This window comes from Sciurus vulgaris (genome assembly GCF_902686455.1).
Source record: "Sciurus vulgaris genome assembly, chromosome: 12".
Classification (NCBI taxonomy): Eukaryota; Metazoa; Chordata; class Mammalia; order Rodentia; family Sciuridae; genus Sciurus; species Sciurus vulgaris.
Genome location: NC_136473.1, coordinates 79,972,439 through 80,115,068, shown reverse-complemented (window position 1 = coordinate 80,115,068; position 142,630 = coordinate 79,972,439). Strand labels below are relative to the sequence as shown.

General features: G+C 46.2%; 2 protein-coding genes across 5 annotated transcripts; both read left to right on the top strand.

The window, feature by feature from the left end:
• Window positions 1–24,562: 24,562 nt before the first annotated feature.
• Window positions 24,563–117,685, top strand: ATP2B4 (ATPase plasma membrane Ca2+ transporting 4). Of its 2 annotated transcripts, XM_079107390.1 has the most exons (22): window positions 24,563–25,035; window positions 69,697–70,357; window positions 82,177–82,374; window positions 83,062–83,319; window positions 83,864–83,989; window positions 84,435–84,560; window positions 85,634–85,669; window positions 87,309–87,470; window positions 89,920–90,134; window positions 90,474–90,716; window positions 91,310–91,551; window positions 92,491–92,722; window positions 93,931–94,114; window positions 94,820–94,903; window positions 95,746–95,852; window positions 99,669–99,860; window positions 100,295–100,508; window positions 100,920–101,131; window positions 102,155–102,262; window positions 104,433–104,609; window positions 108,162–108,339; window positions 113,161–113,300. In XM_079107390.1, exons 2-22 carry the CDS (start codon window positions 70,165–70,167, stop codon window positions 113,184–113,186), a joined length of 3,513 nt encoding a protein of 1,170 aa, XP_078963516.1. In that variant the 5' UTR covers window positions 24,563–25,035; window positions 69,697–70,164; the 3' UTR covers window positions 113,187–113,300. The 2 variants fall into 2 exon arrangements, with proteins under 2 accessions (XP_078963516.1, XP_078963515.1); XM_079107389.1 differs by lacking the exon at window positions 108,162–108,339 and having other exon boundaries at window positions 24,572–25,035; window positions 113,161–117,685.
• A 2,326-nt stretch (window positions 117,686–120,011) lies between these two features.
• On the top strand, window positions 120,012–139,447 carry LAX1 (lymphocyte transmembrane adaptor 1). 3 transcript variants are annotated; one of them, XM_079107409.1, is made up of 6 exons: window positions 120,012–120,246; window positions 129,382–129,566; window positions 133,390–133,532; window positions 133,885–133,995; window positions 134,517–134,596; window positions 137,467–139,447. In XM_079107409.1, exons 2-6 carry the CDS (start codon window positions 129,415–129,417, stop codon window positions 138,271–138,273), a joined length of 1,293 nt encoding a protein of 430 aa, XP_078963535.1. In that variant the 5' UTR covers window positions 120,012–120,246; window positions 129,382–129,414; the 3' UTR covers window positions 138,274–139,447. The 3 variants fall into 3 exon arrangements, with proteins under 3 accessions (XP_078963535.1, XP_078963534.1, XP_078963536.1); XM_079107408.1 differs by lacking the exon at window positions 120,012–120,246 and adding an exon at window positions 128,395–129,038 and having other exon boundaries at window positions 133,420–133,532; XM_079107410.1 differs by lacking the exon at window positions 120,012–120,246 and having other exon boundaries at window positions 128,395–129,566; window positions 133,386–133,532.
• Window positions 139,448–142,630: the final 3,183 nt, after the last annotated feature.

Here is a 142,630-nt window from a genome sequence, read left to right as displayed (position 1 = left end):
TGCAGTGCTGGAGATTGAACTCAGGGCCTCACACACACTAGGCACGCACTCCATCACTGAGCTACACCCCAGTTCTTTTTATTTTTTATTTTAAGATCAGGTCTTGCTAAGTCTCTGAGGCTGGCCTCAAACTTGGGACTTGCCATCAGCCTCCCTGGGATGTCAAAGCTGGGATGGCAGCGTTCCTTTATTGCTATATGCACTCCTAATGCCTCTTCAGCCATCTGCCTGGTAAATCAATGGTGTGTGTGTGTGTGTGTGTGTGTGTGTGTGTCTGTCTGTCTGTCTGTCTATCTGTCTGTCTTTTACCCACCAGATACTCACCCCAGGCTGAGCAACGTTTCCTGCATTTCTGGACCACCCTCACCACCCGCCCTCGGGCCTGGCACACATTAGTTCCCAGGTAAAGGTCTGAATTGAAACGAGCTCTGGAAAGTATCCCTCACAGCTCATCCCAGACCCTTGGTACTGTAGCAAAGAGAGACAAAGGTCGCCTCAGCCTGCCGGCTGAAGAGGCAGCCAGCCTCCCTCTCTTCCTCCCCAAGGTTTGGTAATCAGGAAAGGTTTGTGCCATATTTAAAAGCCCCAGCTTCTGCATACCCTCATCTCCCCACAGCCACCCACACACCCAGAGCCTGGTATAAAACACTCAGATATTCTACCTCTGGGGAGGGAGGGGGTGGAGAACATTCCCTGGCCCCTCTCCATTCCCCTCCCTCGCGTGTCCCCGGTTTGGACCACATACCACCGGGAGATCATCGCTAGGGACCGTTGCCCAGAGAGCGAGGGAGGTGGGAGGAAATCATTTTGATTTCTCTGGGAGCATAAATGCTTTTTTAATTGCTGTCAAGGCAGCTCCTTGGGAATGTATTATTGATAGCAATTGAAATGAAAGAGAAGAAGAAAGCGGCTCTCTGCTCTGCGGCAAGACCACCCCCTCCTGGTCCTGCCTCCCACACCCCTCCCTCCAGCAGCCCGTAGGCCTCCGTCTTCCCTCCTGGCTGTGGAAGTCTCTTTCCTCTCCTCGTCGCCATTCCTCCCTTCCCACCTGCCCACTCTCTTCTTATCCCCTGTTGTGTCCCTGCCTTTCTCCTGTCCTCAGTGTCTCCCTGCCTGCCTTGCACAGAGCTGGTGCCCTCACTTCTGGTCTTTCCTGCCATCGACCTCCCCTCTGGCTTGGCCTTGCCTTGCTCTTTATCGCAGGGTCCCCACCTTTATCTTCAGTCTCTGCCACTTAGCGCCTGCACCCCTCCTCCCCGCTCCCTTCCCCCGCTTCCAACTCCTGTCCCCGCGTCGCTCTGGTTGTCCTGCTTAGTCTCTTTTTCTTGGAATCTTGGGCTCTTTTTCTTTCTCCAACCAGGACAGAGGCTAGGCCAGCCATAGGGTGTTTCCTGACCCCCAAACCTGGGAGATGGACATTTTTATTTCCATCCCCCTCTTGTACTCAGGCCTCCATTGGTTCCCCAAATTCCCAGGCTTTAATCTTTGAAATGTGCCAATTGGTCAAGGGACCCTTCATCCATCCTGCTGGTCTGAGTGGAACCAAACCCGTCAGAGCCCAGATGAGGACTCAGATGTAGAAATCCCCCAGGTTCCTTCCTTCCTTCCAGGATTCCAGATTTCCACACACTGCCTCCCCAAATCCAGCACCATGGGGTTCTCCCTGCATTGGGTGTGAGATCAACCTCATTCTTTTACCAGAGGTGTCATGGGGGAAGGGGTGCCCCTTCCAGTTCTCCTGCAGATCCTGCTGTGCCTTTAAGAAAGCTCTGAGCCTTCAGGCACCATCTTCCCTACCCCTCCCCAGCTGGGGGGAGGGGAGCAAGCCGGCCCCCTCCCAACAAGCTCATAAATAATGGTTGCTCTTCCCATGGGGAACAGGAACTGTTCTGCTCTTGGGTAGCCTGGGAGAAGGTGACAAGGCTCATTTATCTCCTCCTGTTCTCACTGGTGGCTTCCAGAGCCTAGGAGAAAGCGGGACTGGGATGGGGAAGAGGACCGAGGGTTCTCCTGCTTCCCATCCTCTCCCGGCCCTCAACAGGCCTGCCTTGTGCCTCTGCCCACAGATGCTTCCTGGGCAGACACTAGTGCAGTTACTCACAGCAGCAAAGCTGCCAGCCCTCTGTCTTTCCCCAGACCCCCAAACCCATCCTACACCCCACACGGCCAGGAGCCCTGCTCACAGCCTGCTCTGCCTCCCAGCAGGGCCAGATCTGTAGCCTCGACAAAGGTGTCAGGAAAGCAAATGTGATGGTCGCATGCCTTAGTTTTTAGACCGAAAATGCAGTGAATTCCCCAAATCTCTCTGAGAGTCCCTGAGCTCCTGTTTCTCCTCCCCTAAGCTGCCCCCCCCCCACTCTCCTCTCCTCCCGGGGCTTCCACCCCACCCTCCAACCGGCCAGCCAAATCCAGTCCGACTCAGCTGGGTCTGACCCTCCTGCCGTTCCACCTCGGTGCCCTAGCCTGCCCTGTCACCTCCAGGGCCCTGGGGAAGAAGGTGTTTAGACCTTTGGGAGCAGATTTCTTTCAAGTACCTCGGCGGCCACACCTGTCACTAGCTGTACCACAGTCCCTTGCTTCCTCAGCCTCAGCTCTCTAAAGGACACACTCTGCCGCCGCTGCCACCACCACCACCACCATCATGTAGGAGCGAGCAGCACACCATCCCCACCCCCAGGCTGCAGGCAGACGGCCTGGGACCCGGGCTGCAGTGGTTGGCTAATGCCAGGCCTGAGCCCCTAATGAAGATGTGGGCGGCAGGCAGGGGTCATGCTGCCTCTGTTCTAAAAATGCTTTGAGGCAGATAAACCATTACCAAGGGCTTTCAACTGGCCGGGCCAGATGGGGTCTAGCCTGGGGCTACTTCTGTCACTCTCCACTCCCCCCACCAAGCAAGCACCTGCTCGACAGCAGGCTGCTGAGCTGCACTTCCATTCCCAGCCACCCCTGAGTGCTCTCTCCATCCTCCCCCCTCGTTCCCGGCTCCCTTTCCCTGCAATTCTTTTCTGCATCTCCTATTTTCTCGCCATTCCAACTTCTTTTCCGCCTCTGCCTTTTTTTCTGTCCCCTTCACATCGTCACTGTCTTTCTCCTTCCTCTCTGCGCCCCCCCCTCCACTTCTCCTCCAGGCTTCCTCCCCCTGCTTTGTCCCTCGCCCCCCCCCCCTCCAGATCCACACCACCTTCCCTCCTGCCACTATATTTAGCACAGAGCTGGGGGTTTAGAAAAGACGCCCGCCGCTGGAGCTGGCGTCTAGTCTTGAAGGGTCTGTCAGCGCTTCCGTAAGAGGCTCCTCTGCAATGAGTTTATAACTGAGCTGTTTTCTCTTCTTGCGGGCACCAAGCCCTGTGCTGAGTGCGGGAAGAAAAGGAACCTCCAAGCACATTGGAGAGTTCTCCCCCAACCCCAGGTGAGCAAGCTCCTCAAGGGGGAAAGGAACTGCAGGTTAATTCACAGGGTAGATCTGGGGCCTGGTGACCAGGAGGGCATAGCAAGTTAGGACGTGTCATGGGTTAGAATCTTCAGGAACCTGTGGACAGACCTCCCTAGCAAGTGGAGTTCCCATAATATTTTTCTTTTTTCTTTTTTTTTTTTAGTAGTACTAGGGATCAAACCCAAGGCCCTTAGCCACTGAGCTACATCCCCAGCCCTTTTTATTTTTATTTTTTTATTTTAAGGGTCTTACTAAATTGATGAGGATCTTGCTACATTACTGAGGCTGGCCTAGAATTTGTGATCCTCCTGCCTCAGCCTTCTGAGTGGCTGGGATTACAGGTCGGAACCACCATTCCTTGCTTTGTTGTTTTGTTTTTGTTTTTATTTTTATATTGGGGATGAACTCAGGGGTGCTTTGACACTGAGCTACATCCCAGCCCTTTATATTTTTTATTTTGAGATAGGGTGTTGCCAATTCCCAGGCTGGCTGAAATTTGTGATCCTCCTGCCTCATCTTACCTAGTAGATGGGATTAAGGTGTGTACACTGCAGCCTGCTTGTTCTCAGAATTCTTACTGTGACCTGGGAAACTCTGAAGAACCCCTTCCCTCAAAGCAGTCTCACTAGCCTGCTGTGGTCCCTGTGACCCCCACCACCATTGCCGTTTCCCCCCACTTCTGAAAATTGAACAGTAAGTACCATACCACTGTGCTGTTGAGCTAAACCCCCAACCCCCTCTCTTTTTTGTGACAGGATCTTAATAATTATCCAGGCTGGCCTGGAACTTGTGATCCTTCTGCCTCAAACCCCAGAGTTGCTGGGATTACAAGTGTGTTCCATGCAACCCGGCTTCATAGCCATTTCTTTATGTTCAACCAATGCCTTGAGAAGACATTCAATAAAAATCACATCCAATATTTGAGGGATACTTCACAGTTGACTAAGTAGTTTGACTACATCATTGGTCTTGGTCCCACGGCGATGATGCCATGACAGAGATTCAGAACAATGCTGAGGAGATCCTGATTAGTAGAAGTAAATCTTCAACTTGAATGTGCAGCTTTCATCTCTGTTGTGCTCTCTTCACTGCAATGAAGGAAACTGCCCATCCTGGCTAGGTCATCAGTCCTGGGGAGCCACAGGGGAAGGTCAGGAGACCTGGCTAGAATCCTGGTTCTACTACTTGGTGCCGCATTACCTTGGGTGGAATACTTCACTCCCCGGGTCCCACAAAGGATCAAAAGGCACAAGGATCTACGTGTTCAATAAAAGATACTCAATAAAGGGAAATAGTATCACTGGAATGCTCACATAGGTCTCCGAAGGTAGGGGGACATGGGGCGTATTTCAAGGGAGAGGATAACAAGGGTCTGGACGGGTGTGGGCTGAGGCGTTGGTGGAATGGGCAATAGAGCTGGCTAGCATATGGCAATTACATGGGACAGTGGCTGGTGGGACCTCAAATATCGGCTACTATGTGGTACCTGGGGGGGCCCAGAAGATTATGTTGTATATATACCGTGCACACCTGTCCACTGGATTACTGCTGAGGGTTTGAGATTGGTTGGGAGTGGGAGGGTGACACAATTTCCATTTTATAGATGTGGAAACCAGGATTGAGCATGGGGACGTAATCTGCTCAAGGTCATCGCTAATTACTTCATTCATTCCTTTATTCACTCCCTGGTCAGCTGGTTAGTGAATACCTACTACAAGCTGATGCTGTTTTACACTGGACATACCCCGTGACCAAGTGAGAACTAGAGCTCACCATACAGATCACTGTACAGCCTTAGTGCCAGAGTGGCAAGCTCTATCGGTGACAAGTGGGAATTGAACCTGGGGGAGGAACGGAGACACAGCCCCATATGGACCATCGCTGATCTTTTGGCCTATCCTACCCTTCCCACTGGCTTGAGAGAGGGCATATCTAGACATTTCTCTGAAAGATGGGCAAAGAGCATGCAAAGTAAAGAGACCTCGGGCCTTGAACAAGCTCTGTTCTTGGCCCTTGGGGCCCTTCTAGGCCTTCACCTTTCTAGAGCCCAACCACAAAAGCCGTGTCTACGCTGCAATGGAAGAAGCGTCCAGCAGGAGCAGCCGGGGTTCCCTGGGGCCTAGTATCCAAGTCGACTGCAGGACATCATAGACATTAATTGAACTAGAGAACAGATGGGAAGGGACTTTCCATTCCATTCACCTTTCTTCAACAACTTGAGACAAAGGAAGTTACTACCCAGTTTCTCTCTCAACACTGCACTGATAATCTTCGTCTGGGATGGGAACATCATTTACAGCATGAGACAACGTAGATGGATTAAAAGATGGGAGGAACGGAGAGATAACTTCAGGAGTTGTAAATAGAACCATGGAGTGAGGAGGGTGTTGCCTGAGTGGATGGCAATTCTTCTCACCCACCTACCTATTCATCCATCCATCCATCCATTCATCCATTCATCTATCCATCTACCCATTCACCCACCTATCCATATACCCACCTATCCATCCACCCATCCACCCACCTATGCATCCAGCCATTCAGTCATCACTCACCCACCCACCCACCCGACCCTCCATCTATTTACCCATCTATTCTACTGATCTAATTTCCTGGGCATCTAAAAGATAAATGCCGACACTCAGATTTTGCTTCTTTTTCTTTACAATATTCACAGGTAAGAAGTGGGGAGATTTGTCCTATAGGTCACTTCTCCCACCCATCTGCCTCTAGGAAAAACCATACTAACTTCACAAGCAGATAAGCCAACTTCCCCGACAGATACGCCTGCTGCGAACAACCTTCACTGCCCAGAAGCTTTATTATGTTTAGCCTGAAGCACCATCTATTCGGTCATCCGGGCTCTCCCCTGAGCCCTTCTGCTTCTTTCCATTGCTGTTCTATTTTCCATTTGCTTTCTTGTTCTCATGGCCTCCTGGAAAGAGCTATGGACTTGGAATTAAAAAACCTCATTTTGAATTCTAGTTCTATTACTCGCAGTTGAATGGCCATAGCCTCAAATTCTCTGGGCCTCAGTTTCTTCATCTGTCCAATCAGTATTATAATAGTTGCTGCGAGGATCAAATGAGCTAATGGATGGGAAGCCATTCTGTAAACTGTAAACTGCCCTACTCACGTAAAGCTTATCATTAATTCCCCTTGTTTCTCTGACACCAAAGAGAGAAGAGCTGGGAAAATCAGTGGGACTCCAGGTCAAAGTTGGGGACACATGCATTGAATCCTAACTCTGCCCTCTGGCTCTCCACGTAACCGTGGGAAAGAAGCCATGTAAACTCTGAGCCTTGGTTTCCTCATCAGGAAAGGAGGAGTCATTAGACCTGGACGCCTGCACCAGCCAAGAAGAGAAGCTGCTCATAAACTGGGATTGCTCATTCTCTTTCAGAGTCGCTTCTGAGCTCACCACTGCCAATTACTATTTATTGAGGACACACGATGCAGTGTCCTGGGCTGGGTAAACAGAACTTCCAAAGGCCTAGGCCTTGCCCCCAGCAAAAGCAGATAACCTAACCCAGTCCTGCTAAGGAGCAGAGCAGAGCAAAGCAATCTCTCACCACACACGCTCCCTTGACCTCTCTGCTCTTGGGTAAACCAACTTGAGTAGAAATGACACCTGTGTCTCACATCTGACATAGGCCACCAACACTTGGAAGATCATAGAGGACCAGAAAAGGAAGGGTTTTCTAGGCATGTCTCGGTCCATTCAGTGGCTAAGAGCTGCTGATTTTGGCTTCCCAAAGCCTCTTGCCACTGTCTCTATCCTATTTCTGCCATGGGGTGGGGAGTCTGCAGCTGACATTGTTGCAGTAACCTGACTGGTGCCCACAGCGTGGGTCTTCCTTCTCTTCCATTCATTCCACTTCCTGCTATGACACTGAGCTTCCTAAAACACTAACACTGCAGCTTCTCCGTTTCCTGCTGGATACTTCCACTGAGTCTCTGTTGCCAGAAAGATAAAGTTCAAAACAGAAACTTTGGAACCAAGCTGATCTGATGGAAATCCCAGGTTTACCCTTGATGGGCAGATTGCTTTGACTTCTCTGGACAACTGTTTCCTCCATTGCAAAATGAGACCAAAAGTTCTGATATTATATTACTGTGATTAATTTTTTTTTTTTTTTTTTTTTTTTTTTTTTTGCGGTGCTGGGAATTGATTAAATTTTAAAATATGCTAAGGTACTGTGTCTAGCTCTGAGAAGTCATTCAGTATGATCAGCTCTTCCTCTCTCTTTTGGTATTACTTCCCTCCACCATCTCCCTCACCTAGGGGCACTGTGTGAGCTTAATTGTAGCTCCACCTGGGGGACCAGTTCTGGCAACCAATAACATCACTTTGATAAGGGTCGGGAGGGCACTGAGAAAAAGGTAAAGAGAGGGATTTGGGATGAAGGATCAGGCTCCTGACATATCAGGCTTAAAGGCTCAAACCAAAAGGAAAGATGAAGTCTGCTCCCGCAAGGGAGTCAGAGCCCTGGGAGGACAGATTAGAACCCTGACTCCTGATGCCCGAGAAAGGCTTTGTAGCTACTGAGCAGATCACTTAAATGGACTTGGCTCAGCCTCGGGGGAACCCACCTTCTTTCAAAGACACTGTAAAAACAACAGAGCAACATTCACCATGGGGTCCCTGCTCCAGAGGCCAGGAGCCCAAGGCAGCGCAAGGACAAGGGCAGCAGGTGTGGGGTGTGGCAGGAGATCGCAGCAGCAAGGACAACAACAACAAGATGACTTCATTTACTGAGTTATCAAAACCCACAACGTCTGCAAACCACAACTCTGCCAAGAAAGAGTGTGAGTCACCAGGACGCACAGGAAAGGGGCCGATGGGGTGGGTGGGTGGGTGGGATGGGGTGGGCAGCATTGCACCATGAGGAAAGCTAGTATTTTGACAACACACGGATTCAGACGCAGACATAGCTCTGGGGACTGCAGCTCCCTGAGTCTCAGTTTCCTATCTTTAAAAATGGGGAATAATAAAAGTGTTAGCTTCATAGGTTTCTTTTTTCTTTTTTCCCTATTTTGTTTTGTTTTGTTTTGTTTGCTATTGTTTTGTTTTTCCAGTGCTGGGGCTAGAACCTGGGCCCCTGTGCATGAGGCCAAGTGCTCTCTCTTCCACTGAGTCACATCCCCAACCCCACAGAGCCATTCTAAAGGTTCAATGAGTTAATCTACATAAAGAACTTCAGCAATAAATGTTACTTATTATTTTGATAACCAAGTTCTTAATTTTTCCCCCAGTTGGAGAAATGTGTCATTCTCTCTTCTCAATTCTCTCCTCACTTTCGCTGCCCCTGATAGGAAACTTTAACTTTATTTGGAGACAGGGAGGTGGGGGGGATACTGGGGATTGAACCAACCCAGGGTGCTCTACCACCAAGCTACAGTCTTTAAAATGTTTTGTTTTCGTTTTTGTTTTTGTTTCTGTGGTACTGGAAGTGAACCCAGGGATGCTCTGCCACTGTTGCATCCTTCAGCACTTCTTACTTATTTTTTAAATTTTGAGACACATTCTCACTAAATTACTGAGGTTGGCCTTGAACTTGCAGTTCTCCTGCCTCAGCCTCCCAAGTCACTGGTATTACATACCTGTTCATCTTCCATTTTGATGGAAGGCCTGAAGCACAGGCCTCCCTGTCTTGATTCTAGTCCATTCCTTATAAGGCCAGACCAGTCTGATCCAGAATCTTAAAACCCTTGGGGCCTAACTCAACTCCCAGTGGAGTCTCCTTGACAATCCCAGTGCCCTGTCACCTCACCACCCTCAGCACTTCCCTTTTGATCCACTCAACCCAAATCACAGACCGTTCTGGGGTGTTCTGTGTGGTTCATGTCTTATTTTATTCTGTTGTTGATTCATTATTCAGGGTGTAAGTTCTTACTCACTCGCAGTACAGCCTTTTCCTAACTCTTTCTACAGCTACTACACGGTAAAACACATACCTGATCTAGGGCAATTTATATTTTCAATGCATGAAGGAGCTTAGCCTAGAGCACTAGGCTAATGAGATCAGGGCTTATGGTCCAGGCTGTAGGTGGCTCTCAGAGCACAGGCCACCTGTGCTGCTCTGCGCCCATGGTCAGTCAGGCCTGAGAGGAGTGGCTGAAGGAGTAAGTCTCCTGCCACCACAGCCAGAGGCACATGCCCTGCAGGGGGCCAGTCACCTCTTCCTCCACCACCCTACTGCTTTCCCTGATACTGACTTAGTTCAAGGTGGCTGGTGCCTTGAGGAAAGGTGGAATCCGACTCAGAAAACCGTGTGGACACAGCTGCTGAGGCTGGGGCAGGGCAAACATCAGGTGGGCTAGGAGCAGAGTCCCAGAGGATACAGTGCTTTTGTGCTAATATGAAGGCAGGTGGTGCTGGGTACCAGAGAAGCAGAGAATAGGTCATCCATGGGGCAGCCAGAGGTCTGGAGTCCATGGGGGTGGACATGGTCATTGGGAGAGCAATGCAAATGCAGAAGAGCTCAGCCTTGAAAGGCACTTGTGGACCTGATCACAATCAAGTTAGGAACAAAGGGCTCTGGTCCCCTGTCTGGTTGGTAAAGTCCCACAAAGAGAAGGATGGAGCCTACCCAGCATGACTGCCTCACTGTTTCTGGGTTGGGATATTCTTCAGCTTCTATTCTTCAAGTATTTGCTGGTTAGGATATTCTTCCTCACATCTAAGCTCAGAATCTCTAGATGAAGAAGAGGAGACAAGAGGGGACAAACACAGTGGAGGTGACTCACACAAGGCTGCTTCTCTCAATGGGGAAAAACAAACAAACAAACATATCTTGGCGTTTCAAGGCAAGAGAAATAGTTACCTCAATCTCAGGGGTCAGAAGGGCAGGGCTGGCCAGCTCTTCTTCAGGAAGGTGTACATACTGCTGTCTGTGGGCCCATGCCATTGGCCACCTGCTACTTCCCCGACCCCATCTTAATCACCTAACATCCTTAGAGCTGTTCCTGGGTGAAATGCAGCCTGGGGCCACCCCAAACCAGGCTCCTAAAACACTTTCCTTTGCTTCTGGGTTCCCCCAAGGCCTCACCTGCACTATCAGGACAATAAAGTCTACAGGTGTGCCCCATGGTCCACACACCCTCACATGCTTGTCCTCGTGAATTCAGGTCATACCAAATTCCAGGGGTCACCTTAAAAAGGAAGAAAAGTGAAAAAAAGGTCAAGGTGAAACAGATGTGGGGAGGAAAAGAAAGTCCCTCCTGTTCCCTGGGGCTAGTGAGAAGAGGCAGTGGTAGTGTTGCTTATGTAAGAAATAGGAACCTTGGGTCCAATATTAGTCTGGATTTTTTTTTTTTTTTTTACTACAAATGTAAAGAAACCCAACTATAACTGGTTTGAGCAAAATCTATGTGTATATTATGCCTGACTGCATAGGACTCATAAGATGCCAGTTGAGGTAATGAATGCCTGTAATTCCAGCAGCTCAGGAGGCTGAGGCAGGAGGATCGCAAGTTCAAAGCCAGCCTCAGCAACTTAGTGAGGCCCTGAGCAACTTAGCAAGACCCTATCTCAAAATTTAAAAGTTAAAAATTTTTAAATAACAAAAAAAAAATTTTTTTTAAATGGTCTGGGGATGTGGGCTCAGTGGTTAAGCACCTCTGGGTTCAATTCCTAGTACCGCCCCCCCCCCCCAAAAAAAAAAGAGAAAAATAACTCATAGAATGTGGATGTGACTAAGACTGATCTCTCTCCAATTCACAGATGGACTTTCCTCCATGTTGGTTCCACTCTCTCAGGCAGGAAATGGCAAGGTGGCCCCAGCAACTCCAGCTGTATACCTTGCTAGCATCCATCTTGCCGGTAGGAGTTGAGTCTCATTGCCTGGTTTGGGTTACACACCCATTCCTGGAGCCAGAGTTGGAGTCAGTTGCTTCAAAACTGTAAGTTTTTAGCATGAGGGAGCAGTGGTTTCTCAAAAATACAAAAGCGAAATCAGAGGCTGTTATCAGAAGCAGACAAGATGACCAATGATCACTATGGATCCTATCTTGAATCAGCAGCATCCAATCAATCACTAAAGTATGTATCAGGGTTAGGTGAATCATTTCAACAGATGGACGAGGTGAGCATGGTGGTGCACACCTGCAATCCCAGCTACTCCGGAGGCTGAAGCAGGAGAATCTCAAGTTCAAGGGCAACCTGGCCAACATAGGGAGACCCTATCTCAAAGATAAAATTTTTAAAAGCCTGGGGTGTGACTCAGTGATAGAGCACTTGCCTAACATGCACAAGGCCCTGGGTTCCATTTCCAGTGCTGCAAAAAGTAAATAAACAAACAATAAACAGATAGATGACATGAGGACCTTCTGACAAACTCCTGACTCTCCAAGAACCAGGGCTCAGTTTTATGCACCTTTGCTCCCCAGTCTTAAAAGAGAGGCATGTGGTCAGTGCACTGGTCTTTACTACTCCCAAGGCATTTTGGAAATGTGTGAGATCAAGAAAAATGAAGGCTGTGTAGAAAAATAACCTTCATGTCTCCTGGGTGTCCAAAAGAGGTAGAAAAAAAACTACTTGGAAAATTCTAGTTTTCATGATTCAGGAAATATGATAACTTGGGATTGAGATACTTGTGATGAAAGTAAAAATAATTTTGGTGCCCAGACTGAGGGCATTTTGCTTCCAGTGTGATAAGAGAAGGTGAAGTCACCCAGATCACAGACTGGGATGGAAGGAACGGGAAATCAGAAAAGGGGGATTGGAGAGGTGACTGCAGAAGCTGGTGTGTGTGAGAGCCCCTGTCAACCTATCACAGATGCCAGTTTGTGGTGATTGAGGTTATACACCAAAAGGCCAGACCCCGCAATAAATTATTTTGTGAAGTTTAAACTGGCAGTCAGGTACATTGGTGCACAACTGTGATCCCAGTGACTCAGGAGGCTGAGGCAGGAGGATGGCAAGTTCAAAGCCAGCCTCAGCAACTTAGCAAGACCCTAAGCAACCTAGAGAGACCCTGTCTGAACATAAAAAAATAAAAAGGATTGAAGGTATACCTCAGTGGTAAAGTGCCTCTGGGTTCCAACACCAGCCCAAAACAAAACCCCAACAATAATAACGTTTCAACAGCAAACAAGATGTTAAGTACAAGAGAGGGCAAGTGGAGGCAGGGGCTAGGAATGGAGGAAAGTCAGAGGTCTAACATCTAGGGAGCCTGGGACCAGAGTAATTAGAGGAGGACACATGGGCTTTTGAGTAAGGAAACTAGGTTTGAAACTGAGTAGTATTACATACCAGCTGAATGACCTTGGGTAACTTACCTAGCCTCCATGACCTTCAATTTCCTCATCTGTAAAATGAAGATAATGTATCCTTTGACATGGGATTCAAATAGAATAGCACAACTAAAACCTTTAGCATGACACCCGGCACTTTGGAAGTGTGTGATTAATGGTGGAATAGACTCAAGACTTCCTATCTCAACAGTTTATGAGCATTTCAACATTTGCTTTGCCAAAGATGGGGCTTTTGATTGAAGTAAGGAGAAAGAGGGTCAGTTTCTAGAGAGTCACTGGACCTATACTTCATTTCTTTGCTTGGTGTCTAATGGCTTCCAATGGAGTCAGGAATTCACAGCCTTGTCCCCAGTTCTGGCAGAACCCAAGGATAACTTAAACCAGGAAGATGGTGTGGTGTTGTTCTTTTTTTGTATAATCTTTTTAAAAATTACTTACTTATTTGTTTGTTTATTTATTTATTTATTTATTTATTAGTACTGGGGATTGAAGGCAGGGCTTGGCGCATGCCAGATAAGTTTTCTGCCATTAAGTTACATCCTCAGCCCTTTATTTATTTATTTTTGAGCATAAAAGAGTAGAATATCATTTGTGTACAGTGTGTCAAAATGCATTCTACTGTCATATATAACCAAGTAGAATAAATAAATTAAAAAAAAAAAAGAGTAGATGATATTAAAATAAGAAGAGACAAAACTCCTGGGGGCAAGTGGAGACCTGATAGGGGTTGCCCATATTGCTCTTTCTTTTTTGCAGGGAGGTTACTGAGGATTGAACCCAGGGGCGCTTAACCACTGAACCACATCCCCAGCCCTCTTTTATATTTTATTTAGAGGCAGGGTCTCACTGAGTTGTGTAGGGCCTCGCTAAATTACTGAGACTGGCTTTGAACTTGCAATCCTCCTGCCTCAGCCTCCCAAGTCCTTGGGATTACTGGCATGCACCACTGCACCCACCCAGGATGTTGCTCCTTCTTAATAGACTGCTAGGAAACAGACTTCCTGACCTGCCTGCCTCTGGAATTCTTTAACATAATTAGGATGCTTTTCTTTTTCTCTTTCTTTCCATTTTTTTTTTTTTTTTTTCAGTGTTGGGAACTGAATCCGGGGTGCTCTACCTCTGAGTGACAGTCCCATTGCTTTTATTTTTTCTTTTGTGACAGGGTCTGGCTAAGTGGCTGGGGTTGGCTTTGAACTTCTGATCCTCTTGCATCAACCTCCTCAGTAGCTGGGATTACAGCTCCCCCCACCAAGGTGTCCCTTCTTGTAACTAAATCCTAACCTTCTGGCATCTACAGCCATTTACATTCATTCATGCATCATTGCTTCATTCTTTCATACTCGCTAAAATAATTATTGGGCACCTGTTATGCCAGGTAAAATGCCAGCTACTGAAGATAAAGGAATGAGTAAAATGCCTTTGCTCTCAAAGAGCCTGGAGTCTAGTGCGAATGAGGCAGATCATGAGGCTCATCATAGCACACAGTGAGCGCCTTGGCAGAGGGAGCTCCGAACGCTCTGGAAGCCCTGAGGAGCACCTAATCTGGGTTTGAGACAGGGGCGTCTTCTCAGAGAAGGTGGCATTTGAGCTGAGTCTTATGGAGCCGCTGAACAAGCAGTTCTGAGCCACAGTTATTTTGTGTCTTCTGTTCCTTAGCCTTTTATTATGCAAGAAGCTTCTGGTTGGGTTGATTATCACAAGGAGATGATATCACATTAGCAGCACTGGCGTAATTACCAAGCAGGTTACAGTTTAGCCAGGTGCAAAGGTGGACTCTTGAAATCCCAGCAATTTGGGAGACTGAGACAGAAGGATTGAAAGTTTGAGGCCACTCAGAGATACTCTGTCTCAACATAAAAAAATAAAAAGAGCCAGGCTTGATGGTGCATGTCTTTAATCCCAGCAGCTCAGGAGGCTGAGGCAGGAGGACCACAAGTTCAAAGCCAGCCTCAGTAATTTAGCAAGACCCTCAGCAACTCAGTGAGATCTTGTCTCTAAATAAAACATTAAAAGGTTTGATGATGTGGTTCAGTGGTTAAGCAACCCTGGGTTCAATCCCTGGTACCAAAAATAAATAAATAAATAAATAGGGCTAGGGATGTAGCTCAGTGGTGGCGTACCTCTGGGTTCAATCCATCAATCCCCAGTGTTAAAAAAAAAAAAAAAAAAAGCTTCAGCCCCAATGCCTGGGATTACAGCTTGGTGCTCTAGGGTCCTGAAGCAGGTGGTCCAGTCAGGATGAACCATAGGGGTTGTTGCAACTTCTGTGTTCAACACAAAGTGCAGAAGCCCGGACTTCACAGAGAGGGGGAAGCTGCAGCCCACTGGAAAAGAGTGTGTCCACACAAGCCTAGCGAGTCATCTTTTCCAGAAATCTTTCTTGTTCCAGAATCAGATGCTTTTTAGGTAATGGCAAGAACACTCCTGCCTAGAATGTGGAGGGGGAAAAAAAACAGGTCCCTTTTTGTCAGTTTCAGAATCTGGCTCTGTGTTTCTAACTTGCCCCCGCCATCTTGGCTCAAGCTGCTGCCCTTTACCTTTCCCTCAAATGAATTAGCCAGGTCTCACCACCACAGGAAGAGGGGCCCCTGGTATCCCCTCTCAGGCTCCAAACCCACAGAAACCTGGAGAAGCCGGGCAGTTTGCAAAAGGTTACTCAACAAACCAGAAATAGAACGTTGCCTGTGGCCATTTACATTCCTCTGATAAGCCACCCTTCTCCACAGGACACACACAGGATTAGCTTTTTTTGCCTACCACAAACTTTCTCCCCATTCTCGACCACCAGACTTCAGAAGAAACCAAGAAGGTGGATGAAGCCATGTTGGAGCCAACTATCCGAGCAAGCCTTCACCTCCACACGCTGGCAGGCACCTCTCTCTCTCACCTCCACTTTTAGTTCCAGTAGGTGAAGGTGCTTCTAAGGTAGAAATCTAGGCCACAAATGTCAGTGTGGAATGGGTGCCAGGGAAGATCTGGTAAAAATCTCATAATGTCACATACGTCAGTTCTTGTCCTTTTTTGTTTGTTTCTGGTGGGGACCCCATTTAGAATTCACAATAAGGGCTGAGTGCCCACCCTCAAAAGAGTTTGCCCCTTCTAACAGAAGCCCAGGTATGGCCCTCTCAGAGAGATCTTCATTCATCGGGCCGTATGCAGTTGTGTTTGGAGTCAGGGGTATGGACTGGGTGACTTCCCAAGAGCACAGGGTGCCTCCTTCCCCAGAGGTTAGGGGAGACCTGGAAGAGTAGGAAGCAGGGTGGGGCAGACAGTTGTTAGGTAGTGTCAGTTAAAAAAAAAAAAATTATAGCTCAAAGTCTGCTGTGACTCTCCCCAAAACTTACGTGTTGCAACCCAATCCCTAATGTAATAATATCAAGAGGAGGGGTCTTCAGGAGGTGACTAGTGCCCTGATACAAGAAAGAACTCCAGCCAAGGGTGTGGTAGAGTTCCTGTCCTACATGTGCAAGACCCTGGGACTACCAGGGTGCCACCCCCTCACTGCAAAAACAGAACCGAGAGGAGCTTCCTTTACCCTGCTAGCATGTGAGGACACAGCAAAAAGGTGACTCTATGAAGCAGAGAGTGAGCTTTCCTCAGACACCAAATCTGCTGCACCTTGAGCCTCAGCCTCCAGAATTGTAAGAAACAAATTTCTGTTTATAAATTACCTAAGCTCAGTTTTGTTATAGCAACTCAAGTGGATGAAGCCATGACCCTTCCATTCACCTGTTTTTTTTTTTTTTTGCATTGGGGATTGAAGCCAGGATTACTTAACCATTGAGTCACATTCCCCAGTCCTTTTTATTTTTCATTTTGAGAAAAGTTGCTTGCAAAGGTGCTTAAGGCTTCACTGAGTTGCTGAGGCTAGCTTTGAACTTGCTAGCCTCCTGCCTCGGGCTCCCAAGTCTCTGGGATGACAGACATGCACCATTAGTCGGGCCTGTCCGCACTCCATTAGCCAGCTCTCCCACTCACACCCCTCCCACTTTCCAGGTTAAATGTGGAGCATGATTATCCTCTTCCCTCCTCCTCTATTGACTCAGAGCCTGTGCAGTGGGTGCATACATTTCAGTTTCTGCCTTCTGGAAACTGTGAAGCTGAGATGAATGGACAGCCTAGACAGGCATTTTAATGTTAACCTGTAGGCCTCTCTCTTTCCCCTCTGGTTTGGGATAGATAGTGCCCTTTTTCACAGGTCCATTCTTTCATTCAAGTAGCACAGAAGGAGCTAGTTGCCCTGGCACATGCCTCTAATCCCAGCAAAGGCAACAAGATCTCAAGTTTAAGGCCAGCTGACAATTTAGCAAGGTCCAGTCTAGAAGGAAAAAATAAAATGGGTCAGAGATGTAGTTCAGTAGTAGAGTGCTTGTGCAGCACGTTTGAAGTCCTAAAATTCATTCCCTGGTACTACAGAAAAAAGAACAGAACCAAACAGAATACACCCAGAGAGGCTGAAACTCTGCTCCTGAATTGAAGACACTACCAACCCTGTCCCCCACCCTGCCCCCACCGGTTACCCCTCCCAACCAGGGCTACTCTTCCCAGGAATCCTTTGGTCTCCCTGATACCCCTTAAGTCTAGACCAGCAGCCAGAGGACTTTGGTTATATTCCTGCCTTTCTCTCTCTCTTTCTTTTACTTTTCTTTCCTTTTCTTTTCCAGTAGTGGGAATTAAATGCAAGAATGTTCTGCCTCTGAACTATGATCTCAGCATTTTTTTTTTTTTTTTCTTTTTTTAGACAGGGTCTTGCTAAATTGCCCCCAGACTGGCCCTGAACTTGAGATCTTCCCGTCTCAGCCGGCTGAGTGGCTGGGATTCCAAGCTTACCTCATCATGCCCTATCACACAGGAGGGTTTTTAAAGGCTCTGGAACAGGGGCATGTGAGATGGGACAGGCATCGGAGCCAGGAAATATTCTTCCACTGGGTTTCCTTTGATCTTCATTTGAAACTTAATGAGCACTTAGGGCATTGCTGACCCTCTAATTAGTATTAAAAATTAAATTTAAAAATCATCACTTAATTCTCTTCCTTCCACACTCACCTCCTCAGCTCTACTGAGCACAACCATTAACCAAAAACTATTTTTAAATGGCACTAATTTGCTGTACCCTGAAACAAATGAGAGACAAATACTTTTCTAGAAAAACAAATCATGAACCAAACTTGAGTTAAAAACAAAACAAAACAATAACCTAGTTAATGAGTTCAAAGTGAAATTAAAACCAAACCACGGCAGCTTCCAAAACAATGGAAGCAGAATGAAATTTGAACAGTAAAACATGCTTCCAAGTACATCGATCTGCTTCCTGCCTATCATCAAAAGCCCGAAATCAAAAAATACTTCGGATTTTCCCATATGAAATTCTATTCTCCTCATTTGAGAGGATGCACCCAATGTCTTGGATGTGCATGCCACAGGATGCCAAGACAAGGAAGAGGCCATCCCTTCCCTCCAGGATCGCTGGACGAGGCACAGAGTTTTCTCAAGCCTCTTCCAACCCTCCGCTATCGGGACATGAACCTGAGATCGAAAAGCAAAATGGAACTCTTGGCACCCTCAGTACTCCTCATTTTCGCTAGAATCAGAGCATGAAACCAGCAATGGAACAAAGAACAAAAAATCCAACACAATCAACCCACAAAGATCTCTGTGGTGACAGTGACTAGGTGGTCCTCTGAGACCAGCTCCTCAAGCCAGCAGAGAAGTATCCTTTGATTAATTCCTCAACCCACTCTTGCAGATTCAGACATACTTTCTAATGATCTCCATAAAGGTTGTTCCCTCCAGTCCTCTCCACAGGAATCCCAGGAAGAGGAAAAAATGAAATTGTTGCTTGTAGTGTAGATGACCACCCACACTCTGCAAGGGGTGAGCTGGAAGCCAGGCCTCCTGTGGTGGGCCCAGCAAGGTTCCTGCAGAGGAGAAGGGGCCCAGCTTGTGGCTGATGCAGCTGTTGATTTGCTTCTCTCATATGAGTACAGCTAGAACTATCCATCCTCATCATTCTTGGACCCTCCCAGCTGAAGTCACTATCGTCTTCCATGAGCAGAGTTCCCCCACCTTGGTTCCTTCTAAATCAATTGGTCCTCCTCAATGGACTTCAGAATAAGCTATTTTTGTTTTTAACTGTAGATTGAACCCACACACACTTTAAACAGAGCTACATCCCAGTTCTTTTTATCTTTATTTTGAGAAAGGGTCTCACTAAGTTGCTGAGGGTCTCACTAAATTGCTAAGACTGGCCTCAAACTTGTAATTTTCTGCCTAAGTCTCTTGAGTCACAGGGATTACAGCACACACCACTGCGCCCAGCAGAATTCCATATTTTGATTGTACGTGAGGATGTCTTGGAGGGGAATTCAGGCTGTGTTCCTATCTAGTTGCAGGCTTTCCTTATCTCCTGGCATCATAACCCAGGATGAGTCCATGGATTTCTGCCTGGTACCTCTGCCTAATATTCTTACCCATGGTCCTTGAGTTAGAGCTAGCTCGGTGTTGTCCCAACCATAGGCAAAGCTTAATCAGCCTCCTATGCTCTGTCTTCTTCAGTTCAGTTTCTTCCCCATCAAAATCCTTGCCCTGGCTATGTTTGATAAGGACAGACAAAGAGCATGGGAGCACATATTACTCAATTAAGTGCCTCTGTCTGCCCTGCCTTCAGCCGTTACCCCGTTCTGCAGGGAGATAGAAAGAAAAACACTGGGAAGAATTTTCAGAGTTTAGCTGGAACACCACCAACTCTCAGAAGCCTTTTTCAAACTTTCTCCGTGTTTTTCATCTGGATCCAAGTTTTAGATTTAATCATACTTCGGTCTGTTGTCACCTGTTTTTGTTTTTGTGGTAAGGGGACCAAGCCAAGTCCTTGAGCATGCTAGGTAAGTATTCTATCACTGAGCTATCCCTCAGCCCTGTTATCTGTTTTTTGTGTGTCTCCACCACTAGATCAGAGGTTTCTGGAAGGCAGGGACTACGTTATATATGTCAAAAATTTTTTTCTTAATTTAAAGATCTTGGTTGACTTTATCTCACAATTCTAGAATCAGGCTACATGATTTCATTCCATCAAGTAGAATACGTGCTTCAATAAACTGAGCATAAGAATTTGTGGGTTTTTGTTTGTTTGTTTGTTGTGGTACTAGGAATTGAAGTCAAGGGTGCTATTTCATGAAACTACATACCCAGCCCTTTGTATTTTTTATTTTGAGACAGAGTCTCACTAAGTTACTGAGTTTAGACCTGAGTTTGCAATCCTTCTGCCTCGGCCTCCCGAGTCACTGGGATTATAGGCATGAGCCAGCATACCCAGCTAGGAGTTTGGTTTTCTCTGCAGAGAAAGGCTGAAAAACACTGGATCAAAGAACAAAAGCAGATTGGTCATTTCAAAGTTACTCTCCTTGTAAGTCAGGAATTTGGATAGGAGACATATACTTGTAATCCCAGCAATTTTGGAGGTTAAAGCAAGAGGATTGAAAGTCTGAGGGCAGCCTGGGCAACTCAGATTTTATCTCAAAATAAAAAATGAGTCAGGTGTGGTGGCTCACACCTGTCATCCCAGCAACTGGGAGGCTGAAGTAGAAAGATCACAAGCTCAAGGCCAGCCTCAGCGATTTAGCGAGGCCCTAAGCAATTCGTGAGACCCTGTCTCAAAATAAAACATAAAAAAGGGCTGGGGATGTAGGTCAGCTGTGAGTGCCCTGAGTTAAACCCCCAGTATCAAAATTAAATTAAATTAAATATTTTAAAAAGGTCAGGGATGTAGCTCAGTGGTAAAGCACCCCAGAGTTCAATTCCCAGTACTAGGAAAAAAACAGGGGGGAGGGGCGGGGATTGGAAATGTAGCTCAGCGGCAGAGTGCTCCTAGGTTCAATCCCTAGCACTGAGAAGAAAAAAAGAAAAGAAAAATATAGCACTTTCTGCTGTAAGTATTCATGATATGAACTTATCTTCCTTACCTCCATTAAACTATATAAGCTTATTATCTCTATACTCATGTGGACCCAGTGGATTCTGAAACAGTAAACATTCAATAGATACTGAATTGAGCAGCAGGTATTCAGTAATACTTACTAAATGAATAAATGCACAGAAATGAGTATATCTAAATGGAGGTACCAGTTCAAAGGGTTTCTATATTACTTTCCACTTACAGTTCTATATTACTTAGTACAAATGACCAAAAAACCCAGTTTCATCTAGCATACACATGTGCGATGAGTCATGTACCTCATCTGAAGGAAAGGCAAGGGTATGAGGTACTGCTGACTCAAATGCTGCCAGCACTCACTCCAGCTTTCTTCTCTGCCTCTCTCTGCATGTGACCTTCATTCTTTTCTATTGGCAGCTTCTTCCACATGGCAGGAAACAGCCCCAACACTTCCAGAACCTCACAACTTAGCTGTGTTCACTGCTGGAACTGAGCCTTGTTCCTCGATCTTAATTTCAAAAATCCCAGGAAAGGGTGCAATTGGCTTAGCTTGAGTCAGCTGTGGGTGGGACCTCTAATAATATAACGAAGTGGGGTGACGGGGGGAAGAGAAGAATGAAGGAATTTTGGATGGTGTAGAGGAAAAAGGAGTGGGAGGGGGTGGGGATAGAAAAACAGTAGAATGAAACAGACAGTATTACCCTATGAATGTTGTGACTCTACATTGTGTACCACCATAGAAATGAAAAGTTGTCCCCCATTTGTGTACAATGAATCAAAATGTGTCTGTAAAAATAAAAAATGTTTTAATTAAAAAAAAAAATGACAGCCCCCTTCTCAACCATGGGGAGGAAGAGCATTATAAAGAAGCCCTGAGACTCGGTGTGAGAAGGATGTTTGCTGTTCTGGATAAAGTGAAACAGTAGATATCCAGATAGGGAGTGTGCAGTCCTCCTTCAAAGGAGGTGGAGAAAAATGTTGAGGGGGCTGGGAGAACCCAAGGCAAAGCTCTCAGGAAGCAAAGGAACACCTGAGGGCCAGGCACAGTGGTGCACACCTCTAATTCCAGTAGCTCTAGAGGCTGAGGCAGGAGGATCACAACTTCAAAGCCAGCCTCAGCAACTTAGCGAGATCCTATCTCTAAATAAAATACAAAAAAAAGGGCTGGGGATGCAGCTCAGTGGTTGAGCACCCCTGGGTTCACTCCCCAGTTCCAAAAAACCGAAAGCCAAACCAAAAAACACCTGAAGGATAGCAGTGCAGACTGCATTCTCTTCAATGGAGAGATGAGAACATCCTGACTATGAACTTGCCGGGGCTGTGCCCTCCCTCTTGCCCCAGAGGGGCAACTTGACTTTCCCACATCTAGTGGTTATTTTTATGGATAGATTTATTTTTACCCATTCTAGACCTCAAACATGCTGCTGGAAGAACACAAGGCACTGAAGTCTTCTAGGTTTCCAGAAAACAGGTTGCAGTGGCTGGTTCAGTTACAGAGATGAGGCTGTGGTCCCCTTTGGGGTCATGATGGCCCACTTCTTGCATCCTTGTGGCTTCTGGGTTCCAGCCCACAGTCAGCCAACAGAGAGCACTACTCTGAGAGAAGGGAGGATCTGTAGCCTCCTAACACTGAGAAGGGAGGACTCGTAACGCTGGCCTGTCCATGAATCCCAGCCGGTCAAAGGTGGGACAGTCCTAGAACCTCTTTCCATAGCACCTCTCCCGGGGAGCCTGTCTCCCTGGAACCTGGGGAGTTTGAGGAGAGGATCTTGCCTTTCAAATAATAACCAGCTATGGATGGGCATCATTTCCCAGCCCCCACAGGCCAGGCAGCCAAAGTAGATTTTTTTTCCTTTAATGGGACCACACATCTGGCCTAAATTGTTTTTCCCTCCAGACGATTTTACTGAACGTTTAGGCAATGCCTCTGCACACAGCCACTGCAGACAAGCTTAAAATATACTTTAATATATTTAAAGAGCCATTTCAGAGACTGGCTTTCTCATGATAAAGATGCAACTGACACTCATTGGGTGCTAAAATGTCAAGTTGTTGCCATCCAGCAGGGAGCCTGACAAGCCATTAAATCCGAAGCTCTGTTCAGCCATTCTTCTCCTTTCCCTTTCCATGTCTTCCCCAACAATTGATTTGGGCTGCGGAAGTTGACATTTTGGTAGGACCTACCAAAATCTAACAAGGTATCTTCTCTGTCTCCCAAGGAAATGCCCTGGGGAGGTGAGAAGGAGCAGAAGAGTAGCAGGGGTGAGGAGCTAATGAGAACGAATGTCACCTTTGGTGTCCTCTAAGTGCCTTGAGGGCAAGACTTTTAATCCCAGAAAGAAGGGACTGCTTGGGAACAATTTGCAGACATTTTCTTATAGAGGGTGACCCTAAAATCTCCCCTCACCCCTGTAAACTGCCTTCAGTGGGGCTGGGTTGGGGACCAGAGGCACCAGCACAGGCAGGGGCTTATTTTGGATTTGGTTCCCCAGATAGAAGTGACAGGCAATCTCCACACCACTTTGAGGAACTCTGAGTTCTGAGCCCAGCACAACTATTCCAAAATAGTTTCTTTACTGTTGTCTGTTTAACATCGCTCAGAAATGGGATGTGGATGAGTTATTGAGATGTAGTACAATGAGAAAATAAAGAGGAAAGAAAAGACCCAAACTACAGGAAATTGGGAAGCATGCTGTGTTTTATTCACAGTCGCTTCTTTGTGCAGCTACTTGGTTCTGCATCCTGGGGCAGGGAAGGAAGCAGGCCAAGGGGACAGGTGTGGTATGAGGTGTTGAGTTAGGATGGTAAGATCAAAGAGGCTTTTTCAAAACCCTGTTAAAAAGGTTGGAAGTTGTGGCAGGTCACCTTCTTCACAGCATAATTTACAACTATAATCTCTGAGATGATGTTAACCTGCCTTCCATAAGCATATAAATCTGAGTGAGTGTGCTTACTGAGGTAGGTGTGGGAATGTATCAGTCAATGAAGATATGTTGTGTGAGCCAGCTGATGGTGCATGTTTGTACTTGAAAGCCATAAGGTTCTATGCAAAATCTATGGGTGGCACTGTTGCACAATGCTGGTGGGTGCGTAGGTGTGGGGGTGTGATTAACAGTTTATAGGCCATGTATAAGTGTGCATGGATGTCTGTGTGTGTGCAATTTAATTAGCAATGTGTGCCATACCGTGGGATAGGAGGGCAGCAAAGTGTATGGGCTTTGGAATCTAACTTGGTCTTGATTCTGGCTCCATCCTTAGCCACATGTGTAACCTTGGGCAGTCACTCAATCCTCAATTTCCTCAACTGTGAAATGAGGATAATAATAAATCTTTCAAGATTGCTATGAGGATCGGAAATGATACTGTAGATACAAAGGTTTTGGTGTATAACCCACACACAGGAGAACTCAAAAGCAGGCAGTCATTCTATGCGCTAGGAATGTGACTTGGTGGCAACAGGGGCAAGAGAGAGCAAAATGTGACCTGTGTGCGAAAAGAGGGTGAGGAGGGGTGTAAATGTGTGAGCATCCAAAGCAATTCCTTCGCCTTCCTCAAAGAGCCCCCTGTCGTGTCAGGGGCGGAAGGCTGGGTGGGGATGGTATAAGCGTCCACAGACACCTTGGGTTTCTTGGTCCTGGGTATAAATGAGTAAGAGGTTGAGAGGCCGGTAAGAACTGCAGGAAGCCAAGGGCCTGCAGACGCTTCCTTTATTTCCCCTCCACGTAGCAACGGTTGAACACCGCCACCCACATCCACTCCCCACCTCCCTCGCCCCACCCCACCCCTACTCTGCGCTCCTTTCAACAAGTGAGGGCAAGCGCTGGAGGAAACCCCGAGAGAGAAGAGGATTCCTCCCCGTCCCCTTCCCATTCCCCCTTAACACAGTCCAGGAAGCAGCCGCAGCACGGAACCGCCAGGCCACCTTAACAGGCGAGTAATGGTCTGGCGCGGCGCCAAGCCCCACCTCCGCTCAGCGCGCGCCCCTCCCCTTTCTCCTCCCGCACTGCTCCCGGAGAGCTGGGGAGCCCGAGGCTGGCCCGAGGTGGCTGGAGCTGTTGCCATGACAAGCATTTTCTTAAGAAAGCTCCGCTGTTGAGACCGTCCAACGCTGCGGGTGGGGAGGGGGCAGGAACTTCCTGGGGAACATCCCTCCGAAGAGAGCAAGATCAGAGACGCCCGCCCAGCTGCCTGCACCCATTCTCTTCCAGGAAGGTCCTTCTCATTGGAAGGGCCGGGGGAGGAGACCCAGCCCACTCCCCGGCGGTAGCTGGAAAGGCTAGAGCGCGAGGCCAGCATCTCCAGCTTGGTGGCCACATTGGGGAGACCGGTGGGTGGCCACCCCGCCCAACCCGTCCATGGAAACCCGGAGGGAGAGTCCCACTTGGAGAAACCTGGATCCTTGCTAGAAAGAGAGGTAGGCTTGCAGAGAATGAATTGACTCGCGATTTGCAAACTTTGTTTCCTTCCTCTCAATGGCTTCTAAAACTCCCTGAATTTCTTCTTCTTCATAGCATATTTCATTCGACTGAGTCTGGAGGTTTGTGTGTGTGTGTGTGTGCGCGCGCGCGCGTGTGCACAGATTTGTCAAATACTGTATTTCTTATTCTCAGTTCTGAAGAACCATATAATCAAACAAGTGATTTTCTTTTCCTAGTTCTTGTCATTCCTGGGAGGGGGGATCCGGGAGGGGTACTGTCTTTTTCACACCCAAATTGAGCCCTTGGATAAAGCATTTGTTCCTCCTCATCCGTTCCTGCCCTCGCCCTCCCCCTTGGCTTGGGAATGAGACGCAGAATGGAAAACTATTGCAAAAATATTTTCCGCGTCTGTTCCCTTTCTCGAAAGCCCCAAAGAGACAGAGAGAGAGAGAGAGAGAGAGAGAGAGAGAGAGAGAGAGAGAGAGAGAGAGAGAGAGAGAGAACCGAGTAAGAAATCTTCAACAGGAAGGAGGGGCTGCCAGGGGGCCTGGGAGGGGGCACACGGGGGGATGGGTGGAGGTAGGCTGGGAGAAGAAGTTGGGGGGGTGGGGACCTGGGAGTGCACGCATTCAGTTTCCTTGGCTTTGCAGAGAAACCTCAGCAGTTTCTCTGCCGCTTGCAAAACATCCTCAGACTTTCACGTCTATAATTAGCTGTGGAAAAAGCTGGGAGTTCCCTCGCACCGCTGTTGTTGGAGTGTGTGTAAGCGTCCAGGACCAACTGTATGAGTGTCTCTGAGGGCACCGCCCCGCACATCTCTGTTCTCAGAGGGTAGGTAGCAGAAGGGGCCGAGTTGAAAAGTTTTCTGTTTCAAGGCCGGAGACTGGGGAGCTGGTTGAGGGTGGGCCACGGGCGTGCTTAAGAGGGTCCCTGAGCAGCGTGCTGAAGAGCTAGAAATAGGGCTGGGATTGTCCTCTTGCTCCCCGTCCTTTCACACACACTCACATACTTGGCTTCGCTCTGGGTGGAGGAGGCCGGCTGGCGTCCTTCCCCAGGGCAAGTCTGGCCTCACACTCTTCCCCCACAGAGGGTGCCCACTGCTCTCTTCCAGCTGGGTGTACAGGGCACGGGAGAGGCCAGCGCATCTTGGGAGAGGAGTGGGCACTCCACTGGCCAGAGGCACCTCCCTCTGGGGCATTCCTGCCGGACTTACAATAACTTGACATGATGCTGGCGCCTGCTGGCCTGGGAGGGGGAATGTCAGATGAAGAAATAGGCGGGCACTCAGCTGTTGCTGTGGGCAGGGGAAAGGACAGTGGGGAGGGAGGGAAAATGAAATCCCATTTTTACGACGCTGCCTGCTGCCTCCTCTTCTGGGTGGGATGTCTGGCCAAGAGACTTCAGATCCTCCCTGTTCATCCTTAAGAACACCACCCCCCAGCTGTCCCTGCTTCTGATTTTTTTCTATTCGGAGGCCTCTCTGCAGCCCCTTCAGCTCTGGGTCTTCATTACCTGGAAGGAAGGGAGGAGACAAGGGTCATTCCAGGCTGGGATGGAGATGCTGCAGGGCCTAGGGGTGAAGGGTGGGGAGGATTGAAGAGGAGGAGGGCAGGATGCAGCTGTGACTTGGTCCCGCTGCTGGTGAACTGGGTTACCCTCCTTGGCCAAGGGTGGTGGCTGAGGAGCAGGCTCTGGAATGGGAGGGATGGTGGCAACTGGGAAAGGGTGACCTGGGTTGTGGGTCCTAGACCTGGAGTCCCCCAGGGAGAACCTAGGAAAGAAGCAAGCCGAAGACTTGGAAGGAAACCTACAAGGGGCCCAGGGAAGCAACAGGAACTAGTTTTCATTTTGAAAACACCTCATTTTTCATTTTGAGGTGTTTGGTGATTGATCTGACTGCACCCCAAGTCTCGACATTTCTACTCTACCTGTATTCTGATCCAGAGAGAATGTAGCCTTGCCCAGTGCACAGGGGCTCCAGGACAGATTCAATGCCCTTGTTCTGTAGGGAGGGTGTAGGGAGGAAGCTTTTTCTTTGCTTCTCCTAGGGAGCCCCAATCCTCCCTACCACCATCTTGCTGAGGTGCAACTCTGAAATCGCGCCCCTCCCATCGTGGGAGCCCATAATCCCACCATTCCTGCAGCACCCTTCCTATTTTCAGTTCCCTGACGAGTGGGTAGATTCTGGTAGACTTGGGGAAGGCTTCACCATGAGAAGCACGTCCCCAGTTAGCGCGCACCAGGGCTCTTGCTCCTGTGGCCCAGAGCCATCCGTCTTTGGCAGGGAGGAAATATGTCCCCGCTGCGCCGGCCTTACCCCAGGGGGCTACGGGGCAGGATGGGTATTGCAGCAAACCCGAGGCTCCCTCCCTTCTCGGCTGCCTCCTCATCATCCGCGGCCCCGCCCGATTGTCCGTCTCTCCCGCAGCTCGGCTCCACCCTCCCGGCTCTGCCCTAGTCAGAGTACTGGGTGCATAATTTGCATTTAGAGCTAGGAGCGGAGGTTTCCTGCCTCTCAGGTGCTACCTGAGCCTCAGTCCCTTCCCCCTTTATTTACCACCTCTCCGCCCCTGGATTCAAGGTCAAGTTGAAGGAACACAAATTGCTTGCCCCTCGGATTAGCAGCACCTAGCACAGTGCCCGAGGCATTAGAGGCTCTTGGATAATGCTTGCTGAGAGAAGAAAGGGGCCGTTTGGAGGAAATTGTGAATCTGTACCGTGGAGGGCGAGGCAGGAGTGGGTGGGCTGCCCTCTGGCATTCAGTTTTCCCTCTGCGCAAGGGAAGAAGCTTGCTCCCCACAGTTTCGGTGGGAGGGAATGGTGCAGTCAAATTCGTCAGATTGCTGTGGTCTTTGATGTCGAGAGAACTCAAGTGGGAGGTCCAAGTTAGAGGGCAGAAGTAGAGTAGTTAGGATTTTCCCGAGGTGTGAGGACGGGAAGCAGTAAAGTGGTGAGTGGGGAATGAAGGGGCCTGATGTTCTTCCCCACTCTCACTTTCTGGAAGGTCCTGAGAGGAAGGGGGAACTGGGACTGATCAACCCAGCATTTCCCCAGCTCTGCCACCTGTCAGTAATCAATTCAACCCCCGCCCCGCCCCCCCAACAAACTCCCAAGGGCTTGCTTCTTTTTCTTTTTTCTTTTTTTGTGGTGCAATGATCAAACCCAGGGCCTCACCCAATGCTAGGCAAGGGCTCTACCTCTGAGCTATATCCCCAGCCTTTTTACTTTTTCTTTCTTTTTTCCTTTTTCCCCTTTATCTTTGTTTCTTTCTTTCTTTCTTTTTCTTTTTCCCTGAGACAGGAACTTGCTAAATTGCCTAGGATTTTGCCAAGTTGCCCAGGATGGCCTTGAACTTGCCATCCTTTTGCTGCCACAACCTCCCTTTTCTCTTTTTTCGATACTCTTGGCTTTGCACCTAGCACATTTATTAAGGGTTATCAATACCCGTCTAGAGTACGACATTCCAGATCCACTAAGCTTTGGAGGGAAATAAGGAATATGTTCGTCCTTAGGATCATGCAAGAAATACCTCACCCTGGTCTGGGCTTTCCCTGGAGGAAGGAATTCTTCAGGCCATCTGCATTCTTTTCCCCCTAGGGTTCCTTCAGACTGGCCTCCCCATCTGACCCAGTGCCCTACTCCTTGAAGGGCTTCAATTCCTGTCATCCCCAGTTGCTGTGTGAAGAGGGAGTATGAGAAAGGCAAAGTCTCTAGGCCCTGTCTAAGTGGACTTCCTCCACTCATTTCTTTATTTTAAAAAATTATATACATATATATTAATTGACATGAAAAATTATACATTTATAGGTACCATGTAAAGTTTGCTACATGTATACATTATAATATTGAACCAGGGGGAATATATCTCTCTCATTTATCATTTCTTTTTGGTGCAAACATTAAAGCTCCTTTCTCCTCTTTAACTGTAACTTAATACCTGTTGGTCCATCTCTCCTCATCTCACCGCATACTCTTTCCACCCTCTGGTAACCATTATTCTACCCTCAGCTTCTATAAGATGAACTTTTTTCAGATTCCAGATATGAATGAGATCATATGGTACTTATTTCACTTGACAAAATGACTTCCAGTTCCTTCTTTATTATTGCAAATGACAATTTCATTTTTTTTTTTAAAGACTGGATGGTATTCCACTGTGTAATGCATACCACACTATCCACTTATCAGCTGATGAACACTGAGATTGTTGCCAATTCTTGGCTATTGTGAATAGTGCTAAAATAATCATGTGAGAGCAGATGTTTCTTTGACATACTGATTTCATTTCCTTTGGATGTATACCCACTGGTTTACCTGGTATACCAGTGGATCCCATGGTAGTTCTATTTTTAATTTTGTGCACGGGTACTGGGTATTGAACCTGAGGTCTCACTCATATTGGGCAAGCATTCTACCACTGAACTACACCCCATCCCCATTTCCAATTCTTTGAGGAACCTCCGTACCATTTTTCCATAATGGCTTTATCATTTCCCCTTTTCTATAGGTCACAGGAATGGAGCAGGTCCTGGGGCTGGTTTCCAAAAGGGCTGTGTGGAATATTCTGTGCTCCGCTTCCTCTCCCGGCACCTCTCTCTTTGTCTCCGCTTTCCTCTTTCCCTTGCATGAGCCATTCTTGTTCCACTGACTTATTTCCTCCGCACATGTTAAAACAGAAATGACAGGCTCTACTTCTGCCTCCACCTTAAGCCAGTCCTGTGTTCCACCCACATGAACTTAGAGGGAGAGAACTCAAAGGAGGAAGCCACCAGGACCTGGCTAGAGCCAGAGCCAGAGCCAGAGCCAGAGGCAAGGGCTGGCAGGCAGGGGAAGAGGCTGTTAGTAGGCAGTGTGTGTGTGGTGGGGCTGGGAAAAGGGTCTGAGTCCATCCAGCATCAAGGGGCATGTCCCCTCCCCTCTTTTGTCTCCTTCTCTTCCTGCTCTAGTTCCTCCTTGGCTCAGGTTTTCAGCCTCATCACTTCTGTTCCCACGTTTTACACACAAATCTCTGGGACACTTTGGGGAAGATGAACTGGTATGGGATCTGTGGGCCCACCTTCCTCTGGCCTTCTGGCCATCACAAAAGATGGGCAGAGGAGGTTTGCTGTGGTGTTTTTATTGGGAGATTAAGGACTTTCACTAAGTTCAAGGAAACTTGACCCAGGACACCTCATACCACAGTCTACTTAGTTTGCAAAATCAAGCACTTGGAGTGCAAACCAGTGCAAGCCCCGTAGAGGGGGAAGTTAGCAATATCTAACAAAACTACATACACATTTACCCAACAATCCTACTTGTAGGAATTCATCCCAAAGGTGCACATTCACAAATAGAGAAAGATATATGCATATGGTGATCCTTCCCCCACCCTTTTTTTTTGGTACCAGGGATTGAACCCAGGGGTGCTTAACCACTGAGCCATATCCCCAACCCTTTTTAAATATTTTATTTAGAGACAGGGTCTCGCTGAGTTTCTTGGACCTCACTAAGTCACTAAGGCTGGCTCTGAATTCACCATCCTCCTGCCTCAGCCTCCCAAGCCTCTGGGATTACAGGCATGTGCCACCACGCCCTGCTTTAAGACATATTTGGAAATCATGGGACGCTATCCAACTGCCCACCTTTAAGAGACTGGTTGAATGAATGTGCATTCGCACAGTAGAGTGCTGTGCAACCAACCAAGTGAGGAGAAGACCTATGAACTGATGAGACATGATTTCTAGGGTATGTTATTAAACAAAAACACAAAGTGCAGAAGAGTGTAAGCCACTTTTCAGGTGAGAAAGCTAGAGAAATAAGATTTTTTGCAAACCTATATACAGAAGAAAGATAAACTGGAAATGAAAATGGTTTCCTATGGGGGTGAATGGGAGCATAGAAGAGGAGATAGGGACAGAAGTGAGACTTTCTGTTATACTTTGCAAACAGTTTCAATTAAAATATTTACATGGTTCAAAAATTAAATTAGATCCAAAAGAAAGAAAAAAATAAATCGTAGGGCTGATCACAGAAGAAGACAATCCAAAAAATAATTTATGAAGGAAAGAAGTAATTTGAGTAATTTTTAGTCTTAATGTTCTGATTATGTTCTTAGTGGAATATATATTCTAAGGATTAGAAAAACTGCAAAGACCTTTGTAGGAATGTTATTGTCATGGTAACTGGTGTCGTGAATTAGAAATTATGTTTTCGTTGGTGGTGGTTTTTGTTTGTTTTTGAGGCAGGGTCTCACTCTCTTTTTCAGGCTGACCTTGAACTCCTGAGTTCAAATGATCCTCCTGCCTGAGCCTTCAAAGCACTCATATTGTAGGCTGGAGCCACCATGCCCAGCTGGAAACTTTTCTGTTTATTGTAGGATAGATGGAATAAGTAACTACATTGTGAGTTAGGCTTCTAGAAGGCAGGGTCTTTCTGTGGAAGAAGAGAGATATATGTGTGGAGTGGGGAAAGGAGAGGAAAAACTCCATGGTTCCTTGTCTCATACATCTGTCTACCCAAAGAATCCAGAAGCAATGGTACACCTAGTACCTGGGATTTTATTTCTAAGTACCCCTTCCTGCTAGAAGAAACCAGTGCTGGGCTGGGGATATAGCTCAGTGGTAGAGCGCCTGCCTAGAAACCAGTGCTCCTTGGGAAAATTCCTGATTCCAAGTGCAAGGTTGCAATAGCATATGGGAACCATGTTGTGCCAGAGAGCCAGAGCATTAGAGGACATAGGAGCCGGCTTAATGGGGCTCCCACCAGTCAAAATGTGGAATACACACACATACGGTGGGCAGAGAAGGTTTGCTGTGGTGTTTCTGAGCATCAGAAAAGATAAGGTCATAAGATTGTAACACACTGAATTAAAAGATTCCATGAGTTTAGTCTGAGAATTAATAGGGAGGGAGGACATGAGCATGTTGGCCCACACGCCTATAATCCCAGCGACTCAAGAGGCTGAGGCAGGAGGATCACAAGACCAGTCTGGGCAACTTAGTGAGACCTGGTCTTAAAATAAAATAAAAAGGGCTGGGGTTGTGGCTCAGTGGTAGAGGGCCCCTGGGTTCAATCCCCTATACTACATAACACACACACACACACACACACACACACACACACACACACACACAGGAGCTTCACGGGGCAGGGAGGATCAGGGAAGGAAAACTTAGAAATGCCAACTGATCAAATGTAGAAGTAATGACAGAACTTTTTAAAAATTTGATTTTTAATTGGCAGACAATTGTATATATTTATGGAGTATGCAATGTGATATTTTGATATATGTAGATAGTATACAATGATTGAATCAAGGTAATTAACATATCCATCACCTCACATATTTATCTTTTGTGTGTGGCATATGAATTTTGAAATCTACCTTACATTACTATTAGCTCTGTGCAATAGATCTCATAAATTATTCCCCCTAAATGAAACTTCATACCTATTGGCCAACTTCTCCCCATTTTTCCTGCCCCTATCAGAACTTTAAATTGACTAGTTTTCAGCCTCTGATATAATAACTGATTCAGGCTAGGCTTACTAATGCATTATAAAACTATTGGGTAAAATTTTGGAGGGAGGGTACTAGAGATTGAACCAAGGGTCAATTTACCACTGAGCTACATCCCCAGCCCCCTTTTTATTTTTAATACCAGGACAGGCTCTCTCTAAATCGTTGAGGACCTGACTAAGTTGCTGAGACTGGCCTCAAACTTGTAATCCTCCTGTCTCAGCCTCCCAGATCTCTGGGATTACAAGTGTGCACCCAGCCTGCCAGATTTTTTTTTTTTTTTTAATTTTTAGTTTACCTTTTATAAAAGGAAAAATCTGTCTTTATGACAGAAAGACCTAGCGTTTTCCACCTTAATCAGGTGGGACCACCGAACGGTAGAGCCTCCTTACGCCCTTAAGTAGGAAGCTCAACCATACTATCTGTATTCTTGTCTGAAATGTTTATCCTGAATTTAATTATGAAGAGAGAAAAAGAGAAATCTAGAATGTGAGCCATTTTAAATAGCAGCAATGACTCTTCAAAAAAAAAAAATGAATGTCATAAAAAACATAAAAATTGTGTACTACAGGGGGCAGGGTGTGGGAGGTAAAAACCTGTCTAGATTAAAAGAAACTAAAGAGCTGGGCACAGTGGCACAGGACTGTAATCCCTGTGACTCAGGAGACTGATGCAGGAGGATCGCCAAATTTGAGGCCAGCTTCATCAATTTAGTAAGGCCCTGCCTCAAAATAAAAAATAAAAAGGCCTGAGGATGTAACTCAGTGATTGAAAGTCCCTCTGTCCAATTCTCAGTTCAAAAAAAAACCAAAAAAAAAACAAAACAAAACACACACACACACACACACACACACACACACACACACACACACCCCAGCCTGACTAGACATTCTAGCCAAAAGTAATGCATAAATTTTAATTGTACCCTGGCAGGGGGTGAAGGGGCATATTGCAAAAGGCATCCTGGGACAATCAGGATTGTGTGTGTGTGTGTGTGTGTGTGTGTGTTTGTGTGTGTTACTCAGGGTCTCATGCGTGCCAGGCAATTGCTGTCCCACTTAGCTACATTCACAGCCAAGAAAATTTTTAATATAGAAATTAGATGGTATGTAATTATTTAGCTTTTCAGGTATGATAATAGTAACATGGTTTTGTAGGGGAATGTACTTATTTCTAGAGATTGTTTAGGAGCAAAGTGTCTGCAAGTTATTTTTAAATGGTTCAGCAAAAGTATGTTTGTAGCTGGGCGTGATGGCACATGCCTATAATCCCAGTGACTTGGAAGGCGAATGCAGGAGGATTCCAAGTTCTAGTACAGCCTGAGAACTTAGCAAGACCCTGTCCCAAAATAAAAAATAAAAAGGTCTAGGGGTGTAGCTTAGTGGTAGTGCACCCCTGAGTTCAATCCTCAGTACTATTAAAAAAAAAAAAAAAAAAAAGGATACATGTGTAAATACGTAGATACCAAGAGAGAGGGCAATAGTAACAACTGGTGAATCTCAGTGAAGAGTGTGTAGTTATTTATTTTACCATTGTTTTCAACATTTCAGGTTTGACATTTGTCACATACTAAGATAGGGAAAGAAGCCTGGATTCTCGACTCCTCTCACCAATCTCCAGGCCCTCAACTGCAAGTGCATCTGGTGTAAGCTCTGAGCTTCTGAGAGTCCCTGTAGAGCACACAGAGTCCGATGCAGTGGTGGCCCCACAGGATGTCTTCCCTTCCACCCCACTGCATGAAGAGTGGGCTAACTGGGCTGGGGCAGTGCATGATGGGCATTTACCCACTGTGCCATGGATGAGGTATGGAAGCTTAGGGACCGAGGGCTTCCAGAATCATCCACCTATCTTTTGAGGAGAGATCCCAGGTAGTAAGAGGAAAAATGCACCAGCAACCCAGAGGTAGTTGCTGATCAGTCTTTTGTGTCCCTTTCAAATTCTTTGAGTCTGAGGGAGCCTGGCTGTGCCTATCTGGGTTAAGCAAGGCCTCTCAGGTCCTCCTTTGGCATACCTAGCTGTACTCTCAGTGACCCAAAGATCCTGGCCATGGAGACAGCTCAGGTTTCCCAGGGACGCTCTTACCTACCCCTGTGCGTGCCTCTCTCTCTCTCTCTCTCTCTCTCTCTCTCTCTCTCTCTCTCTCTCTCTCTCTCTCTCTCTCTCTCTCCCCCTCCCTCCCTCCCCTCCCCCCCTTCTCCTTCTCTCCCTCTCCCTCTTCTCCTTGCTCCCTAGAAACCTTGGGCTAGGCCTGGCATGACTCAGGACTCTTCATGTGGGAGAGGGCTAATTGCTCCTTCAGTCAGTTGTCAGGGAGCCTAACAGAGCAGGATCCATGAAGTTGGGAAGCGGGAAGACAGGAGGAGCACGGGACTAGGAGAAGATTTAGTGACAGGTGATATCTCTGGCCCTTCATGTCCCTCACTGTACCATGAAACCAAGTTTTGACATACAGACTTTTCTGATCAAGACCCTCTTCTAGAGGGTAAAAAGCCCAAACTATTCTTTCATCAGAGTCTAGTACCATATAACAATCTGCTGCAAAGTTCAACCTTCTACCCAATATGACCCTAAGAAACCAGAACGGATCTGTCTTTGGACATAGAGGTTTTAGGTCTCCCTCCTTCACCTACCTGGAACTTTAATTAGGAAGTATTTACTCAGTGCCTTCCAGGGCTATGATTGTGCTACGTCCTAAGCCAGTAACTTTAAATTTAAAAAAAGAAGGCTAAAGGTTGAAGTCCAGACCTTTAGGGAGTTTACTGTCTTCTAGGGAACATGATCCTCCAAGGAGTTATTAGATTGAGCCATATGAAATTGCCAATATGCAACCACTTTTGACCTGGAAAAGGAAGTTTCATATGGTTCAACCCGATGTTAATAGTATTAGACATTGAGAATTGGGAATTGTAGTCAATTCTGTGGGTTGGAGAGGTTAGGTTTTTATCTGAACTGTGGGTTGGGTTAAAAGAAATTGGGTAAAGCTACCAGCTGGTAGGCCAGCTTGCCTTCCCTCTCCATTCAGACTTTGGGTCCTGAAGGTGGATACATTGGGAGACCCTTGTCCAGACCCCATTGACATTCTCATGTTAGCCTTCCTGCAACTGGCCAGGGCCGCTGCCCAGGGGTAGAGAGGACAGTACCATCCATCTATTTGGGACTATTCCTGTGTCTTCGATGTCTGGCTTCACGTCTTGGCAGCTGAGGATGGAGGAAATTTTAGGGCAACAGGAAACACCCAACCCATTCTTCCTTCTGTCTAGTGTCAGACAAGAACAGGGACACATGCTTGGCACAGGGACATATGACCATGTGATGGTTGGTAGCTCCTAATGGAATGGTTGGGAGTGGAAGAGGTGTTCCTGGGAAGGCGGAGATCAGAATTTGGCAGGGCTTAACTGGAAATTATTCTTGGAGGGGGTGATGGCCAAAGAGAATCTGAAGGAGGAGAACTAGGATAATGGGGTGGGGGGATGCTGGAGGAAGGGCTGTGCTGCTGCACAAATACCCCCCCCCCCCCCACGCTGACTAAGGACAGGGAAGAGAATCAGACGCTCCCACCTGCTGGACCGCCTCCAGCCTTGTCTGAGCCAGCGCGGTGTCGCGGGCGGGATGGCATCTGGCCTCAGCGGTGGCTGCTGCCTGCCTGCTTTCCTGGCGCCCATGAACCATTAGGATGATTTTTGATGTTTCCTCCCTGCCGTCTGCACTACAGCCTTCCTCGCAGGGAGCGCTGGTAGGACATCTGTTAGGCTGCGAGGACAGGCACAGCTGGCATCCCAACTTCTGGGAGCTTGCTGACCTTGTACAGGGAGGCGGTCACCAGGCTTTGGCTGGGGCAGCTCATTTTATTGAGCCACAGCATGTGAGGTGGACAGTTGATGAACTGGTCCAATTCCTTTCACACATGAGAAAATTAAAACCTAGAGACTGGCCCAGGATACTGGGCTAGTTGGAGGCCAAGCTGGGGCTATAGCCCAGTTCTCTCCACTCCAAATCTGACAGGGCGGTCCACCCCATCCACACATCACTATAGGAACTGGATAATCACCAAACCTCCCTGGTGCCCACTGTCTCTCCCATGTGACAGGAAGAAACATTCCTGTCCCTAGAGATGATGTGCCAGACACAGTGAGTTCGGGTGCTAGGAGGGCTGGGGTTGGGGGGAAAGATGCTAGAATAATGGAGCCACTGTGTTTTGGTTGCTGTTGTTTCAACGATTCTTAAGATCAAGGTCATTAGCATTAGAGGAAATGCAAAGGAGAAGCATTCCCAGCACCCCCTTCATCCCAGGGTAGCTCCTCCATATCTCCACACACAGGCACGCACAATGGGCCCGCAGCTGGGAGAAGCCCGGTAATTGCAAGGGGAAGATGAAGTCCTAGGAAGGAGTGGACCGAGCCTTCCTCTGGCCCGGGTCTCCCTGGCCCTGCCCTTTCCTCAGGGTGGGGCTCCTCTGAAAGGAAGGTCAGAGGAAGTGCTGCAAGGGAGCGGAATAGCTCCTATCTCCATTTCTTCCTTGGCATTGACCAAGCCAGGTTGGCCCCTGAGCTCTGATTTGGGGTCTGAGTCAACAAGGCAGAGCTGCTATAATGTGACGACACAGGTCGATTTTATTGCCAGCGACAATCTGTCATTCATTTGCTTGTTCATCTATTCATGTATTCATTCAACCAGCAAGAAGTGAGTACAGACCATATGGCAGCCACTATGTCGGGGTTTAGGAGAGGCGGTATCCAGGAGACAGGGAGGAGTTAAGAATCCCTGACCTTCACGTCAGAGAAGCTTTTCCAAAGCTGGGGACCCACAGCAAGTCTGGACTATGGCATTGTTCCAGGAAAGTTGCCTCTGTTTCCCTGGAGAGCACTTTTGACCCTTGGCTTCGGGAAGGTAAGGCATATGGGAACTGGGAGGAGGTGTCAGACCCCATTGCTAGGCAGCTCTGGAGTTACCAATGAGACTGTGGCCTGAATGGCAAAGGACCTGCCCCTGTCCTTCCATGGGCCAGGACATGATGCTGAGCCAGGAGTTTATCTGCCTGATAGATCCAGTCCTCGAGTTGGCATCCCAGTGTTGCCTGACTTTATAAGCCCCGCACATGCACATCTGGATCTGACTTTAGGGGGTAGAGACATCCCATCACTGAGATCCAGATGGTACCTAGGAATAAAAACATAAACTTGAGCAAGGAAACCCTCAGTTTCTCTTCCAACCCTGACTTCCCACTTCCGCCCATCCGCCCTAACTTCAGAGGCAGTGTGATAGAAAGGAGTGGATTTAACTTTGGATGGTCCAGTCTGTACACGTGCCTTCCGTAAAATGTGTATAAGAGGACCTTTCCTTATGTGCCCTGTAGTGTCATGACAGACAAATGAGACGTTGTAGGTGAAAGCATCGCATAAACATTAAAGTGGGGGGAGAAAAAAAAATAACAGAATGAATCAAAAACTATTACCCTAGGTAAATGTATGATTACACAAATGGTATGCCTCTACTTCATGTAGAAGCAGAGAAACAAGATGTATCCCATTTGTTTACAATAAAAATGAATTTAAAAAAAAGATACTCAAAAAAACATAAACAAAAAGCATTAAAGTGCTAGGTATATGTGAAGCTATCCCCTCTGTCTCCATCCCCTCTCTCCACTGCCCAGCCCCCGAACACTCCCCAGAACACCCTTCTCCATTCTTTGTTTACTCTAGATCCTGCTCTTGCCCTCTCCTCCTTCCCTGCCTAAATCAAGACCTAAAACATTTGTTAAGTCTTATATAGCAATGACAACACTAGACGTGATCACCTGAGCCAACGTTCGTTAGCTCTGTGCTCGGTGTTAAACTTAGTTTATCTTGTTTAATATTCCCAGTCAACAAAGGGGCCAATACTAGTAGCCTTCATTTTACAGAGTAATCAAGATATTCCTAAAACAAAAGGCCGAGAAGCAACCCCACTCTAGCCTATTTGTGGATTTCCTCTTTCTATTGCTGAGTGACTAGTAGACAAGCATATGAAAAGATTCGACAGCTTTTATTGAATGTCGACTTAATGCCAGCTGCTTTCAAATTATGTCACAACAACCACCTTCTGAGACAGGTACAGGATTTGTCTTAGAGATCAGCTGGCAAGAATAGAAACCTACTCACAAGAGCAGGAGACATAAGTATGAGAGGGCTTTGCAGGGACATTGGATGCAGTGGTGTGCACCTATAATCCCAGCAACTCGGGAGACTGAGGCAGGAGGATTGTAAATCCAAGGCTAGCCTCAGCAACTTACTGAGATGCTGTCTCAAAAAAATTTGAAAGGACTGAGGGTGTAGCTCAATCAGAAAGTTCTTCTGGGTTCAATCCCTAGTACCAAAAAAAAAAAAAAGACTGCAGAGAAATTTTATAGCACTTAGTCATGGGGAGTATAGCCCCACATGGCTGTGCCTTTTCCGGGGGGCTCAACACATCCCTTTCACAGACGGGGCCCCTGTGTCCTTGTCCACATGTGCAGGGCCCAAGCATCAAGGTTCAGCCATCTGTGTGGACTTTCTGTCCAACTCTCCAAAGTAAATTAACTCTGTCTCTCAGTACAAATATCAAGAGATGCTGATTCCAACTTAGAACTGCTGTCCACCCCAGCTCCAGTTGTCTGGGCAGAGCCCAATCAAACATGGCCATCCAAAACTATCGGTTCCACAGGGGCCACGGTGGGCCAGTGTTCCTAGATGGGAAATGCCTTGACCTTAGGTGGATTCAAATTCATCTGTGCTCATCAGCACACCAAACTGTCTCTAAGACAACGATTACCCTAGTCAAAGCTCCTAAATAAGAGGCCACACAAGTTGCTCCAGAATCTGTGGGTTCAGGTGGGCCTAGAAGATAATACAATTTTTTAAACCCTGCAGTGTGCTAGGCATTTTATGCTTATTATCTTTAATCCTTCTAACACTCCTGCTAACAAGAAACTGTAATGGTTCCGGTTTTATAGATAAGAAAGCTAGTGCTCACTGGGCTTCATGGCACCCACCTGTAATTCCAGCAGCTCTGGCTGAGGCAGGAGGATCACAAGATCTAGGCCATCCTCAGCAATTTAGCAAGGCCCTGTCTCAAAATAAAAAACAAAAAGAACTGGGAATGCATCTCAGTGGTAGAGTGTTCCTGGGTTCAATCACTAGAATTCCAAAACCAGACAACAAAAACCTGTTGAGTTAAACCAGGCACTATAGTGTATGCCTTTAATCCCAGCTACTTGAGAGGCTGAAGCAAGAGGGTGACAAATTCAAGGCCAGTCTGGGCAATTAATAAGACCCTGTCTTAAAATAAAGAAGAGGTGCAGATGTAGCTCAGCAGTAGAGTGCTTGTTTGCATACGCGAGACCAAGGTTTCAATCCCCAATACCACATACACACATAAAAAAACTGGTTGAGTGGATTTTGCTTTAGTGACTTCTGCACTTTGAGCTCCTCAAAGTCAGAGGGAAGAGGATTATTCACTAGGCCCTGGAAAATGGCCCATTGAAATCAGTGGGTAGCCCTCTGGGTGTGCTTCTGTTCTCTAACCCCAAAGGCTACTTACATGGAGAACGGTTGGAACAATCCCTCACTGTGAAAGTCTAAAGGAAAGTATGACCCTCCATCCCTGTTTCCTGTTTTGTCCATCTGATCCAGAACACTTGACCTTGTAAGGGAAGCAGGTAAAGGGAGATTTCCCTAACACTGGAAAATCCATTTACTGGGACTAGGAAATAGGATACAGAGGTCCTATATTGACAGAAAAAAAGAATGCTAATTTCCACTGAACTTTCATCCCCAAGGGTCAGACTTTATTAGCTCCTGAATCCCCTCCAGTGCCTTTCTCTACAGCCATTCCCTGTGTCCCAAGTCATCCAGTTGGCCTTCTTAATTGCAGTAGCTAGAGTTATCTAAGAGTACAAGTGTAGGGGAGTCAGGTGCAAGGGTTCAAGTTTGCCTGGTCAGCTGTGCGACCTTGGGCAGATTAAAAAGTGATACCTGTTCTGAAGGCCTGGCCCATCATAGTTGCTGATCAAATTTTAATTTTTCCTCTTCTCCATCAGTCTTGGCATCAGCCTGCTCACCTGCTCCCTGCTAATTTTTGGCCTCAGTGCATTTATAAAATGGTCATAGCCCCATGTTTCCCAGGACCTGAAAGGCTGAGAGGCCCCAGCCTCCGGCCACTCTCTGGCAAAGCACCTGCAGTTGTGCACTGGGGACTCCATTATTCCCATGTGACAGGTTACCACCACTTGGTGCCAACTTTAGGGTTTTGCTTGATATTCAAGCAAGAAGAGTCCTGGCTAAATAAGGTGCAGCGGAGAAGTACAGCCATCTTGTGTTGTTTGCCCTTGCCCTGTGTTTCTCTCCCAGGAGTAGGCGCTGTAAGAGCCAATGCCTGGAAATTTCTTTTTGATGGAGGGAGTCCGACCAGGTGACAATGCACTTCTTACTTTCGTGGAAGCCATGATGGCCCAAGGGAGCCATCACTGTATGGTCACCCATACCAGCTTCCAGCCACCACTGGAGTTGAGCATACCACTGGATAAACAGGCAGGAGTGTCCCACATAGGAACCTCCCTTGCTTCCTCTGGTACATCCACAGACACTAACTGGTGTGAAGTTGCAGTTTGGCCAAGATAACGCATGAACCATTTTTGCCTTCACTATGCTGGAAGGGGCTTTGGTGTCGGGCTCCATCTTGCTCATATTTCCTGTGGATCACACTCCAGACATTCTACAGTCCTTGCCCAGTTTCTCAGGCATAGCATCCAGCACTGGGAAATGATTTCACAGGAAGTGACGTAGAGGCAAAGGTGTGAATATTAGTTGAGAGTTCATGCGAACAGGCTATAGCAGCATGGTTGCTGAGATGCAGCATTTCCCACAAGCCCACTCACCAACCTGTGAGCTACTTGAAAGAAGAAGCTGTGCCTTAGTCATATCTGTGTACTCCATGTTTAACACTGTCTTTGGCTCATAGCATGATGATCAGCAAAGTATGCATGGATGGGTGGGTGGGTGGATGGATGGATGGATGGATGAATAAACAAGTAGAAAATTGCAAGTTGAGTAAAGTTTAGCCACTTTCTTCTCAGGGTCCCCATCTGTATCCAATACCTCATCATCTCATGAGCCTGAATATTTGCAGAGGCCTCCTAATGACTGGTAGGATAGTCTATAGAAATGAGTTGTAGACTAAAAGTTGGGAGACCTGGGATATGAGCCATTTAAGTTGCTCTGTCATCTTTGGGAACTCACTGAACCTTTCTGCGTTTCAGTTTGTTCACGTATAAAATGAATAGTTTGGGTGAAATGCACTTCAAGGACATTTCAACTCTAAAATTCTCTGCTTCCTCCTACCCAAACAACCCTGCAGGTTAATTATAGTTGGTTACCAAAATTTAAAAGTAAGAAGATTTCACATTAAAATCCAGATTTCTTGTTTCTTTCCCAAAATCAGAAGCCCTGACGATATCAGCCTACCTTTTTTCCATGGCAACGGTCAGCAGGAGCTAAGTAACTGCTGTCCCATTCAAATAGGCATGTAATTTCTCCTGTGCCACAGTCCCCTCTACTGCGGCTCAATGCTCAGTCTACTTCATTTATTTTTAATGTTTGCCTGGTTACTGTGGCCTTTGATTGTGCACATCTAGGAAGGGGAAAGCGGAATTTTGAAGGGCAGAGTTAGAGTACCTGGGAGGTTGACAGCCCAGGAGCCAGCTCTCTTGCTCAACTGGGAGAGTCTTCCTGGGAAGCTGGGGAAAGAGCGACTAATGCCCTGGGAGAATTTGCTTTGGGACTTGGCCTCCCAGAATTATTAAACCGTTGTCTGAGAAAACTCTACCTTCAGCTATCCCCCTCCTCAGACCCATGGGGCATTTGGGAGGTCCCCTGTGACTTCCCTGTATAACTTTCTGTAGCCTTTTCTCCAGGTTGGAGAGGAGGGCTTGGGCTCCATTGGAGAACCCTGGCCATGGTGGTAATCCCTTTCTTTCTGGTATCTAACCTCCTCATGTGTCTTTGGCACAAAACAGGCCAGGCTGTTGAAAGGTCAGACTGCTTCAAATCAACGTGAGGAGATCCAGGATCTCAGCTACACTGGGATCAGCGAAGTGTACATTCCCCGGTTAACTGGCTCGGCTTCTCCTGTGCACCTGTTTCTGTCAACATGCTTTGCAGAGCTTTCTGCGCTGGCCCAGTTCATACCCAGAGCCCCAGTTTAAGCCAGGGCTGTTTCTCACTGAGCTCCTTATCATCCCGTCTGCACCCTCAGCAGCAGGGCTTCTGATACCCTAAGCTGCCAAAGCATCCCCTGCTGACCCCACCCATAGACTCTTCTCTTTCTATTTTCTGGACTGTGAGTTTCTCTTACACTTGTTGCTGTAGAATGTGATCAGTTGTTCTGTGGTCTGATCTAACTAGTTTTGTGGGGTGGGTTTGTTTCTTAACAAGTCATCTAGAGTTGGGGATCTAGCTCAATGGTAGAGTGAGCACTTAGCATGCACAGGGCCCTGGGTTCAATCCCCAGCACTGAAAGAAGAAAAGGAAAGAAACCCAAAAAACCACCAGCTGCATTTTCTTTCCTCAACTGTCCATTTCTCATTTCTCATGGTCATTGCTTCGTTTGACACTCTTCCCTTTTACTATTTCTCCCTTTTCCTCTGAACATCTAAACCCTACTTTGCTTTATGGTTATCCTTATTCCAGTTACTTTCAGAGACACTACATTTCCAGGAGGGTTTTTTGTTGTTTTCTAAGTATACTTTAATGCAAATGGTGAATTTTTAGCAAAGTGGTTCTTTGTTTTTTCAAGGATATTTACTTTTCCCCTGAGTATAAAAGTAATACATAAAAATATCTAGCATTTACTGAGCACTTACTATGTATCAGCCACCAGATGCTAAAATCACACGACCTCATTTCCTCCTCCTGACAACCCTATAAGGAAGGTGTCATTCCTGTCCTCTCTTTCAAAAAAAGAAACCAGGGCTCAGAGAGATAAAATACTTCATCCAAGTTCCCACGGCTACTAAGTGGGATTGTGGAATTCAAACCATGTCTTTCAGACTCCAGAGTCTGAGCTCTGTACTGCTTCTACCCAAGATCATCCCAGAGAGTTTGAGAAATTCAGAAATGCACAGAGAAAAATAAAATTCTATCAGCCCAGAGATAACACTGTTAATATTTGGGTGTATTTTCTTTTATTCTTTTAGATATGTGAGTGAATATATGTGTGTGTGAGAGAGAGAGAGAGAAAGAGAGTGTGTGAGAGAGAGAGAGTGTGTGTGTATGTGTGATAAGAAACCGTGTCTAACTATGTTGCACAAGCTGGCCACAAACTCCTGAACTCAAGTGATCCTCCTGCCTCAATCTCCTAAGTAGCTGGGACTAGAGGCACATGCCACCACGCCTGGCTCTGTGTGTGTGTGTGTGTGTATTTGGTACCCATGACTGTGCGCATGCTAGGCAAGCACTCTACTGAGCTACATCACAGTACTTTTTGTTTTTTATTTTGAGATAGAGTCTCACTAAGTTGCCCAGTCTGGCAAAGTTGCCTAGGCTGACCTCAAACCTGTGATCCTCCTGCCTCAGCCTCCCAAGTAGCTGGGCTTATAAGAGTGTACCACTGTGCCCTTCAGTATATGCATTTTTGGAACAAACATGGGAACACATTGAATACGGAGCTATTGGTTTCATCTTTTTCCTACCCAATGCTCTATCATGAGCATTTTCTGACATTATAAGGCGTTGGTCACAAGTCAGCCCCAAGCATGAGCCAATGAATCCAACAATAGCAGAAACTAGAGGCAAAAGGTCACTGTGGTTTTAGAAGGGAAATAATGATGTGGATGCCTGCAGCCTGTGCCTTGAAAGCTGACGTCTGGAGCCAGCCTGGGCAGGGTACAGAGGTCTGAGCCTGGGATGACAGATCAGAGAAGCAAGAAGGCTTAGAACTTGGGTTGCCTTTGGGAAATTTTTTCCACCCTCCCTATTTCAGAATCCCACATGAAGGTGTGAGATGAGCAGGCCAGTTTGTTTGATGTGGAAATTAAGAGCACAAAATGGCTTTTCCATAGGCTCAGCTCAAGGCCAGGCTTTTTGGAAAAGATGTGGCAAACCCTAAATAAGGTTCCTCATTGATCATTACTGACTGAGAGGTCAGCTCCTCCTGATGGGTTCGGGGTCTCACCCTGGCCTTGGAGAGAACAATGAGGCTTTCCTACTTTTAACCCTTTACATGTAAATGTGTGAAGACATGCTAAGTGTATTTCATCTGCAGCAAAGTTTAAAGAAAAGAAACTTTTTTTTTTTTTTTTTTTTTTTAAATAATCCAAGAATATAGCAGGGAGGAACAGAGAGAGAGGAGTTACGGAGATCCGGAGGCTAACAGTAGCCAAAAGATGATTGGCAAACGTAGACCTGAGGGCAGACAGTGCCTGGTGTGTATAACGTAGACCTGAGGGCAGACAGTGCCTGGTGTGTATGATGGGGACCGAGAGACTAGTGCTTCCAGTACCCTACTTTGCATCCCCAGCAGTTTGCATGCTTTGGAATGACAGCCTAGGGTGCCAGCCTCTTGGAGGCAGATTGTACCAACTGGCTGCTATAAATTGAAGAGTAGCAAAGAGTCCTGGTGTCCTTTATGACTGAGGCAGGCTTGTCCAAGCAATGTTGGTACATGTTTAGTACAGGAGCAAGGGTTGGGACATGAATTCTTGGGTTCATCCACAAGCTGGCACCACCTTGCTGTGTGGCTCTGGGAAAGCACTGGGCCACTCTGTTCCTAAAGTCTGACCCTGGCCCATAGAAAGGTTTTACTCCTCCACTTTCCTACTTTCTGAACACTTTTTTTTTTTTTTTTTTTTTTTTGTTCCAGGTATTGAAACCAGGGGTGCTTAACCCCTGAGCCATATCCCCAGCCCTATTTGGGGGGGGCAGGGCGAGTGTTTGTTTGGAGACGGGGTCTCACTGAGTTGCTTAGGGCCTCGCCAAGATGCTGAGGCTGGCCTTGACTTAATGATCCTCCTGTCTCAGCCTCCCAAACTGCTGGGATTACAGGTGTGTGCCATAGTGCCCGACTCTCCTGAGCTTCTTGGGGAGAGAGTTGAGAAAAATGGAGGGAGATGCTGTGCGTTTCCATCATGAACATAGAGGATTTTTCATTATTACATGATTAACCCATAATGTCCTGCAACAAACAAGAAGGAACAGGGTATTACTGGACATGCCACTTAACTACTAAATTTCAGCCTTTTCACTAGCCTTAAAATATCAGATAATTCTGAATACCTTACAGAATTATCACAAGAATTACGTGACAAAATGTATGTGAACCTGCTTTGTACACCATACAGTGCCTACAAATATGTAGGTAATCATGTATGAAGCTCGTTGAGTCGGGGAGCCTCTCCTGGCTCTGCCTGCTCCCGTGAATGCCGTTTCTCCGGCTCTATAGAGTTTCAACCCTCTTTCTTAAGTAGAGGCCGTTCTCTCTGCACTGTCTCTCTGCGCTGTCGATGTGTGAGTCCTAGCAAGTGAAGGATATGCTCACAGTGGATGAGAAATCTGGGACTCCCGGAGCACTATAAGAGTCCCTGGATTGAGTTACACTCTTGACAATCCCAATAGCTAGCAGTGTGACCTTGAGCAAGTCACTTAACTTCTGAGCCTCATTTGTCATCTGCTCCTAACCACAAAGAATTGTTATGATAATCCAGGGAACCATTCTGAATCTAAACCGAAGTTCTCTGTTCAGTTAAAAGGGGTGTGTTTTACAGACCAGAAATTTTTTGTATAGACTAGAAAAACTGAGGCCAAAGAAACTGGTGGTCCCCTCACCCAGGTAGGTCACACTCTGCCCTAGGGCTCAGGCTGGCATATACTCAGAGGGATGCTCTCCAGTTTGCCTCCCCCCTCCTCCCAACTGCTGAATGAGGACTACTGAGCCCACGCCCCTGTACACACTGTAATGTCCTGGTTTGAAGGTCTTGCCTTCACCACCGTCTCCCTTCCACCTGATGCAGCCTTCCAGGCTCACATCCCAGAATCACTCCAGTTTTTAGTTTTACTCATTTCGACACAAGGTCTTTGTATATTGCCCTGGCTGGCCTGGAACTCGTGGTCCTCTTGCCTCAGTCTCCCGAATCCCCGGGATTATAGGCACGCACCACAGTGCCCGGCGTCACCCCAGTTATTTGCCCCGTCCTCTGACATCATGCATCCCTTGATTAATCAACGCTTAGTAAGCATGCATGCTGTGCAAAGTATGGCGCCGGCCCCGTTCCCAGGGGTCCTGGCAGTACCAACAGGGACTCTCCCGAGGAAACTGCTGAGAAGTCGCTGAGCCACTGCTGAGCCACTGAAATCACGGGGTTTGTTTAAAGGAGGTCAGGTGAAGGGCGGGACAGGAACTGGAAGGGCTCCCGGGGTGTCCTCCTCAGGGCGTGGTGCAGTGGGATGCGGGAGGACGAGGGTCATGGGGAGAGAGGGGACCCTAGGCTGGCAGGGCCCCAGTGAGTCACTGGTCCCCTGGGTGAGCAATGGCTGCTGCCAGGGTGGAGCCAGCCGCCTTATTTTGGGCTTCTGGGCTGAGGCAGGCCTCAGGGGCTTATGCATTTGTTTCCCCAGCTGCTGCCGGGCTGGGGCCCCCGGACCGCGCTGCAAGCCAGTTGCGCTGGGCGCTGGCGACCGAGTCTGCCGAGGGCGGGGTGCAGCAGGTCCCGACCCAGCCCGCCCCGGGCGAGGGCGGCTGGGCTAGCGGAAGGCGAGGCCGCCGAGCAACGCAGCCGCCCCGGGGTCGGCAGGCCAAGTCCCCGCGCAGGGCAACTCCCAGGCGCCTGCCGCTTGTCCCTGGCCTCCCGAGCCCACAGCCACAGGGCTTGCCTGGGTGGGGACAGCCTCCATTTAGCACCCAGGAAGTCTCGGAAGGAAGGGATTTGGGTTCTGCCCTAGGCTGTTTTGTTTTGGATCCCAGAGGAGATGCACGGTTAGGTTTGTGGCCCCAGTTGCTAACTTGTAGCCTTCATCCGTTGTGAAATGTAATGACTGTCCTCTCCGCAGCCCCACCCTGAGCAGGAGATCTGGCCAACTCCAGCTCCTCCCTGCCCACTTCTGTGCTCCTGCGTGGCTCGGGTCCCTAGAGGGTGTTGCAGATCAGCCCTCAGCCCTGCCTTTACTCGCTCCTCTCTCCCACACCACGCCCGAGTCAGAATTTCCAAGTTCATTGGTATTTTATTAGGCTGATATGTTCAAATGCAGTATACTGATGATTCGTTCAACAGCAATTTCAGATCATGGAATTGACAACAGAGGTTCCTATCTTTTAAAAGAGTCTTTCTATCTTTTGGTGGTTGAGTCATGTGGGTTAATTTTTTTTTTTTTTTTTTTTTCTGCAGATGGAAAGAGTGAAATCTTTTCTAATTCTTCTATTTCTTCTCTTTTCTCTTATTTCTAGTTCTAATGCGTTATTCTTCGGGGGCACAAAAGTGGATGAATCAAAAATGTGTGGTTCATAATGCATTTTCTTTATTGGCTTATGTTCCTTTTTTGTAATTTATTTGTATAGGCTTATGATGTATTTTAATAACCTGATGAATATACCTACCACCCAAGACAAAAATGAGATCACTACCCTTAACTTACCTTCACCATGGACCCTTCCCAACCCTGATCTCCCCATCACCCATCCCAGCCACTATCCTGAATTTTTAATGCATGCATTTCCTTGATAAACATATGTATGCCTAAAGAAATATTGTTTGATTTACATGCTTTACTGTATTATTAATTAATTAATATATATATATATTTTTTTTTGTCCAAAGGATTGAACCCAGAGGTGCTTTACCATTGACCTATCCCCTTAACCCTTTTTATTTTTTGAGACAGGGTCTCACTAAGTTGCTGGGGCTGGCCTGGGACTTGTGATCCTTCTTCCTCCCTCTCCTGAGTAGTGCGGATAATGGTGTTTGACACCACGCCCCGCCAGCCAACTTTTTTCGGTTTAAGGCCAAGAATAGATATTCTAGGCTTTGTGACCATACGATCTCAGTCATAACTGCTCATTGTGCTGTTGCAGTGTGAAAGCAACCATAAAAGATATGTAAGTGATGGGAGAGGCTATGTCAATAAAACTTCATTTACAAAGACAGGCAGCAGACTGAGTTTGACCCATGTGTTATAGCTTGCCAATTCCTAGACCCTGGAATTGAGTAAAAAGATCCAAACGGACATTTAACAATGCTCTGGAAGGAGATAATAGAATAGGAATAGAACAATATTTGAAGAAGCAATGTTCAAGAATTGATGAAATATAATCATCCTGTCTGCAAGACCTAATTTATCCCAAGTGATAAATAAAATTCACCCATAATAAAACTGCAAAACACCAAAGATAAATAAATTTAAAGTAAATTCAAAAGGTAAGTTGCCTTCAAGAGAGGACAATTGGACTGATAAATCACTTTCTCAGTATCAACAATAAAAAGCCAGAAGATAATGGAAAAATCTCTTTAAAAGTGCTGATAAAGTAACTACTGATACAGAATTCTAGCATCAGTGAATGTGGGCAAAATAAAGCCCTTTAAAGACAAATAGACCCCCTCCCCAACCAAACAAATTCCTAAAATAAATTGTTCAATAGTTCAATGCCGAGGAGGAAGGTCTAAGATTCAAGGAGTAGGGCTGGGGTTGTGGCTCAGTGGTAGAGCACTTGCCTAGCATGTGTGAGGCACTGGGTTCGATCCTCAGTACCACATAAAAATAAATGAGTAAAATAAAGGTCCATCAAAATCTTAAGAAACATTTTACAAAAGATTCAAGGAGTGATGAGTATATAAAATGGCAAACAGAGCTAAATCTAAATCTTGTTAAGAAAATTAAGGTAACAGTGTCTAACAGGAATAAAAATGAAGCTATAATTAAAATCCTTGGTAAGGTGAGTAATTGGAGTTTAAGTGTCTGAGGTCCTTGCATGGTTTGGGGAGGAAGTTGAAAATATTATCAGAAGTCTAAGTTAAACATGCATGTTAAGATTTCTAGATTAAAAAAAAAAAACAACTAGGTGTAACGTAACTTCCAAGTTAGTAGAGAGGAAGTAGAGGAAAGAAGGAAAAGAAATACAGATGAAGACAATAGAAAATGTGGCAGTTAAAAAAAAAAACAAAACCTACCGTTTCTGGAATAGCTGCCGCATTAGTCACTCTGAATCATTAATCTTTGTAATTCCACATAATATATTTAAGAGTACCAGGTGCCACGCAGGCATTAAAAATGATAGTTTCTATTATTATTGGATCTCTACCTAAAACAAGGTCTCAAACTTAAATAGGCACTCATGTCTATTTAAGAATGAATTAAATGGGCTTGAATACTGATTCCAATCTAAAGTTTGCAGACTGGGTCTCCAAGAAAGGGTGTGGTGAAAAAAAGAGAGGCAGGGTAAGTCTAAAACTCACCTCTTCTGGCCAGTAACTTCATGGTTGTGAGCATAGTACAATATGACCCCCTGTTGGTTAGCAGGCCCTTTGTGGCTCCAGACCCGACAGGTGTAATGGGCTAATTGATTGAATCCAGTAACAACCACAGTAGTTACATTTGGGTGCTCATTATGTGCCAGCACTGTGTGCTTTTACATGGGTTATTTAATTATCTCAAAGTTCTTGAGAGATATGTACTATTTATTATTACACCATTTAATCAGTACCAAAACTAAGGAGCAGAGACATTCACTTTCCCAAGGTCCGACAGGTAGTGATGGTGGATCTAGGGTTTGGGCCCAGCTGTCCACAGAGCCTGTGCTCTTGACCATTGCTCTGTATACTTTATGAGGTGACCAGAATCTAAGAAAGGAAGAATTCCTGCCTGGAAACACCTGGAAAGCAATAATTATGGAAAGTGCATCCTTCGCCAAACTTAGGTTCTGGCTCTTCTTCTTTCTCTGTGACCCTAGACAAGGTGTTTAACCAGTTTTCTCCTCTGTAAAATGGGAGCAGTAGGTGATTGTGTGCGTGTGTGTGTTTGTGTGTGTTGGGGCGTGTCCAATGAGATAAGATAGAAGGTATTCAGAAAACCTGGAAACTCTGCCTCTCCATCTTGGGTCAGGAAGACCTTGGCTGTACCTGTTCTCATCAGGTATCTGTCCTCTCAGCTGATGTTGGGGTGACTTTGGGAGTGCAGTAGATGAAAGCTAACTTTTTTCTTCCAGTCTTTAGAAAGGTGATTTGTCACCCTCTGCCAGTCATCCTCAAGGCCGTTCTGTCACCTCCATTGTACGTATCCGTTCACACACATACATCTTGCATGGTGTTCAGAAAGCCGGCCTGTTTCTCTGCCCCATGGCCGTGTCACTCATCTCCCAGGCCATCCTGATGAGTTGTCTAATGTTGCACCAGGGCCCTTGCTGGGTTCTAAGCCCCGAGCATGCCAGAGGCCATTGCCTATTGTAACTGACTCTGTACCCCCAGCCTCCGTCTCCATTACCACAATAGGCCTGAGCTCTTGGGGACCAAGGAGGACAGTCCTGAGCTTAGTTCTGCTCTTTCCTTCTCCACCCTTCTCACCTGTCTGTGCCAGCACTTCTCTTGCATTCGTGCTTATAAAAATGTTTTATTGCGGGGCTGGGGTTGTGGTTCTGTGGGAGAGCACTTGCCTAGTGTGCATGATGCACTGGGTTCAATCCTCAGCAACATCTATCAATTAAAAAAAAGGTTCATTGATAACTAAAAAATATATTTTTAAAAACTGTTTTATTGTGATAAAATATAGTTTATTCTTTTCATTCCCTGCCCCCTTCCTTAATGTGTTACTGGTAATTGAACCTAGGGATGCTCTGCACGAAGCTACATTTCCAGCCCTCTTTTATTTTTTATTTTTGACACTGAGTCTTGCCAAGTTGCCCCAGCTGGCATGAACTTGCAATCCTACCTCAACCTCCTGAGTAACTTTTAACTATTTTTAAGTGTATCATTCAGTGACATTAAGTACATTCACCCTGTGCAACCCAAACAAAAACTTTGTGCCCATGGACCCATACCTCCCTCCCCACGTCCTCCCTCTATCCAGGTGAGCTTGGGCCAGGGGGTTCACAGAGCTGGCTGCTTCCACATTTCAGCCCTGCTTTTGTCCTACTCCTTGTCAAACTGGATTCAATTCTGGCTTTCTTCCTCCTATTTCTTAGTGTCTTGTGGCTCAAGGAAATATGCTGGGTTGATAGGTACAGCTGCCCAGACCCTGGTAACCTCCTCTTTACTTCCTGTTTCTATGAATTTGTCTATTCTATGTACTACATGTGAATGGAATCTGCAGCATGCGTCTTTTTGGGTCTGACTTATTTCACTTAGCATCATGTTTTCAAGGTTCACCCATGTCATAGCATGTATCAGAGTTTCCTTCCTTGAACAATGAGTCCATTGTATGGAGGTACAGGGCACTTCCTTTACCCATTGCTCTGCTGATGGAGGTTCTTTCTTGAATCAGCTTTTTTGGGCATATCTGGGCTGTTACCTAGGGAGAACAGCTTATTCTTTCCTTGAAGCAGGACACAGAGGGGGCCACACTCGCAGATGGTGGGGAGCAAACGGTGGACTGTTTGTAAACTGCTCCCACCCTCTTCCAGGTTTCTCCTTCCAGGAGTCTCTTCTCAGCAGGTACTTAATATGCATGACATCAGCCTTTACACAGTAGGGCTTATGTGGGGACACAACCTTGACTTTGCCCACCTTCCCTGGGAAAGAACCTATTGTGTCACCCCAGGGATCCTGTTTTCTAAAGTCTAGAGGTTGTGGAGCAACTTTTTTTTCCCCCTCATTTTAATGTTTTGGGATATTTGTTTGTTTTTATTCATTTACATTTTTTCCCCTTATCAGTCTTTTTCGTTTCTGGTCCCCTGCTTGGCTTCGGTGCCCTTCCAAAGTTTTCTCTGTGCTATACCATTTCTTAATATGGGTGCGTCTTCTGTTCTTTATTTAGACTCTCCTGGACTGGAATTCCCTAAGGGAAAGATTTTCTCTGACTCATCCTCCACCTTTTGTGATTCTTTCTCTGTGTCTCTCCCTTTTACACCCATTCAGTGCCCCAGGAACTACACAGCCTCTACCTAGACCGCAGTCTGTACCCTCAAGGTGTCCAGGGCCAATAAGGATGATACACACAGACATCACACACACATTCAGCGTGTCTCACAGTCACCCCTGGGAGGAAGGAGAAGCCTATATTAATCCTCTGAGGTCATCAGGACAGGAATCCCCAGCTCCAGTGTCCTGGTTTGGGCCTGAAAGTCTGACAAGTCTGACTTCATACCGACTGCCTCTTCTCTTAGCACTGTTTACTTTTTTGTTTGTTTGTTTTGAGATAGGTTCTAAGTTACCCAGACTGACCTTGAACTTGTGATCCTCCTGTCTCAGCCTCCCAAGTCACTAGGATTACAGGGGACACCACCTGTCCTGCTCCATTTTCTTTATCGGATCTGGAGACTATAGTAGACCTTAGCAGATTCTGGGCTTTTCGTATGGTTTCATGGCTTTAACTGGGTGAGTCACTTCACCTTTAGGACTATGTGTTACAAAACCTGTAGAAAGAATATCTTCAGTCCCATCTATCTGAAGAGTTTATCACAAAGACCAAATGTCCTAATGCTTTGAAAACTGGGAAGCATTACCCTAGTATGAGTTTTTCCTGCAAACTTCTTTACTCTCACAGACTGTTTTCTGCCTTTCTGCTGAGTCTTGTTTATGCCATTTAACAAGGAACCTCAGGCAGACAGATTGCCCAGCTGTAGCTTGCCAGTTTGAGATTCTCGAGTGGCCTGTGATTGGGGAGTACCAATGCCTTCCTAATTACAGAGCTCGGGACCAGACCCTGGACTGGGAAGCATAGAAGCTAGGTGGCCAGAGACACTTTTAGGGGCCAAGACAGTTTCCCTCCATCATCCAATAGCTTCCATTTGCAGCTCATCTTCATTCGATGGCAACGGGCCTTTGCACAGAAGGACGCACTAATCCTCACCTCTGTATGCAGTGGATTACCTGTTGATCGCCATTTTTCAGATGAAGAAGCTAAGGCTCATGAAGAATAGATCAGGAAGAGCTGTCGTGGGAAAGAGTGAGCCATGAGGGGCAGGAGCTTCACCAAGCATGGGCCCTTCTGGCCTCCTGGACAGAGTTCCAGGTGGGCCTGGCCAGGGGGCTCACAGAGCTGAGTGCTTTGGCATTCTCAGCTCCGATTCTGTTTTAGCTCTAGTCAAACTGGATCCACTTCTGGTTTTCTTCCTGATATTTCTTAGGGTCTGGTGGTCCAAGGAAATGTACCAGGTTGATAGATATAACTGCTATTCTGTAAGGCACCTTTACAAAGATTCTATTAAAAAATTTTTTGGCGGTGGGGGGGCATACTGGGGATTAAACCCAGGGTTGCTCTATCACTGAGCTGCATCCCCTGTCTTTTTTATGTTATTTTGAGACAGGGTCTTGCTAAGTTACTGAGACTGGCTTCAAACTTGCAATCCTCCTGACTCTGTCTCCTGAGTCACTGGGATTGTAGGCATGTTCCACCATGCCTGGCTGCCTTTATAAAGATTCTAGAAAGATGCATATAGCATATAGTTACCTGACCTGTACAGTAAAACTTAGGGTGAATTTCATCTCCCAACCATTTCCTTATCTGGTACTCATGTTCAGGGGAGAGCCTACACAACTGTATGTAGCAGCTCTGGAAAGACCTAAGAAAGTTCCCCTTTGCTCAGGCTATAGCACTGAGCCCACTAGACAGAGGTGCATTCTGTGAGTGAGCTCTGTTGGGGCAGCTTGATGGTCACAAGATGACCTGCAGTGTAGACACCAGAGGCATTGGATACACACAGGCAAATGGGTAAGGGAGATGTTTCTACCCTTCATTTGACACCTGATACAGATTTCTTTGCATCAAGGCCTGTTTGTCCAGTGCCCGGCACAGTGTTTGGCTCATAGGTGCTTGAAGATAAAATTAGGGTGTTGTATTAGACATTCCCCAAATTTCCCTAAAAAACTGGTTCTTGGATTCCGTGAGTTGTTTGATATAGTTGGTGAGGAGAGCAGGGACTTACACTCTGAAAAGGCTGGGAACTTATTAGTGCATTTACTAGTGGTGAATTGTGATGAAGTCTGACCTACCTCCTGGCTTGTGGTCAAGAGACCACAGATTTTTTGTGCTTTGAAAAGGCAGAAGTGGTACGTAGCCCACGATGGTGCCCTAATTGCTGCTTTCGAGGGTAGCAGAGGCTTGAGCAACTCTGGCCACTTGAGTCTCTTGCCACTTCTCCAGTGGGAGCCAAACTTGCAATCCTCAGCTCAGGAGGAAACATCCAAGGGGGTTCTCCTAAATTGTGGAGAGCAGCCCATGAGTCTAAAAGGGAACTCCTTGACCAGGTGACCACATTCAGCTGACAACTGCTGGGAGGACATGGTAGCATGTTGGCGCTTTACACTATTCTACCCATCTGCCTCCTTGGGAACAGAGTTGAAAATGCCCTGACCAACCAGGGGAACTGGGAAGACTGTGTCCTGATGCCAGTGTAGGGTGGGCAGTGGGCAGACCCCAGTTCTGGGGAACTGTACCTCCACCCATCACTTCTGGGCACACTGATTTCACCTGACTTCTTGCAGACAGAACTCTGAGATTTCCCCAAAGCAGCTCAGTTTTGGCCACCTTGGTTGATGGACAGTTGATATAGAAGAGAGGAGCTCCTCTTCCTGTTAACCTCCTGGAGGAAACTCCCCTGTGCCTGGGGCCTTATCCTCCCTCCAAGGGCCCTCCCACCCAGTGCTCACAGGAGAGTGGCAGCTGTCAGAGCTGTCCACACTCTTTCCCCTGCTTTGCAACTTTCTCCTCATTTTGCCCTCTCCTTTCTTGACTCTTGGAACTATTCCCATAGAAAGAAAAATGCAGTTCCCATCTACCCGCTTTAGGGCAAAACCTCTGTTTGTCCTCTTGGAAACCATGGAAACCTGGCCTAAGAAGACACTTGTACCATCTTAGAAGTTAGTGTTTCAGAGCCTTGGACTCAATCTTGTGACTGTCTAGCACTCCCTGCTCCCCTACCCCAAGGGGGACCAGAGCCTCTGATTTTTCAGATCTGCTAAAAGGAAAAAGTTTCAAAAAAACACAGCAGCCCCCAGGCAATCCTTTTGTGAATAGGTTAGCAATGGGAGCAATTTCTTTGTAGGGTCAGGATTGGGTACAGGCAGCATTTGCTGGGAACTTGAAAGAGGGCTCTGGAGTGTAGTCTGTTGACTTGGGGGCTCCTTTCCTCTTTCCCTTCTCACCGTTACTCAGAAGACCTGGGCTGGGAGTAGCTAGCATTTCCTTACATCAACTCTTTTTTTCCTTCTTCTCCCAACATGTTTGTCCTTCTGGCTCTGGTGCTACCTTTTAAAGCCCCAACTTGGGAATGCAGAGAGCTTAGATGATTAACTGCAGGAGCCCAGTGGGAGAATTCCACAGCCTTAGACGGCAAAGTTTCCAGGGCCTTGCTGCCTGCCGGGGGGACTGGCAGTCCTCAGGAGCTGGCGGTGGAGGAGGGAGGGGAGAGCAGGCCGCTGTCCTCAGCTTCTCTTTGGACCTAGCAGCCCACAGAGAGGACTCAGCAACTGAATCCCTAAGGGCAGGCATGGTCCCCTCCCTGCACTGACAAGGGTTGTTCTCTGGTGATGGAGATCTTGCTAATTTGGAACAGCTGGTCAGGGTGTGTGAGGCTGGGGAAAACCGAGAAAGCTCCCTTGAGCAAATTTGTATAGTGAGATGCCTGCTGAAATTTGACTCTGCTCAGTTAGGATGCCTGTTGCTACTTCTCTGGTCCCTTCAAGAATCCTGTAGGGTGGGAAGAGCGAGAAGAAAAGACACTTTGTCACCAGAGAGTTGGATTTGATTCTCCATGTGTCTACTCCCTACACAAGTTCTTTTTTTTTTTTTTTTTTTTTTTGGTACCAGAGATTGAACCCAGGGGTGCTTAACCTGAGCCACATCCCCAGCCCCTTTAAAAAAAAATTTTTTTTTTTAATTTTTAAATTTTGAGACAGGAACTCACTAAGTTGCTGAGGCTGAGCCTTGAGCTTGCAATCCTCCTGCCTCAGGCTCCCAAACTGCTGAGATTCCAGGTGTGCACCACTGTGCCCAGCTCCCTACCCAAGTTCTAGAGGCTCGGGTGGAACACAGGTGGGACAGTGGAGCCATTTGAAATTTGTGGTTGGATGGGACCAGCTTATTCCCTCTATTGCTTGGACTTTCAGCTTCCTGGGGAGCTTTGAAAGGAGCCAGGGTCCTATTACAGCTCTGGGTGCCTTTTCCATCTGTCAGTCTCCCAGCCCCTTCCTCCATCTGGCTGCTTCTCTGATTTTGCTAGATTGGGAGCTTGGCTGAGTATACTAAACCTTGACTTTTGTTTTTAATTCATAGGAATACTTTTATATTCCCTTCTCTTTTATCTCTTAGAAATTCTTCATTTCTAAGTCCTTAATTTTTTTTTTTTCTTTTTTTGCCTCAGCTTTGAGCATAGTTAGATGCTGCATCAATATCTGACTTTGCCAGGCAGGTGCCAGCCTGATAGTTTCAGAGAATGCAAAGTGGTTACAGGGTCCGGTCCTATGTGTCTTTGGCCCATCATCCATGCCTCCAGTGACACAGTAGGCCCTGCATTGGTGCCAGCTCTGGTGGTCCCACAGTCCCTGGCCTGCTTCTCAGCACATCCTGCTGAGAAGGATCCATCATTTGCACCAAGGTGGACTCAGACAGGACTGATTGGATTTAGAATTTACCAGGTAAGGAGGGAGGACTCCATCTGATGAGGCTGTCCCTGGAGCTGTGGAAAGACAGAATGAGAGGAATGAGATGTTGTGATAGATAGGTGGTGGGGGGCCCTCCTAGGTATGAAAGACAAAGACAGAGGCTTGAGAACGAGATATAGAGAAAGCAAACTGAGGAGGTGGAACGAGTGGTACTAGATGTTTTTTCCATGAATCCCAACAACTTTGTGCTTCAGAAATAAAATAATCCGGAAAGTATCCTTTCTGCCACTTCCTACAGACCCCTCCACCACCACACTGTTCTCAGGTTTCCCTTGGAGGTGTCGGGATGCTGATTAAAATGCTGTGTGGGGCTGATCATGGTGGCGCACGCCTGTCATCCCAGCAGCTTGGGAGGCTGAGGCAGAAGGATCAAGTTCAAAGCCAGCCTCAGCATCTCAGTGAGACCCTAAGCATCTCAGCAAGATCCTGTCTCTAAATAAAATACAAAAAGGGGTGGTTGAGGGCCCCTGGGTTCAATACATGATACCAAAACAAACAAACAAAACTGCTATGTGTGGGCGTTTGGAGTGGAATGGGTCCTGTTCCCCTTTGCCTCTGCCAGAGATTGAAGAATCCCTGCAGTGATGGTTCACGCCCCCCACCTCTACATTCCTGCACCAAAACCTGAGTCCTGTGACTCTGTTCTGGAGAACAAGGCGGAGGGGCATCCAGTCCTTTCCGTCAAGGTGGGCTCAAAGGAGAAGTGCTGAAGGAGTAGTGCTTGGGACTTAGAGTTGATTCTCTCTGGTAAATGTGTCCCCCGCTGGGACTTCCATTGCTTTTCCTTTCCTTGGAGGCGAGGAGGATGGTTCGCCCATTAATTCCACATGGTGAGCCAGGCCCAGGGCGGAGGTTGGGTTTAATAGGTGATACAACCTTTCTGCTCATTCAGAAGAAAAATACACAGTACCCTCCACTCTCTCTCCCCTGAGAGACTTCCATCAACTGTGACCAGCTGGGGCTGAGTCACCTCACAGGCCTGCCCTTTGTCTCTTGCGACAATGAATCCCTCATCCATCACCATGGATCTGAGCTCTTTTGAATACATGTTCTTCAGAGTTCATGATTTTGGGAAGCTCGGTCTGCCTTGGGATTCTGAGATGTGTCTGCATCTCTGTTTGCTTTTGTATGTATTTCCAAGTATTAGCCGCTCAGCTGGAGGCCCTTAGATCTAGGAGAGACACACTGGTGATCTGGAACATCCGTTCATAGTTGGTGTCTTTCTACCAGCTCTCGAGTGCCCAGGACGATCGCCCCTCTGTCTCCTCTGGATCCTTTACTTGCCTCCTCCTTCTCCTCCCCTGCCCTACAGGAACTGGGGTGCTGATGACAGTTGGTTTGACAGGCTTAGAAATGATGCCTGCTCTGCTCTTTTGACCTCAAGGTGCTGCCAAGACTGATGTCTGTCCCAAGTTCTGATTTTTTCCAACAAGACTTTGTCAGCTAACTGGGGCTGTCAATTAGGGCTCTGACCTCTCCTGGGGCAGCACCAGGGTGCTTCCCCGCTGCAATCATCCGCTTCCTTCCCCTTCTCCTGCCCGCTCTCCTCCCGGGGGGTTGTCCTCTGTATCCTTTCTGAGCCACAGTGGCATCTTGGAGGCATTTAGTTGTCTCATGAGATGGAAGGAATTGGAACTCCAGGATTTGCTCTTTTTAAACATGACCCTAACTTTATTTTTATCTGGTTAATATGCCCATCAGCAGTGGGATGTTTCTTTCTCCTAGTAAATATATACCAACCAGGAAGGAGCTAGAATAAGGTAGGGAAAGAGGGATGATAAAATCTGCAGCATCTTTTGAGTCCTAAACAGCTACTTCTGGAAAGGTGATTCTCTTATATACCACAAAGCGATTAGCAACCTATAGCCTATTCGTCCAAGTCAGGACACACCTGCAGCTTAATTATGTGTATTTACACATATGCTAGTGACTTCCACTCTCTTACCCCTCTGGAGCTGCCTATGACTCTTTTTCTTATTGTTTTATTTTTGGTTGGGAGAATGGACAAGGCCGAGGGCCACAGTGTCCTATCCAGTAGATGGAGATCAACTGATCCCTGATACCTCCTCTGCCAAAAGCCATTCCTACGTGTCTGATGCCATGGAGACTTGACTGTCTAAGGGGGAATCAGCCTTGCTTTGAATCATCTTTCAGCATCTGAATCTTGAAACGCACCCCTTGGTGCTAGCTAAGGATCCGCGCTATCCTCGCTGCCATCTTAAATGTGTTATACAGGGATATCCCTTCACCCCACAGCTCCCTGAGGAATGGGAATGAGACGAAAGTTCTCTGTACAAGTGAGGGACTTGTGAGGTGCCCTTCAGGGGCACCTAGAGGCTGTTCCTTGAGTGCCTCCACAGGTGCACCCAGCTCTGCTGGCAACCCTGCTGCCCAGGGGAGGGTGGCAGTCTGAGCTGCTCTTCCCACAACCCTGGAGGAATCATTAGTATCTGCATTGCTGAGGTGGGGCCCAGGCCCGGGCTGGAGGAAGAAGACAAAGGGGGCATTATCCCTGTTGGCCCTAGAAGGGGAAGAAAAGTGACAAGAACCTGGGTTGGGGCCTTTCTCCTTGATAAACTGGGGGCATCCGCAGGGCTGCAGTTCCCAAGCTGCCGGGCACATTTGTGCCCAGAGGCCACACGGTCCCTTCTTTAAAGGAGCTCATCCGTGCCCCTCTCTTTTTCCCCTTCCTGGCTCAAGACATAAACTCTGTTTTCTGGCTACTCTTTTCAGTCCTGAGAAAGTCCTGGTGGCTCCCCCCTCCCTCCTTTTTAAAAGCTGTTTTAGGGGGCTGGGAAAGGAAAACTTTAAAAGTGAAATAATAAAAACAGACCACTCTGCCATCACAGGCACATAAATAGCTACACCGTAGCCAGGCTGCACACTCGCTTTGCCATAGCAACCTAAAACGAGTGTTTATAACAGCCTGTCAGCCGGCCTGGAAAACAGCAGCTGCTGCGCTCTGCCAGCCGCCGGGCGGCCGCTTGGCCTGGGAGCGGGCAGGCTCCCGGGGAGGTGTTATGGAGGCGGTGGGCCCTGCTGGGGCCCTGCGGTTGGCAGAGAAGTGGCAGCCTGGAGTCCAGATGTGGTGGGGGCAGTGACATTGGAGAGGGAAGGGAGCAGAGCTCTTTTGTTTGGCCTGCACCTGGGTGTTATTTCCACCCATCCCTGGCTCCTGTGGAGACAGGAAACAGGAGTGGGATGGACTTAGCTCCACCTGAACCTGGAGGGGACTGGTAGCCCTCTGAGCCTCACAGGGGAGATGTTTTTAAGTTTTTGAATAAACCCAGGCTTCTGCTGCTTCAAGCAAGTTGAGTGACATCCTCTAGAGTCTATTTTCTCGAGATCTGAAAGGAGGTGGGCTTTCCTTGGGAAACTCATGGTTCTCCAGAGAAGGGGCTGCCCTGGGATGAAGGAAACAGAGGTCAGTGTCCCACCCCCGGACTGCAGGAGAAGAGGACAGAAGTGACGAGGTCTTCCTGCATCTTCTCCTGTCAGCCTAGAGCAAGGGCAGTGCTCTGACCCCTGGTTTGGATTCTCAGAGCAACAAGACCTAGTGGTCTTGGAGATTCTTATGAGATTGATGGCAGAAATGCTTCAGAACCTCTGCTGTGTTCTGTTCTCAAAGTGTGGGCCCCGGACCAGTGGCATCAGCTCGCCTTGTTAAGGAGCTTGTTGGAAATGTGCATCCCCAGCCCTGCCCCAACTCTCCTAAACCAGAGACTAGGAGGGTCCAGCAGTAGGATTTTACCAGACCACCACTTCTCTGAAGCACTATGCAAGCCGGCACAAGGGCGGTCCACAATCCAAAGTGATCAGATCGGTCCACTCTCTAAAGCCCTGGGCTGACTTAGTGGCTGCAGTCTGTGCCATGTGTGACAAGGCAGAGTGTAATGGGGCAGAGAGATAGCAGGTTACTAGGGAGTGCCCCAGCTCTGTTTCTTAACAGATGCCATCTTTTCTACTTGCTCATTTGCCTGTGACTTCCAGGAAATAGCTGGACTGAGAAAAGACGGAGATAGGCAAAGGAAGTGTGGAGCCCTCTATACCCTGTGAGGTGAGACTGCCATGGAGTGGTGAGCAGTCATGGGCGTGTTGACCAGGCATGAGGGCCACTGTGTGAGTGCTGGGTTGCTCAGGAAAGTTACATTGCTTCCTCTCCTGCTGAACCCCTGAGGATAGAACAGCTGTCCACAGCTTGCCCTTAGGGTAGGAGGGTAGGAGAGATGTGTCCTCCTCTCAGTCTGAGGCCAGGCAACTTTCCCCTCTACTCTAGGGGCTCCACCAGAACCTGAGGTCGGGAAGCAGCCAGGTCCTGCCTTCCGTAGCCAAGGGAGATTGACCTTCCTCTCCCTCTTCATAAGCATGACATGATTCTGCTGAAATTTGTTTCTAAAAATAACCCCAGATCCAATCTAGCTGCTAAAAAGCCCCTTTGTTCCCTTGGAACCAAAAAGTGGAAAAGCCACAGCAACCCCAAGAAAGGCAATCTGTGTTGCCCAAGAGAGAAGACATACTGAATACTTTCATGTCACTGCCCAAGGCCTGCGTCTGTCTGTGGCCTAGTAGCTTTTTGTCCCAGTTCTTAGGGGTGAAAAGCAGATACTCTGATAAAACCTGATCCTGTGAATTTCCCACCATTGGGTGGGAGGGATGGGGGAAGCTCCTCTGTGTTAAATCGCAGCCCTTCTGAATGACACCATCACCCCACCTGAAATCCACTCTGGTCCTTCTTAACCAGCAGAAGGATGTGGTCAGCATTGCTTTCCTCCTCTACATTTTTTTGAGCTTGGGCTTGCTGTGACCACACACACACACACACACACACACACACACACACACACACACACTAAGTCACAGGAGGACACAGAGGTGGCCTGGGCCAGTGTGACCCAGATTATTTGGAAGGTGGTATCTTCGCCATGGCTCTGGGCCCAAGGGACTGCCATTTCTTTTTCTTTTCTTATTTCTTGTTTTCACCCGTCAGTACTGGGGATCAAACCCAGTACTGCTGCACACATGCTAGCAAGTGTCCTATCACTGGACTGTGTCCCCAGGCTCCCTTTCTCATCTTGATAATACTGATGCTGTTTTAGGATGGAGCTAGGGGTGACGCTGACCTCTCAGGCCCATTCCTGCTTCCTCCCACACAATGGTTCCCTGCCCACACTCTGGAGCTTCCTGTCTTCACCTGGGTGCATCCTGGGGTCTCTGACTAGGGCTGGAGCTGAGAAGGCCATGTGATCAGAAGCCAGCCACCAACTATAGTCAACTCTCAGTATCACCGTTTAGAGAAATCTTGTCCTGTCTGTGGACCCTACCTTCTCCTTTTCCTCCTGAAGGCATCTGGCCAGAATTGATAAGTTTTGCCAACATTGTCACAACATGTCTTAGACAACGCAGCCCCTCTAAGACTGAGAGGTCTTACCATCATAGCATGTTTTATTTTATAATTTTGGACCTGCGAGCAAAGGGCTGAGTCAGTTGTGGCCCACTATAATCATAGGTCTATACATGACCCTGTTTTGCTCACTCTTTCCCCATGTCCCATTTCTATTCCCTTCTCTGCCCATGAGCAGCATTCTAATGTGCTAAAATGTCTTTTTGTTTAAATACGACCCTTAAAATGAGTAGTGCACTGCTTTAGATGCATGTATTTTAAATTTTTGTAAAAGCTGTGAAATCTTTTTCTTCCACAAGGCACTGTGATTTTAAGATCAGCAGTGTTTTCATGTGTACATCTAATCTGTGTCTCTAACTGTTGCATAATGCTCCGTGTTACCTAGCTAGTATGTCTTACCTGTCCATCACTAGGAGAATGGACCTCAGGTTGCTTCCAACTCCCTGTGAGTCAGTGAACATCCTTCCACATGCTGCCTTGAGGCCCTGTATGAGAACTCCTTTGGGAGACGCACCCAGGAGTAGATGACTGGATCCACGGGATGCACAGTTTAACTAAGAAGCATGTGGTTTCTCTGGGAAGGAGGGATGAATTCTGGATTCCTGAGATGTGGGGGTCAAGGATTGACACATTTTCTCCAGATACTTACTTTGATTCTAACACTGCATTTCAGCAGCTCCATTGAAGAAGATGCTTTCAGAGTAGACTTGGGGAGAGGGAGAGGGTGTATGGCAGCCTTGTGCACACCCCTCCTAACCAGGAAGCAGTGTTCACTTTCAGGAAGGAAGGAACCAGCAGAACCCAGAACTTGGGGAAGGGAGCTTAGAACCAAGCACCAGAAGGCTTGGTTCTAAGAGGCTTGACAAGTGTTGACACCAGGTTCCCAGGCCAGGCCACAGAGTGCCATCCTGTGGTCAGTGCAGAGGCCTGGCCTTGGTGGCCCAGCCCTCACTTGGCTTCCTGGCATGGGTGTGGCTGTTGGATGCTGATTAGAAGCAGTGCCACCCACCACCTGAACTTGAGCCAGCACACGCTGATCTGACCTTCTTACTATGCCTCCAAAGGAGGGCACGTGCTCGGGTCAGTTCTGCAAAGCAACAGACTTTAGAGCAGAAATTAGGGCAGGGTGGGCATGGGAAGGAAAGGAGGAGGTGAGTGCCATGGTGAAGGTGGCTGCCAGACCTGTGTGACAGGCACTGGCCGGGTAGGCTGGAATCTGATTCATGGAAAGAGGGCCTGTAATGAGAAGGGACCTGGAACAGCCTCTGGTGGGCTTCCTAGCCTCAGAGAAAAGGACTGGCCTGGGGTGTTTCAGGCCAGCAGCCTGCCATCTCACCAGTTTTTTCTGGCAGGACGCTGCCCTTTTGGAAGCAGAGGAGAACCTGGGAGAAGAGCAAAAGCTTAAAAAACTCTGGGTGATGTTCAGGAATTATCCCAGAGCTGGATCTCTCTATGCCTCTCCCAGATCATAAAGAACCACTGGATCAAGAGCATGACAAGATAATATGGAGGAAACTCCCCTCCCCACTCCTGGGCTCTTCCCAGGTGGGAATCGTGTATGTTTGCAGCTATGCCATTCTAGATCCCCGTGGCTCAGGGTCCTGGTAAGCAGAGCATGAGGGTGTCTGTCCCTGATGAGCTGAGGGTCTATCTGTACACCTGCCCAAAAGAGGTAGGTGTTTTCCTAACCTATTCCAGAGCCTTTTAGGGGTCCTGAGCAAGGGAGTGATGAGTTTACGTGGGTCTTCTCATCAAGCGTTAGTAAATGCATAGCTTTGTTTCCATTTTCTTATAACATGTGTCTTATACTTGAGGCAGGGTGGCTTTGGATTCAGACCAGGGCACACAAATCCTGGCTCTCTGAACCTTTAGGTCCCTGCTATAAAAGGATGTCCTTTTTATAGGGTTGTTAACAAGGATCCAGTGACATAGCTTATGTAAAATGATAATAGCGACTGTGTACGGACCAACCCGTACATATCAGCCACTTTCCCAGGCACTATATAATACTTATATTAATATATATTGAACTTCTTGCTGATTTTCACATAAAATGTATCATATGGTACCTAACACATTGTAAGTGCCCAAGAAATATTTGTCCCCTCCCTTCCCACCCCTCCCACCACCACCCTGTTCCTACCTCCCCTGGGCTGAGGGAGACTCTGGGACAGAGAAAAGGCTGCAGGCGCTGCCGGGGAAGCAGCTTTCACATATCAGGTCCTCCGGTGGGACCAGCCTGCCTCCTCCCCTCAGGGCCTCCCTCCTCACTCCTCAGGTTCTGCCTGGTGGATGCCAGCACTCCCGCAGGTGTCAACTTGCCCCTGAGCAGAGGCTCTCAGCCCAGAGAAGAGGACAGCGCGGGGCAGGGCACCCAAGTCCGCTCCACTGAGCAGCGCTCCGCACCCTCACACAAGCCGGAGGCCGGAGTTGACTAGAGTCACTTAGTATTCCGGTCAGGTCTGTCTGCGGCACTGCACCAGCCCGCAGGCCTGCCCCGCCTGGCCCACCACTCCGCTCTCCCATTTCCCTCACTCTTGGCTGCCTGTGCCTGGCGGATTCACCTCCCCGGGGGTGGGTCCCTGTGTCTTCCAACATGGTGCACTCCAACCTGCACAGGGCCACCCCTTCGCCTCATGCAGGCGGATGCATCTCTTCTTTAGCACCCTGGGAAAGCCTCTAAGAGTAAGGGATTCCATGGACAAAATGGGAGGAAATTAGCGTGTCTGGCTGTTGCTGACAGTTTGGGGGTTTGGGAATCAGACTGCTGTCTCTGGCGCTCCTTATTTCTAGAACTTGCTAGTGGGCCTCTGCAGGTTGGCTTGTCAGGAAGTGTGAGGTCCTGTGACGCTCCCTGGGTGCCCTGTTTCCTCAGATGTGATACAGTTAACTCTAAAAGGGAGAGAGTCAGGGAAAGGGTGAGCCTTTCCTCCACGTGGACGTAGGTATTTCCTTGTCCTTTGACATGCCTGCGTTTTAAAGGGCCTTTGTCAGCAAACTAAGGAGTAATGTGTAAAAGGAGTACCAGGCAGTTCGGCAAATCCCAACCTTATGTGTAATTGTAATGTAGCAATTTTTAAAAGAGGAAAAAAATTAAAATAAATAAAGTCGAAGGAATAAAAAGTACCAGGCAGTCTTCCCTGCCCTCATCAGCTTCATCTGTGAGGTGGGGAGCACAGCTGTGCTACCTGGAATGCATATGACAGTGCTTTTGCATGATGTCTACAAATTACAGAACAGATGTTATGGAACTTTGTGTGTGGTGGAGGATTAGGAGTTAAAAGAACTTAAAGTAATATGATTTCTTGCCCCAGGAGGAATGGTTGAAAGAGTTCCCATTTGCATCCTATCATTCCCCTAGGTTTGCAAAATTCCAGAAATGGGGAGTGAGGACATACCTTACCCAGAATATTCCAAGGCAAATGACTAATCCTGACCTGACAAGAGGTAGTGCCTCCCAGGCTAAGTGGCGTGAGCACTTCCAGATTATTCTTTGGCAGTTGCCTAATAAGGTTAGGGGCCAGGCAAGCTCAGCAGTTGCAAAGAGTTCATTTTCGAGAGAGCTCAGAGAGAAGCACGGACACCCTGACATGCTGCCTAATTACAACAGAACTTTACAGAGATCCCACCTCAAACCTGGGCGCCCAACCACGCACCACCTCTTTGACTTTGTGCCCACTGCTGGATACTTAATCTACTGTGTTTGTGTCTCCAGCTCAACCTGGAGCATACAGACCTCCTCATTCTTTTCCACAGTTTTTGGTGGTGTTGTTGTTTTTAGTACGAAGACTTGAACCCAGAGGCACTCTACCACTGAGCTACAACCCTCAACCCTTTTTATTTTTTATTTTGAGGCAGGGTCTCACTAATTTGCTGAGGCTGGCCTCCAATTGCAATCCTCTGGCCTAAGCCTCCTGAGTCTCTAGGATTTCAGGCTTGTGCCACAGTGCCTAACTCAGGTGTTCTTTTCCATTGGTGGACTGTGTGAGTAGAAGAATCTCCCCTTTGGTACCCTAAAGAGAGGTTCAAAGTAAGGAATTCACCCTTCTAATTTCCCAGAGACTCAGGACACAGTGCTAATGGTTATAACCCAGCTAATGGCTATTGTTAAAGAAGCTGCCTTGGAATTTTCCATTCTTTTGAGTGTGGGTGGGGGGGTTCCTGGCAGGAAAAAATGGAAGGATACGTGGATCTTATTGTCCTTCTACTTTCTAATATAACAGAAGTTCATTCATGTCAAATTCAGCTTTCTTCCATCACTTGAGAGCCCTGTACTGGACACTGGGCATCCTTCCAAGATTTTGAAGCACTAATTTTTTTGGTCAGTAATCCTGTTTATTACTTTCTTAAAATGATGTGAAAAGATAGGGCTGATTCTCCTCCCAGTTAAAAAGGAGAAACTAGTCCTAAGAAGGCTAAGCGATTTGCCCAAAGGATAACTGAGGAGAAGATGGTAAATCTGGCTCTGAATCTGCTACTGGTCATCCAACAACTGCAACACAATGTTAAATTGAATGCCCACTCTGTGTGGCTTCTCTCCCAGGAACTAGGGACAAAGCAGTGCTCAGGACAGGTAAGTCCCTGTCTTCATGGAGCAAACGTGGTAATGGGTGGAGGTAAAAATCTTCTGTTTCCCGTTTCATGTTCTATGAGCCTTGTCTGCCACTTTCTCTTGAAAGGTTAAGGAGTTCTGGTTAAGGGTCAAGATGGGTTTCTGGCTTCACTAGCCACTCCCACTCCTTCCAGTCTTGGAGGAGAAGCTAAAAGGAAGAGAAAACCCTGTGGTACAACCACCATCCCTTATTGGCAGAGGCTGTATTCCCAGATAGCCAATGGAGGCCTGAAACTACAGAGTGCAAGACCCTCTATTACCATGTTTCTTCATAAACATACATATCTATTCATAAGTTATAAGTTAGACACATAAGAAATGAACAATAATAAAATAGGACCATTATCACAACATGGTGTATTAAAGGTATGTAAATGTGGCCTCTCCCCACCCAGCCTTTCTCCAAGCGCCTTATTGTACTGTACGCGCCCTTCTTTCCACAGGGCTGTGGATCAGGAGGGAGTGTGGTATGCCTGGTTCAGGTTGAATAAAGGGGAGTTGACCCTCAGGTCCTTTTGAGACCTCGTTCCCCAGGATTCCCTGATGACATTTAAAAAGAAAAGAGAGTAGGATATGAAAACAAACAGACAACCACTTGCTTAACTCTTTGTAAGACATAGCAGTCTTAAAATCTAGGATAGAAATCCAAGCGCCGTGGCCTACACCTGTAATCCCAGCAGCTCAGGAGACTGGGGCAGGAGGACCAAGAGTTCAAAGCCAGCCTCAGCAAAAGCGAGGCACTAAGCAACTCAATGAGACCCTGTCTCTAAATAAAATACAAAAAAGGGCTGGGGAAGTGGCTCTGGTTAAGTGCCCCTGAGTTCAATACCCGATACCAAAAAAAAAATAATAATAATAATCTACAATACGAGGGGCTACAGGGGCACCTTGCTGGGCGGGAGTAACAACCTTGATCCCAGAGGAATCTGTGGGGAACAGCATTGCTCAAAATCAGCAGGGGCTTTGGCCACGTGATTTTGAAGAAAGTAATTTATAAAAGAATCAAATCCTTATCGGATGGTTCTTAAGCTTATTTCAACTGGTAGAAGTGAGGATGTCATCTGCTTATTAGATAGGCTGAGGTTCAGAATTCTTCTCCACCTCCTGGCAACTCCCTCAAGTCGGTGGGGACTACTGAATCAGGAACAGGCCCCACATATTCTGGTGCTGCGCTCAGGAAGAGACCCTCCATGATAGAATGGCTGATGTGAGGCCAAAACCCCCTCATGATACACAGCCAGCCCCTGCCTGAAGCTGAGCACAGGGCTCAGGATCAAATTTCTTCCTGCTTTTAACCCTCAGTATCCTCACTTACACGTAGTTCTCCCCACACCTTAATTAGTCAGCTGTGTGCGAGGTTAACACTTGTCTTCCTAGTGGGGAAATGCCGCTTTCCTCTAATATATTTACTGTGCAGACTTGAGGCCCTCTGGTGCTCAGTCACATGCAGGTGAACTTGTCCCTCCTGATGACCTTGCTGGGGCCCCATGCTCTAGCAGAGCTGATAGCTGCCTTATCCCTCCCACACTGGAGAAACTCTAACATTCACAGCCTTCAAATTCACTATCTTTCCTTCTCAGAGGTCCTTCTGTCCCCTTTAGAAAAAGAGAAAATTCCCACCCTATATCAAAAACTGCCAGTATTACTCTGTCCTTCCCCACAAAAGCCTCTTGGAAGAGAGATGGGGCTTAGCCCCAAGAACCACACTTGATACCTGACTTATTAACAACTGCCACCAGCTGCCTTATTTCCATATAGCTGAAGATTGAGTATTGAAAGGTTCCTCAAAGGATTTGGGCATCTTCTATCAAGTCGTCTTCCTGGTTTGTAAATGTGCACTGGGAGTGGGGAAGGGCATGAGGTATGGCAGACAGCAGATTGGCAAGCCACCCTCCAGACCACTTGGGCCTAATCTCCTTTTTCTGACCTCTTCTCACCTCTTAAAGCCCTTTAGTCTGGCCTTAACAGACTAAAGGATCCTGTAGTGGGTCCCTCAACAGGGAAAACAGTAGAGTTGTTAGAGGTCATAACCTTTTATTTCCAAGTCTTTAAAGTTGTGGGGTTTGTATGACTTGGTTTAGGAGACTGAGACCTGAAGACTGGGGGGTATCTGAAATAACTACTCTACATTGCAGTTTACAGGCTGCTGGGCCCTTCCAGGGAATAGGGCCTCCCCTGAGTCAGTTCCATCAGTTTGGGCCTTACCTATCAGTTCAGCTCCGACATCAACTGTCATCTACACCCTTGTGCTAGAGTGGGTACAGTCTGCCCTTGAAGATGCTGGATCCTCATGGCTGTTCTAATTGTTTCTTTTTTGTCTATCTTGACTCTATTCCAGAAATCCAGCTGTCGTCAGTATCCAGGGAGCCCTCATCTTCCTCCTCCTGCTGCCACTCTACCATCAAAGTTGCTGGTTGTTGCTAAGGTTGCCTCCATGGTAACATGTACATCCTGTTTACACCTTCATCTGGGCAAGTCAGTCTAAACTAGGAACCTACCTACTCTGGACAACCACTTGCATCACCACCCAGGGGACACCAATCATCGTGACACAAGGTCCGCCTTCTACTCAGTTCCCCCATCCTCTTCCTCCTCTCACTTCCAGGCTTCATACAGAAGAAAGTATCTAGGTTTGGGTTTGCTACCCTGAAGCTTACTGCACAAGATATAGTCAATATATATTCTAACTGGGCCCCCAGAGAAGCAAGAAGCAGGAAGAAGTGGGGACAAGAAGGCAGGAGGTACTGATCTGTTGAAGGGAAACTACTCATCTTCTCTGGTTGAGGGACTGGTAACCGCAAGCAAAATGACGAACCTATTAGAACATTCCTTGCCGGCCAACTCAATAGCCGAAAGTCATGAAGGGGACTTTGGCTGCACGTTAATGGAACTGAGGAAGCTCATGGAGCTGCGTTCAACTGATGGACTGAACGAGATTAATCTCCACTATGGAGGTGTACAGAATCTCTGCAATAGACTGAAAACCTCCCCTGTGGAAGGTAAAGGCCACTTCAGGGGTGGTGGAATTGGAGAAAGGTAGCTAATGTCTCACAATATTGTTTTCCAGCTTCTAGGGAAGGTACATTTCTGGAGACCCCACTGGTATATTTTTGTCTGGTGGGAAAAGTGTGGCATCTGAAGCTCTAAAAGGAGGTGAGGTCATGAATAGCCATTATCCCCCCCCCCCCAAAAAAAAAAAATGGTATTTAGGGACTGTGGCATTCTCTGAAAACCATTCTCTCCTTATTTTTCAGTATTGATATACAGAAAGGAGGATGTTTATCTTATAAATGTTTATGGTGTAAATGCTTTTTTCAGCAAATAATCATCTAGTCCCTTATTCTGTATCAGTCTCTGATTACAGAAGAGTTCCAAGATAATGCTTCCTTACACTGATCTTAAAGTGTAATGGGGAGAGGGCACCAAAAAGTTAATAGTCCATCTACACATTTGAGCACTTTGTTATACACAGAAATGTGATGGCAAATTATAAGGTATCCATACCTTTGAATCAATCACCCACTGTTTTCTGTTAGGGAATTATAAATGATTTTTTTCCAACCCTGCCTGATACACTATTAATATAGATTTTCTTCATTCTTAGAAAAGAATGAAAAAAATATAGCTTCATGCATGCCAGCTCAGCCCAAATGCCCAGTGCACCATGGTGTTATGAAATTTTGTCTCATCAAAATGTAGAGAACAAAAGGGAACTTGCTTTCTCACTTTGGCCAGATTGCAGCATTTTTGTAGCAAATTCTTTGTTGGCCCTATGTGTCGGGCAATCCATGATTGAGGAGCCTGAGATGGAGCAAAGATTCTAACCTTAAGAGGCCTTCAGCCTCTTGTCTCCTATTTCTGAGCTCTCCTCAGAGGTTACATTATATTTCTTGTGAATTCCAAGAATAGGTTTTGTCTCCCAACCAACACTATCTTGTAAGTTAGTTGTTTGGAGTGTAGACTTAAGTGTGTGTGTGTGCTCAGTACTGGAATGGACCCCAGGGCCTCCTTGTGCATGCTAAGCAGGTACTGTACCACTGAGCTACACCCCCAGCACGAGTCTAGACTTTGTGATAAAGGAAAGGGAGAGATTTTTACATAGATATGTGCACATTGCCAAATCTCTTGTTTTCTTTGCAACCTAAGAGAGCTTCCCTACATGTTCTCTTTACTTTTTGAATTCAGTTTTCTATCTCATAAGCTTTGAGTTGAAATATTAGTTCTACCATTTACTAGATGCATAGCACAGAACAGTTCACTCAGCTTCCCTGAGTCTGTTTCTTCTTTGAAAATAATATTGATATTACCTAGCCCATAGAGTTAGCCCATAGATTATATAATATATGTGTATGTCCAAATTTATAACAGGTGTTCAATAAATTCATTGTCTCAGATTAGACCCATGTGTTTGGAGATATTTGCCAGAATATGAGTACCTTTGAAGTACAATTATCATATCCAATGAGCTTACTACACATGTAATTGCAACTACTTTCTATTTTCTCCACTCACTTTAGGATCATAAAAAGACACCTGGTGAAGGTGGCTTTTGTGTGGCTCGGTCTCTGCCTTTTTGCTGGTATCTAATGACTACCCTTTGGGCACTGTCTGGCTCTTGTCAGCTGAATTTCTTTATTTGGTAACTTTTCCAGCAGTATTAACCTTAATGAAAGTCTGTACCTAATTATGTTCTCACTGAGATTAGGCAGTGTTTTACAAACACCCATCAGAATTTAAGCAGGATCTTTCTTTTTCCCTTCTTAGGTTGTTCTGGTCAGTTGTTTCTCTTAGAAAATGGAACTCAGGGTCCAAATAAGCTGTAACCTGGGGAGCTCCTAATAGCAGGATCCAGACTTTTCTCCAGTTTTCCACTTTTCCAAATCCTTTCCTATAGCTGCAACTATTTACTGTCAGATTCTCAGAGGCCTATCCCAAAGGCCAACATATGTCATACTTTTCTTGCAGCGTTGGATATCAAATGTTATAAACATGGTTAATGCTCTTGGATTCCTCACCAGTTCCAATTTCAGGGGTGGCTAAAAGCCACCCCTTCTGGTGGTAGGTGCCTCTCTTGCTGTAGACTCTGGTGATGCCAACATCTCAAGACTTCTGCCTCTGGCACAGTTGACCACTGCCATGCTCCTGTTTCCTATAAGATTTACCATAGGGTTTATTCTGCAGCTAAGAAGGCAGGCTACTGGGAACAACCTTTCTGTTAGTCATTTTTAGCCCCTAATTTCAACAATGACCTCCTGGCATGGGAAACAAAGCGATAGGAACAGGAGACACAGAACTGCTAAGGCACAAGAGTATCTACCCAGGCAAGAGTGATGCAGAGCTATTTAGTTGTGCAGCCAGAGAAAAGAGTGTCAGTATCTGTGTAGCCCCTTGATCTAATGCTGTTAAAAGCCAGCTTATCCACAGAAGACCACAATCAGGTGCCTGACAGCCTAGCATAATTTTGTTACCTGTGGGAGACCCCTGTAGACTAGTAATAGGAGTAAAGATATTTACCTGTGCTTAAATTCTGGTTGGAAACCAAAGCGAAGTAAGATTGGGGTGATTGGAACCTGGTGCTATGATGCATGCCTGTGGTTCCAGCTACTCAGGATGCAGGGGCAGGAAGATCTTGCCAGCCTGGGCAATGTATAGTAAGACCCCTCATCGCACAAAAAAAAAAAAAAAAAAAAAAAAAAGGGAGGCTGGGCATGGTGGCACATACCTTTAATCTCAGCAGCTTGGGAGGCTGAGGCAGGAGGATTGCAAGTTTAAGCCCAGCCCCAGCAATTTATCAAGACCTTGTCTCAAAATAAAAAATAGAAAGGTCTGGGGGATTGGTTTAGTGGTTGAGTGTCCCTGTGTTCAATCCCTGGTACCAAGAAAAAAAAAAAAAAAAGGTGGATATTGGTTCATAGAGTATGGCTGTTTTATTTTCTATGGAATGATTGCTTGTTTAATATAGTTTGAGTGTTGTTTTTTTTGGTTTTTTTTTTTTTTTTTTTTTTGTTTGTTTTTTTTTTTTTCTATAGCTACTAAGGGGCTCTATAAAACTTGGGATTTATAACATTTCTGACACAAACATGGTTTTATTAGCTTGAATTCACACAATTCTAAAGGCAGATGGGACTTAATTTTAATATTCTCTCCTGGCTTAAAGTCTTACTGCCAGGTAGTAGGTGAGGGAATAGTTCACATTCTCTAGCTCACAGTCTATTAACGTTCCGCCCTCTCATGCTAAAGCAGCAACACAAAGACCCTCAAAAGCATACAAATTTTTTAAATTTTGTTTTGCATTTTAATGGCTGGTAAAGTGTGCAGTGGTGACTGGATGCTCTTGTTAATACTGTGTTCCTTGAGTATGCATGGGCTAGTTGGAGTAGGAGTTGTCCAGTAGCCTAGAGATGAGTAGACTCAGGAAGACATGGAGGTGCTCAGCCATCTCAGCCTTCAACAGCAACCAGAAGCCAGGCTGAAAGTGTGAGCCGAAAGGGGAAATTTTAGGGAAACAAGAAGAGGTGGAAGAGACTTGAAAGAGGACATATTCCTAAATCTAAGTGACTAAAGATTTCAGTCCTTTGGAGGATCTAACCCAGGGGCACTTTGCCACTGAGCTACATCTCCAGGCCTTTTTTATTTTTTATTTTGAAACACGGTCTCACTAAGTTGTAGAGGATCTTGCTAGGTTGCTGAGGCTAACCTCAAACTTTTGATCCTCCTGTCTCAGCCTCCTGAGTCACTGGGATTACAGATGTGTTCCACTGTGCCCAGCTAAGAGTTCAGTCTTTATGGAGATATATGAGCAAAAACTAAGATGTAGGCCTGGGCTTCAATTCCTGAGTAGGGTACATTGTCTTGGGCTTATCAGGAGGAAATATCTGAGCATTTTGCACCAACAGAATCCTGTTAGTTTGTTTGCTTCTTTCCTGAATCCAAATCTTCATCCCCTTCCTGTTATTGTCTCTTCATCTTTCCCCACCCCTTTGCCACCCAGCCTCTCCAATCCCCAAATATCTGAGCAGTTCAGTTGACTCAGGCCAGAAGATCGCCGCTTTTTGTCCATGTGGTCCCAAGGGACATATTCTTTCTTCCCCCATAGAACTTCACCAGGTTGGTCCTCACCTGTGCTACCTCATTTAGGAGGAAGAATGATAATTTCTGAAGAGGAGCAAGGCCAGCAGTTATGGGGAGGGTCTGAGCCTAGAACAGAAAGAGCAGAGGAGGGAAGTAGTAGATCATTTATTGTGGGGCTTCTTCCTGAAGGCTAAAGACAATTTCTATTGAATTTGGATGTAGAAAAATATTGGTAGGGGGCTGGGATATGGCTCAGTGGCAAAGCACTTGCCTCATATCCACAAAGCCCTGGGTTCGATCCCCAGTTCCAAAAAATATATATGTAAGAAAAAAAAGAATATTGTTAGGACTTTCTGTTTCTCATTCCTTTCATACCTTTCTGTTGTGTCTTCTTCTCTGCAGTGTGGTATGACAGTGAGATAACAGTCCTCTGATCCCCTCAACAACATACAAGTATTTAATCCCCAGTCAGTGCTAGGGGCACAGTGGGGAACGTTCCCAAGAGCTTAGAGAAGCTGCATGTAAATGAAAGCAATTCTAGAAATACTGGCGTAGTGCTATGTTGGGGAAGAATAGGGCATTATGGGAACACGCAGTACAGAAACCTACGCTGAAGGGACTGCACAGAAAGGAAGGGGGCTTAGATGCTGAAGGAAAAACTCCTGTGTCATCTCAGAGTTGCCTTGGGAAAATCCAGTGTGGCCACGCTCTGTGGTAATGGTACCAATTCCTGAATGTTCCTGGCTCATGATGCAAGCGTCTTTGCCTTTCATAATTACTGAGTATCTGCTGGGATTCTTTGGGGAGTAAATGGCAGAAGAGGAGAGAATCTGTTTTAAGACAGCCCAAATTAGGACTTTTGTACATTAACTTCAGGTTTTAGATTAACATCTCCTGCCACTTTAAGATCTCTGGGACTTTTCTGTGTTGGTGTTGCTATGCCTTTTGAGGGCAATGACATGTTTTACCAAGAGTTGTCCAGGCTGCCACTAGCTGGGACATGTTGGGCCTGGGCTCTTCTTCAGCATGGAAGGCTGAAATTTTTTTCCTTCCTTTCTTCCCCTTTCTTCCTTTCTCCCTTTCGTTCTCTTTTCTTTTTTGGGGGCACTAGGTGTGGAATGTAGAGCCTCCTGCATGTTAGGCAAGTGCCCCACCACATCCCCACTGGGGATGAACTACATCCCCACCCCTGAAGTTTCTATCAGTGTTGTCAGTCTAAGAGGGAAAAAATAATCAAACCTATACCCCAATAAACATTCACCTACAATACTTCCGTATTACTAATAGTACTTCTGATACTGATCTTATTTATTTATAATAAATTTTTAAAAGTTCTAATATTTTCCCCACACTCAATAGATGCATGTGTGCTCCCCACCCAGAGACCACTGCTCTAGAGACCATTAGTGTTGGGAGAGGTGAAGGCCAAGTTAGTGAATGTAGAAGGAAGAGACGGGAGAGGAAGACTGGGACTATCTTCTTTGGTTTTCCTCCCTCTGTTTAAAGCTCAACACTGAAACTGGAAGCATAGCTGCTGTCCACCGTCACGCCCGCTGCCTGATAGCCATCTCCTTGAACTCTTACCCTGCTTGTCCTAAAGATGCCAAACTTCTTGATAACAACTCACCTGGGCATGACTACAGAGATGGCATTCTGTGGACCACTCTGCCCATTACGCTTTGGGCGCATATGTTAGCACTAGTTTTAAGATGTGAGAAAGACTCGCCGTAAGAGTATCTTGGAGGGAGGGAAAGGAGTGCAGGTGAGCAGCCTTCCAACAGCTAGGAAGGGGCCATCTCCACTGCGATATTAAGTGGTAGAGGCGAGGCCAATAGCTTCGTCAGGAAATTCTCAGTACTTGATAGAGGAATCAGAAAGGTTTTTATTTCTTATTTTTATATTTATCTTTATTTTCCATTTTGAGATAGGATTTTGCTAAGTTACCTAGACTGGCCTTGAACTTGCAATAATCTTGCCTCAGCCTCCTGAGCTAGCTGGGATTAAGACATGTGTCACCTCGCTCAAAAAGGTTTTTGTAAGACATGGGGGAGGCGACATTATCAGCCAGATGGTAGATGAATAGGGAAGACAGAGAGTGAAAGTGCCCTCCTTCTGTCCCTCCTCCCCCACAGGGAATTCCCTAGTGCACCCTGGGAATTCCCTGTCCCATTTGAGTTACATGCCTAGGACTGAGGCCAGGACAGTTGTGGGCCCTTTCTTCCCAGCCTAACTCTGAGCTCCATGAATTCTCCTCTACCCAACCCCTTGCCAGAGCCAGGCTTCTGGCTTAGCTGGCATAATGCTGCCAGGTGGGGCAACCGCGTCTTGACAGGGAGAATGTGGCCAAGTCTTCTGCCCTGCCCCCCACTGGGCCTGCAAACCTTGATGCTACATCCATTGGCAGCTTAGCAGCCGCTCCTACAAATATTTTTGAGTTTGGCTTGATTTGATTTCATATTTATTTATTTATCTATTTTGCAGTACTGGGGATCAAACCCAGGGCCTACCCATGCCAGGCAAGCACCCTACTGCTGAGCTACATCCCAGCCCTGGTTTGAGTTTTCTTTTTCTTTTGTTTAAACTTTCTTGTTGCCTTGAACCCTCTCCAGGTGGGAGGAAGATGGCAGTCCCTCTTTGGCTGAGGCAGATATCACGTCTACTCTTAAAAATGGCCTTTCACTCTTTTTATTTAGCTCCAAGGTGTGAGCATTGGGGATGTGACACTGGATGGAAGGAAGCACATGCATGCGGTGCAGAAGGTGACAGCAGAGAGCTGGGGACGGCACTCAGGGAGCTCTCTCTTCCCTGTGCCAGAGCTGGAGTTTTTTAAAAAGGCCTGGGGCAGGGGCAGATGAAGGGAGGCTTCCCTGAGGCAGCGGCCCACCTCAGGCAGGCCCGGCTTTGTGGAGCAGGATGAGGAAAGGAGGGAGCACTGTGGTCTAGCCCATCGTCCTCTGCTGTGACCTTGAGGCCACACTGTATCCGAGGGGCTGAGTTCAGCAGACAGAGAGTGCGTGGCCTGGCATGCTGAACGGGATGCTGCAGTAGGGAAGGTGCGCCACAACCCCTGGAGGAGTGGCGCTTGGTTTTCAGCAGGAGCTGACACCATCCTGCAGGCCCTGTGATCTCTAGCCCTCCTTCCCCCTGGTCCAGGGTTTTAAGGTATGACTTGAAAGGTTCCCCTCCCACCGTGCTGGGGATAGAACCCAGAGCCTCACACATACTAGGCAAGCTGCCTACTAATAGTACATCCCCAGCCCTTGAAAAGTATGCTGATATCTGTTCCAAAGGAGGGCTGCCTGCAAACCAACTACTTCTTTGTACTATCTGTGTGGGAGCGGCTTCTGCTGCCTCCTTTGGCAAGGTATCATCACTCAGGCAGCTGGGAAGTCCCTCATGAAGTCTGACCTAGCCCCACCCTTTCTGGAGCTGAGCTGGTTCTGATAAAGTGTACTGTGCCCCCAACGTCCTTGGTGTCAGAGGGAAGTTGACCAGAGCCCTTACTTGGTCTGGGCTCTGCAGATCCTCCCAGATCCTGGGCCCTGCACAGGCTCACAGCAGAGGCATAGGTTCCACTGCCGCTGGCTCATCCTGCCCAGCTCGGCAGGGGCCTCACAACCCCCAGTCTGGGGTGGGGGTGATGACTTCACGGCCTAACATTCTCTTTGCCTCTCCCAGCTCATGTGCGTAGTCTGGTTCTTAGAGCCAAAAGCACTCCCGGATTGGGTGGGGCTTTCTCTCTTATGTTCTTAGGGACAAAGTTTCCTCTCATTTTCCTGATGAATTTCTCGGGGAAACCCTTTCCTGTGTTTCCAGCATCCACTCCCTGCCAAGTCTTCCTTCCCCTTTCCAGCAGGCTGTGTGAATATTTGAGAAGCCACTGCAGAGATCAGGGCCCAAAACATTTTTCTGGGCTGGACAAGTATTTGTGCAAAATTACAACTGCTGAGATCAGGGCCTGAAAGTCTCTCTGGGGCTGAAAGAATTGGAATGGAAAGCCCAAAATTGGGGATTGGCTGAGCTCCTGGCCCCACATGGCTTTCCCGTGCAGCGCCACATGTCAGAGAGGATTCCCAAGGCTACTACTGCTCACAGCCCCAGCCTGCCCTGCCCTGCTGCAGGGCGTGCTGGGAACTAGGACAGCCGCTTGACTTCTTAAAGTAGCTATTGTAGGCAATCTCGGTGACTTAAAAGTGGAACAGAGAAATGAGTGGAAAACGGCAGAAAAGAAGCAAATATGTGACTTTGAGGGTGTCCAGGCAAGAGCAGGCCTGACCTTGTATGGTTTCCATAATATGTCCTTCTTCATTGCCTGGATCCAAAAAAGGCCCCAAGGAGCCTTTTTGGAGCACAGAGTGTACAGGTTGGACTCAGATGGACCTGATATCATCACCCTGATGACAGGAAATAGAAGACTAACCATCCCAGTTGTAGACCACGGGAGTAGCACCAGCTTGCTCAGAGGTGTAGAAGAAAGCAGCGCGTGGGCCTGCCCCAGTGTAGGAAGTAAGGTGGCCTGTTTGCTAGGACCAAAGAGAATCCCCCGGAAGCAGAAACTTCAGTGCTAAAATGTGGCAAGCCCCAGTGAAGTGGGGTAAGTTGGGGACACAGATGCCTCCACACCCCACCCTTCTGGATATAGCCTAACATCCAGTTGCCTCCCGTGGGGGACATTGACTGAGTCGTTCAAGGAGTCCTTTAACCTCTCCAGGCTTTAGTTTACTTATATATAAAATGGGGTTCATAGTAGCTGCCTCCTGGGGACTGTGATGTTTTCATGGAAAGACACAGATGTGCCTGGGGAAGCTTCCAGCAGAGTAATCATTTAAATGTTAGCAATCTTATTCATTACTCACTCATTCAGTTCATTCAACAAATTTGGATGTGTACATAGTGCCAGGCGCTGCTATGGGCCAGAGGATCGAAAGCAAAACTCCTACCCTGTGGAGCGGGACAGGTAAACAACCAATGCATAAATCATGCCTGTGTCAGGTGAGAAGACCTGTAGCGGGAAACGCTGGAGCAGGATCAGGGGGGTTGAGAGTGCTGCGGTAGAGAAGTCGCCATTCTAAATACAGCCAGCTAGGTCAGCGTCACCTGAGGGGACAGCAGTCCAGGGACCTGCAGGAGGTGAAGGAGTGAGATCTAGCCCAGGAAGAGGGAGTAACCACGTAGAAGCCTGAAGTCCAAGCCTGTCTGGTGCGTTCAGAGAACAGAAGGAAGGCTGGCTGGGCTGAGCTAGAATTTGGTGAACGTGGGGAAGAGAGGGAAGAGAATATGGTGGCTCATAAGGGACATCAGAGGCCATCGTAGAGGCCATTGCTCTGCAAAAGCCAGAGGATTTTGAGCAGATGAGTGGCATGTACTGCCTTGGGTCTTAAAAAGCACTAGAAGACAGCTGCAGTACCTCAGGCAAGAGATGCTGGTGGTGAGACCAACGTGATGGCGGTAGAAAATGGGAAGGGATTGGGCTTTGAATATATTTTGAAGGCAGAGCTGTTAGGATGTCTGGACCAAATGGGTATAGCAGATGAGAGGCAGACAGAGAGGGTGGGAGTCAGAGATGATCGTAGGCTATTAGTGTGAGAGCTGAGAGGGTGAACACTCTGAGAAGGGGGGTGGCTATTGGCATGCCCCTTATGATATTTAATATATGAGGTCTTGGTTTACCCTCATAAAGGTCTATTAACCCTTGTTCAAGGAGGAAAGGGCTTCTCCTCCCCCTGCATTATGAACACTGCTTCTTGGAGAAATATCCCAGGTAAATTAATAAATTATCAGAACTCCTATTTGACCCTCTAGCATAGTAATCCCAAGTTGACACAACCCTGCTCTCTCTGGTTCTTGGGGAGAAAGAACCACCAAGGTCCTGCCCCCTGGACACTCTGCCCCTGCCTGCCTGGACATCCACATGGCCTCTCCAGAAGGCACCTTCTACAGGCTCTTACTTTCCTTTTCTACTGGGATCCTGATTTCTCAGGGTGGAAGAGGCAGGAACATCTGGCAAACAGTTCAACTTGCTTGTAGTGCTTGTAGTGCTTCTGTCAAACCCTGCTCCCCTGTGGAGCTCAGGTGTGCCCCTCAGCTGGAGGCCGGATGAGGTGCTTGGGCACTGGGCAGCAGGAGGCCCTGGATCACAGCCTGGGGCACTAGGTCCCTAGCCAGCAGCCTGTTCTCTTTCCTAACACTAGCAAGGGCAAGTGGCTTCCATGCCCCCAATGCTGGCTGCACAAGTGTGGACCACAGCTGATCCCACCCCCCACTTCACCGCCAGCAGGCCCCTGCTCCCCAGCCCAGACACTTGGGTATCTTAAGAGCAACTGTGGATGGCATTTTTTTTTTTTTTTTTTTTGGCAGTACTGGGGAATCAAATCTCCCCAGCCCATGCGGATGGCTTTGTTCTGGATGGGAAGGGGAGGCATCTCAGAACCTGCAAGCAATGCTCCCTGAGTACCTGCTTTTCCATTTTCAAAATCTTTTCCAATCTTCGTGTTGACTGAGCATGAAGATGTCCTCTGGCTTTGCTTCCTCTGTTTTGTTTGCAGCTCCTTCCAGCAAAGTATCCCCTTCCCTTGGGTCCCCGCAGCTGTTTTTTCAAGACAAAGGTTGCCCCACCCTGCCTGTGGGGATCCCATCAAACCACAGCCAACAACTCCAGTGCCAAAGCCAGGACTAATCTGCTGCAGTGTGTAAACAACTCAGTGAATGCCAACTGGCGTTAACCACCACATTGGGATTCCACCCTGGCCTTAAAGAGTAATTTTTCTGGGGTCCAGTAGAGGGGCCTAAATTCTTAGGAAGGTACAGAAAATAACTGCCTGTCTCTTTTCCCTAGAATGTACGCCTAGGGTATGTGTGGTGTGTGCAGTGTCATGTGGTTACGTGTGTTGTGTGTGCAGTATGTATGTTTGTATCTGTCGTGTGAGGTGTGTATGTGTGATGTGTGTGCATGCAGGGGTATCAGCATGCATGCGCGTTAGTGCAGAGGATGCTAGCAATCAAGAACAGTGTAGTATCTGAAAACTGTGGCCTTGCCTTTCTTGTTCTTTTTTTATTCAACCTGAATATCAGTAGTACTTCTCTTAGTACCTATTAAGTACTTAGTTCTTAGTAAAATAATATTACCTCTTAGACGTGTGTGTGTGTGTGTGTGTGTATAGAGAGAGAGAGAAAAGCAGGGGTATGCATGCTTAAAGGGTATGACTGTAAGTTACAGTCTCAAAACCTCTGCTCTGACAATCTGCCATCCCTTGGAATCAGGACCTGTGGGTGGGCTCTGCCTCCATCTTGAGGTGACCTTAAGCAGGTAGCTTGTTTGTTCTCTCTGGCCTTTGCTGTGAGCCAGTGGGTGGAATCTGATGCTATTCAAATCATCACCAGTATTTCCACATCAATAATGAGAAAAAGTGCTGTGTGCATCACAAGGAACATGTTAAGGTTTATGTTCTTAGAGCAAGAGCCTGCAGCATGCTCCGGGAAGAGGAGGTGAACTTCTGCCTCTGCATTAGCTTACTCTGGTTGCTAAGAGAAGTGAGCAGCACCTGTCCTGCCACCAACTTGTCACACTTTGCCCATTTTTAAACTAAAAGTTCCATACTGCCCAGTCCTGGGCAAATCCGGATGGTTGGTCACCCTAGCTGGTCTTATATTTGGGCAGATTGGGAAGTGAGGAGTCCTTTTTTAAAAGAGGTTCTTAATGGCCTTGTTATCATTCTTTTGTTCTCATTCTTCATCCTCTCCTTTTCAGGTCTCTCTGGGAACCCTGCAGATCTGGAGAAACGCAGACTTGTGTTTGGACAGAATTTCATCCCCCCCAAAAAACCCAAGACCTTCTTAGAATTAGTGTGGGAAGCCCTTCAAGATGTCACACTCATCATCCTGGAGATTGCAGCCATCATCTCCCTGGTCTTGTCCTTTTATCGCCCCCCTGGTGGAAAAAATGAATGTGAGTGTCTAAATAGCTCAGCAGGTCTCAGATTGGGTTCTTTCCACTACCCGAACCACTCAGCTGACGAGTTATGGCATCAACCCCGACCCCCAGCATCCAGCAGGCTCTCCAAAGGGAAAGAGCTAGCAGTCAAATCTTACTCCAAGGTTTCCCATCAAACCCTTATTCAGAATGCCATGGATCCACTACCCTTACCCAACCAACAAAACCCTGCTTCTCCAAGTGTGCCCACCTGCTTTCTGGCATCAGGGGAACTAGCAGGAAGAGCCTGACCCCACTGGGAACCCTAAGTTCTTAACATGTGACTTGCATTGACATATTTTGTTCTGTTTAGTTGTATGCTTCTTTTGGATTAACACAAATAGATATGGTGGTGGTGAGGTGACACTCAATCCTGCTAACTTCTGATTTCCTCAGAGGATAGCTCTTCTGTCTGGGTTTTCTTTTTCCTTCCTTTTTTTTTTTTTTTTTTTTTTTTCTGTGGTGCTGGGGATTGAATCCGGGGCCTCAGGTATGCTTGGCAAGCGCTCTGCCACTGCGCCACATCCCCAGCCCCAGTGGGCTTTATTTTCTATCATTCTCTTTTTCTAACTGTCCATTTTGTGGAGGCCATGGAAGTGTTACCCTCCTTTCTTAACGTCAGCCAAAGCTCTCCATGACTGTTTCTCTCCCTTCCCTGGCTAGTGTGTGGTGAATCTGCAAGCAGCCCAGATGATGAAGGGGAGGCAGAAGCTGGCTGGATCGAGGGGGCAGCCATCCTGTTCTCAGTGATCATCGTGGTGTTAGTGACAGCGTTTAATGATTGGAGCAAGGAGAAACAGTTCCGAGGGCTGCAGAGCCGCATTGAACAGGAGCAAAAATTCTCCGTCATTCGGAATGGCCAGCTCATCCAGCTCCCTGTGGCCGAGATTGTGGTGGGTGACATCGCCCAGATCAAATACGGTGAGAGTGCCATGTTTCCCAGACCCGTGTCACCCCTACCCGTGTTTGAGGTGTAGGTCCTTTGGCAAGAGGGAGCTGGGAACTGGTAAAAACCCTAAAAGGTTAGCTCCCAAATTGTGTTAATGTCTAGGTTAGAATTTAAGGACGTTGCGGAAAGGAATTTCAAAGAAAGCAATGGAAAAAATTCTCCCGAAAGACTGTCACACGTGTACCCTATGTGCCTTAGGATTAAAAGTATATAGTTTGACTTTATAATACCTGGAAGGGAAAAGGAATCTTGTCCAAAGCTGTACAAAGCTGAAGTTATCTTTCTTTGATTTTTTATGGTGCTGGGGACGGAACCAGGACCTTGTGTGTGCTTGGCACACACTCTTCCTGAGTCACAGCCCTGCCCTAGAGTTGTCTTTTAGAGGCTCCCCAGGTCCTGCCTGGACATCACCCTGTTAGTGGGGTCTGTGGGAGCAGCCATGAGATGGAACCGAGGAGTCGGAGGTCCACACCCTCTGCCAGCTCTTACCTACTCTCCTTCCCCTTGGTGCACCAGGTGATCTGCTGCCTGCAGACGGAATCTTGATCCAGGGAAATGATCTGAAGATTGATGAGAGCTCTCTGACAGGGGAATCAGACCATGTCAAGAAGTTATTGGATAAAGACCCCATGTTGCTCTCAGGTATAGTCTTCTGCCTCCCCCAGGAGAGCCAGGCCATGGGTTCCAGACCCTGCTCTCTCTTCTAGCTCTGTCCCATCTCCTTTCCTTGGGTTCAGTTAGGGCAGTAGCACATTGGTGGGTTGCATACAGGATATCAGGCAACCTGAAAGAGACTTTCTGTGAAACAGATGCTGGGGTAGTCTTGGAGGGGCTCTTCTGGTTGGGAGGCGGGAATGGAGAGAGGGCTAACTCCAAGACAGATCCACTTTCCTCCTTACCCTCACTTCGCTTGGTCTGTTCTAATGTGCCTAGGTCTTCGCTTTTTCGTACTATCTGCTGAGTGTATCCTTATCCATGAGGGGTGGAGGATGCTTTTTTATTTTTATTTTTTCAGTTTCTGTTTCACACCAAATCATAACTAGGAATAAAAAGCAATACGCCTTCCCATCTTCTCCTTTCCATATAGGGACCCATGTGATGGAAGGTTCTGGCAGAATGGTAGTGACTGCTGTGGGGATCAACTCCCAGACAGGCATCATTTTTAGCCTCTTAGGGGCGAATGAAGATGAGGAGGAGGAGAAGAAGAAGAAAGGTAAGGGCACTCGGGCATTCTCGGAGAGATTCTCTTCTTATCCCTGTGGGTGAGCTAGAAGCAAGGGCTCATATCTGGATGAAAAGCCTGGTTGGGAGAACCCAACGGAATGAAGAGGACAGCTATTCCAAACTCCATGCTGAGACGAAAGCGCAAACCGTGGCTCTCGGGGAGCTCTGAGGAAGCCAGGCCCTAGCTCTAGGCTCCTGAGTCGGGCTGCTTTGGGGCCTTGATTCCTGTGTCTTCGGGGGGTTGTAAAGGGTTAAGCTAGCAGGTGAGACCACTCAGCGTCCTCCATGTACTCCTCCTCCCCTACTTTCTTCCTCAAAGAAGGGGAAGCTGGAAGCTGCTAAGAGGAAACTGACCCAAAGAATAAAATGGATTCCTGCTGACACTACAGGCTCTTGGTGGAGGAGACCCAGCTAGAAGAGTGGGACAGAGAGGCGAAGCTAGTCCAGTCTTTGCCATTCACTTACTCTTTCCTAAGTAGGGACAACAGGAGAAAAAGGAAACGATACTAAAACAAAACCTAGACCTTTCTCTGAGGGTGCCTTCGTCCCTTGGGGAAGAGAAGGATTCTGCCACGTGGCAGGAGGATCATCTTGGGCTGTTTAGTGGAGGGCAGTTCAGGAGCAGGAAGCAACCCGTTCTCTGGGAACTAGACTATTCATTTCCACAGTCGTCTGCAGGCGAATAAGGAGGAAGGTCCAACTGATGCGAAGACACCTTGTAGGGTCTTTGTTCCCCCCTCTCACTCCCTGACCCCCACCCCATTTTTCCAAGAGATGTGACTCCAGCCCGAGCAGCTTCCCTTGCAGCAGCAGCCATGCTCCACGAGAAAGCAGCCCAGGTGTGAACGCGAGTGCTCTGCTCATATTCCAGGGGTTCGTTAGGCCTCTGGGAAGAATGAGAGCAGAGACATGAGCTTCCTTTATGTTTGTTTCCCTTCCCTGCAACCCACCTCCTTCACTGCAGCCCTTCTGGGCTCAGAGCAGGACAGAGAAATTGGATATCTGATCTCTTAATTGCCACTTTGGGTCTCCACCCCACTTTTTTCTTTCTTGTTTAAACAGGTAAAAAACAAGGAGTCCCTGAAAATCGCAACAAAGGTAACCTTTCCACCCGTTCATTTACCATCTCTACCTGTCCTTGCTCAAATCAGACTTTTCCAGGCCATCTGCCTTCTCCCCTTTCCTCTTCATCATCTGTTACCTGCTGCTGTGGCCCAGATGCTGAGGAAGGTGCAGAGATGGGGTGGGCCTGAAGCCCCAGTTCCAATCTGAGATGGAACAGCAGCACCCTCTGCTGTTGGCTCATGGAACCTCATGTCAGGGTTTCTCTTGGCTATGGGATTGAGCTGTTCTTCCCAGGGTGTTGAACTCTGCTTCATTGCCCTTGGCCAGCCAGATTTAAATGCCAACAGTCACCAATTCCCGTGTTGGAAGGTCTGGGGGTTCAAATGGTGTGGGGTGTTGAGGTGGGCAGTCCCTGCACCCTCCTCTTCCTGGCTTTCTCATTGATGTCCTCTTCTGGTCTGGAGTCCTTCTCTGCTGGTCTTCTCAGAGGTCCTTAGAGAGAGCTCTTTCTCTCTGCCTCTCTCCTCACCTTTCTTTGTTCTCTCCACAGTCTGTTTTGTTCCTCCTGGTCTGATGTGTGTTTCTCTTTTGGTGACTGTGTTTACATCTCGTCGCTGTCTTATTTGTGAGTCTGACAGCAGAGACTATATCTCAGGAAAGGCATCCTAAGCCAAAGGCTGAGCTTTGCAGGGCTGAAGCTGGAGGGATGCTGGGAGCCAACAAGAACTGCTCTCTTGAGACAGCTCCTAGAGATTTTTTTTCCTTTGTAAACAATATCATAGTAGTCTTTATAAATAAAGTCATCATGTCATAGAACCAGGGCTAAGCAAAACTCAAATTCTTTAATTTTAGGTCTCTAACTCTTCTTTTAAAAGCTCAATGGATTTATAAGTCTATCTTTATCTCTGCTTCCTCTTATTCCAGGGGTCCCGTTACACCAGCTTCTTTCCTCTCCCCCATAAGTCTTAACCCCAGGTTCTACTCTGTACCTCCCTACTTTTTCAGGCAGGAGAGAAGGGGGGGTTTCTTCCCATCCTTCAACTTATATAAGAAGGAACTGGAAAATACCTTGGGTCCTGAGTCTGTTTCTTCCCTGACCAGATAGATAGATAGATAGATAGATAGATAGATAGATAGATAGATAGATAGATAGATAGATAGATAGATAATAGAGTGAGTGAGAGAAATGAACTCTTTAACAGAGAAAATTAGAATCTCATGCTCTAGAAACATCTGCCAGTTTCCCCTTCAGCCCCCTTTTTCAGTAAACATTCACTATTTTAAGCACTGAATTCTAGGAAGGGTAGTTATTGGTAATAGCATTTAGTGGCATGATTAATTCCCTTGCTGGAATAAAACTGGCTTGGGGCTCTGAGGTGGCGCCAGGTGGCACTGGTGGTGCCAGTGCCAGGAAGCTGCCACTGAAGAGGAAATCCAGGCCCTGAAAGCACCCCACGTTTCATTTCCAGTTGTTAAGCTACCATTGCAAAGGCCCTATTAGAGCACTGAAGGCAAATACCGCATCTGGCATGGGTGGGAGTAGTCAGAATTGACGTCAGGGGCCCAAGGTATATTCCTGGAAGAAAACTGAATGGTTTTCCCATTTCTACCTGTCTGCCACTCAGCACTGCCACCTCACCTGCTCACTTGTCTATTTGTGTGTACACCCTAGCAAAGACCCAAGATGGAGTGGCCTTGGAAATCCAGCCACTCAACAGCCAGGATGGGGCCGACAATGAGGAGAAGGAGAAGAAGATAGTCAAGATGCCCAAGAAGGAGAAGTCGGTGCTGCAGGGCAAGCTGACTCGCTTGGCTGTTCAGATCGGGAAAGCTGGTGAGTCGGGTGGCGCCTGCTGCTTGTGGCTTACCAACTCCTCTCTGGCCACTTGGCTCACTCGCCGCTTGGATCCCCTTCTTTCTGTACCGACCAGGACTGGCAGAAGGAAGCTGAAATTTCAGGTGGCTGATGGAGTCCAGCTGGTTTTGTCCTGTCTTTTCCACAATTTGACCACTGCCTAAGCTTTTTCAAAGAGAAATGTTTTCCTCTGTGTCAGGGTTAACAAGCCCTGAGGTCTCTTTCATCCAAATGAATGGGAAATGCAGAGAACATTACCACAACCAGAAGATTCACTGTAGCTCCAATACCTGTCGTGTCTCTGATTGTGGTTTGTAAATCCCTTAAGGATAAAGGAGGCTGCCTTTTGCTAGAGGCAGTTCCAATGCATATTGGTAGCATATGGCCCATCGCAGAGCAGTGAATAAAAAGTAAAGACTGGATAGAAAAAGAAGACAGTGGTTAGAGAGGCTCTCTCCAGAGCAGGACCACCGAGTGCACCCTTATGCAGCGCGCGCCACAGCGGCTTCTCCGTCACTCGCCTGGGCACTCTATACCACTTTCTTTTAGAGATAGGGGAGGGGTGGGAAGAGGGAGCAAAAGGAAGATTGCTTCTCAATGGAATGTCCCCATGGTGTGTTCTGTCCTGCTGCATAATCTCTGAACCCACCCCTCTGTTTGCCACCATGACAATCAGCACGTGTGTATATGGTTCACCTGGGGTTCTTGATAACGTGTAGATTGGTTCAGCAGGTCTGCAGTCGGGCCTGAGATTCTGCATTTCCAACAAGTCCCCAAGTAGGATAGCACTGCTGATCCACTGAGCGTGCCTTGGGTGGCAAAGATCCCTGCTGCCCACTGCAGCAGCCACTAATCTTGTGTGGCTATTTCATTTAAATTAATTAAAATAGAGTGAGAAATTCAGTTCCTCCATCACATTAGTCACATTTTAAATGATCAATAGCCCCATGTAGCCAGTGTTTTACCTTATTAGCACAAATAGAGGACAGATTTAAGCATTGCAGAAACATTTTTAAGCACTCTATGGGAGTGAGTTGGCCCAGCCAATTCATTTTAAATACCTTGAAATCTCTTGCATATAAACTCTACATGGATGAGATGAATTGAAGATGCAGAAGCAAGTTATTGAGTCTGATTCATGGGTTTGAAACACTAACCAGACCTTGTCTGACCCCGTTGTTCTCCCTACCCCTGAATTGTTCTTCTTTGGGGGTATGAGCTACCTGAAAATTGGCCACTGATTTCCTGTTTTTGTATTTCACATATTGAACCAGGCCAGGACTGGGGTGGGCAAGAGAGGTACCTAATTTTATACCATAGGTGAATGCCTTTCTAATTTTTTACTGCAGGTATCTTGCTTCCTCGGCATGCCCTAATCAAGTGAAGTAGAAATGAATGTGCTTTCATTGCTATCATCACCCTCTAGGGTCACACTGAGGTCCCTGAATCATCAGGCCCTCAGGCAAAGCCAAGGCCAAAACCAGAACATGATTTCAAACAGAGCTTTAGTCATGAGCACTGTGCAACAAACAGGTATAGGAATGCCCAGATATTGATCCTTTCAGCCTTCAGGGTAGCCAGTGGTTTTGGAAGGGGTTTTTGGGGTTTTTTGGTTTGCATTTTGTTTTTAACCCTTGAATACATTCTTCCATTTACCTCAATGTGAAATAAAGTGACTAGCTGTCCTAGTTGACTTGGGTCTTTCTCAATTTGAGCACTCAAAGTCCCATATCCCAGGAATTCTTTTGGTCTCGGGCAAACCAGAATGATTGGGTCACCTTCCAGTGTGCCATTCCAGAAGCCTTTCGGTGTCTTACTTTTCCCATCTTAAAAAGACGATGATAATAGTAACCCATCTCATGGGGTTATTATAAGGTCGTTGTAAAGGTCTGGCCTGGCCAACAGTAGGTACTACATAAATTTTTGCTATTATTATCATCTTCTGTGTGTGCCATGATAAAAGGGTTGAGAGGCACTTTTCCTAGGGTCAGTCACATAGGTGAGGTGCTCGCATCTCTGTAACCACATTGTGAATTTTCATGGCTAGTAGGGGAGAAATCAAAATTGATAAACTACTAGTAAATGGACAAACACAGTCACTATGTTTGAATTGTGGGATAGAATCATCGAATGCTATTTTGGAAAGTAGGGCAACCCCCTTATTTATGAATGAGAAGTTTGATCTGAGAAGTAGGGCCAGAGAGGTCAATGACTAGTGCAAAACCATGAGTCAAGTTAGCATGATCTGAGAAGAGAACTACAGTCTTTTCCCTCCCACCACAGTGTACAAGCAACAGAGAGTGCATAGAAGATTTTAATATGACTTCCTAAAGACTGTGGTTTTAAAAATTAGTAGAAAGGCTACAACTCATGCTAATCTATCACAATGCCCCAAGACTATGTTCATGTGACTTGTTTCCCTGCACAGGCCTGATCATGTCTGCTGTCACAGTCATCATCCTGATTCTGTATTTTGTGATTGACAACTTTGTAATACAGCGAAGACCATGGCTACCTGAGTGTACACCTATCTACATCCAGTACTTTGTCAAGTTCTTCATCATCGGTATCACTGTGCTGGTGGTAGCTGTGCCAGAGGGACTGCCACTGGCTGTCACCATCTCACTGGCCTACTCTGTGAAGGTGGGACTGGAACAATATTGTTTCTCCTTTTGGAACAGACATGGGAGGGGAGGCTACCATGTAGCCTTTAGTGAAAGGCCAGGTCATTCTGTTCTCTACAAACTTTGGGTAGCCTCACAAAAGCAGAAGTACTTGGCACTGTGGAAGAGTCACATCAATCAGTTGCATCAGCATTTAAATAAACCAGTAGAATCTCAAGAAAGTCCCCAAAATAGTCTTGCATTTTTGTGTAGAACTGGAAAGTGAAATGTGGAGAGATGTTGGCTAGGACATGACCTTTGACCTATGTTCAGGAGAGCCCAGGGGGTTCTCTTAAGTCTTTTCTCTTTTTCTTTGTAGAAAATGATGAAAGATAACAACCTGGTACGGCACTTGGATGCTTGTGAGACAATGGGCAATGCCACAGCCATTTGCTCTGATAAAACAGGCACATTGACCATGAATCGCATGACAGTGGTACAAGCTTATATTGGAGGCACCCATTACTATCAAGTCCCAAGCCCTGATATCTTCCTGCCCAGGGTCCTGGACCTTATTGTCAATGGCATTTCTATCAACAGTGCTTATACCTCCAAGATTCTGGTAAGTTCTCCATTTACCTGGGCATTTGGAATGGATAGTTGGACAGAAACATTAATTTTCTCAGGGACAAAGCCCCTTTTGTTTGTTCTGCCTGAATTGCCATCCTTCATCCCATTTCTCACCCCTGATTGGAAGGGTTGGAGGTGAGACTAGAGAATAATCCATGGAAGTAGATGGAGGTTTAGGGGTAAGGACCTGTGGGGAGCTACGGCCATGAAATGCTCTTTAATCACCACGTAATAGCAGTGTCTCTAAGGAGGGACCCAATACTCATAGCAAACTGGGACTTATCAGGAGTAAATTACTTACTTTTCAGAAACAAAAAGAGGGTGTTAGAATAAGACCCATGCAGGGTGAGACACCTGTCCTATCCCTGGAGCAAACTAACAAATTCTTAAAACCTTGATGGTTCTTGGATCAAAGACACCAGTGACCAGTGTCTGCCAACCCTTGCAAAAACAAAAAACAAAAACAAAGCCAGGAGGTATCTGTGAAATTTTTGTAAGGGAGTCCACACCTTCCTAAGTTCCCTCTCTGGTAAAAGTATCTTAATCATCAGCCCCATGTCTATTTTTTTTTTTTTTTTTCCTCAGCCTCCAGAGAAGGAGGGAGGCCTGCCACGGCAGGTGGGCAACAAGACCGAGTGTGCTCTGCTGGGCTTTGTCACTGATCTGAAGCAGGATTACCAGGCAGTACGCAATGAGATGCCCGAGGAGAAGCTCTACAAGGTGTACACCTTCAACTCAGTACGCAAGTCCATGAGCACGGTCATCAGGAAACCCGGTGGTGGCTTCCGCATGTTCAGCAAAGGCGCTTCTGAGATCCTCTTGCGCAAGTGAGCACCCTTCACCCCTCTTCCCTTCAAGACCCTCCCCTCAGGAACGTCTGGGAAACATGCCACACACTGAACACATCTGAATAAGCGAGCCCTCCAGTCAAGAGGTGATATCTAACTAACATCTGAGCTTTTCCTCAGGCCACGCACTGTTTTTAAATACTTTAGGTGACTCCTTTTATTTAATCCTCACGACTCTGTGAGGTGGGTACTAACATTACCCCTAATTTACAGATGAGGAAACAGAGGTACAGGGAAGTTACGTAACTTGCTTAAGGCGATGCGGCTGATAGTGGCACAGCCAGGATTCAGATCTGGATAACTTGAACTTCAGTTTCCTAATCAGAAAACAATCATACACAGGATGCTACCCATCTTACTGTGGTTAAATGATTCAGTGTACATAAAGTATCTTACACATAGCAAATACTAGCAATGTTGGTGGTTCTCTTTCCTTTTCTTCCCCATTCTTAATTCTAATTACAGGGAGGTTGCGTAATTAAAAAGTGGCTAGGCTCCCCAAGGATAAAAGTTGACCCAGTTTGGGTAGAGGGCCAATAGGGCTGAATTAACAATGCTTCAACTACACCTTCTTTTAATGAACACACTCTTTTTTAGGACCCACCCTATGCATTATTCTAGATCGAAAAAGTCTCTGCTTTTAAGAAGTGCAGGTGGACTCAGCCTTGCTTCCTCCATGGGTAAAATTGAGTGACATGGAAAAATCACACTCCCACCTACTCAGCCCTTACTCAGTCCACAGGCCATCCCACCTTGGAAAGAGGGACTCAGCTACCCAGCTAGATAGATAAAGGAGATACTGGACCAAGGAATAATGTCTCTTGGGATAATGCAGAGCTGCCAGAATGTCTGTGAATGATTATAGAAGCATGCTGGGTGGGAAGGGAGAGGCTGCTTTCTGACCATGTGCTTCCCTAGGTGTAATCGGATCCTGGACAAGAAAGGGGAAGTAATGCCATTCAAGAGTAAGGACCGAGATGATATGATACACAATATCATCGAGCCTATGGCCTGTACGGGACTCCGGACTATCTGCGTAGCTTACCGGGATTTTGATGACGAAGAGCCCATATGGGACAATGAGAATGAAATTCTCACTGAGCTGACCTGTATCGCAGTGCTGGGCATTGAGGACCCTGTGCGCCCGGAAGTAAGGCTTTGTATTGGAGAAAGGGCAAGGAAACATAACTGCCAGCTTCCTAATGACTACTCGGCCCAAGTATAGGCCCACAGGAAGTGGATACTAGTTCTTTGCCTAGTTATGACCCCAAGCAAGTTGCCTAACTGCTTCTCACTTTTAGGCCTAGATGTTCCTGTGCCTGCTGCTTCTCTGAACTGCTGTAGTGTGCCAAGTCAGCAGAAAGTGGCATTCCTAGGGTTAATGCTGTTCGAGTGGTAAAAAGTGGAGATTTTATTGGCCTTATTGTTTGGTACTTAAGAATGATCAGCTGGTTGTGGTGGCACATGCCTGAATAATCTCAGCAACTGAGGAGGCTGAGGTAGGAGGACTGCAAGTTCAAAGCCAGCCTTAGCAACTTAGCAAGGCACTAAGCAACTTAGTGAGACCTTGTATCAAAAGAAAATATAACAAGGGCTGGGAATGTGTGGCTAAGTGGTTAAGCTGGTTAAGCACCCCTGGGTTCAATTCTTGGTAACGAGAGAGAGAGAGAATGAATGGTCAGGAGGCAGAATTAACTGGGATACCAACTTTGTCTCTAGCAGCCTTGTTTCAACCAGCACCTTCTTTTCAAACAGTCCCTAGGTGCTGAACACTATTCTAACACAAGGGAATTGAAAGTCTCTGCTTCAGAGTAATGCAGACAGATGGACTATTGATTGTCAAGGCCAAGGCTGGCAAGGGTGTCCTGCGTTTGAGAGATGAAAAAGAACTGATATGGTTGGAGCTGAGGCCAGGCAGGTGGAGAGTGGTCAGAGCTTCTGCTAGGGAGGAGAGCAATGGCCACATCTCCAAACACTGTCCATACCCTGTCAAGGAGTTTGGATTATAGGTGGAGAGCATTTGGCTCCAGAAGCAAATTTCCCTTTGAACTCATGAGACAATTGGTGAAATACAAATGTGACTATTGTTGAGTTGGACAGAAATGAGGTAACACCAAGTATTTCAAAAATGGCTGACCAGGGCTGGGGAGATAGCTCAGCTGGTAGAGTGCTTGCCTCGCAGGCACAAGGCCCTGAGTTCGATCCCCAGTACCGCAAAAAAAAAAAAAAAAAAAATGGCTGACCAAACATAGCCCACGTTCCATGGCATAGCTTCTCTATTGAAGGGACAGCTGAATAAGCAGCTTATCAGGTGTTCCATTCTCATGTCCACCTTTTCTCGTTCTTCACTCTCCACAGGTACCGCAAGCTATTGCCAAATGCAAAAAAGCTGGCATTACTGTCAGAATGGTGACAGGTGACAACATCAACACAGCCCGAGCCATCGCCACCAAATGTGGCATTCTGACACCTGGGGAGGACTTCTTGTGTTTGGAAGGCAAAGAATTCAACAGACTCATCCGCAATGAGAAGGGCGAGGTAGGTCCTGGGTGGGAAGAACCAGGGCCTCACTTGACAAGGAAAGGGCTGATGTGGGCATACAGCCAACAAAGGGGAAAGCGGACGTTTCCAGGTTGCAGTCTACTTACAGTGAACCTTCCCTTTCTACCAAAGTTGCTCAGATGGTAGCAAGGGGAGTTGTCTTGTCTTCTCATTATCTTCATTCCCAAGTTGTCTTTTCAGTCAGTGTCACTAACTTTTCATGTCTTTCCGCTTTTTCGGTCATGGGATGATTTTGTACTTATTTTCCCCTACCCACCCCTTCCATGTTGCTGCCCGGTGGTGACTAGTGGCACAAGTTTGTAAGAGAATGTTATCTGAATATGGAGCAGACCAAATCTTCCTGGTCTACACAGAGATCAAACCTAAGACCTTGGAAGTACCACTTGAGCCACCTGAGTGAACAGCTAACCCTAGCCCACCTCCTGTCAAGAATCTAAGAAATAAGGACTGGCTCCCAGGTGGGAAACTGGGAGGCAAATTGGACGAGCAGGGCCTGAGTGGTTACCATCAGTGAGTCCTCTTGGAGACGGAGTTGGTGGTTTCATCTGTACCTGGGATAAGGCTCCCTGATGGGGCTATGCAACTCCAAGTCTCCCCGAAATGCAGATTATGTGAAGAAATAAGCTTTTCCTGCATGGCTGATCTGAGTGTGGCTGATCTGGGTGTGTCTGGTGTTGGCAGGTAGAACAAGAAAAGCTAGACAAGATCTGGCCTAAGCTTCGGGTGCTGGCACGGTCTTCCCCCACAGACAAGCACACGCTGGTGAAAGGTGAGTTGGTTCCTGAATAGGTGCCCATGATAGATGAAGACAGGCTGGGGCCAGGACAGGTAAGAGCCATCAGCCAAAGCAACCCTCCTGTCCTGAATAGAGAAGTCCTAGGAGAACATGTGGGCTAATGGAGAGAACATTCAGTTTAGCAAACTTCTGAGCCCTGGGTATGGCCTGTAATAAAGTTGGGTTTTTTAAACATTACATGTCCTATGTGCCAACAGTACTGAACTAGTCATGGCATGTTTTTTTGGTTTTTGTTCTGTTTTGTTTTTTGTTTTTGGTACTAAGGATTGAACTCAGGGGCGCTTAACCACTGAGCCACATCCCTACTCCTTTTTTATATTTTATTAGAGACAGGGTCTCACTGAGTTGCTTAGAGCCTCTCTAAGTTGCTGAGGCTGGCTTTGAACTTGCGATCTTCCTACCTCAGCCTCCTGAGCTGCTGGGATTACAGGTATGCACCACTGTGCCCAGCAAGCTATTCTTGTTTTGTCAATAAGAAAGTTGGATGCTGAAAGACAAGTAACTGACCCCCATTGCCCCACTGGTAGGCAGAAGGTGTGTGATGCCCAGGCCTCTGCATTCCAATCCATCTGTGCTTTTTCCACTACCTTAGGGCACTAGATGAGCACTAACTTTCCTCGCTCAGAGTGCCACCTGTGAAACAATGACTGCCCTTCAGGGGTTGCTGCAGAACTTCTGGCATGGGGAAGAGGGAAGAAGAGGGGGATAGATGGGAAGGGTGAGATCAGGGAAGAGGACCCATAAAGCACCTTTCATGGGAAACAGAGTGCTTGCCAAATAATATGTGTTGACTGTGGTATGTGTGTTTTCCCCAGGTATCATTGATAGCACTATTGGGGATCAGCGGCAGGTGGTGGCTGTTACTGGTGATGGCACAAATGATGGACCCGCTCTAAAAAAAGCAGATGTTGGTTTTGCCATGGTAAGCTCAGCAGTGTCTCCCCGTTTGCAAGCCACCTCCACCATCAGCAAGCTAGGACAGGCTTCCGGTTGCCTGCTGCTTCCTGTGCCACAGTGTGCTCTTTTCCTCTAACTCCATCTCTCCTATCTTCCTGGCCAGTAATAAAATGTGTAATGGGGGACCCACCAAGTATGAAAAATAGATGACAGGCAAGGAAATCATGAAATACTTTACCCAGGAAAATAAAACCAACTTCAACTTGACCGTGAACACACTGATGTTGTCTGCCCAGGTGAATTACAGAGAATCGTGTTCCACAAGGAATGTAGCAAGCATTGTTTGTTACTCTGCTTTTCACTTGTAAGCCCAGGGGCATCAGCATCACTTGGAAAGTTCATTTAAAATCCATATTCTAGGGCTGGGAGTACAGCTCGGTGATATGGCATTTGTCTACATGTGGCTGTGGGTTCCATATAGCATCGGCAAATTAAAAAGTTGGACACATATTCCAAAGCTGGAATCTTGATTCAGTAGGGTTTGGGGTGGGTACTAGAAATGTTTGGTGTTTTGTTTTTGTTTTTTTGTTTGTTTATTTGTTTGTTTTGTTTTTTAGTAAGCACACCAGCTTATTCTGATGTTCAGGGAGTTTTAGAATCCCCCAGACTGCAAAATACACCCTCACACTGAAGGAGCTAATGGTGTGAGCCTCCCACACAAACTGAATTGTTGGTGTTTTTTGTTTGTTGATTGGTTGTTGTTGTTTTGAGACAGGGTTTAAGTTGCTCAGACTCTCAGCCTCCCAAGTACCTAGGATTGCAGGTGTGTGCCACTGTACCAGACTCAGTTGGAACTTTTTAAGCCGTGAATGGAAACTCAAGAAATAATCTATATTTAGGAATCTTTCTTTTAAAAAAACACTTTTTTTTTTTTTTTTTTTTGCTACTAGGGATTGACCCTAAGGGCAGTCAGCCACTAGGCCACATCCCAGATCCTATTTTGTATATTTTGTATTTTATTTAGAGACAGGGTCTCACTGAGTTGCTTAGCACTTCACTTTTTTGAGATCCTCCTGCCTCAGTCTCTCAAGCTGCTGGGATTACAGGCATGCGCCACCATGCCCAGCTTAAAAACAAACAAACAAACAAAAAAAAAACTTTTAATTCAAGGAAACTGGAAGAATATGCAAAAGTAGGGAGAATCGTGTAGTAAATCCCCATGTGCCTATCACTTAGCTTCAACAGTATTTCACTGACATCTCTCATACTACCACCACAACCCAGCAACTTTCCCCATCTCCAGCTGAATTATTTTGAAGCCAATCCAAGACATTGCTTCATTTCATTCATAAAAATTTTAGTACATATCACAAAATGATAAGCATCAATAAAATATATCTGAGAAATCATAATACCATATTCTACCACTGAGTTACATCCCCAGGTCTTTTTAATTTTATTTTTTTATTTTGAGACAGGATTTCACTAAATTGCCCAGGCTGGCCTCAAATTTGTGATCCTCCTGCTTTAACCTCCAGAGTCTCTGGGATTACAGGAGTGGCCACCGCAGCCAACTATTGTGTATATTTCTTATCCTAGATCTGGAATCATCCATTTCTCCAAGGAGTCCTGACTCACTTTAGTAGGAAATGGTATTTAGAGAACACAGAATTTAGGAGTGCTTCTTGCCACTGAGTACATTGTTTCTAGGTCTTATCAGTAGACAAAACTAAGAAATAAGCTTTCATTTCTCGTTGTTTTGTGCTTGTTTTAAAAATAAAATACTTTGTGAATTTGTACTGATAGTTCTCATTCAAATTTAGAATTATAGAATTCTAACTTCCTGTTTTCTAACTTTTTCATTTTATTTAACTTCCCTGATTTAATATTTATAGCTCTAAAACTAAAATTTTGATTCATAATGATATAAACATAATTGATTTATCTGAACATATGTAATAGTTTTAAAACAATAATATTGATAATAATACAATTACTAAAAAAAAACAGTTAAATACATTTCTTGTAGTTCTTTTTATCTATAGGTATAGCCTACTAGGAAGTTACTGTCAAATTCATAAAAAATATGACTTTTATTGAAAATTAAAAATAAAATGCTTAAAAGTCATTTGCACCATTTCTCTTTTATACAGTCATGATACCAGTTGGCTACAGCAGTTTATTTATATCACATTGCTTTCCATTTTAGAGATTACTTTTTTTTTTTAAATGTTTTTCTTAGTTGTTTATGGGCACAATGCCTTTATTTATTTTTATGTGGTGCTGAGAACTGAACCCTGTGCCTCACACATGCTAGGCAAGTGCTCTACCACTGAGCCACAACCCCAGCCCGAGATTACTTTTAAACTTAATTTTGTTTTCAATTTATATGGAGTAGTTACACTGCTCTAAAGTAAAATATGCAAAGCAAGGTATAGTTATTGAAATCTGGCTTCTGTCCCTGTTGCCTTTACCCTGTCAATTGCCTCTTAACCTCTCGGGTAAATTTTTTTAAGTTTTTAGTTTATTCATGTTTTGCTTCTTCAGAATATAATAAAACAGATAATGTATTTGTATCCCATCCCCTTAGATGAGTGATTCCATACTATACTTTCTTTTCTACCTTGCTCTTTGCACTCAACAGTATAAGTTGAAGATTATCCCATAATTCTAAGGATTATTCTTGGTACTTATTTATCCTTGTAGTGCACTCTACTCTGTAGAGGTCCCAGGGAACTCTGATGGAGAACCGAGTTGTTTATCTAATGGATATTCATTCGTTGCCATTTAGATAGGAAAATAATACTACCAGGCAATGAGAACAAATAGTCTACTACTAAAATACACACACCAAAGTAAAGGGTGCGCTCCTCTGCAGGCCGTGGTAGTGGCAAGATGTGAGATAGCTGTGTGGTCTTGGGGCATTAGGGGCCGCAGGGCAAGGCAGCTAAGGTTTAATGAATGGGACCTTGATGACAGGATTGAAATGAATGGAGAAGGAGGATGTTTCAAGCTTGGAGAAATGGTGAGAGTAGAAGTCTAGACTCAAGAAGCGAATGAGAGACTCAGGATTGTGAATGAACCAGTAGGTTTTGAGCTGAAAGGTTACTAAGAGCAGGTTAGAAAATAAGGCGAGTGCATTCGTTAAGACTCACTGCTCCACGGGAATGGGTCTCAAACCACTGACGTGCTTGGAAATCTTTCATGGTTCTCCAGTGACACAATTTTGAACACAAACAGAATATCTGAAATGTACTGCCACACTGCTCCTCCTAGAACAAAATGTAGGGCTTCTTAAAGGTGTGGGGAGACCATACTTAAATCAGATACTGGCAGTGGCAAAAGAAGTTCAAGCCAAGTGCAGTGGCACATGCCTATAATCTCAGCAACTTAGCAAGACTCTGTCTCTAAATAAAATATTTTTTAAAACGATGGGATGTGGCTCAGTGATTGAGTGTCCCCAGGTTCAATTCCCAGTACCAAAAAAAAAAAGAAGTTTAAGAACTCGGAAGTAAAACAGATAGGTAGGACTCGTTCCCTACCTTCTAATTATCTTCCAAGGGAGGGAGAGTCAGAGGGGAGGGAGGAAGGCTTATCAAAGATGACTGTAATCCCCAGCCTGCGTACAAGAGTTGGGCAGCAACCTCAAACACCAGCCTTCTTCTGTATGTTGATAGGGTCTCATTGTCCCTTTGTTTCCTCCTGTGCTGTTAGTGTGCCCTCTGGTGTCCATGCATAGTTCCAAGGCTTCTTGGAGGTCAGGAAGTAGATTCTGGGTACAGAATGCAGAGGAGTTCTTCTCTACCACTTCCCCACTGTTGCCTTTCCCATCTTGGCTCAGGGTATTGCAGGCACAGATGTAGCAAAGGAGGCATCAGACATCATCCTGACAGATGACAACTTCACCAGCATCGTGAAAGCAGTGATGTGGGGTCGAAACGTCTATGACAGTATCTCCAAGTTCCTGCAGTTCCAGCTCACTGTCAATGTGGTGGCTGTGATCGTCGCCTTCACTGGAGCCTGTATCACCCAGGTGGGGGGGCAGGAGGTGGGCCGAGATGGAAGCAGGAGCTGAGGAACATGGGGCAGGGGGTACAGTGTATCTACAGAGAATAAGGGCAGGAATCAGCTCTACTAGGGCCACTGTCTCCATCTACTTATGTGGAGTGATAAAGACCTCCCTACCATAATTTAGCACGTGGAGTCAACTGAAATGATATGCATGTATGTGTATCATCTCTATTCTTCAAAAGCAAGCTGTAATATAGGTATTCGCCCTATTTTACAGGTGAAGAACTTGAGGCTCAAAGAGGTTAAGTAACTTTCTCAAGGTCACACTCAGCTAATAGGTGGCTAGATCCAAAGTCTAGGTGAACAGAGGAAGCTAGGCCATCTCAAGGGAAATAGTAAGTGAGCGAGGGTTTGTTTCTGAGGGAAACTAAAAGGACTGGTTCTTCTTCCCACCAGGATTCTCCATTGAAAGCTGTGCAGATGTTGTGGGTTAATCTAATCATGGACACTTTTGCTTCACTGGCCCTGGCCACAGAGCCCCCTACAGAGTCTCTATTAAAGCGACGCCCCTATGGCCGAAATAAGCCTCTGATCTCACGTACTATGATGAAGAACATCTTGGGCCATGCAGTCTACCAGCTTGCTGTCATCTTTATCCTGGTCTTTGCTGGTGAGCCACAGCTTGGGAGTAGCAGTGGTTGGGGTGCTAGGTAGAGATGGGGGCCAACACTAACCTGAGCAAAGAGACTCCACCTGGAGCAGGTGGAGCACAGTCTAGGCACAATAGCTTCACCTACTGTCTCCTGTGCACTTCTGCTACATAACTCCAGTGCAGAGTCTTTCTGCCATGCTCTAGTACAAGAAAACAAATATCAATGGAGCAAACCAAGAGATAAGGTCAGATGTGTTGAGACCAGGGCTAACATTTAAAATATCCAATTAACAAAGTATTGATGACTAATGTAACTCAGTGCAACTGGTGGCCATAAGCCACCAGCATGGCCACACCAACATGCTCTGACTCAGCGTGAATTCTCGCTGAGATCACAGTTCTCCCCGCATCTTGCTCTCTCCCCACCAGGTGAAAAATTCTTTAACATTGACAGTGGGAGAAAGGCACCTCTACATTCACCACCCAGCCAGCACTATACCATTGTCTTCAACACCTTCGTGTTGATGCAGCTTTTCAATGAAATCAATTCCCGAAAGATCCATGGAGAGAGGAACGTCTTTGCAGGCATCTACCACAACCTTATCTTCTGCTCTGTAGTCTTGGGCACGTTCATCATCCAGGTGAGATTCTATCTGGAGTTGAGATAGGAGAACTGGGAAGATCAAGGCTGGGAGCCAGGAGTCCCTAAGTACCCAGGAAAAGGAGTAGTAGGGACTGAGGCTGTGGGGTGAACACTTGGGATTCCCAACTTGCTTCCATTTGTACCTAGTTCTAGAATCAGAGCCTGGGGTGTCAAGTGCTCCATTTCAAGGCAGCATGTTGACTGTAGATAAAACAAGATTTGTAGAATTCTTTCATGACCTTTCTAAATACACAGAAATTTCACAAAGTGACCAAGACAGAGTCTCTCCCCTTTAGCCCCTTTCCATGACTCCTACCAGCACACATGTGCATGCACTCATAGCACAGGCTCCCTCCCTGTCCCTGCCCTTTGTTCTGAAGGGAATCCTGGTGGAAGATGCCCCACAATTCACAGAAGAAGAGAAGCGATGACTGGTGTGTGTAGTCGACATCAGGGGCCTGACTTCGGCTCCACTGTGGGAACCGGAGTCCAGGCCTGGCTGCCCTGGTGAAATAGAGATCAGGCCCCTTCTTTCTTGTTTTAGTCAGAGGTCCACTCAAACATCTGAGGACACAAGGGACTATGAGCAGGCTGTGCAACAGAACCCTTGCCTCATCCCTTCCTAACCACCCACAGTTCTGGCTTGGGTGCTATTTCCCTCTGTAGACCCAATACCTCCTGTATTATCCCCACCTTCAGTTCCTCCTCTCCATTGCTGTGCCTTTTCTCTGTCACCTACTAACCATAATCACAAGAAGTCTCCAGCTGCCCCCACTCTACCAGACCTTACATTAATCATCATCATAGCAGTCACAGGAGATGTGTGTGTCTCCCCAGAAGACCTCTCTGTAAGAGCTGTCTATCTGCCTCCCCGTCTGCCTTTTTAGATTTCTTCTTTCCTGTTCTCCAGCAGGAAAATCAGGGTCTGCACCACAGAGATCCCTGGGCAGGAGGTGACATGGTTTCAGTGCCCATGGCTAGAGGGCCTGTCTGATATGGGCTGCATCTTTCTCTGTTCTAGATTTTCATTGTGGAATTTGGGGGTAAGCCCTTCAGTTGCACAAGCCTCAGCCTGTCCCAGTGGTTGTGGTGTCTCTTCATAGGGATTGGAGAACTTCTGTGGGGCCAGGTGAGTACAGGCACACCCTCCTGTGGGTCCACACAGTCTGCAGACTTCCTCTCCTCTACATGAGGTGGAACAAGTGACTGTGGAGACTCCTGTTCCTTGCCTTCATCTTCTCCTCCCTACTCAAGTGTTCAAGTTCATTCCATCTCATAGGATCCTAAGGTGGAATGATCACCTCCCATCACTTCAGAGCTTCTATATATATATCAAGGATTTTTTTTTAACTTTTTTTTTTTTTTGGCAATGCTGGGGATCGAACCCAGGGCTTTGTGTTTGCAAGGCAAGCACTCTACCGACTGAGCTATCTCCCCAGCCCTACTTCAGAGCTTCTAGATCTCTTCTCTAATCAGGCCTGGAGGCCAACCAAGCCCTAGCTTCTCTGAGACAGGAGTGGAATTTTTCAGTGAAATTTTGCTATTAAAAAAAAAAAAAAAAAAAACATTAAGGATCTCAGAAGAGCTTACACATGTCTTTATTTTAATGAAGCAGCAGTCTGTCTGTGGCCCCTGTACTGACGTGATCCAGGGCTCCCCAGCCTCTTCTGCTTCTCACTGTGGCTTTATCTACATTGAATCCCTGCCTCTCACCTGAGATAGGTTCAGATTTATAAGATCTCTAGAGAAGCAGTGTAGCATGTGGTTCAGAGCATGGACACAGGAACGGCCAGGTGTGCATCCCAGATCTCCTTTCTCCAGCCAGATCACCTTAGGCAAGTTACAGAAAAGATTCAGAACAGTCCGATACCTTTGGAAGTGCTAAGTGAATGTTAGTATTAATTATAATAATATCATCAGACCTGGTGAGAATTGTATTCCTTCCCTAGTACCATCTTCAGCTCTGGCCTAGAATGTACTCTTCTTTATAGACCCCAAGACTCTGCTAACAATCCCTTAGTGCCCTACCATCTGGATAATAGAGGCTGTGCCCTACCTGGCCCCAAAGAGCCACGTAGTCATTTCTTTCATACCTCCTAGATGCCTTCCTGACTAATCTCTATCCCAATTCCTAACCCACCTCCCTCCACCCTGCTCTGTTTGCCAAAGTTTATTTACCAGAGGGTCCCTAGAATAGTTTTGCACTTGAGTGAAGCTTGGTTGTTTTGCTGGCTATTTGAAACTCTCTGGAGTCTGGCTTTTATGTGACCACGTGGCCTTGATGCCAGACAACAGCCTTCCTTCAGCATCATACCAGCTTCTTCCAGCATCCAAAAGCAGAACTTCAACCTTCTTCCCATTTCAAGCCTTTTGGCTTCATTCAGTTGAACTGTCCAGACAGTCCCTCTGTCCCATCTGAGCCCTGTGTGCTCCTCATCTGGTTTGTAAAGAACTGGCTAACTTGCACTGAGCTTACTGAGTGATTTATCTCATATTGCAAGTCTAACCTACTGAAGTTCATGCCTTCTGATACTACTCATGTTTCCCTTTCTTTTTTCTTTCCTCCAACACCCCCCTACCCCAGTATCAGGGATTGAACCCAGGGGCACACTAGCACTGAGCTACATCCCCTGCCCTTTTGATTTTTTATTTTGAGACAGAGTGTCGCCAAGTTGCTGAGGCTGACCTTGACTTGTGATCCTCCTGCCTCAACAGCCTGAGTGCCTGGGATTACAGGCCTGGCCCATTGTGCCCAACCCATGTGTCCCTTCTTTCATGTTCTGTCCCACTCACTTCCTTATCCCAACTGTCCTTTTACTATCATAACAATGTAGCTACTTTGCATGTGTACCTTTGCATGTGTACCCTTTTCATTCCTTTCTCTACCTCTTCCCCACACACAAATCTCTTCAGATTTGTTTCCCACAGGTCCTGGTCTCTGCCTCTTCCTATGGTGTTCAATGCATTATAGTTCTATTTTTCTTAAAAGACAGATGGCAGAATAAAAAGGAAGAACTGAGACAGTTCTATAATGAAGCAAGTTATAGAATATGCTACCTGGTTACCAGAATGTAAGTTTTCTTTTGCATGTCCATGAACAGAAAACCTTCGTAAGAGCTTGATGGCTGGTGAGCACATGGTGAATGCTTGCCTGAACAGATTGGTGCTCCCACACTGCTCTCCTGGTGAGCAGGGTGACAGAGCAGAGTAACCTGCCCGAGGGCCTGACCTGGGTAAGTTGACTGACGGCTCTTCTCCCCCTGATTCTGCTGTCTCCCTTGTGCTGTGCCCGTCCTCAGATCATCTCTGCAATACCTACCCAATCTCTGAAGTTCCTAAAGGAGGCTGGACATGGTACTACCAAAGAGGAGATCACCAAGAATGCCGAAGGACTGGATGAGATTGACCACGCAGAGATGGAGCTGCGCCGAGGCCAGATCCTCTGGTTCCGGGGCCTGAACCGTATCCAGACTCAGGTACTCTGCTAGCGGCCTGTCCTCACCATGGGAGAAAAAACCTCCCTATTTTGGGAGTTGTTGGGAGGGCAGCAATTTTTGGTGGCTAGCATTTCTCCCCTTCTTAAGGTTCACTACCCAAGGGCAGCCCTCGCTTCCTAGCTTTAGGACCAAGAGGGGCAGAATATCTGCATGGGCTCCTCTGAGAGGAGAGTAGTCAGTGGACCCAGACCATGGGATAGTGTTAGCAGTTCTTCGCTGTGGGTTGGTTGTAAAGGCCATTCCGCCAGGCTCTGTAGGCTAGGTGGGCTTTCTGCTTAAGGTCTCTTGCAAGCAAGCTCTAGCTCTGGCCCCGGGTAGGGTATGTACCTGTCCTCCCAGAGGAAGGAGTGCTATAGCATCCCTGTGTCAGTGTGCTCAGCAGTTGCTTAATGTGACATCCTTGGGCTGCTGTGATGGGAATAGATGTTCTCCAGAGGGATCTTTGTAAGAGGCTCACCCTCTTACATCTTTCCCATTTAAAATTCAGCGTCCTGGCGGGGAATCTGAGGGTTGCACATGTATAAACAGCAACACATTTCCATGCCCGAGTGTCTTTTGCAGGATTCAGACTTGCTTCTTGGAAAGGCAGAAGCTATTGTTTCTTCAAACCCTTTCCCTTCTGGTAATTCTGAAATAGGACAGAAGCTGCTCCCCCTGCTCTTAGGTGTCCTGCCTGTAGCCCTACAGTTGTTATTTTTTCCTTTCCATGAATCAATTGTAATTACCTCGCAGGTGAGCGGGCTGGGTTAGTCATTGATAATTCTCTTCCCCTGCTCCCAGCCCACACATCTTTTTCATTTTATTTCCAAGATTCCCCGTCTCAAGAAATCATCAATCCAAAATTTTAAGGGTGCTCACCCTGGTACAGGCCTATTTCTCTTCTGATTGACTGGGGAATCCCCAAAGTGTTTGACTCTCAAAAGTTGGCCTTGCAGATGACTGAGAAAACTCCAGCAACCCCACCTCCTTAACACATAGGGAAGATAGGTAAAATGGATATTCTCAATCACATACCTGGTAAGAACTTGCCTTCCATATCCAGACTCAGGTACTCTGCTAGTGGCCTGTCCTCACCATGGGCAAGATAAGAGCTAGAAAGGTAGAAAAGAGCTAGGTAGGGGAACCCTGGGGCTCCTTTCCCTTTTCTTGAGTTCCTCCTCTCAGAAAGGGAAATTGCAGGGGACCTGCACAGACTGCCTCATGGTGTCCACATCCCCACGGCCCCCACACTGCCCTCCAGGCCGCTGACTCCAGCTAGTGCCCATAGAACCTGGCACCTTGGCTCCCGTCTCTGAAACCCCCCGTGCTTTCTTTTGGGTCTGCTCTTTTCAAAATAACCTCTTTGCTTTTCCTCCCTTTAGGATCACCTGCCTCCTCTTCTACTATGTGATTTTTTTCCTAGCCAGGATTTCCTCATTCCAGTGCCTTCTCGCTCCTTGCCAGTGTTTCTCCTGGAGACAGAAAGTCCTGGTCTTCCTTCCCCTCCACTGCCTATCTCCATTCCCTCAACCATGCTTCTCTCTGTTTGGTCTCACTGCCTCCGTAGCCTTCGGTTTACTACCTGTTCCTGTTGGATCATGAGGCAGTTGGCAAGAACTTCATTAAAACCTAAACTTAAGCCCCAAAGGCAGCCTGTTAAAAATGCCATTGATAATCATGCCATTCCAGTGTCACCTGACTCTAAGATAATGTACATCCTGGATACCTGTAGCCAGCCAGCCTTTGGCTCTACCCTTCAGCCTCATCAGAGTTCTAACAAAATCCCCCTCCATCTATATGTGGAACCTTATTGTCATTCTCACTGTGACCCTGGGGGTGGGAGGAGGTGCTGAACTATTGCTCATTCCTGGATGGGATTTCCCCTTTCCTTGGTTCTAGGCTGTTCTTCCCCTCTCCTTTACCCCTAGTTTGTTAAAAGCAGTCGAAAGCACAAGTTTCAGGAATTTGAGTCTAGAAATTTGGAAAGATAAAGCTGGAATGCAATTTTATGGCCAAGTTGACCCTTGCCTCCCAATGAGCATGGAGACAGGTGTCTTTACAACCCATCCTCCTTGGAGCTTGAGCCCACCCCTCCCAGGTGCAAACCCTTTCCTCCTACAGATTGAGGGCCCTGGAACTGGAAACTCTAATGTGAGGAAGGGGTGATGTTTTAGCACAAACTTATCTGAATCTAGAAACTAACCCTAAGCATTTCATGGCTTCTAGGGAAGCTTTGCAAGTAAGAACAACAAGTAGGCTTGGTGTTGCATTCTGTAATCCTAGTAACTCGGGAGGCTGAGACAGGAGGATCACAAATTCAAGGCCAACCTGAGCAATTTAGTGAGGCCCTCAAGGACTTAGTGAGACCCTGTCTCAAAATAAAAAATGAAAAGGGCTGGGGATGCGGCTTAGTGGTAAAGCACCCCTGGGTTCAATCCCCAGTACCAAAAATAAAAGAAAACAGATAAGAACAACCATGAGTCCCAAGACCACCTGCTTTCCCATCACCATCAGAGGAAAAGAAGTCAGAGTGACCAGATCAACTCCTTTCCTATTCTCCTGGGGAATTGACCTTGAAATTAGGCATGTGGGTGTCTCTTAAGAGGATTCCATCAGATCCATGAAGGATAAAGGAATCCTTTTAATTCATTCCTTGTTACTTAGAGGTCAGGGGTAAGGATGGTAGATTTGATGGAGGCCTCAGATCAAGGTGATTATTGGAGAATGAATGATACTGATTACCTGTGTCTCTGAGGAGCAGCACATTGAAAATCAGAGGCTGCCCGGGTAGACCTAGGGCTACAGCTGCTCACCACCACCCACAGCAGCTCCTGCCGCCGAGCTCTTATCAGCATTTCTGCCAGGTGTTTCAGGGTCTCCAGTGCATTAATTCAGCTTAGTGGTTGGTGTTCTCTGTAATGGATTTGGCCACTGGATTCCTGAACTCCACGTCAGCCCAAGTAGGAGTGTCTTAGGAAAGGCAGCCAGAAGAGAATGAGCCAAGCAACTCACGGCCCAGTGGCCTTTCCATCATGTCCACATATGTATGAGCTACTACACTACCTGTTTCTATTTAACCAATGAATTAATGCTCCTGGAAAATTTGCAAAAATAGGTAGTTGGTTTAATTGAGCCTCGAAGCTCAGTAACATGCACTTTACCTTCAGTATCTCAAGTGGCATGTCTTATTTTTAAGAGCACAGGCCAAAACCATGAATTAGCTACTAGACTGTCTAGCTGACAGGAGTGGTGGGTTGGGAGAAGACCCTTGGACACCTGTACCTCTAAAATGTCCACCATAGGCTAAAAGGGAAGAGAAAACTGGATTGTGGCTCAATGGCAAATAGTTCCTTGAACGAAGTGTGATATGCAATTATTGTTTTCCCCCTTTCCTTAGCCTTGTGGGTGAGGAAATCTCCTGCTTTCCATCTCCTATCCCTTTTTCCCAGCTGCTTCCGCCCCCTGTTCCCCAGCCCTCCATGACCCCGCCTTCCTCTTTGTTCCCCTCTCTGACTGTGGAGCAAAGCTGTCTCACTCTCTGATTCTTTGCAGATCGAAGTAATTAACACATTCCAGACGGGATCCTCTTTAAAGGGAGTCCTAAAGCGGCAGAGCATGGGTCAAGCGCTTGATGTAAAACTTCCTAGCCCATCCTATGTATCAGTTGCACCAATCAAATCTTCCCCCACCACTTCTGTTGCTGCTGCTGTATCATCTCCTCCTATGGGCAGTGAGTGATAGTCTATTATGATGCATGATTTGCTAAAATGACCACAAGAGAGCACGTGGCATCCACTGTAACCAACCATGGTTATCTTTCCTTTTGTTTTTTATCTTTTAATCCTTTGACTTTATGGGAAGAAAAGACAAAAAAAAAAAAACCCACTCTAAAACCAGGTCGCAGTGTCCTTTTATTTTATTCTTTTTTTTAATGTTGGAAAACTGTTAAACCTTAACTATTTTAATGGCAATACTCCTGTTTCCTGACTTTTCTCTACCTTACTTTATTCTTTCTTTCCTTGAGTTTTTGTGTTTGCTTTGCCTCGGTTTTTTTGGTTTTTGGCTTTTGGGGGGTTTTTTGCGTGCGTTTGTTTGTTGCTTTGATTGGATATGTTGTTGTTCCTCTCAACTCTTCCTGCTCCTTTGAGTCTAAGCTCTACCCTCTTAGCTTAGATGTGAGGTTAGGCTGAATGAAAACCCAGGAACTCTCTTTATTTAGAAGGCTTGGTACTAAACCTAAAGAAAAGTAGGCAAGGAGCTACTGCACCTATGGGTTTACTAGGGTTAGGGTAGGATTAGGGTTAGGATTAGGGTTAGGGTTTGGACTTGTGCTTAATTAAGCCAGTATTGAACTTGATCTATAATAATAGCCCTTCTGGCTACCACTGCATTGTTAGCTGGCAATATTAGCATAAAAGTTATAACTGGATATAAAGGAAGGAAGTAGTTCAGTTCAAATGCAGAAAGCTGAGCAACCTTGTTATCTTACTGTTTCAGGGGATTTAAACCAAACTCAGATTTAAGAATCAGTTGGTTCACATATGAATTATGAGTAAGAGAAATATATGAAAAGTTTAAAATGACATTTTTTCTTCACTTACAAAGAAATTTGTAGAAGTTTCTGAAGAGCAACCCTTTTTTTGTTTCTTCTTTAGTTTGATTGTTCCACCAAGAGTCAGCCCTCTGTGTATTATTTTGCACACAATGTTTTGAGAACCCTTTCTCAGTGAACCTTTCAATTAGAATACTGTCAGCACTCAACCTCAGACCTGGGTTCTTATTGGTAGCTTATAGGACTCTTGCTATGCCTTTCCCATATGGGAAGCAGAGAGAGAGGAGACAGCCAGTAAGGTAACTGGGGGAGAAGGAGTTCCACCTGATTAAATATACTGTGGATTTGCCTGAGTGTTGGGTCTGTCCCTTCCTCCCCCACTCCCAACCCCAGTCCTAGGACATGGGGAGAAGACAGAACAGTTGTTTTGTCCGTGGTTCACATGACTGTGATCTGGGCAGGCTAATCAGACTTAGATTTATGTTTTTTTTTTTAGTTAAATATAAGTGTTCTGGGGGAGGTATGGGGGTGGAAGGCCATATTTCTTTAGGACTAAAGGCAGGTAAGAAGGCGCTAAAAAAACTTACCCGCCAATATCCAAGAACCTCTCATTCTATTCCTTCCATGTTCCATGTTCCTTTCCTAATTCCTTTTTTCTTCTAGTTTTGCCATCTCCTTCTAACTAGGTTCTGTCCTATTGTAATCATCCCTTGCTGGTAGGAAGGGTTAATACCTGATGTCCTATCGATTTGATGGTGCAAAGAGACAGGCAGAAGTCAGAGCCCTTTAGGCTCTTGCAGAGGAGCTGGTAGAAGATATGCCCTAAACCCTCAGAGGCTAGGAGATCAGAGAGACAGACCACACCTGCTCTTTCTCCAGCTGTGCCTTCTTAACTGAAGGTCCTAGAGGTTATAGTCATACATTTTAAAACACTCTTTCCCGTTCCAGAACTCCAAATGAATTTGACTGTGTCCAACCTTTGAGAGCTAGATCTCTAAGATTTCTCTCTCTAGGAAGACCCTAATCCTTCTCTTCCCCTGATTTCTGAAAAGGGAGGAAGCAGAAATCCACAGAATTCCAGCTGAGGAAATGGAGTCTTCACCTGACCAGTCGCTGAGCTCTAGAGAGTAACCTTTACATTCGTACCTAAAGTCCAGCTTGGTTGGGGCTCCTGAGTCACCTAGAACTTGTACTTCAATGAGACCCAAAGAGACTTCTGAGAGATTTTCAGAAATGAGGTTCAGAAAGGGAAGGGTCAGTTGGCTAAGTGAAGAAGGTGCAAAGCTTTCCCACACTGGTTTCACCAGCCCTGCCTTGTCCCCACACCCTGCTCACATACCAAGTACCATAAGGAAGATGCCAGCCTTGGGGTGGATTGGTGGTCATATTGTGTGGTCATTCATCAGCATGTGCTCTCTGAGCCAGTGCTGGCACTGAGGAGCAGTCTGCCATAGCCCCTCACCCTGCTGTCCACCTACTGGGCCAGGTGGCGCCCCCTAGCCCTCTGACTCCTCTTCACTTGAGCTTCCCTTACAGGTGCCTGGTTTCCCTTTAGACTCCAGAAGTCCTGCAGTCTTGCTGGATGACTATTCCTTTCTCCCCCAAAGAAGAAGTTTTCCCTATTTTTTCCACCTACCCATCCCCAAATCACTTTTATCTCCCTCATTTGTTTACCTATAACAGTGTTATCGGTCATCCCAACAGGTGGGAGGAAAGCCAGCAAACAGGGCTCCAGACCCTCACTGCAACCTTAAGTTTTTAAAATCTATTTTTTTTATAATGGGTTTCATATGTAATTGCCTCAATGAAGTATTCAATTGATTTTTAAAAATAGAAACAGGAAGTTTAAAAAAATCACTGATGTAGAAAATGATGAACTGGTGGCATAAAGGTACCTGTCCTACTGTAGGACTTTGTTAGAAACTTTGAGATCTCAGAAGTAAACTGAACATGTGGATCAAGTTGTCTTACCTACAGGATTATTTCACTGGTCCACTGACCAGCGAATCTGTAACAGCTGTAGGAGAAGCATTGAACGTGGGCTCAACTAATCCAAGTTGCCTCTTTCAAAGATTTGTGTAGCTCACTGAAAACTTGAGACCTTCTGAAGCTTAGATGGAGCCCCCATTCCACCTGATCTCACCTAGATCTGGAGTATAGGCAATGTGACAGGTAAATTACCGTCAGGATAGATGGATGGAAAAGTGGCTCCTTGCTCTCTGTTCTGCATGGTGAGTTTGTGCCCAGGCTCCTTGATTCCTCTTGGCTGAGGTGTTGAGCTGATCCTGCAGAGTGGCAAGAAGTCCTTTGCCTTCTGAGCTCTGAGCACCTTCAGCCCTGAGTGGGTCTGCAAGCTGTGGAGGAGTAAGGTTAAGAGGTAGGGAAAGCTTTAGCCAGCAGAGACCAATGGCAAGGCTTCCTTATGAAGTATTTTTGGAGGTTCTATTCAATGATAGGAAGTAGTAGGACAGGAAATCCAGTTTATTTGGCTAATGCATTATATGCTCAGCTGCCCACATTCTTGCCTCTTCTCCAGGAATATATATTTTTGCTTAAACAACAGAGGAATGAAAGAGGTACCCTACCTCAACACCACTCCTTCCTATCCTCCCCATCTTAACGACTTCTCCTATGTTACTCCCATTTCTCTTCGAAGGGAAGAACTTTGGGCAGGGTTAGGAGTGGCCACCTTCCCAAAACTAAACTTTCCTGCAATCCCTCACCTTTCTCCTGGCCTCCCTCTCCAATCTCTCTGGAATCTAACCCCTTCACCAACCCAAGTCTACCAACCTGGATCCTAAGCCACACCTCATAGAAACTTATAGTTCAGAAAAACAGAGCCACCAAAAGAGCTGGTACCTGTGGAGAAGAAAAAACTGTTCATAGGGCCCAGTTATGGTCAGTTTTTCCCCCTTGAATCTGAATTGCTTGCATTCCTTCCTTTCCATTTGGTGGAACAAAGACTTTGAGAAGGGGTCATGCAGTTCCCTAAAACTGCAAATGTTTCCTTCCTCCATCTTCTTCATCACTGCCCCTCCCTGCACCACCAAAAAGGCCACTTGTTCCTGGCCTGGTCCTGGATTACGTTCCTCTTCTGGCCCCATGCTTTTCCCTTCCCCACGTAACAGCACACTCCTCTTTGCGATTTGGAAAACAGCTGGAGAAAGCAGCATGATCGGGCCACCATTGCTGTGGATCAGAGACATGGAATGCATTTGAGTTGTGAGGGCCAGGTCCTCTCTCAGTAGGCAGAGCGAAGGCATCTTTTGACCCCTGTATGTTATCCACATCTTCTAGGGGAGGGAATGAAGAATTTCAGTGGAGGGGACGCAGTGGAGGTTGTGGAATGTAAACACGTGCATGTCTTCTGACTGACAGGCAGTTTATTAAGCTGGAGAGCTTTAATTTCCTGCATGCTGCTGAATGAAGATTGGTTTGTCTGCCTGGCTGCACAATATCCATGATCACTTGTCACCCAGTGTGTTTTATGTGCAGATTGGTGTATGTTGGCTCTTTGAAGGTTTTAAACAGATGACTAAACTTCAGTGTGTAATTTTTCCATTCCACATTCACGAACTGTTTGGCCTCAATACAGAAATCCACATGTGATTCATCTTTTAGTTTGGCTGTTAATTTGTGCCTAGTTCCAATGTCCTTACCCTCTATCCAAAAGAACTAATAAATGAATCTTTTTGTTTTCTGTTTCATTTTAAGAGTGGATTGTTTGGGAATGCTTACTTTGTTTTGGATTTTCTACTTTTTTTAATGCAACTTTTGAAACATCATCGTTGTTTGCCGTCACTCACCCCCACCCTAGTGCTTGAAATCTGAGCCACATGACACTCCTAGTGCCCCATGATCTCTTCTTCCCTGTTTGGTTTTGGTTGTTGAGCAGTCATGTTTTATAGTTTGGGTTTGTTTCCTCGAACCGCTCTCCTTGTTCTGTGGGCCAGTTCTCGCCACCTACTTTCTCATCCTCCTTTTCCTTCCCCGATACAGATCAAAGTGGTCAGAGCATTCCATAGCTCCATAAGCATGCAGAAACTTGGCAACCAAGACTCCATCCACAACTTCATGACCCACCCTGAATTCGCCATAGATGAGGATTTGCCACAAACACCATTCCTGGATGAGCAAGAGGACAAAAACCTTGAACATGTTCCTAAGACTGGGACTGGGGTGCTTCTATTGGATGGTGAGGTCACTCCATACGCCAACAAGAACAACAACGCCGTGGAGAGCAGCCAAGTGCAAGTTGTCGCCTCCCATTCGGACAGCCCTCTCCAAAGCCTGGAGACATCCGTTTGAACTTCCAGTCTCTGAACCCCATCCCTGCTGTCCCTATCTCCTTTTTCATCCATCTCATCTATAAGGTGATGATGAGACTTTTCACTGTCATGTCAGCCGCTCCCAAGTGTGCGAGAACCCCCACCTGACCATGAAGAAGCCAGAGCACAGCCCTGCGAGGATTCCAACTTACGCTTGAACTGGGGTTTGTAGCAGGACCCAGTCAAGTGCCAGGCAGGTAATGGTAGAATCTGCTCCATGGTCTATCAGTTGGCCATTCCTAAAGAAGTCACAACAGTCCAGATTCTCCTGTGTTCACACACATCACCATCTCCTGACTTGTGGATTTTTATCCTGAGTATCTGCCATTTATAAGCCAAGCTGAGTGTTTGGAGAGAAAGATAATCCACAAATGTATTGAGGCAGGAATGGAATGTAAAAAAAAATCAGCCAGAGAGTGATTGTTTTCAAAACAATTTTGCCCATTTTGAGTACTTAGACCCAAAGGCCCCTGGTTCTTTCTGCCTTCCCAGTCAAACCTCCCTAAGGTTCTTTTGGTCTTTTGTAGCCCTCATCCTCTTTCCTTTCACTCTTTTTTTTAAAGGTTGTTGTAATTAAGAGAATAGAGAAGCTGTGGATGAGTAGAATCCTCTTTGACCATTCTCCCCTCAAGCCCCAATTGAAGCCTCAGTTTGATTCTAGAGGCAGACAGATTCTTTGCTAAAAGGGTCAAGAGCTGGTAAGAATGTTTCCCTCTCTTTGCCAGGTTAGCTTCTACTTCTGAACTGCCTTCTTGTCAGGTATATGTGATTTTTAAGTACCAGGAAGGTCAACCTTGACCACGAAGCTTGCATGTATGACATCGTTTTACCATAGGCCTGAGCTTCCTCCTGTTCCCAGAGTGGTGGCAAAAGAATGAAGCGAGCGTGACCCTGCCTCCTAGACGGACTTGGATTTTGAGGACCAGAAGCTGACAGGCCTAGGATAAACCAGACCATCAAAGCGAGCAATTATGGGGTCCTCCTTGGGGTGACCACTGCTTTCAAAGCCATCTGTCAAGACTTTTCCAGGGCAGGACCCAGTTGTTGGGGAAGTAAGTGTGAGAGGCCTTGGGAGAGGCCACAGAGCCACTCCGGCAGGATCTGAGAAAACCTCCCTGCAGGCACCCAAGACCTTGAACTTAGGTGCCTGGGGACCAGCTTCAACATTCTCTTCAGTCTCCGCCTTCTGCTCTTGCTGTGTCCCACAACTTGTTCAGCCTCAGCCTTTCACCCTTATTCCAATTTTGAAAACACATACCCAAAGGGAGAGGCCCCTGTGTATTGTGCTGACTTAAAGGAGCTAAAGACCCACCCTGGGGGCTCCCCTGCCTCCTCTCCGCCTTTCTCCCACACGCCCCTCCCCAGCCCCTCTCCAGCAGTGTGCTCCAGCAGCTGCCCAGGAAAGCCCTGTGCCTTTTTTGCCCTGAACACTGCCCAAAGCATCCCCTGCCCACCTGCCTCTCAGGAGTTGGGGATTTTGCTAGGAGACTTTTCAAAGTGTTCCTTATTGGGACAAGGTGGAGCCATATTTGCAGGAGCTCCATTTTTATCCCTGCTGATGTTGACGTAAGCTCTTCTGTGCAGGTGGAGCTAATTCACGTCCCCAATTCCCACCTCCCATTAGATAAATGAAGCCCCCACCCCCACCCCGGCCGCCTTTTGAGTGAGGGCAGTAAGGAGAGGGCTCCCGAGCCTCTTGGGAACTGCCACATTTCCACTTGGGAGAGGAAGGTGACCTGAACCTGTCCACTCCAGCCTTTTCTTCTGGACCCCTCCTCCCTCACCCCTTTCACCTGAGCTGTCCGAGGTAGGAAGAGTAGAGAAACAATGCCCACTACGCATTCCCATGACTACAGGATCCATCATTGTAGGAAATAGGAAAACAACTTTGATTTTGGTTTTGTAAGGGTTACATGCTTCAGCTATCTTTTCTCTGTCTTAAATACTCATGGGGGGGGGAGGAGGAACAGCTCACCCAAGGTGTTAGGTGTTCACATTCATATTTATTAAGTACATTGGAAGATTTAATTCTGTCAAGTCTTTTCTTACCTCAGATCATTTTTAAAAGCAAGCCAATAACAAGCTTCGGAGGCCATGTTACCATTCCTACTCCCAAAAGACTCTCACGGTGCCTGAGGGCTTGTGTCTACTTTTTTAAAGTCAACAGTTTTTTTGTGTGTGTTCTAGTTTCCATAGTAAGAGAGAAAATATAGAAATATTATGCAAAAAATATAGTTTTCTTTAGATCAGAAACTGATATTTTTGAGTCAGCCATATGTATTTTGTTTAAAGGATTTAAAATAAAGTGCCGTCATGTAACCCTGTGGAAGGGAGTGTGTTACCAGCTGTCCAACATGACAGGTGACTTAGTATGTTTGTAATTGGTTTAAAAACCAATACACCATACTTCCTTTCTCCAAACAGCCATCTTTATACATAGGGGGGGAAAAACTTGTTGGGTTCTAGACTTTTTTAATATAAATTTTGTTGATATGGAATTGAATAAGTTTAAGTGTTTATGTGCATATGTTTTTTATATATAAGTTTTTTTCTATTCAGTTTCAGTGATCCAACTGGCAGTAAGTAAATATGGCATAAGTTAATAATGCTTTTCCCCAAAATGGTGCTTTGGATTTGAAAAGGGTCTGATGGGGAGGAGAAATGATCATCCTAGATTCCTCTCTTGATAAACCTAGCAAAACGGGTAGTAAACCAAGGATAGAAAGGAAAACAGCCAGGATGAAGGGACACAGCAGTCAGGAAATGAAGGTGCACTCCACTGCCCCACCCGCCCGCCCGCCCACCCGAGTGCAGATGTATTACCAGGCTTGTTGTAACTAGTGGCTAGGATTAGGACCCTCCTGTTGGATTTGTGTTTCTCAAAGAATAAGCTGGCAAAGTGGCACCAAAGACATTAATCTCTCCTGGTCTGCAAGGACACTCTGATTTGGGGTTTGCATTTTTTTATGGTTCTTCCACTTTGTTCCCCCTGGAGTTTTCCATTAGTGAGTTTTTGTGCAAGGATCTGATTTGTGACTCCTTCTTTCCCCTAAAAAGATTTTGTGCAATATGTTAGATGGGAGACAGAGCTCCAGATGGAGAACACGATGACTGGTTCCGACCCTGGGTGACAGTCTCAGGGCTACGTCCTTCCCGTGGACGTCCTCTGTCCTTTGAAATATCTTTGAAATGAAATCCCTGAAGGTGTTAAGAAAGAGACCACCTAGAAGTCCCTCTGGGCACTTGTGGATTCTTCAGGTTGGGTTTCTTCTTCCCTTCAAGCTTCCAAGGGGACAGTTTGCACAGACAAATCTGAGTGATTACCTCACTGCCAAAAACCCAGAGGGGCATGGCAAACTCAAATGTGCCAGAAAACCTCTTAATGCATCCCTTCCTTTCTTCCCCACGTCCCTTGCCTTACAATTGAAGCCGCCCGTGATACCATCCCAATATGCACACTGCTCACCTTTCATATCTAGGAACCACCCACTGCATTGGTGGGGGTGGGCGCTTACAAATGCCTGCTGTTCTTAAGCCATTCTAGCCTCTTCCTCAGAATAAACCAGACCCCCTTACATTCAGCTCAGTGCCAGAACTTCTGTAGTTAGGCCTGCTGTCCCCTTTCCTCTTGATTAGGAGAGATGGAGGGAGAAGAGCTCCCATGACTGAATTGGCCTTTGGTTCATGCTTTCTCCCTATGTGAATATGCCATTTATATGTGCCAACAAATCTATCCACATTGTTCCTTTCAAATCAGCACACAGATAGGACTTTTGAGTTTCTTCTTCTTCTTTTCAGTAACTAATATAGCAGCACAGGTATTTTTGTACAAAAAAGAAAAACAACAAAAGATTGGCTGTTGTGGTCTGCATGACAAACAAATGTTGATATCAAAGCAATGTGTACCCTAGTGTGTGTGGCCATACCTGCAGTTCCGCTTAACAGCGCACCCAACCTGTATTTGCATTTTGATATTATTTAAGCTCTATGTACAATGTTTTGCATGTATTTATGTGGTTCTTAGGGAAAAAATGCTATAAACTGGCAAATCTGAAATTCAAATATGTTGTTCCACTGAGACGGCAAGAAGAGGAGTTTTAAAAGGGGTAATTTTTTGGAATCAATAAAGCTTTTTGCTGATGAGCAGAAACCAATACTGCCATGCACTGAGAATAAAAACCCATGCCCACCTGTAACTGTGCCATCCTCAATGTGTCTCCACTTTTGGTCATGCCACTGGGTACTGTCAAAGTACCTACGGAGGGTACTGCCACCACCACCCCATCGGAACAAGTGCAGACCCAGCTTGTTCTGCCTGCCGCCCTCTGGGGGGCTCTCTGCCCTGGGTGCCGGTCTCAGGACCTTGGAGCAACAAGCTTTGTTCTACCCACCCAATGAAGGTGGTGAGATCGGCATTTTGGGAGTTGGGAAACTGGAGCTCTAGGAGGATCGAGCAAGAGGCTGTCCTGGCAGGCCGCTCTTCCTCTCCCCCTTTTTAATGAAATCTTTGGGGCATTTCCCTTATGTTGGCTGCTTTGCCCTCTGAGGTTCTCCCCCACCCACCTCTTCTCCTATGTTTTCTTTCGTTTTGTTTATGGTTCCACTTATTGACTCTCTAGCACCACTGATATCAGGCCCCAGTTTCAGTTCAGAACAGCTTCCTGCCTGGCAGGTCATTTAGGTTCTGAGTTTTCATATCTCAGATAACTCCTTCCTGCAGCTCTCATCCAGGTGTACAAACAAGTTCCCTGCTCTCTTTCAAAACAGCAGGGCTAGAAAACGATCTGTCTCCTCCCCAGGTTTCTTTATGGAAAGTGTGAGCTGAAGAGCAGCTCAGACATCCCTGGAGGTTTTCACAGGCTGATTCCGAAGGAGGAACCAGACTTTGTTGGAAAAGATGCCTGCAGCCCTGCATCTTATCCCCACTTTCTTTGCCACAGGCACGGACCTACACCCACCTCGTTTCTTAAAAATAGAGGCTCAGGGGCTGGGGGTAGGGTGCTTGCCTAGCACACTCGAGGTCCTGGGCTCAGTCCCCAGGACCACAAAAAAGAAAAGAGACTGTGATTTAATTAATTATTGTACAATAAATTTAGCCAGGGTCAGCGGCACAGGCCTGTCATCCCAGCTACTCAGGAAGCTGAGGCAGTAGGATCACAAGTTCAAGGCCAACCTGGGCAATTTAGCAAAACCCTGTCTTTAAAAGGGAAGAGGATGGAGTCATAAAAGAGTCAGAACAAAACTGAAGTCTTTTTAAATTCCTTCCAAAATTCTCTTGCTAGAAAGGATACCAGACACACACGTGCATCTGTACAGTCCTTTCCAAAGCCTGGCCCTTTATTCCTTCTCGTGTTCCCATTTTGTCTTTGTTGAACCTTAGACTTATGCCTTTCTTCTGTGCCAAATAGAGAACCTTAAAAATCCAACCTCCTAACCCCAATATGTGGTGAGGAATGGTGAAGAATGAACCCCAACAGTATCATTCAGGCGAAGACTCCATATCCTAAGACGCTGGTCCAATGGGGTATAAAGGCCAGGTCAGCTCCTTGGGTCAGGTGACGATGGACGACAGCATGCTCTTCCCTATCTTTTTCCCTACCCCAGTTCTAGAATATAATTGCTTTGCATTCCATCTTAGTAATGGTTTGTGAGCTCTCCTTTCTCTACCACCATATCCTCTCCCTTTGGTCACTGGATTGGTTTGAAGTTCTCTGCCAATCACACCTGGTTCCCTCTGAAGTATACATGTGGTCAGACAACTCCCTGACTGTAGCAGATCCAGAGAAGATAACTCAGTGGGTACCACTGAGTTGGATCTATTAGGGTGTGGCCTTGTCACTGAGAGGAAGAGAATGGCGTGTCCTTCACCAGCAAATAATTTTGGACTCTGTCATAAATAAAACATGTAAACATGTTACTTGGTGTGGTGTCATTGACATCCAGTTGCTTCCAACAGGGACCTAGAACACAAGAGGTAATACCCAGCTAGATTGGTAGACCACCAAGCTTTTGCCTTGAAGAGTAGTGGATTCTGTGTTCTGTATCCTGATGTGTAGCCAGCCATAAACAAGTCTTCTCTAAAACTCTTTTCAAATAATACCTCCCTAGTCAGCCCGACTTCACGACCCTTAGATGCACATACATGGAAGAGAAGGCTCTCTGGAATGACCTCCCGCTGCCATCTCTTAAGAGGAGGGTGTCGAAACCAGAACGCCATTTCATTACTCACAGTAAGAAGTTCAAAGGCCCATAGATTTGAAGAGTCATATTACAACCAGAAATCTAACCTCTGCTCATGAAGTCTAAGCAAGGCAAATACTTGAACTGTCTGAATGGCTGGTGACGCCACACTTTCAGGGGTGTATCCATCTCTACTCCAGAAAAGTGCTCAAGCTCAGTTGCCACTTGGTTTCTCTGTTGTCCCTATATAATAGGAGCCACATAAACCGTCTCCTTTTAGCACACCTTCTTCCAACACAGCACAATTGTTTGCGTTAAGCTTTAAGCTGGCAGGGGGAATTGAACCCAGGGACACTGTACTTCTGAGCTACATCCCCAGCCCTTTTTAGTTTTTTTGAGACAGAGTCTCACTGATCTTGAACTTGTGATCCTCCTGCCTCAGCCTAGCTGGGATTATAGGCATGCGCCATCCCACCTGGGTAGGTTGAGATTTCTTGCTGTGCTAGATACAGGAATACTATATTGGAAGACTGACTAGTGTTTTAAAACTCTAGATCTCAGGCCTCATACATGCTAGGTAAGTGCTCTACCACTGAGCTACAGCCCCAGCCCCTTAGGGCTGTTTAAAGTAAGTATATATGAAAACTTATTTGAAAGAGGAAGTAAGGCTGGGGAGGGAAGATGGGAGGAACCATCAACTGCCTTCAGTCATGCCTAAGAGGAAAACCAATGCAGCTGTGGTCATCCAAAACCTTTCATTTGAGACAGGAATCCCTGCATCTTCCCTGTCAAACCTTTGAACTAAGATGCTGCTGACCAGGTAGGAAAGTGTTTGGCTATATTTCTGCTCACCCTTTGGTAAAGGAAGTGAAACATTAAAATCAGAGATGAAACAATGTTCTGATGCTTGACAGAGAACAAAGCAGGAAGCAAACGCCCTGATCTCAACCTGCCTCTTCCCAGGTACATTCCAGCTCTACAAGACCATCAGACTACATGGGTGATTTTCAAATTACACTGTGAAGATGAGAAAAAGACTCCTTAGAGACAAGCAAGGGCCTAGAGGTGTTTGACAAAAATAGCACCTCTTGAAAATTGTTCTCGGCCTGACCCGGTGGCACGCACCTGTAATCCTAGCAACTCCGGGGGCTGAGGCAGGAGAATGGCAAGTTCAAAGCCAGCCTCAGCAACTTAGTGAGACCCTAAGCAACTTAAAGACCCTGTGTCAAATAAAACTTTAAAAAAAGGACTGGAGATGTGGCTCAGTGGTTAATGCCCCTGGGTTTAGTTTTCGGTACTAAAAAAAAAAAAAAAGAAAAAGAAAAAGAAAAAAAAATCTGCTTTGTTGGAATGGTTTGGAAATCCAAAAATTTTGCCAATGGAATGCCAAAGTTAGAGAGGAGAAACAAGATGTGTCAGTGGGGTAAGGTGCATAGAACCTGGCCTGGGAATTAGACTCCTGCTATCTACTTCGTGACCTCAGGGTCATTCCAACTGCGACACTCTAGCATCTAGTTTGGGTTAATACCACTGGGGAATGTCTAAATGGAATTTCTTTCGTTGCTTTATCTCCCCTGGAATGTAGCATAACTGAGTGTGTATTGAACCCTGCTGCATGCAGGGACACGTGGGGGCAGACTTCACTTCAGGCTGAGCCCCTGGTATTTGCAACAAAGACAATTGCTACATACCTTACAGCGTAAGAAATATGCTTCTTTCCTTTTCTCCATTGAAATCAGCACTAAACCAGCTTGCACTCGCCTAGTTCTGAGATTCCTCTTGGTCATTTTTACGCTCTGGTGTCCTCCCCAGTGGATATTAGTCTGCTCATTCAGTTAACAAGTATAATATTTACTGTGCCGGACACCGTCATATGTACTGAGGATAAACAAAACAAAGTCCCTGACCTCTTTCAATTTAGTCACATGGAGAAGAGACAAAAACAGGAACTATAGGACATGTCAAGCGATGATAAGGACTAGGAAGAAAAGTAAGGTAGGTTAAAGGAAGTAGGGAGCACAATGTATGAGAATAAAGAGGTTAGAGGAGGATGTCACTGAGAGTCATTTGGAGGAGGTAAGAGAGTGAGCTAGGAAGTACATACTGAAAGTAACTCCAGGCACAGAGCATGGTAGGTGCAAAGGCCCTGAGACAGGAGAACTTGATTTGTTTAAAGACATGCAAGGAGGCTGGGGGTAAACCAAAAAAGATAAATTCTAAACCTGTGGGTCATTTTAAGTTTGGCTTTCATGAAACAGAAACTCACTGGAGAGTTTTTGTTTGTTTGTTTTTTTGTTTTTTTTGCTGTGGAGAGTTTTTGTTTGTTTTTTTTTGTTTGTTTGTTTGTTTGTTTGTTTTTTTTGCTGTGCTGTGGGTCGAACCCAGGGCCTTGTGCTTGCAAGGCAAGCACTCTACCGACTGAGCTATCTCCCCAACCCTCACTGGAGAGTTTTAACCAAGGACTGCGATGACCCAGCTTAACAGTTCTACAGGGTCACGCTGCTAGTTGTTGGTTATGATCTAGAGGGAAAGGAAAGACCGTGGCAGCATCAGCTTTAATAAGGGGAGAGAAGGGGAAGGAAGTCCGAGCCCCATCGAGCTGTCGTCCTATGACTCAAAGGAGCAAAAAGAAAATGCTAGTTTAAAAAAAAAAAAGAAAAAAGAAAACCAAAATGAAGTGAAAACACATTGCCGGCCACACTAGCCTGTTTGGGGCACTCTGATCACGAGGTAATATCTAGTTAGTGAGTGAAGTGTTTTGCTCACACCTGAAGGACACGAAGAAAACCACCTTGAACACGCCTTCCCCTTCAGGCCTTCTGTCCCATTGTCCTGCGCTCTGCTCTCTGGTCCCCATGCAGGCCTTCTGCCCTCCTTGCCTCCAAGGAAACTCACTGTGGCTGCCACCTGATTCCTAGTGTCCTGCCAGGGAGGGCCTGAGGTCAGCAAACCTCTGCTGCTGGGCTTGCAGGAGGGATGGGTTGACGAGGGGAAGTCTCGCTCCTCTGGATGCACCTCAGCGGCACTCTGGCTGGTAGGTCCCCAGGGACATTGGGGAGGCTGGCAAACAGAGACCTCCAGAAGACCAAGGAGGCAGAGGCAGCCCTGTCAATGGGGCACCAGGATTAAGGAAAGAGTTCAACACCAACCCACCTCCCCAACAAGAGCGAAGCTAAGAGCAGGAAGGAAACTTCCCCTAGTCCAGTCACATTCCTCACTTCCAGGTAGTCTTCTCAAGGGCTCCGGGGTGTGGGGGTAGGGAGCAGAGAAGAGAGTAACGTTCTGTCCTCACCTGCTCTCTCCAATCTTTAACTTGAAAGCAAGGTATGCGCTGCCTTTGTTATCTGCTTCAGACTTGTCTGGACTGGAGAGGCCTCAGGGACCCAGGCAAAGAAGTGGAGTGTAGGGTGGGGCTGCCTCCCTGAAGCCTCTCTGTCATCCTATCTGGTTGTCCCAGCCCCCAAACCTTCAAAAATAAAGCCTATTGGGTTGTCTTTCACACAAGGCGATTTGGGCCTTTTTTTTTTTTTTTTTGGTTCAGAAATATAACAGCTGCTATTAACACTTCCAGAGGGCAAAGGAGACCAAACACAAGCTCACTATGAGGGCTTCCAAGAGTGGCCTTTCTCCTCCGCATGATGAGTTCGGAGCAGGGAAATGACTGACCATTGATTTTGTCCTCAATATCTCACCCCATGACACATCCAGGTCACAAATTCACAGCAGCAAGGAGTGCCCAAGAGAACTTCTCAGAGGACCCGAATGACTCTTAGGGTCAGGCACCGTGCTGGGTGCCAGAGAGGCACTCACTGAAACCCAGCCCCTGCCCTGGAGGCTTCAAAGACTTCAAAGGAGACAGACACAGGGGCCCAGGAATCTCCACAAGCTGAGCACAGTGCCATGGGGACCCGGAAGAGGAAGGCCCAGATCTTGAGAGGGGCACAGAGGCTCACAAAGGGAGGGGCCTATGGGCCACATTTTTCTCTTAATAACAAATTTTTTGAGGTGTACATTTTTTTTCTTTTATTTCTCAAAAGGCCTCATTAAATTCATTACCTATAATAACAACCCAAATTTGATGAATTATGGATTTTAATTCATTCTTATTATTCAAAATTCAAAACTTGCTACGTTAATACCATACATAATAGGTTCTTAATAACCATTTTTTAATAGAAATGATGTTCGATCTTTGTAATCACGTAAGCAAAGTCTGAAGAAGAAAGGAATAAAACACCTCAAGACCCTAAACCCAGAAATGATCAGAGTAAAGTTTCAAAGTGCAACTTTTTTGGGATTTTACAAGAGAAAGAGAAACCACTGATAAAATAAAGGAATTTGTGCAGAGTGGAGGAGAAAGGAAAAAAAAGAATAAAAGTAAAATCAGAAGAGGATAAAGGGAATAAAGAGGAATGAAGGGAAGGGAGGAGAGATGGGATAGAGACAGTCATATGAACATACAACAGTGAATCTCACCGTTATCTACATCACAAGACTGATTTTAAAAAAACTATACATATATACACAATATCTTATATATATATATATACACACACATATTATATATATATATATTTTAACAGGCACAGACAGAGTTAAGGATACACTCTTAAAAAAAAACTTTGAACAATTCTTAATTTTTTAAAAAGTTTAAAATTTAAACTTTGAAAATTTTTTTCTTTAAATTGACCATATGTTGTTTATCATCGATAGGTTGTTGGATATATTTTATTAAATGGATTTCCACTTTCTTGTCATTTTTTTTTTATTATTAAACTTAAAAAGTCTAAATTTTAAAAAAAATGGTTATTTCCTGGGACAGTGGTGAATGGCAGTGAGGCAGAGATTTCTCAGTAGTCTTAGAACTACAAGAATAGGTTTCAACAGCACAAGGTTAATGAGAATTCTGGACCAACCCTCTTCTGCTTAAATTTCCTTGATTTCCTCATCATTTTCCAAACCTAGTTTTCTGGATTTCTTGGATTCAGTAGGCTAGTTATGAATTTTCCCTTTTAAAGACAATGCCCAAATCAAGTTCTATTGTTTGCAACAAAATTGTCAAATAGTACAATATGAAAAATATACACTATAGGGTCTTGTAGATGCATAGCAAGAATTTTCCTTTTCTCCTTCCTCTCTGTCCTAGTTACATTATAAGCCCTTTAGAGGCTTATTTCTCTTCATTACCACCTTCCAGAAGGCTACTTAGCAGGCTACCTTGTACAAGTAAAGCAGTCAATATTACCTCTTGTCTAACCTACACAATTAGCAAAATGGGATTCATCGCTAGTTCCACAAAGTTTCTACACCTTCCAAAAATACCAAAAGGCCCTAGCAAGAGAGTTAAAAATAGAATTGGTAACATTAGTTCTGGCTAGCTTCTTTGGTTACCAACATTTATATGCTTAGGTAATAGGAAGAATCAAATATGTTTATTTTTACCTAACAAAACAGTTTGCAGGTACGCCTTTACTCCATGTACAAACAGAGAAACAACATGTGTCCCATTTGTTTACAATAAAAAAAAGAAAGAAAAAAATCGTATCAGAAAATGATTCCCCAAATGAATTACTACTGCAAAATTGGAAAATAGGATATAAATAGGTATTTGGGGCTTTCAGATAAAACAACATATATTTTTGAACTGTATACATCTTTATTTTCCATAAAGAAAAACATGGTGTAGTGAAAAGAGTGTTGAATTGGGTCTGAGTTCTGATTTTACTTTTAACAAATGAAATATCTCAGCTAAGTCATCTAGAATCAATTTCCTAATCTATAAATTAAGAGATTTAACCTAGACAGTCTCTAGTCTAAAAAAATAAAATAAAACAGTTTGCAAATTCCTTTGTGGGAAACAAAAAAAAAAAAAAAAAGGAATTTGTGCAAAGGCCCAGAGTACCAAGGGGCAATAATTCAGGTCCACATCAAATGCAGAGCGCTAGCCAGCCGTGATGCTAAACCCAGTGCCTGGTGCCTGCAGTGGGTACTGTCCCAGAAATATGTGTTCAAAGGAGAAAGCAACACGTGGGAGATAGGCAGGGAAAGCATCAAAGAGGGGGCCAGCAAGGGCACCAATGGGGGTGGTTCATTAAGCATTTAAGTATAAACTAATGAGACCCATGTCATAATAACAACACGGTATCCCCCATTTAATAAACTCTCTATATGTCAAGTCTTAAGCTAAGCATTTTTCATCATTGGTCCGATTGATTTTCACAACAGCATTACACCAGAGTTTTTATTATTACTGTCATTTTACATGCAAGGAAAAGCCTAAAAAGAGTAGATGACCTCCAAGATTCTCCAGTTGGTAATTGACAATCTGAACCCAGGTTGACACTGTTCATGCAGTGCTTCTGTCCTCCCTACGGGAATGGGTTTTTTGTGGTAGCAGCATCATTACAATAGTACATAGTCCCCAAACCCCATAAGAAGGCTTTGCTCACCTGGATACAGAGTCTACTTAAAAGCAATCTTTCAAGCCGGGTGTGGTAGCTCACACCTGTAATCCCAGTGGTTCAGGAGGCTGAGGCAGGAGGACTAGAAGTACAAAGTCAGCTTAAAATCAACACACTACAGTGACACAGCCACATCAATATTTACAGCAGCTTAATTCACAATAGCTAAACTATGGGACCAACCTAGATGCCCTTCAACAGATGAATGGATAAATAAGATGTGGTAGATATATACAATGGAATATTACTCAGCTTTAAAGAAGAATGAAATTCTGGCATTTGCTGGTAAATGGATGGAGTTAGAGAATATCAGGCTAAGTGAAATAAGTCAAACCCAAAAAACCAAAGGTTGAATGTTTTCTCTGATGTGGGGATGCTAATTCACCGTAAGGGCGGAGGAAAAAGGGAAGGATAGAGTTACTTCACATTAGGTAGAAAGTGAAGGGAGGGAAAGGGGTATGGGGGAGGGAATGATAGTGGAGTGAAACAGACATTATTACCTCATGTACATATATGACTGCATGACAGATATGATCCTACAATATGTACAATCAGAAAAATGAGAGATTATACTCCATTTATGTATGATCATTAGAACAAAAAAAAAAAAAAAAAAAAAAAAACCAGCCTCAGCAATTTAGTGAGGCCCTAAGCAACTTAGCAAGACCCTATCTCAAAATAAAGTATTTTTTTAAAGGGTGGGGAGGGGGTGGCTGGGGATGTGGCTCAATCGTTAAGTGCCCCTGGGTTCAATCCCTGGTTTTAAAAAAAAAAAAAAAAAAAAAAGAACTAATCTTTCTACTTTACAATCACATTACATGCAACACCTAAAATCATTAGAAATGGCTACAAAGAAGCACAAGAGCATTCAGGTTTAGACATGCACCCTTTCCCAGGAATGATTGTTACTTCCATTGTTTGGATGAATCTTCTAGACACCTGCTTTTGGGGTTTTTGTTTGCTTTGGTTTTGTGCCTGGGATTGAGCCCAGGCCTGCTTTACCACTGAGCTACATCCTCCGCCCTTTTAATTTTTTATTTTAAGAGTTGAATGTATTGGCTAGACGTATATTTGTGCCATGGGGACGGACAAGAGGGCAGGATGATGAAGGGACGTGGAAACTTGGAGCCCTGACAGCAGCCTCAGCAGCGGACCCCTCTGGGGAGGCTGCTCCTCGGGTGTGGGGCAGAAGAGAAGGGGAGGCCCGAGGGGAGGCCCGTCTGATGGCAGGCTGGCAGGTGAAGGAAGCCAGGCCCTGAAGGGGTGGCTCGCAGCGGCACGGGCTGTGAACACGTGGTTTTCCCTGTTTAAATGGCAGTCAGGGCTCTGCAGTTTGGTTCTACCTACCCTTTTCCTTATCAGCTTCCCAGTTCCCGGTTCACAGGCTGTCCCTCATTGATTGCAATGGCTCAGGTTGCTGGCCCCAGCCACTGGCCACCAGGGCGATAGATCTTGTCAGAAGTCCTAGTTCTTATTCAGACCTGATCCAAAAGAGGTGTGAGCAGAGACCCAGGTTCCTGACAGACACCGGGGGCGCACGCCTGTATCGCAGCACCTCAGGAGGCCGAGGCCGTTTCCAGACCAGCCTCAGCAACTTAGCAAGACCTGCCTCAAAATAAAAAGTAAAAAGGGCTGGGGATGCAAAGCGCCCTGGCTTCAATCCCCAGTCCAAAAAAAAAAAAAAAAAAAAAAAAAAAAACAGAGAGAGAGAGAGAGAGATCCAGTCTCCAGCCTAGAACCAGCTCTGACCGTCACTCTGTTTCCTGCCAGGTCAGGCTCCTGGGAGGGAGGACAGTGAGGGCCTGTGATGGCAGAGTGCCCTGGAGAGCTGGCTGCCGGTCACCTCCCCGGCCTGTGAGCCTGCAGCACAGAAGGGCAGGGTGGCGTAGGGAAGGCGAGGACCCTGATGCCCATGGGAGGGGAAGGAGACAGCTGTGGTGACCATCCCTCTGGGGATCTGCCTGCCTATGGAAGTGGCATCAGAGAGGTTCTTCCCGTCCTTAGAACTGTCTCAGAGGCCCTGTCCCAGGGGACTCCTTCCTAAGATGAAGCACTTTTGAAGATGAGAAGGTTCTCCCTTTGAACAACCTTCAAAGCTTGGGGCACTTCAGATAGCTCCTGGGGAGAACCGCCTGCCCTCTGAGATGGGCTGGGACTGGTTTGCAGAAGAGCCCTGCTAGCTGGAGGGGGTCAGCAGCCTGGTGCCCTGAACGCAGGCCTCGAGGGAGCAGGGGTGGAAGAAATGGCCTCCAGTGGCCCTGCTAGCCCAGGTTCTCCTCCGTTTGGGGGGGTAGTACCCCCAGCAGAGGTTGTCGAAGCATGAAACACAGACCAGCACTGTCAACATCGCCTGGAAAACCATTTTTAAAGCCTGTGCCCCTGCACCCTTCACCCACCCACACGGAAGCAGGTGCCCGAGATCTGCACTGCTCTCTCTAAAAGCACCTCGCAGTGTTCTTTCTCCACGAAAAAGCACGATGACCCCAGAGGCTTATAAAATCCTCAGAATAAAATGTCTCAGAAGCCAGGGTGGACCATCTCATCCCCGACTCTCCCGCCCCATTTCTAACCACGTGCAAGCCTGCCCAGGAAACTGCGGCAGAGGACGGGTTTTCTTCTGTCTTCTGAAGATCGGCAGCATTTCCTGTGCCCCGGGCCTCATTAGCACATTGGTGGTGTCGCTTCCTGTGGCTGACTCTGTGTTTCCATTCTGGCAAAGTGGTTTGCTGTTTTCGCTCTGAGGTTCTGGAGGGTGGAGGATGACGAGTTTCTCACGGAGCCATTCCTGGGCCTCTTGGCAGTTTCTCCCTTGGAGCCCCTCATGACTCTACCAGAAGGCAGAGGCCAGACGCTCTCCCTGAGTTCCTCACGCTGGGAACACCAGCTCCTGGGTGACAGCCCACCTCCTGTAAGCATTGTAGCCGCCCCAGGTAGAACCGAACCTGTTGTTTGGTAGGTCTACTCAGCCTAGCATTTCAGGGAGTCTTTTAGGAGAAAGAAAATTCTAGAATGGAAGATTAAAATCTCAAGAAAGAAAATTCAAAGACTTTTTTTTTTTTTTTTTTGGCAAGGAACTTTGGTGAATAAAGATTTAAAAAGAGGAAATTTTGAGAGTAAAGTTGTGTGTTAGGGAGCGTTTGGAGGACAGAGAGATTAGAAGGATTTCTGTCATTCTTATATTTTCTAAAAAAACACCGAGTGGTGTTTAAATTCAAAGTGCAAACCAGTTTGTCTTTTCTCCTGGGAGTCAGCAACATGGGAAGAGCAGTAGACATTTGGCTAGCATGTTATGTTTGAGGAAAGGCACAGGCGTCCAAGCCAGAGAGCGTCTCAGAGGTTGTCCTACAATGGATGTCATCAGCATGACGACCCTATCGGATAGCAGGAGGACCTTGGAGCCCAGCACTCTGCGGGTGACTCTCAGCAGCCAGGAAAGGTGAGTGATGGGGACAGGGGTGGATTCCACTCTCCTCTGCTTTAGTCAGAAGCCTGTCCAATCTGAGGAGGCTTTAACCCAGCAGTACGGGCTCAGGCCCACTAAGAACACCAAGCTTGGGCTCAGAGCATTTGCTCAGAGCTGGTGGAAAGAAAGAAAGGAGATGTTAGGGGTGAATAAAAATTGCTGGTTGTATTTCCTGGCCCGGTCTCCTCTCTGAGACCCTGATCTCTGTCTCCAATCTGTAGAAACAAAAAGCCCAGTGTTCCAAGGATGTGTTTTTAGATCCTAAAACCTAACCAATACATAGAAAATGTAATATTAGTGTTATGGCGAGATTCCAGTAAATCACTGAATCAATCTTAAAGCAGGAGATGGAACCATTTTTACCTGCCAGTTGGCAGGACAGAGGGGCAAGTTGCAAGTCTACACCCTTCGACCCCCTCCGGGGGTTAGAGTACACCTTTTCTACTATAAGTAAAGCATGTCGATACATTAATCATAAGTGGCTGTTGCTATGATTCAAAACTACAAACAAACATCATGAGATCTAAAATCATAAGAAAAAGGGGAAGTGTGTCAACACAACCCTAGATGAGTACAAGTTAAAGAATGGTTACCAATATCTAGACAATCATTCTCTGACAGGGTACATTGTCCAAGAAAAATGGGAAGCAAAAAGAGAACAATTTTACATTGTATAAGAATTGCCATTTTATGTTACCATGCTAAGCAACTGTTCATGGGTACAGAGGCGGGGTGTTCCCACCGGAGAAACATTTCCTACATGACATGGAGTCTCAGGATAAAATGGAATCTGTTTGGTTATTGCCCATATAGCCTGGCCCATAACAATAGATGTAATAAAGATATGACTTTAGAATATAAAAATCTCATGGAACTAACTGCAGTTATAAATCCACTGCTAATGCTTTCAGTCCTATACCAATGAAAATAAAAGGTCCATCAGGAATCGAAACTTTAGCAGTACTGGCAGGTATAAATTTCAGTGCTATGATAAAAATAAAACCCAAGGATCATAAATTTTAAAATTGCTTAGTTTGGGGAAACAAATGTTATCAGAACCAACACCTGTCATTGGCAGATGAACATGGGCATTGATGAGGAATGAATTTGTAAAAGTTGTTTACAAGCCTGAAGTACCCATCCAAAACTACTTCTCTTTTAGCTTAGTTTTTATTTTTCAATTGACAAATACAATTGTATCTATTTCTTGTGTACAACATGTTGATCTGGAATATGTATTCATTGTGGAATAGATAAATTGGGCTAAGTAGCGAATGCCTTACTTCACATACTGTTTCTTTTTTGTGTGTATGTGATAACACTTGAAACCTACTCTAAGCAGTGTTCAAGAGTACAATACCGTTGTTTTCAACAATACCATGTTATATAATAGAGCTCTTGAACGTATTCCTTCTATCTAAATGAAATTTCATATCCTTTGCTCAACATTTCCACAGCCCCTGATAAACACACTACCCTGCTTCTGTGAGTTCCACTTTTTTAGATTCCACATATAAGTGAGATCATACAGTATTTGTCTTTCTGTGACTGATGTGTTTCACTTAGTAAAATATCCTTCCAGTTCTTCCACATAGACACAAAGGAAGATTTTTCTCCCTTTCTAAGACTGACTAGTATCCATCGTGTATATTTATCACTTTCCTTTTCCAGTCTTCTGCTGATGGGGACTTAGATCGATTCCTAATCTTGGCTATTGCAAAGAACACTGTGGTGAACGTGGGACTGTAGACACCTGCTAACAAGCTTGGGATGCAGCTGTACTGACTTCATTTACTTTGGATCTATATCCAGCAGTGGGATTGGTGAATCATGTGGTCACTCTATTTTTAATTTTTTAAAGAACTTTCATAATGTTTTCCATAATGGTGGTACCGCCCTCAAAACTTTTTATATTCATTCATTTGTTTATCATTTCACTCACTTGTTCACTTAATAAATATTCATCAGACTCCTACTCAGTACTAGGCACTGTTGAAGGCATCAGTGACCAGGACAGACAAGTCCATGACCTCCGGAAGTGTAGAGTCAAGTGGGAGTGTATATCAGATGAAAAACAGATAAACAAATGAATATCAAATAGTATCAATCAGTCATAAATGCTTTGAAGAAAAAAAAATAGAGCAGGATAAGGAGATTTCAAGGAACAGTGTGGCCAGGGAAGACTTATCAGAGGAGGTCTCATTTCAGAAGAGACTTGAATGAGATGAGGGACTAAGCTGTGCAGACAGCAGGGAGAGGGAGAGACAGATCTGAGACAGTACTATGCTTTGCATGGGAAGGAAGAGCAAGGAGCCCTGGAGGTCAAGGTCAGAGGAAAAGTAGCAGCAAATGAGATCAGAAGGTAGGCAAAGGCTAGATTATACAGAGCCACAAAGTCCTTACTGGGTAGGGACTGTAGCCTTTCTTCTAAGGCTAACTCATGTGTGGAACATGGGAGGCAGAGCTAGGAGAGCCATTAGGAAAGTTACTGAAAAATTCTATGTGGAACCCCTGCTGGCTTGGACCAGGGTAGAGGCAGTGGAGGTACAAGAGGTGACTGGGTTTGGGGTAGATGCCCATGCCCAGGGTAAAGCAGACAGAACGTGCTGGTTAAATAGAAGGTATGCATAAAAGAAAAAGAGCAGTCAAGGATGGTGCCAAGATGCTGGGCAAGGTAGTGTCCGCCTGTAATCCTAGCTGCTTGGGAGGCTGAGAGAGGAGGACAGCTGTTCGAATCCAGCCTCAGCAACTTAGTGAGGCCCTATCTCTAAATAAAATATTAAAAAGAGCTGGGGATACGGCTCAGTAGTTAAGTGCCACTGTACCCCCCCCCCAAAAAAAAAAAAAGATGGCACCTAGGTTTCTGATCATGCCACAGATGATGAGAAATACCAGAGGAGGAGGAGCAAGTGGCCAGCACTGGGGTGGGAACGGGGAACAGGAGCGTGGGGCAGGGGAAGAAAAGGAAGTTGGATGATTAGCCTAGAATTCAGAGGACAAAAACCTTCCCTGATAGTAACCTGGTTTCTAATGTTGGGGGCGCCGGCAGGTCCATCACTGATTTCTGCTGTAACCCCCACTAGCTGCTTCCTGTTTCAGTAGGCACAGTCATGCATTTCAATGCCTAAGCAACAGAGCCGAGGCTCCAGCCTGGCCAGGGAATTGCCAGGTCGTACAGAACTTGCATTGGTTAAATTCCACACAACAATCGGCTGTTGCCTGGAAACCAGCTCCACAAGTTGGGAGTTACCGAGTTCATGCAAGTTGGACTCTGTCACAGAGCCACTCCCTAATTGTGAATTGGGTAATCTTCTCCAAGCAAGCCAGGAAGCCCAGGAGGAGTGGGAACGAGGAGAAGCAGGGGCAGAGGGATTTGATTTTGCAAGTTGGGAGGACAGTGTGGCAGAATGGAAAGAGCAAAATCTGTGTCCCCTGGCATACCTAAACTCACATTCCATCTCTGGCCTTCCTACCTGTGTAATCTTGGACGAATTACTTTTCCTGAGTCTTAATCTCAGGTTCCTTGGCCCCAAAGCAAGATAGGATTGTTCTAAAGAGTGAATAGGTTTCCCATGCAAACCTCTAGCACTTCGTAGGCATTCTGAAGGGTCGGTTCTCTTCTGCCCTGTCCAAGTCCCCTCTCTCCTTGTAGTCGCTATTCAGAGATGCCCCACTCTTCTACCACTGGGTGTGCTCCCCCACGGCTTTCCTTGCTCGGGCTCCTCTTCCAAATCCTGGGGCTCTAACTCCTGCAGGAAACGTTTTATCCGCCCACCTCCCCACATCCCACAGCCAGCCGGAGCATGGCACTTGGTTTTCCCCCTAGAGACAACGCTCAGAGCAGCAGCATTTTTTCTGGGTTTGCGGGACTCCTCACCACCATCCTCCTGGTCATCACAGCTGCCTGCATCCTGTGGAGCTGGAACAAACGGAAGAAGCGTGAGTCCCTTTTTCACCCTGAGTTGAGACCTAGTAGGACTAATCCTCCAGCCTGGCATGGCTCTGAGGAGTCCTCTGTCCTTACCTGGTCCTGAGCTGCATGGCCCTGCTGATCCCAGAGCCACTGGGAAAAACATAACCCAAGAGCCCCTGCAGCCAGTTCCGTCCTCATCCTGCCTCTGTTCATGAACCCCCTATTCCTTTAACTCAAACGGAGATTCTAGCTCAAGTCTAAAAAGATATTTTTATGCTACCTGGTGTGGGTAGGGAACATTTCCAGGGACTATCTTGCCCCCAAGAGTCCCCAGAGTTGACCCATACCATGACCACCATCTCTCTCACTGCCTTGCAGGGCAGGTTCCTTACCTTCCAGTGACTGCCATGCCCTCACTCACTCTGCCTCGGCCCAGACAACGAGCCAAAAATATTTATGACCTCTTGCCTCAGCGGCAAGAAGAACTGGGTAAGTTTTTCCTTCCGATCGGTGCAGTCCTGATGCTCTGAACTTCTGCTCCCAGAATGCACCTGGAAGCAACTTTCTCTAAGCTTCCAGGCCATTCTGCCCTGCAGAGAGCACCAAGAAGAATGAGCTAGGTAGACTGCAAGCTGCACCCCAAGTGGGGGCCGGGAGAGGTCTAAAAAGGGAGCAAGGGTCATGTGGGCTTGGGATCTCGGCTCTTCCTGTGTTAGGGCAGCAGAGGAAAGCCGCACGTGTGCAGGTGTGGGGAAGACCTGCATAAGGAGACCTTGGTGCCAGCTATACGGGTAGGGATGGGGGAGTGCTCCGCAAGAGCTTCCAAGGAGGCTTCCAAGTCTCAGAGCACTTGAGCCTGGTGGATCTGACCCCCTCACCACAGCACCAGGCTCCACCTGGAAATACCAGGTGCCACACAAACCCAGTTCAGCCACCAGGCAGGGACAGTTTGGGCTGAAGCACACAAAGACTGGCTAACTATCTTCAGGGTGCATTCTCTGTCATTTCAGGGAGACATCAGCCAAGGGGTACCCGCATGTTCAGTGCTGAGAGCCTCCTGTCCCGAAACTCTGACAGCACGGAGCATATGGTAAGAGCCAAGTGAAAGACCGGGGTGTCGCTCAATGGCAGGGCACTCGCCCAGCCTGTGGGAAGCCCTGGTTTTATCCCCAGCACTGGAAGGAAAAAAAAAAAAAAAAGTCAAGTGAAAAGCCAAGCCCCTTGAGACAGTGACAGGTCTCTGGCAGAAGAACTGAAGGGAATGAGTTCCAGATCTCGGATCTGGTTTCACTACAAACAGCATGTCCTCTGGCACTCACCTGCAGCCCTATTAATAAATTGAGACGACCAACTGCAGACTTCCCTCCTGCAAAGGAAGAAAAATTAAGAAAGACAGGAGCAAGTGCTTGGGGTTTTAAGAAAGGCACAAGTATTCAGTATGTAATGTAGAACTGAAATTGATTATTTAAACAAAGACGTGGTAACGTGCTCATCCAAATGAGTGTTAGACGTTAGTGGTGGGTATCACTTTGAGCACCAACAACACTGTTGGTACTAAAAACACTTAAAACCCAGCTCTGGGAATTACTACTAGAGTTTGTGTCAAATTATCTCAATGATCCTCAATAGCAAAAATCTCCATAAGTCAATCATTCAGCACTGAAGCCCTTGTAGAAAGTGTTGGATCAAATGAAGGTATCTTGGTCCATTTGGGATAATTTCTAATGAACCAATTTTGTCTTCCCCTTTTGGAGACTGGGAAGTCCAAAATCAAGGATGCATCTGGTGAGGGCCTTCTTGCTGCATCATAGCTTCATGAGGGAGAGCCAGAGAGAGAAAGAAAGGGGCAGAACTCATCCATTTATCAGGAGCCCACTTCCGTGATAATTAACCTGCCATGACAACAGCATTAATCACCTCTCAAAGGTCCCACCTCTCAACACGGTTGCATCAGGGATTAAGACTTCAACACATGGGCTGGGCGAAGTGGTCCACGCCTATAATCTCAGAGGCTTGGGAGGCTGAGGCAGAAGGATTATGAGTTCAAAGCTAGATTCAGCAAAAGCAAGGCAAAACTCAGTGAGACCCTGTCCCTAAACTGTCCCTAAATAAAATACAAAATAGGGCTGGGGATGTGGCTCAGTGGTTGAGTGACCCTGAGTTCAATATCTGGTACAGAAATAACAAAAAAAAACAACAATAAAAAACTTCAACACATGGACTTGGGGAGACACATTCAAATCATCATGGGAATAGCCACTAAGGTTATAAGATGAGTGTTAGGATTCCCGTCAATAGTCCTGTGTGTTTTATGATCTGGCTCTGAAGGTAGCTCCCAAGGACAATTCCAACGACAGTTTGATTCAGAGGAACCAGAGACACTGGGGCTACTTTGAACATCAGGGTCCTGATTTTCGTAGACATGTTGTTTGCTTGTTAAAGAGCCAGTCCTGTCCCTCTGGTTTTGTGGTCATCCTTGGGTGAGTGAAGTGATGCTGCTGATGGAGAGTCTGTTGTCACTCAGCTTGTCATCACCCAGGCTCAAAGAAATTTAGGTTCACACTGCAGCTACCCCCACGTCACCAGCTTTGCTTCCTCTTCCTCCTCTCACTCACTGGGCTCTACTCTTGCCTGTAAGACTTCCTGGGTAGCAAGTCTGAGTGGCTGAGAAAGGGGCAGAGCAGAGGAAACTTCCTTGCCAAAGTCATTCAAGGACTCAGGTCGGTCCCAAGAGGATTTTGCATCTAGAGCTTAGATCCCCAAACTTTTTTTTTTTTTTTTTTTTTTTGTACTGAGGATTGAATCCAAGGGTGCTTTACCCCTGAGCTCCATCTCCCAGTCCTTTTTTTAATTATCTTTTTTATTTTGAGACAGGATCTTGCTAAGTTGCTGAGGGTCTCACTAAATTGCTAAAGCTGGTGTAGAATCTGCCCCGGCCCCCTGAATCTCTGGGATTACAGGTGTGTGCCACCAAGCCTTGAGATCCAAACTGTGTTAGGCCCATAGATATGTTTGGTTTGTACTCTGTAGTATTTGAAGAACACTTTGAATTAGTTATCAACATTTAAAAACTGAAGACATTACAGCCAGGCATGGTGGCACACACCTACAATCCCAGTGGCTCGGGACCCTGGGAGAGGAGGAATGAGAGTTCAAAGCCAGTCTCAGCAAAAGCGAGGCACTAAGCAACTCAGTGAGACCCTGTCTTTAAATAAAATACAAAATAGGGCTGGGGATGTGACTCAGTGGTTGAGTGCCCCTGAGTTCAATCCCTGATTACCCCCCAACACACACACAAAAAAAATTGAAGACATTATAGATTGAAAGTCCAATTTTTTCTTCAAAAATTCAGAAGTTCTGGAAATATCAGACCAGGATCCCTAAATGGCAATGAGCAGCTGAATCTGTGTATCAGTGTCCCTTTAGAAATAATAGCAAGCATTTCTTAGTGTTGTGTGTGTGCTATTGTAAGCACCTTCTATGTGCTGATCCATTTATCTCTCACAAAAACCTTTATGAAGTAGATACGATGATGAGTCTCGTTTTATGAATTAGGAAATAAAGGCAAAGAGTGATGAGGTGAAGTAGTCAGACTCACTCACCACAAATCTAAGCTTTTACCTGTAGTCCCTGTGCCGTCTTGCTTCTCAATGTGATCTAGGGACACAGGGACATGGCTCTTTCTAGTTTATGACATTCCTTCCCCCTCCCACTGAACCCTCACACTATGGCCAAAAGCCAGTTGCAGCTTGTCATCACATTTACATGATTGCTCTTCACTCATACCCATCTGGCAGCTAGAGCCCTGCAGTCTGAGACCCCAGCTGAGTCTGAGACCCCAGCTGAGAGCTTTTCTCCAAGACCGAGGATGAATGAAGGAACTAGGTAGCCCGGTAGTGGTAGAAGAAAGACTTGGTCCATATTTCTGCTTCCATTGTCACTTTCTCTTCTTCCTCGCAGCCCTTCCAAGCAGCTATCACCCTCCAGAGGCATACGGCCCATATCCATGCCATGGGCTATGCAGTTGGTGTCTATGACAATGCCACCGTGCCTCAGATGTGCAGGAACCTCACTCCCTCAACACACTACGTCAATGTCAGAGCGTCCAGGGACATCTCGAGCACTTCTTCAGAGGAGTCAAATGATTACGTCAATGTCCCCCCGGCAGAAGAGATTGCTGAGACTCTAACTTCTAACGACAGCCTTCCTGAAAGTCTGTTTGTTCTTCCAAGTGCCCAGGAGTTGGACTTAACTGAGAAAAGACATGAAGCCTGTGGGGATGCCAGTGACTGTACCAACTTTTGGTCTCCAGGAACTAAGGACGGTGATCCACTCAGCGATGGGGAGGATTCTTCTCAGACCTCAAATGACTACGTCAACATGACAGGTTTGGATCTCGAGGATCTCCAAGAGGAACTGCCCTGGGTAGTTTTTCAATGCTGCCGAGATTATGAGAATGTCCCACCAGTAGATCCCAATGGAAGCCAGCAGCAGACTGAGGACGAAGTGACATCTTCAAACACAGGCCATAAAGAGGGAAGGACAGATGGTCCAGGGACTGACATCCATCCTCTCACGAGGAATTCCCTATCTTCAGGGTATTGTGTGGCTTTTCAGCCATCCATACTGAGTGAGAGCAGTCAGATGAAGCATGAAGAAGAGATGTCAAATGAAGACCCTCATGACTATGAGAATGTGCTAACTGCCAAGCTAGGAGACAGCGACCCGCAGCAGGGGCCTGCTACTCAGCTCCCTCCTGGTGAATGAATACCATTACCAGCTGGAAAGTCACATGAAGTGGTCTGTCCTGTTGGTTCCTCAACCACTGAAGAGTCTTTAGTGAAGACTCTTGACCACCCTAGTATGTCGGTGGATTTCCTTGGTTAGTTTAATGAGAGGCTGAAAGAAGCAGGAAGCTAAAAGGCTGCCCAAAGGTAAAGGTTTGGGAAATCCAGAAAGGAATTCTTCTCTCATGCCAACCTAAGAATGTCTGCTGGAACTGCCTTACTGGCCTGTTAGGAAATAAAAGCAGAGAGTACTTAGCACACAGAGGAAGAGCACTAATCACCTTCGCCCATACCAGTAGGTGGCAAGAGTGTAGATTATTTTGTGATCCAGGCAGAGGCCTAAAGGATAGGGGAAGTTGTTTTCAAAAAGTGTGGACAACAAAATGCTAGTGAGGATGCAGATCAATGGGAACTCTCATTGTCACCAATGTGACTGTAAAGCACAGCAGCTATTTTGAAAAATTGTTTGGCAGTTTCTTATAAGGATATAGTTACGGGACACAGCCATTGCACTTCCAGAAACTGATCCAAGTGAACTGGAAACTTACACTCACTCAAAAACCTACACATGACTGTTCATAGAAATTTCATTAATAATTGCCAAAAAACTAAAAATAATCCAAAAGTGTTCAACAGAGGGAACAGATAAACCAATTGTGGATACTCAGTCCATGAGTGGATATGAAGCTGTCCATACTCAGCAAGAAAAAGGAATGAATCATTGATTCAAAGAACAACATGGACAAATCTCAAACCATTTTGCTAAGTGAAAGAGGCTTAGACTTAGAGATCTACATATTGTACAATTTCATTTGGAGGACATTCAGAAAAAGTAGTTGTAAGAATAAAAAACATGTCAGTGGTTGCTAGGTGTGGAGAAAGGAGGAGTTCACTATGGGACTTGCACAAGGGAATCTTTAGGGTGACAGACTGTTCTGCATGGTACTGTGGTGGTGGGTTTATAATTGTACACATTTATCAAAACACAAAGAAGTGGATACCATGAAGAGGGACTTTTATTTATGTGAATTAAAAAAAAAAATAACCAGGCTGTCGGGAACTCAGAGTATGACAAATGAATCTAATTGTATAACAAATGTATGACATAACCTCATTGAAGGGAGTAAGGGATTAAAAAAAAAAAAAAAAAAAAACTAATCTTAACCTTGGGAAACAAAGTTTTGACCTGAAATTATAAGATAAAGACAGAAAGAACTGTACACAAACAGTGCATTATTGTTGGTAAATTGTCTTGCAGAGGTACAGGTTGGCAATTCTGAAACTACTTTGTATACTAGGGTTGTACAAGTAAACGAATCTGTTGTAGATAAGGAGAGATGGGTTTCTCACTGGCACTGAAAGACATGATAATTAAGTAGTGAAAGCTAGAAGGAACCCTGAGATGCTGCATTAGAGTTGGCAATGAGCTTGAACTCTTGTTTAATAAGTATGCAAATAGATACAGAACCATATAAAGAAATAAATGCATACACATAGGCTAGTATACAAACATGGGCTTCCTAGTTCTATTAAGAGAACCTAGAAGTAATGACACCCCAGCAGCAATGAGCACACTTAGCACCCAGATCTTGGTTGCAAAATACTGTTCTCCAGCTAACGGAACCAGAGTTCCTTGGAAAAGTGGCTAGTTCTAGGACTGAGACAGAGAAAATATGGAAAGAGCTTGTGAAACTTATAGAAAAGGAAAGAAAGAGAGAGAGGGAGAAGGTAAAAATAAAATAAATCAAAGCCATGGTGGCCCATGCCTAAAATCCCAGAGACTCAGGAGGCTGATTCAGGAACTTGATTGAACTTGATTGCAAGTTCCAAGTTAACCTGGGCAACTTAGCAAGACCCTATCTCAAAATAAAAAAATAAAAAGGGATGTGGGTGTAGCTCAGTGGTGGTGTACTCCTTGGTTCAATCCTCATTACCAAGTGGGGGAAAAAACCCAAAAAATCCAACTAAAAGAGTTCCCAAAGACAAAGCTGGAACAATTTGAGCAAGAAAAATATATAATTATAATATGGACTAGTAATCCAAAGAACGAAATAAATATCCATAAATGCATAACAAGGTTGAATAAATAAATTAAATGGAGGAAAGGTAGACATCTTCTTTATAGATAAATTCCACATAATATATGTAGAATGAAGGAAATGGAAAAAAATCTCCATTAAAATATCACAAAATAATTGCTACAAGCAAATCTACTTATGAATACTAAAATTACTGAGTAATACCTCAAGGAGAAAAAAGACAGTTGCATTTCTCAAAAAGTCATCCTCAAGGCCCCACCCCTATAATCCCTGTGGCTTGGGAGGCTGAGGCAGGAAGATTGCGAGTTCAAAGTCAGCCTCAGCAACTTAGTGAGGCCCTAAGCAACTCAGTAAGACCCTGTCTCTAAATAAAATACAAAAAAGGACTGGGGATGTGACTTAGTGACTCTGGTTAAGTGCCCCTGGGTTCGATCCTTGAGACAAAAACAAAAAACAAAAGAACAGAAAAACTCCTTCAAATCACTGTGGTGATTTTAATATATATTTACAAATTATTTGCTTTTTCCCCTGGACCTTAGTTCTCCTCCCCTTCAGTATGACCGGGATTTAGTGACTCTTTTCTATTATGACTAGAATATGGGAAGGAAAAATAATAAATTAACCTTAACCAAGTGTCCAAGGTCAGTTCACAGTAATAAGTCATGTTGTTATCATGTGCCCTCTGACATGCCCAAGAATACCATCCCAAAATCCATAACCCAAATCTAATCATCAGAAAACCCAATGTCATTTGACATTGTACAAATGCCTGACCAGAACTCCTAAAAGCTGAGGAACTGTCACAGAGTAGAAGAGAATAAGGAGACATGATGACTGAATACAACCTGATGTCTTGGATTCTGTCCTGAACAGAAAGAAAACTGCATCCAAAAAAACAGATGAAATTCATAAATGTCCACATTTCTAGTTAGCAGTAGTGCATGGGTGTTAATTCTTTCATTTTTACAACTGTACCTTGGTTATATAAGATTAGAGACATATTAGAGAAAAGTTGAGTGAAGGATACATGAGAATTCTCTGAACTATTCTTTGCAATGCTTATATAAATCCAAAACTATTTAAAATGTTGGGAAAAAAATAACTTTAGGGCATGGACATAGGTAGGAGAGAAGACATCTGGATTCATCCCACTTAAATAAATGTAAGCCATTCTGCACCTTTGTTCTTTCTGCAAAATGGATGTAACCTAAAGCACCCCTTAGTGTAATTGTGGCTGGGTATTTGATTTCTGCTTTGTTTTGTTAGCAAATATGCCCAGGCTCCCCTATCTATCTGTTGTCACTTTGCCTGCTGGAAAACATAGTTAAGTCCTTTGTATTCACCCTGGTTCTTAGCACAAGGCCCAAGATAAAGACAGATTATGGATAATTGATTAATAATATGGTTCAGGGCCCTTACTGATGGCATAAAATGTTGAGTGAGGAATTTTCTGTTTTTAAGGCTTACAGGTGAATTCTAAAGGTGTAAAATAGCCCACATTCTGAATTCAGATGGCCACCAAATGTTAGGGATCAGCCCACCCCCTCAGGGTTTTGGCGCTGGTGGGTCTAGTTCTACTACAAACTGCTCTTCATCATACCACCTATCTACTCTACATCAGAGGGCAGAGAGGTGGCTGAGGCTGGTCAGGAAGAGAAGGGTTTTCCTCCTTCACTGGCTCCCTTCCTGGGGCATCTCTGTCTGCCCCAGGAAGAGGAGAACTGAGAGAGAAGGCTGAGAAGCAGCAAGCCCCACTCTGTGGGGCGTGGCAAGGACGGCGTGAGAACAGGAGGAGACAGGGTCTGGGCTATCTTATCCCACTTCAACAGGGTGCCAAGGCAAGACTTCACAGGGTGCAGGCCATCTCAGGTGGTCTTGCAGTGACAGGGTGGGTAACAGATTGTGGCACAAGTCTGGTGACGGCCGATTCCTTCGAGGGAGATCTCTCAGGGCTCTCAGATTCACTCTCTGTGTTCAGAAAAAAATAAATATTTGGGTTTTGTCTCTGGTTCCTGGAAAAAACACAGGTGACAACCAGTAACTTGCAATGACATCTGAAGGGGGAGAAGACCTACAGGACTGAGCCCTTAACTCGTGGAGTCTATGCTAACTCCAGAATTAAATTGAATTATAGGGCACCAAATGGTTTGTCCAGAGAGTTGAAAAATTAACTGATATTGGGGGCAGGCAATTCCAACATTTGGCACCAAAAGTGTTGTGAGTGAAAGGGAAACCAGGTCATCAGCCCACAAGTGGGCAGCAGGACCTACACACTGCACCATGACAGTCTAGAACTGA

Coding starts and splice junctions, on each gene's coding strand:
- LAX1 (XM_079107408.1), top strand. CDS start 128,952: ATGACTCTACCAGAAGGCAGAGGCCAGACGCTCTCCCTGAGTTCCTCA. Junction 129,567..133,419: donor ACTCTCAGCAGCCAGGAAAG/GTGAGTGATGGG, acceptor TTTTCCCCCTAG/AGACAACGCTCAGAGCAGCA. Junction 133,996..134,516: donor TCAGCGGCAAGAAGAACTGG/GTAAGTTTTTCC, acceptor CTGTCATTTCAG/GGAGACATCAGCCAAGGGGT.
- ATP2B4 (XM_079107389.1), top strand. CDS start 70,165: ATGACGAACCTATTAGAACATTCCTTGCCGGCCAACTCAATAGCCGAA. Junction 82,375..83,061: donor CCCTGGTGGAAAAAATGAAT/GTGAGTGTCTAA, acceptor TTCCCTGGCTAG/TGTGTGGTGAATCTGCAAGC. Junction 104,610..113,160: donor TGAACCGTATCCAGACTCAG/GTACTCTGCTAG, acceptor TCCCCGATACAG/ATCAAAGTGGTCAGAGCATT.